Source organism: Uloborus diversus, chromosome 1 (genome assembly GCF_026930045.1).
Source record: "Uloborus diversus isolate 005 chromosome 1, Udiv.v.3.1, whole genome shotgun sequence".
In the NCBI taxonomy this organism is placed as follows: Eukaryota; Metazoa; Arthropoda; class Arachnida; order Araneae; family Uloboridae; genus Uloborus; species Uloborus diversus.
In genome coordinates, this window is record NC_072731.1 from 194,922,337 (window position 1) to 195,066,515 (window position 144,179).

Genomic DNA, 144,179 nt, shown 5'->3' on the forward strand with positions numbered 1-144,179 from the left:
CGTATAAAATAAAAATGAAAAACCTAAAGACTAATCAAAATAATTAAAAAAGATAGAACAATAACACCTGTGACGCGCCTGAACAATAACGCCAGAAACATACGGAATGGATTTAAGATTATTTACTGAATTGAAGCCGTTCTTCAGAATGTGGGAAGACTCCCAGAAATCTAGAACTGAAGAATTTGCGCATTTATAAATTGTACTCTCGTCTCTTAAGGATTCTATTAAAACTCTTAGCTGTTGTGGGATTCATAAAATTAATTGCAGTTGCGGTCTTGCCTATGTAGGACAGACCCGTCGTTCGTTGAAATTTCTCATAAATGAGCATGCAAATTAAATGAAAAAAACAATAGTAGAACAGGTCTAGTATTGCTCAACATTGCTGGGAATAAAATCGCGCCTTTGGTTTTAATTTTTTTGAAATTATCCAGAAATGCCCAAATTTTTCAGATTTTGATTTTTGGGAGTCTTTTCACATTTTGAAAAATTGTTCTAATCTAGTAAAAGATCTTCAAGTCATTCTGTATTTTTCTGCAGTTAGGCTTCCTTTCTTATAATTAGTTTCCTTTCTCCCTTCTCTTGTTTGAACTCTTTATGTTTTAATCATACACTTTGATCCGATACGTATCATGCTCTTTTTCTTTGCATTATATAAAAGATAAAAAGGTAATTCCACACATTTACAAGAAATTGGTTTGCATAAGAAATTGTTCTTCGAAAAATGCGTAAAACATTAACTTGTTCCTTCTTTTCGGAAATTAGGTTTTCAAATGTGTGTTGTTTATATATGCAGTAATTACTACTCTCGTTTGAAATATTTGATTTTGTAACTTTTTGCTGCGTCCGAGCAATGAAGAATAATTAATTAACCAATGGTGAAATCATATTCTTAATTAAAAATACTTACTACATATTATTATTTCAGAGTTAAAAAAAAGTTTCAGAGGAGGGTTTTTTCTAAAGCGGATGTTGACAAATTGTTCTTTATTAAATATACAAAAAAGAAACATTATATGTAAGTAAAAATTCTGAATACTTCATAAAAGTAGTTTAATTAATTAGTTGCCCGTACGCCTTAAAGTTTAGTTTCAAGAATTTCTTTTTATACATTTAAAAAAGAAAAAAGAAACATAATTTACCTCATGTTTACGTAATTGATAATGAACATAAATTAATTAAAAAGGAGCAATAATATTTTATTTACAAAGTGATACAGTTTCTCCTAACTTTTATTTAAAAAATACATTTCTTTTGTAAGCTCATTTTTTATATTATTTATTAAGGAAGACTAGAGACGAATGGGAAAATAGGAGTGTTATTGCAGCCTAAATTATAATAAAATAAATCGTTTTATTTTATTTCAAGTATTACCGCTAGAGGACGAATGTAAATCTTCTTGTTGTTTTCTATTTTTTCATTATCCATCTTACACCTTTCGGTTTTACTTGAAGCTTAATTTCAAGCCCCCAGAGAAAGTTTTAAATTTTAGTTTTAGTTTTAATACTTTACTCAAGTTATTTGTAAGATATGCATTGCATTCTATCGTAGTAATATTCAAGATGTAATGCATGTTTATCTGCAATTTAGTAAACCCTAAAACTAACAAGTTTTACTGACAAATTACTTTTTATAAGCAATATTCATAGGGGGGAACTTGATGATCTAAAAGAGGGAGGAGTAAGACATAGAAAAAAAAGTATTTTTGCATAACATCTTCCTTCTAAATAGTTTTCTGAAAATATAACTATAACATGTCTGTTTATGCACGCAATTTATTATTATTATTATTATTATTACAAACTGATGGTCGAAGTAATGTTTTTTTTTTTTTAAATTACATTTTTGTAATTCGTTTGAGGCAAGCATTTTGGAAAAAACGATAAGGCTTGGAAGAATAAAATTTTGTACATAGATATGATTTTTGCAGATTTTACAACTCGTCACCCGATTAGTTCTAAATTAAACAGGAAAGTTCATTTATTGTTTTTTTGGAGGAGGGAAAGATGTAGGAATTAACCTTTATTATCAGAATTGCACAACTGAAGTCCAAATGTACTCGGTTTTGCCACCGCAAATAGGTACAATCCCATTGTAGGGCGAAAAATAAACAAAAGTTTAGCAAGAACAATGGACATCGTGGAACGCTTTTTCCCCCTAAATTCATGTATATTGAAAGAAATGTTTCAAATGCCAAGTAATGGAAAAAATGAACCCAGTACATTTAGGCCAAAAATAGGGTCAATGCACCTTAAATTTATAATTAGCTAATTCATAATTAACTGACAGGATAAGTTCCTCAGCATGTGTAGAATGAATCCTGAAAAGTCCCCTAAGTTCTCATGTGAGCTTCTATCCAAAATGGCAGATCAAAGATAGCTGCCTGGTACATTTTGCCTGCCTTACATCTAAGTCAAAAATGAAAATTTTTCAGTTCTGAAAAAACCTGTAGGTTCTAAAAAAAATATTTTTAAGATTCATAACCTAAAATAAACAATCAAAAATTTCAAACATTTGTTTTGATACCAAAAACTGAAATTTCTATGTTCTACGTAACATACACATAAGCTTCTAAAATAAATAATTTTTTGCTGTATTTATATACAATATTTTCACTCGTATCTAAGTCATTAGTTTTTATTTTTCGATTTTGAAAAATACTGTTTGAATTGATGCTGGTGTTTCACCGATATTTCCTCGTAAATAAGTTATAAACATATATGATCTGCAAATTGTTTTTTTTTTTTTTTTTTTTTTTGTCTGAAATGCACAATTTTCATTTTGAAAAATTCATTGATGATCTGCTTAGCTCCTTAAAACTACCATAAATAGTAAAACGACTCCAAACTCCTTTTTGACATTAAGTGAGAACTATAATAATAAAAAAAACACTTACGGTAACGATAAAAATTCGTCAAAAATAGTTCGACTTTTTTTTTTTTTTAAAAAGAAGGTCAATGTAATTTCAAAATTGCATATTTTGCGCAATTTAGGTAGCAAATAGTTACTTAAGAATGATTTTTAAAAATATATTTGGATATTATTATGTGATAATGGAAAAAATGTTAGTGAAAAATTGCGGCCTTCAATTTTAGGAGGTTCTTTTGTGGAGTTGGAAGTTAAACTTCGGAAAAAATAGGTTATTATTTAGAAAAGAGTGTTTTGCTCAGCCTTCCACAGCATTTCACTAGGATTGCAGCTGTTGTCAAATGAAGCAATAATTTACGAGATCATCTCAAATATGAATTTGCCCCTTAACTTCCCTCGCTTTTTGATCATGTTTCTTTGAGAAAGGATAAAAAATCAAGTGTAGCAGCTATCATTAAATCAGTAGAGCCTTCTGTTAAGTCGCCACCAATCTATTTGTGCATTATGGAAGAAAGGTTTATTAAGCACACATTGGCATAGGAATGGGACGAGACAGACATAAAAAGACATCTGCCTCAATAACGTCAGATTTCTATAGAAAAAACTAATCTTTATTTGAGGTTTTTGTTTTTAATAGATACACTGGTGCATTATCAACTAACATTGTGAAGAAAAAATAGGGTAATGCCGAAAATGTCTGAGACAATTGTTTTTTGGAAAAAAAATGTAGTGGCAACGACTAATTAGACCGACTTTTTGCGAAACTCTGAGTACAAATCAAGATTAATTCAAATTATGATGAAATACTTCCGATTAGAAGGAATTACTATTGTACACCTGGATAGAGACACCTTTATATAACTTAATCAATTGCAATCAAAACATGCCTTAACAGCTGAAAACCAGTCGCAGTAACAGGTACTTATACGGATCTGCTCTCGATTCTAATTCAAAGAGGAATGTCTGGAACATCACTGTACTTTTTACCCTCACACCAATTTAGTACATAGAAAAATGTTTCAATGTATTGAAAGAAGCCTTGAGTTCCTTGAAAAATCCTCTTTTTTTTTCACGCAGCCACAGGATATGCCTCCACGTCAGCTATATTCAGAAAACGTAAATCTCGAGCTTTCAAGTTGCTACAGGAAAATCTCAAATTGCTTTCTCTGATCTCACAGCTAGTTAGTTTTCACCTTGATCTATCCAGAAAAGGTCACCAAATTGCAGAAGTGTTGCTGTGGTCAAAAATGACTCATGTTGTAATTTCCAGTATTATCAACTTATAATCACATTTTATCTGTGTTTGTCACGTAATAATGTATTTTTCTTTCATTTTCCATAAATTTCCATGCATTTTTATTGTTGAAAAGTGCTTTACTGGAAAATTTCTGAAACGGAGTCCGAATTTAATGCGCCCTTCTGTATTTATGCAATAAAAATGCTGTTGTTCAAAACATTAAGTCCTGAAAATTACTGTAATATTTCATTCAATGCAATGTGAAATATATTTTTTTGCATACATTAATTTTTGTAGTTGATTTGACAGCTAAAACGAGCCAATAAATGCTTCCAGGTCAGTGCGCTTCAAACCCTTCTAACTGTCACCAAGCATTTTTTTTCCTTCTATCTTACTATTTTCTAGTGTAACATTTACAATAGTTGGAGGAAACCACTACATAAACGCAGAATTCTTGTCGTCAATTTTTGATGTGGCGAATCTTGAAGGTCTGGACTTATGCTCACAATAGTTTATGCTTCACGCCTACCACGTGACACTGGTGGTTGTGCATTCCACTCAATGTACCGTCTTAGCTAACAAGACTTGTCGTACGACTCGTAGATCGGTCACAATCTTCATCCGTGTCGTCATCGCATAATAGTTCGCTTTCAGATACATGATCATCGATTTCTGCCATTAATTCTTCTTCCGAAACTGTAATAAGCAACAATTCTTCGATTTCATCTTTAGTACGTCCGCGACTACGATATATCGTATCGTAAACTTTGAGGAATTTCCATCTGAATACGTAAAAATACCAACCACGTAAAAAACAACGTATGTACTCCATGAAAGCGAAATAGAACCTGCAAGAAATCTATTCAATTCAGTTACAGAAACGAAGGAGACTAAGAACCCCTAGTGCCATTTAGTGCGGCGCTAGGGGAGCTAAAAATGCACAAAAGACTAAAACACACACATGAATGTGTTGCCAAATCAATAATAATTGAAAAATATATTGAAAATTGTGGTACTTTATCTTTCTATTCATTAAAATTTGACATGGATCAAAAATGACTCGAACAACTTATGTGCTACAGTTTTTACTGGAAAAATACTACTATATTTAAAAAAAAACTGCACATCTTTACTAATAATAAAGCTGAAAGTCTCTCTGTCTGTATATCTGGATCTATGTCTGAATGGCTGGATATCAGTGACGCGCATAGCGCTTAGACCGTTCGGCCTATTTTCATGAAACTTGGCACAAAATTAGTTTGTAGCAGGGGGGGGGGGGGTGCACATCTAAGCGATTTTTCGAAAATTCGATTTTGTTCTTTTTCTATTCCGATTTTAAGAACATTTTACAGAGCAAATTATCAAAACGTTGACGACTAAATTACCTAATTATCATAACGTGGAACCGTAACATGAGCGAGCAACTTGGCGAGAAATTCAGCATCCATTATTTGAAAATATACAGGCGAACCAAATGACCTTTTAATTTTCTATTACGAGCAAAGCCGTGCGGGTACCACCAGTAACATAATTTAAACAATGATCATGCAAACAAATTTACAAAATATTTCGAAAAAATTACGAAAAATAGATTAAGTATACATATAAGAAACAAATTTGAAATGGGTCAAAAAAGACCCGAACACAGCAGGAAGGTTAAGAAAAAATTTCACTTACCCCATGTTTTTGACCATGCTCTTTGAGAAAAAAATATTTTTTTTTAAAAATAGGAAACAACCTAATTGGTCAACTAACTATATATCCAATTATTATTATTATTATTATTTAAATTTAGACAGTATACTTTTATTCTTCAGTATTTAAGAGTTTATACTTTGCTCTGCTGATATAAAATGTAGATAAACATTTCAAACTATGACTTAAAAATCTTCATTTATCTGCCGTCTCGTTAATAAATTCATTCATCTCGAGGGAATTCGAAACTAGAAGTTGAATGAGGGAGGGAGGCGACGTTTCATTAATCGAATTCCCGATTTCAAATAGAGCCTTTGTGCCATTTTCTGTAATTGCATTCCACGTGAAAGAGATGGAAGAATCTGCCCCCTTCCTTGGTCTTCACATTCCTGAAGTTTGATTTTCATTGTCCGCATTGTCACCGCTTTTAATCAATAAGCGATGCCAAAAAGCTTTTTAGTGCTTCTAGTTCGGCAAATAAGTTTTCATTTTTCTAATTTGAAAAATTTAAAAAATAATACTAATGTTACGTATTTTCTCACTCAATAAATAAAAAGAAGCGTCATTAAATAAAAATTCAGTTGATGTCCATAACCACAAATAGCGATTGATAGTTAAAATGAGCATACACATTCTTTAACTTTAGATTATTGATTTTTTGTTAGAACCAATCATGTCAGAGCAGAAAGCATTTTTTTTCCCTCAATTATGCATTTTTAAACTTTTTACCTAGCCTATCATTTCTTTTCAGTTTTCCTGCAAAATCAACACCAGGGTTTTCTTTTTTAAAAATTTTTATATTTTCTTGTCAAATAATTTTCTTTTCATTGATCACAAAAGCATTGTGTGGGATCCTTTTCTCATTATCAAAATTATTTTAGAGAATTGTAGCTACAAAGTAAGACAAATATGAAGCAATTGCATTAAGGTAAATAAAAAATATAGTTCTCACCCACGCTTATAGCACCTGAAACTGCTGGCTAATAAAATTATTATTGAAAGAAGATTTTTCCTGAACAAACTTATGTGAAATTCGAAAGTTGACCGAGGACTCTTTAGCAGTAGATTTGTTATGTTCTTCAAATCAATCGTTCCATCAAGTCCTGAAACGTATTTTCGCTTTTATGAGAACATATGCATGTCGTATGTAAGTAAATACATATGTTATTAATCATTTCTTCACTTGTAGAAGCAGTGGTGTATAAACTGCTGTCCATATGCAACCAGGGAAGCTGACCTGTTAAAAAGCTTGAATTTCATAAATGTTTCAAGAAAGTACGCCGAAAGATTAATTTTTGATAATATGCACCCTTTCAAGCAATTTCTCTGTAAGCATACGGGAAATTCTGCAGTAACCTTACTCAGAAATGAGTGAGACGTTACGCTATAGTTACATTACCATGGTGTAACCTTCCACAAGTGACGTGTAACTTTACATCAGTTAAGTTACTCCAGAGAACTGGAGGCAGCTAAGCTACTTCCGATTTTATGGAGTAACATTACACACTTTTTTTTAGTGAGGAATGTAAGTGAATATTTTCAAGTTTAGGTAAAACGCGTTTAAAGTTCCGATTTTAGTATATTTTGATTGAAAAGTGATCGTTGAAGTTTTGATCGAAATCATGCTTTATAGCAGCACCTACCAGTCTTCCTAGTACAACCATGGAACAAATTATAAGAATACGTTGAAAAATGAGTGTTATGTACGAAAGTAATCCTCATCTGAAAACAACATCAAGCATAATTTACTACTTGTGAATAGGAAACATTAGAAATCTGTTAGTATGAAATTAAATTACAATATATATAATTGTTCAATCACAAATTGACACTACTGTATTGGGTGAAACATGGAAAAAGTTATAATGACAGTAGCAAATATGTCCCGAAAAAAATTAGTATTCTACAAAATCACGTACTTTTTCAATTGCCCTCATCAATCGTCCAGTCGTTGACTAGGAAAGTTCAGTTTTATTTAAAAATATTTCTACACGCCAATTCAATGGATGACGTCCGTTCGCCCTTATTTACATATTGTGTCCCATCCTTAGACCCTTTTCTCGTTAAAATGCCCCGCCGATTCTCTATGGGGTTTAAATAAAGACTTCTAGTGGCCTCAAACTATGAATGTGATTAAAAAGACACATATCAACTTGCATTGTCTTGTTCAAACAAATAATCACCACCTGTAATAAGGGGTGCTTCAGATAATAAATTTTCAGTTAGTATATCAACATAATGTTCTGAATTCAAGGGATCTCGAATAGTCACAATATGTGGTGTTTCATTAGCTGCAAATCCTGCCCGCACCCATCACAAAGCCGCCTCCAAATTGTCGTTTAAGGGGAAAAAAGTTTCATTTTGGAAATCATGCCGGTAATGGTGAAAATCTGGTTCGTGCAATTAAAGCTTTTGTCGTCAGAAAATACTTATTTCCATCGAGACCCAAAAGAAATGAGTTTTTTTTGTTAATTCCAATCAAAACTTCTTTTAAACCTTTGTAAATGGTGAATGTTACCGTAGTTTAGCATATGTAACATTGGATTTTTTTTTGAAAAACATTACGCTCTGTTCGGTTAGTGCAAGGTACAATCCCTTTATCTTTTAATTCGAGTAGAGCTATGTTTTTTTAATCAAGCTCCGTGAATAATTTTTCGTTTCTAGCACTTAGTAAGAGTGGGAAGCATAACTGTACGCTTTTTCTTGCCATACTCTTTTGGAGTCTTCAAAATATTATAAATTACAGTTTTAGATCAATTTACCTTCCTCGTAATTTCACGTGAACTCATTCTATATTTTTTGTAAGCAACAATTTGTCACTGTTCACATTCAGAGAGTTGCGTGCTGTAGCATGATGAAAAACGATATAAAGTGAACAATCTTACTGCGTAACAGTTTTGGGCTATTGAATATAATCATATATGACTAAATATGCAAATTTTTCTTTCCGGTCTCAAAATAATTGTGTGTCCTTATAAATTTTCCCATATGGCAAACTAGGAAAACCTTAAAAATTCATGCATTTTAAGAATGAAAAAAAAAATATTTAAGGAAAGAATGCTCGAAAATGTTTGTTTCATGCATCTTTACCATAAATATATTAGCATACTTTTCCCACTAAGAGGCGCATAGAATTGGCGACTTTTCGCTTGTCCTTATAATTTTTTCCATTGTTCTACTATCTCTTGTAGCAAAACATAGGAGGGGTTCACTTGCAATTTGTACTGGTAATGTTCTAAGTTTTAATTTTGGCACTTAAATCTCTTTGTTTCTCCTGTGGTGCCCACCCTTGGGGGGGGGGGAGCGCAGACTGCGGCATTGAAAATTTCAGGGAGGTTGTTTTGAGAGGTATTTTTCTCATTTGTGAGGACTCTTGCTTTTGGGGGGGGGGGGGGAGCTCCACGATATTGAGACGGTTGCGCTCTTGGCCTTGGGGGGAGGTATAAAAGTAAGATGTTTTACTTCACGCAATTGTTTAATAAGTATATATGCTAAAACTATTCTTTGCACTAATTAAATTTTTATTCTGGTATTAGTGTAACATACTCAAAATTTAGTTCTCTTAACTAGGGTAGGGCGGGGCTAGTTGAGCATAGGGGTAAGTTGGGCAATCGAAATATCTCCGAAACTATACACCGGACGCTAACACGTCAAATGAAGGAAAGGCGAGGGCGCGGGAGGGGAATACATTACGCGACCGCTAGTGGCGAATTTACGATCGAGTAAGGCACGCGTGCGCTTTGTTTATTTTGCGAACGAAAAGTAAAAAAATCTTGTCTGTCTATATTTCTTCTGTACAGGTTAAATGTTATTCATTTTCAATCAAGTAAGTGTTAAAGTTTCATTAATTTTATGTATTTTCTATATCTATTATGGATTTTGTTTAAACTAATACAGTTTTTTCATAACCTCATTTTAAATTCAAATACTCGGGTCGGAGTATGTTGAGCAACTGTTGCTCAACTTACACCGTGATTTAAAATGATAGTGACTTTTATTTTTCTCTCGAGAAAAGCTGCAATTCTCACAGATACACCCGAGAAGAACGCGTTGCAAGAAGAACAGAGTAAATCTAGTAAAAAAGTTAAGAAGCAAAAGAAGAAAATTGAAAAAAAAAAAAAAAAAAAGAGTGTTAATAAAAAAAATACTTCAGTCTAGTGATGAAAGTGACAAAGATGAATGTATCTGCCTGGTTTGTAGCGAATTATGGGCTGACAGCAAACCAGGAGAGAAGTGGATCCAATGCAAAGATTGTAAAGAGTGGGCACATAAAAAATGTGTCCAAGTTACTGGCCTTCATTTCATTTGCATCAATTGCAATTCCGATGACGATGATGATTCGTTTTAGTCATTATCGATATTTTTTCTTAATTTAATCTTTATTGAAATTGAAAAAATCTGATTTTAAGTGGAAAGGCTGAATTTATTCCAAAAAAATAATCTTTAAATATGTTGCGTTTTTGTCGATTCTATTTTTATGTTTAATATCTAGAACAATATTATGTTTTGTTTTATTTTTTAACTTAGAATTAATAAAGTAACTGTTGATTATCAAATACTATTTTTATTTCATGTCTAGAAACCTTAGTTAGACTAGAATCTCTAACTGCTCAATTTGCCCCATACCCTTGCTCAACTTACCTCACCTATGGGGTAAGTTGAGCCTACTTGACTTTCTTCGTTTATACAGCTGTAACTTTTGAACTTGATCAGTCAGAAATAAATTACTATGGGCTTTTTTGTAGAAGAATAAAAAAGGAATCCATCGGTATGCCACACAAGCTGTTGAGACTTATTGTGGAGGAGCTATAATCACTTGAAGAAAAAATTGCTCAACTAGCCCCGCCCTACCCTACATAGTTATCTTGTGTCAATTACATACTGCTTTTCACATCCTTACTTACAGTTTGTTTCACACTATTTTCTAGAGGCATACTGTTTTCAGGAAAGAAAATATTTGTGCGTTAGCAAGTATTTTGTATAGGCTCTAGCAACGTATGCCTATCTTACGTACTTTTCATCGTAATTACAATATTTAGAAAATATGTTATAACCAAAATGATAGATTTGAGAAAAAAAAGTACGCATAAAAACAAATATTGTGAATGAAAATACATTTCATGTCTAAAATAAAAACAAAGAAGATTAACTTCAGAGCACACGTCAATCTCCAATTTATAAACCACGAAGTTTGCTGAAAACTTTAGAAACATTCACAGTACTTTTGAGGTTTCTGTTTTAAAAACAAAAGTTTTTGGAAAAAACTTTTCTGTTCATAAAACATTGCGTTTTATATGTTAAAGGGCATAGAAAGAAGAAAACAATCTTTTCTTCTAGGAAATGTGTTTTGTTTAAAATATTAAACATACAAAAGTAGTTGAAAGCATTATAAAAAAGAATTTAGCATTTTCCGTCGTTATTTATGTTTTGAAGTGGATTTCTATAAATAGTTTTAAAATAGTTTAGCTGAGTTTTTAAACGATTTAGTTTATTCAGATATATTATTTCATAAAGGTGAAAAAATGTCATTTTCTCTTTTACGAACTTTTTTTTTTACTGGTTGTATTTAATTTTAACTTCACATTGCTTAAAATGATACGAAGATTTTTTGGCTGATTAAGAAATTAATTTTTAGTAAATCCAGGCTGCGCATATAGCATTTTTATTTCCGTTTATTACATAACTTATGAATTAAAACACTCTTATATTTTTGTTTTATATTTTTTCTAACATTTTTGGTTCTTTATTTATCTGCCGACTGTAAGTTGTTACTTGCACTTTTAAGCTCTTTGCACTTTTCACACGGACATAAAAAAAAGTCCAATTTTAACCTTACATTAAGTACCGTTGAATTCATATCCTTACAGCACATGTGATAGTAAACGGTATCAAATTTTATAGCATCAGTATTTACAGATTAATTACTTGCTGCAAAAGACGATTAATAAAAAAGTTTTAATTTTATGTCTAATGTTTTTATTTATTTATTTATTTTTATGCCAGCAGTGGACAAGTCTAAAACTACTGTAGCAGTCTCACTGTACAAAAGAAAAAAGTAAGGTTACCAGTATTAATGGTTGTAACGTTACTAGAATTCTAAAGTGCATCATTGTTTAGAAACTCAAATTTTTGGAGGAACCTTGCACGATGGTTTCAGTAGAATTCCGGAGAATCGGCGCAGAGCAGGTAAACTCTTACTAGTGAAACGAAAACCGGTTTTTGTGGTCGAGCGGAAAAAAGCTCTTGCTTTGCGACCTGTCTGTGAGATTCACATTGTGGGTTCGGACTCCACACTGGTTACTTCCCCTCCAATCACAACAAAAATGTCATGTTTGTATATTGAACCAAGTAAATACTTGGTGTATATTGGTTGTGAAAAAGCATGAACATGATAAATATTAAATAAGCCAATGAATAAAAGGAAGAATTGTAAGAAAGGTGTTTCTAGGAAGATTTAGTTTTAAATATTTTTGTAATGAAAATAATATTTATTATAATAACATAAATTATTTTTGCACTATCTATTTAAAACGTATAGAAAAAAATACTTGATCATTTAATATGTCTGGATAATTTAAATCATTGAACAGTTTACTTGACGAACCTACTTTCCCGTATACCAATATCAACTTTCTAGTATCTGGTCAATACTCTCAAAATTAGCTCAACTCGCAAATTATTTCAAACATAATTTTTGAATATTTTAAGCTGATTTCAATATGCCTCGCTCATCTAAAGAATTGATGCGTAAAAAATAAATGAACGAACAAATAAAGTAGCAGCACCTTTTAAACAAAGCACCTAATACACTTTTTTCCATTAAAAAAAATTTTTTTAGCCACTTTCAATTAAGAAAAAAAAATTAAAATTAATAAGCTCATCAAAATATTACATCATATAAAAAAGCGTTTTTCTCCTGTTTCCAAAAAAAAATTTTGAAAACGAATTAATGTACTTTCAAAAACAAATGAAAAAGATAAAATGTCAACTTAAAGAAATAATTGCTCTTGTAGAAAAAAAAAATCGTGTGCGCATAACCTTATGTAGAAGCATAAAGGACTCTGAATTTCTCCGCCAAGAATTGAATACATAAATTAAATCTTTAGAGTGAAAATAGAAATAAATGAGATTAAAAATAATTATTTCACAGTAAAAACCATGGCTGCGGAATTAGAGTCGGAGTCGATCTGATTTTCGGACATAAGTCAGATTCGGGAGCCGAAAGTTTTTAATTCTAAGACTCGGAGTTGGAACCGGTCATTTTCCCTTAAAGGCCGCAACTCTGCCAATATTTGGAGCTGGAGTCGGACTTTCTTTCAGATAAAGGAGTCGAACTCAAATTTCCGAGACTCGGAGTCAGTCAGTTTTCGTTAGTGTATACGTTTTTGCCAAAGCTACGAAGTCAGTGCCGTCGGGGAGTAGGAATCCGACTAGTTTTCGGATTCAGAAGTCGAAGTCAGAGTCAAATGCCCGGAAATTCTCGGGTTCAGAGCGGGAGTAGATCATCAACAGCTATTTCCAACAAAATTTGTTTGAAGTAAATCCACCTTTAAGTTCGGAATCAATGTTGACTTTGTTTCCCCGTAGGCGCTAATGTTAAGGGATTGGAACTGTTCAAGATTAAATGGAAAACTGTACCTACAAATGAAAAAATAAAAAAATAAAACATTTTCTATACATGTTCTTCATCAAAAGCTTTTCCCTACAAAATTTGAAGCCAATTCGCCTCAGTGTTCATGATTTATATTTGCTTTGAATTTTCCAGTGGTTGCTAATGTTAAGTTTTTGAACTGTTCAAAATGGAACAAAAAATTGTTCAAATGAAAAAACGAAATATGGAAATGGGGTGTTCTTGCCGAGATCTTTCGAACAAAAAAAAATGGTTCGAATCGGACTTTTCACTCAAAAGTTGTTCTTGGTGACAGACAGACACACATTTTTCCCAATATCAGTACCCTACTTTTCAGTTTTTAATATTTTAGTATTTATTTAATTATTTTATTTATTTTTGACCTTTTTTTTAAGATGCATGTAGCCTTCTTTCATGTTTTTTTTTCTCATTTCTCTGACTTTTACTGGGAAAGTAGGATAAAAATGTTTACTCGTTAGAGAAAATCAGATGAAATCTTACTTTTTTGCTCATGTGTAACCTTTCAAGCAATTTATCTGTAAGCATACAGAAAATTCTGGTGCAACCTTACGCAAGAATTAGCAGGACGTAAATCTATAATTTCATTACCATGGTGTAACCTCGAGCGATGTGTAATTTTACACCATTAACACCAGTTACATCAGTAAGTTACTCCAGAGCGGTGGATGCAGCAAAGCTGCCACCGATTTTATGGAGCAAGGTTACACAAAATTTCTTATATTGCTTATTTGTTACGTGCCCATTTCATTGTCAACATTTCGCAGGTTCAATATCACCCAGTAAGAGATGCTGATGGTGACCTGCAGTCGTTAAATCTATTGTCATCTCATATTCCTTTATGTCTCCTTCGCATGTCAACCGACAAACCCTTTTTGAGACAGGCACGGGGAACCAGAGATATCTGAAAATACTGATTTGATGGAATATGCCAATTATTAGTGAAGCCATACGTTTCAATTTTGCTCATTGCAAATTAAAATATTCCGTTCCATTTTATATTGTTGCATATTCTGAAACAATCCGAAACTCCGACACACTGTAAAAAAAATTGTGTAACGTTATTCCATAAAACTTAGCTGCTTCCACTACTCTGGAGTAACTTAACTGATATAACTGGAGTAAAGTTGCCATCGCTCGTTGAAGGTTACAACATGGTAATGTAACTATAGCGTAACGTCTCACGCATTTCTATATAAGGCTATACCAGAATTTTCTATATGCTTGCAGAGAAATTTCTTGAAAGGTTACGCATCAAAAATTGAGCTTTCATCTGACTTTCTTGAACGATTTCTCAAGTTCATGCTTTTTAACAATCAATTTACACCAATAATTTTAATATATAATATTTATTTGGTGTAATTTTCAAACAAAACATTTTTATCGCACTAAGAGAGGAAATGACCTGAGTCAGGTCCGAACCCAGAACACGAATCTCACAGACTCGCACAGCAAGAGCTTCTACCGCTCGGCTAAAAGGGTCGGCTTTTGTTCCGTTAATAAAAGTTCACCTGGTCTGCGCTGATTCTGATCTTTATCCATGCGCTTTAAAATCTAATGAAACCATAGTGCAAGATTCCTCCAACAATTTGAGTTAAAAAAAAATGATGCTACTCACTTCAGAATCCGTGTAACGTTACACCTATTGACACTGGTAACCTTTCACATTTTTTACAGTGCACTTCTACAGACTTAACCATTTAGTTTTTTGTTCTTCTGAACAAGCTTGTGTTAGTAAGCAAAAAGTTACCGTCCCTAAGCCAGGACTACATGCGTTTTTTCTGGCAGCCCGGTTATCCGCTTATTACCAACTTGTAGATAAAGTTTTTACCTTATCAGCTTCAATCAGATTGCATTAGCCTCCTGCTAGGTAATTTTCAGACTGATAAGTCCATAACAAGAAAGAAACGGCAGTTTCTGTATGAGATAACCGAGCTGTCGTTAAAATGCATGTAATATTATTAGTGCTAATTGACCTGTTGTTACCATTAAGAGAGAGTTTTTCTCACTAAGGTTATTTCAGAGGTTATACCAGAGTATATCAGTTCACCTTATGGACTTATTATTATCTTATAAATATGTGCAGTTCATCCTTACTATTCACCGATAAATGTTTGCTACATCCTCTGTAACAATACAATTTAGATGATTTTGTTGTCTTTAGAAATCTCAAATTCTCATCTCAATTTTTCTAAAACATGATTTTTTTATATTTTTTTAGTCGAACTCTAAACTCAATTTTAACAATCCTTGTCCAATAGGGAACAAAATATTTTGTGAACTTTTTAAATCACTATGACATTCAAGAACATGAGTTTCTCTGTATCAGATAATTGTTGTTTAATTTGTAGAACGGAACTTTAGAACAAGTGTTGTTTCTTGAAATCCCGAATACGAGGTATACCGTAATTTGTTGATTTAGTGACAAAAGATTCTAACTGAATAATAAACCGATAACCAGAAGGAGAGATTCACCGAATTAATTCTCCCAGCTAAAATGCATATTGATTTTTTTTAATTATTTCATCGTTATATTTTCCTCTTTTTTTCTTTTTTTTTTTTTTTGAAGAAGTACAATATTTTATGGGATTTCTCTTCACTAATATATTTTTATTATTATTATTACTTTATATTGACTTATTTTTAAGCAATCACGCTTGATTATTGTTCTCACTTCACCGTCCTTGGCGTTTGGTTCCTTTTTCAGCATGAACCAGGGACCTCTGCAGCACCACCGCCCACCGGCCTCTGGTCCTAAACACTGTCCCCCGGAATCCGCTGCTCCTAGTCGGTGGTGTCCATGCCCTACAAACACGTACGCTCATACACATGCACACTCTCACACATACAAACTCACACACACGCCTACGTGCATACAGACAGGTCTACGCACACACACAAGCATACACATGCACGAACACACGCCTTCACACATCAGTATACACACGTAACCGTTCAGGGGGAGGGGCAGGTTTGGGGGGACAGGAGCCGTTTCTAGAAACAATAACTCCAATGAGTAGGGTCGTGTCGTAACTCGTGATTGCGAAAAACATAATTTGAATTCAAAATTTCAGAATTCAAATTATTATTTTTTTCCCTTTTTTCTCTGTTATTTAACCGGGTATGTGACACATTCCTCTTTAAGTCAGTTACATATTTTTCAGCTTTCAAACTTTCCAGTACTGCTGCTAATTTCCTTGAACTACAAAACTTCGTCTTCTTTGTAATTATTTCAATCAATTATGTCTAAGGTACATTTGAAATCAAAAATTCAGTAATCATGTTTAAAGGCAAAAACATTGGTTTAATCCTGTTGAACATTCTTTCACAGTTAGAGGTATAGCAGTCACGTTTATCGAGGACAATTCTCGATAGTGACATACTGCTGTGAATGATTAATGCCTAAAACTAATCATCAGAATTTCCGATTACGTGTCAGTTTTCATATCAGACTTCGTTTATTTTCTTTAATTACGTTTTTTGAAAGCGTTTCAGTAAAAATAACTTTACTCTCACACGGACATTCTCCAAAAAAATTGTCAAAATGTGTTCAGTACATGTAAAAGATCCAGCACCAACAAAATGCTTAAATTTCATTATTGCTTTTATAGCTACACAAAGTCTCATAAATATTTCAATTTTGTACTTTTTCTATTTATTTGGTTTTTTTCATTGTTTCATTGCAATATGCTGAATGTAATAATGTTTATCCATATTTCAAAATTTCAACATGCCTGGAATTAATTTGATTGGTAGATTTTTTGAAACAGACATGATATCAGCTGCTGTACTACTGCTAGATAAAGGCTACAGTGAAAGCATTCCATCCTCATCAAATGTTACATCACAAGACTACATTTGAAACCAATCATGACTACTAAGTACACTACATTATTAATCCTGAATCGTCTAACTCATTCTATCTCAGTCCCAAACAAATGCATTGATATCACTGGTGTGTGTTAAGGCGACATAAAATGCACCTTGCCTCACACAAATACCAAACAGAAACATATTTTTTCTCTTATATTTTTTCAGGTAAATTTAGATTTTTTCCAAGTTTGCTAACTTAAAAAAAAAAAAAAATAGCTGTCCCACAGTTCAGTTACTGGGGGAACAACGAGACAAAATTGTATTTAGTATTTACTGTTTTTTTTTTTTCATTTGTGTAAATTTGTAGATTTGTATTGATCTGTTTTTTTTAATACCTATTACAGTGACAAATATTGGAATATTAAAAAAAATGATTTCTGTGTATTTTAATAACGAAATATGCAATTGAATTTTTGTGTTCAAGTGTACCTATTCTTCCCCTACACTTAGGAAAGAAACTGATGCTCAAATCCTGATAAAATAGGAAAATCATCCGAATACAACGCCAAAAATGTCAGTCATCAAAACCTCTACCCAAAATGTGACACTTGATAAAATATAATGAATATTAGGGAAATGAATAATAAAAACTATCATAATTCTGAAAATATAATTCAGTATTGTACTTTTTCAATCAATATACCGATTTTATTTGATTTTATTTATCGCACATCGTGGAACACGGAGAAAATAAAAAAAAAATCCTCCTGACCAAGATGATCTCGTACAGAGTGAGGAAATCAATTATTATTCCACCCGTTCCGAAGCGAGAGTGCTTCTCTAGGTTGGAGAGCATTAATCCTAACCCCAAGCGCAGGGGGAGCTCAGGACTTTAATTATGTAAATTGAAACTCCCCTCTGCGGGATTTTTGCGGATGTCTGAGTTTGTGTCTGGGAAAAATATTTTCTTTAGAATCTCCCCGAAGCGAAGTGATTTAGTTTATAAAAGAAAATCCCCCATGATTGGGGTTTATTTTGGTAGCTGAAATCAATTTGCATTTAAAAACCATGACAGCTTGATGAGTATTATATCTTTCGTTTTGAAATGTAAATTAAATTTTTCTTCACTTTGGACCACTTTATGAATTACATTTATTTGTTTTCTTATTTTCAGCGCATTATAATTGGTTGAGAAACTAATGTGTGTTTTCCAATTAAAACAACTTAGGAGTGTAGTAGATTTCAGATATTTAATACTGTTATGAATTCTTGTGTGTTAAACCCCTTTCCTTTATTAAAAGTAGATGATTAAAATCCGAAACACTACAAGAAATATTTGCACATGTGGTGATACATGTCGTTTTTGTTTTTCGGTAAAAGTACATGTAAGTGGAAGAAAACATTTGCTTCGTTTTGATATGCATAAAAGAATATCGTCTTCACGCCGTTCACCTGCTTTTTCAAACATATCAATAACCACTCCCTTCTCTTAAAAGTAATAGCTGGATTGCGGAAAGCTCAGCTCTACCCTTGTGTTACCCTTTTCACCTGTCTCAGAAATCATTTTAACATCCTTTTTTTATTTTTACTTGCCTATGCGTCATTTATTTTCCAATAAGTAATCTGCTAAGTTGATGCAAACGCAGGAAAATGCTAAATTCAAATAAAGAAGTTTTGCGCGCGAAGAGAAAATTCAATGAAACATTTTGAATAAAAAATCATATTGCAGGATAACTAAGCGAGCATAATTAGTCACTCAGCTCCAATCGCCTAAACTGTCGTATGTTTTCTCCCTCATATTGGGTTAAATTCATAGTTTAAAAGTGGAGAATAAGTGCGAGAATTTTTTTTTTTATTATGTTTTATCTTTTTTTATACTATTTATAAAATGTGATGATTTTCCTTCGTTTCAACTCTTACCACAATCGTTAGATATAGTTATCTTGTTAAATTTTACTGCAAACTGCATAGCTCTCTAGTTTGACTACATCAGAATTATAATTTTTTAATTATATTGAACAAAAATGATAAAAAAAAACACAATTGTCTTATTTCTTTGTTCCTGATAAACAGTTAGGAGACAATCATTATATTTTATTTTAGACTACAGTTTTAAGATGCATGGCGTGTTTTCCTGCTCGTGATATATCCAGACATTTTCTGATATGTTCGACATGAATCTAAAGATTTCTGATTAATTTTAGTTCATTATAATACGTAATCATATTGATCATATATCTGCACTTTCCCTCTTCATTTTCTCTTTTTTCTTGTGATCGAAACCACATTGTTTTTATAAATTTATCTTCAAGTTATTTTAATTTGTGTTATCTTGCCTTTGTATATAAATGCTCACTTTCGAGCTTATTCTATGCATTTCAAGTTTTGTTGTTACTTACCTCAACAAAATAGTTGAATTCCTGTAAAGTATATTAAGTTTGCAATTAGCAATACATGTTCAAAATACTACGGTCTATAAGTAAACAATGTAATTTACACTCGCGCCTGAAGTCTAACGTAAATAATGCAAATAACATCAGATATCCTGCACTCTGAGACGCTTTTATCTGCAATAGAAACACTGGTTAATTAAGTGGTGGAAGGACAAGGCAAGCAACGTGGATAGCGATACATTGTCGATAACATTTGAACTATCTATTTCATTCATTTGGCCTGTTTAATGTTGCTGTAGATAGGTCGGAACCAAACTCAATCACGATTAAATACAGAATCTAGTACCGATAAAAGTACAATTGTCCCATTATTCGTGAAACTTTGACATCTCTAAAACTGCTTAAGAGGGCACTTATGCCAAGCAGAGGCATATTTCTCCTACTGCTGGAACTGTGAAGATATTCGATTTCATGACTATGTAATCAATTTTGCATTCTTAATACTTCTGCATAACTTTACGTGTGTAGATACAAAGTGAAATTTGTAGCAAACTCAATTCTGTAAACGTTAAAATTCCAATATTATAAGGACCATTAAATATAAAATCTCCAAAAAAGCTACAAAGGTAAGCACACCATGACACAACTATTTTCGTTTTTTTCCCCTAAGTCAATACTGTAGCGTTAAAGTTGAAAGTTGAACTTTCTTTTGCTCTTTACATTTAACTACTGTAGTAATTGTGAATTTACGAAACCTAAAAATGTGTAAATAAATAAAAATCTTTTAAAACGTCTTTCATTATATTAATGGCTTTAAAGAATGCTTTCGCTGCATTATTTAGTATATAGGACTTTCCTATTTTTGAACCCATTATGTTTTTAATTACATTGCTACACTCCGTCTGCTAGCTAAAAATTGCATTATGTGAGTAAGTTTTCGGAGTCAAAAGCATAAAAAATAATAATAATGATAATAATAATTAAAAAAATACATAAACTAAAACTATAAAATTAATTAGTTAAAAGCTTTATAATAATGTTTTGTAACGCTCAAAACACATTTCGTGTTAGTTAGGAAGCAAACGAGATCTCATATAAACAATCAATTAAGCTGTAAGTAAAGATAAAAATGGTAAAAAAAGTTTTTCGATTGTCTATTTAAGGATAAAATAGATGCATCTCATCCATACTTAGATTTATTCTCTCCACATGCTAGGCCATGTTCGACTAATAAGCATTCTTAGAAAATGCCGACAAATAGTAACCATATTTTATCAAATTTGTTGCCAAACAAGATGTCAGATCGACAGCTGGAATATCTTTTCTCATTCAGCGCCACAAAAAAGTCCCAAATGTCTGGACAAACAGACTTATGTATATTTCAAATGTAGATTTTAATTAATCACAAACCACACAGGAACGAACGAGCAAAATAACCAAATGGAATCCAACTCTAGTAGTGACTATCTCACCCCCGGACAAAAAAATAGTCCGAAAGTGGCCAGTCAGAGATACAAGTTGCATTTAACTGATTTGTGACAGGTAACTAAGTTTTATTTTATTCTTTACTAGCGGTACCCTCACGGCTTTTCCCGTAGTAGAATATTAAAAGGTCATTTTTATCGTTTGTTTCGCCTGTATACTTATAGCTAACGTCTACTATGCGTTTGTTTTACCTTCAAGATCGCTTCATATTTTTGGCAGGCTTGAAAATTTAGCATGTAGCTTAACAAATACCAGCAGAATCTTTAGACATATTTTGAAAGGGGAAAGATGTTTCCCTTCCTTGATTAAATCGCAAAATAACACATTTTTCCAAAATTCAACACTATAGTTATAAAAACAGTATTTTAATAATTTACTGAACATCAATCCATAAAAACTAAGAAAATAAAATCAGGCGACTTTTTCTCAACAGTTAAAATATTTGAGTTTCAACCATTTTCAATAAAAGAAAATAATTTTGTTAGCAAAAATGAGTACGTTTTTAAAAGTATAAAAGTATTTGAGACCAAAAAAAAAAAAAAAAAGAAAGAAAATAAAAAGAAGCAATCAAAGCGAGTAAAAGATGTAACCATGGTAACACACAAAAGTTAATATTGATTTTGATAATCACTTTCTTTCCTTTTTTTTTTTTTTCATTTTTGATTTTATTCGAGAGCATAATCATTTAGAATCGTTTGGCTTACTGAAGGTTAGGCTTGGATTTAAGTTTTCTTTACACAATTCCTACAGCTCTACCTAAAGAGCTCTAAACGACATTGCTCGTAGAAGCTTCGAATTAACTTCTTCTTATGCAAAAAATTGCAAGCTTTCGAATGACCTAAAACTTTAAAATGAGAATGAAATGTTTCTCCCCCGTATCATCAAACTTATGTAAAAATGGACTTAAAATTGGATAGAAAAATAACAAAATCGAATTTTCGAAAAATCGCATCGAGGTACACACCCTTATGCCACGAACTAATTTTGTGCAAAATTTCATGAAAATCGGCCAAACGTGCTAGGCGCTATGCGCGTAACAGACATCCTGACAGAGATCCAGAGATAGCGACAGATTTCCAGACTTTCAGCTTTATTATTAGTAAAGAATATGATTTATACTGGTAATTATAATGGTTGTCATTACGAGCATATTGTCTGACTGAAATGAATCACCAGTTTATGAACTTATGTAAAACACTTTCGGTTTTTATTTGTGATAGTTAGGAAAAACATTACAGAGCCGGCACAAAGTGCGTAAAATCTAAAAAACTTTGTTTAAGAAGCAAAACAAACAACAAAAAAAAAAAAAAACACTAGAATCAATTCAAAGCTTTGCAGTATTAGTACTATGTACTACTAAAATTGCTTCTGACGCTCAAAAAATAGCTCCATAACTGCCGAATGATGGCGCTGGCACAAGCGACTTCAATGAAAATATGCAGAAGAATGCATGCGCTCCCGGTAAACTAGCGCTATATTCCTCCTAATATTACGCATAAGATCGCCATCTATTGGCTGTTTTTTTAGTTTTAATTTTTTCCCCTTCTTTTGCGCGCAAAGCAAGTGGTGCGCATGTGTTTTTAAATTGTTTACGAACTTTTTTGAATCGTGTATTTTGAATATTCAATTACGTTAATACATCCTTTAATTAAAACAAAAGGGAATGTTTTTCATTCATACAGGAAAAAAAAATAATGTTAATGTTTCGATATTTCAAATGCTACTTGTTTGACAATGGGGTTGTTTCCGAAATTTTAAAAGTATTTTTTTCTGAAAGAGTATGCTTAAAAACATAGAATCTGACCATTTTTTTAAAAATAATTTGACTAAGTTTTATATTTAAAAGAAAATACTTTAATCGGTGCGCTTTCATTGTTTAACGCTTCTGCCGATGACATCACAAATGATGAAATGCCATTCACTGTTGCCAATCAGAAGAATACAATATTTAATTCGCATCTTTACTCACGTGTACTGGCAACGATATGGTTGATAGCAAGCGTAGAAGCATTAATTCGCTGCTTGATTATCATAACGTGGAAACGCAGAGAAAAATGCTCCATAGGACATCATTTGTAACGTCATAAAGGCCACGCCTTGTTTGAAAGATTGGACATGTTAAAAAAATTAATTAAAAAATCTGTTAGGAAAATAAAAGTATTTTCTGGGGTTTTTTTTTTTTGTTGTTTTTTTTTTTGCTTATTCTATCAATTTCTGTGACTAAAAGTAGTACTTTTGACTGAAGGAAACAACCCCATTATTGTCGAACATTAAGCTCATGATCCCATTTTCAGAGTTTACAGTTTCTTTTTAAGACAACACTTGAACTACGGCATAAAAATAAATGCCAAGTTTGATATAATTTTTTGGCAACGGAAATATTAGTAGAGGTGTGTAAAACGATATTTATTTCATGGTCTTGGATCTTGAGCAAAAAAAAAAAAACACTCTCCTTGTAACATAAAATGAAAAAAACAGAGGCAGCAAAGTTCACTTATTTAACACTTGAGAGCTGTTTAATCAGTATGAGAAGAACTAAATGCATTTTTCGGATATTTTTCAATATATTTAAATCAATATTATTATTTAAAAATAACCTTGAAAGGATAATGATGAACTTCCACTCTGTTCATTGTCGGTATTTTTTACCCAATCCTCTCCTCTTAACTTCAACAGAATTTTACATTTTTTGGTTCTTTTACTTTGTTGGGACTTTGACTCTTCCACACGAAATATAGAAATTAAAGCAAAATGTGCTTAAAATAGCATTTTTTTAAACTTTTAACTTTATAAATTAAACTTATGACTTGTGTTTCACTAAAATTTGCTTTTTTACCTGATTTTTTTAAACTGAAATTAGAAAACCTAACGCACATATAACAGTTAAAATAATTCAACATTGCGTCACATTTTTTAATTTATTTTTTATGGAGCAATTAGAAACTTAAAAGAAACAAAAAAAGAAAAAAAACAGGTTATTTACTGTAATTATACAAAAAAAGTCTTTCAATAGCATATTTGCTTTCTCGGAATTTTTAGTAATTAACGATGCAGGAAAAAATTAAAAATAAAACAGTTTTTGTTTCCTTAACGCCTTAAAGTGATTAATTAGTCCTTGAGAAAAAAATCGTTGTTTTTTGCTGGAGATTTTTTATGACTTGGTCTCAAAACTTTTAAACAAAAACCTGTACTAAAATCCATAATAAATTTTAATTAAAACACGATTTTTCATAGTTTTTATTCCTGCCAAATGGAATGATTTCTTTAATTTTACTTACGATTTATTGCATAAGTAAAGAATCACCAGCATTTAAAGTCTGAGTTTGCTTGTTATTAGTAATAAAATGTACTGAAACAGCAAGAACGCAGAGTTATTTCTTAACAACCTATAGATTTATTTTCGTAACTATTTTTATGTTAGACAAAAAATGATAAAAAACAAAATAATTTTTGAATTTGAATGATTCTGCCCTTTCTTTGAGAAGCATTCAAGTGGAAAAACATAAACTTATAAAAGCTAAACCAATGTTTAACTCTTTCAAAGTATTTTCAAAGATTGTGTATAAAATTGCAGATTGAATTTAACTATTTAGTTTAAAAATTTTGGCAAAATGTATAAAATATGCGTCTTTACTTAAATCCAGTCTCTTTTTCAAAAGCTTAAAAGAAGCCTGCAGTCCACGTAGTAGAACACGAAACTATAGCGTACCACACAGTTGACCGCTGGCAGTGATTAAATAATAAACACAGTGAACGCTGGTTAATTGTATCAGTGGTTTATTGAATCAAACGCTTTTATGAATCAAATCGTCAAAAACCGAAAAAAATCCATTTTTATTATATTAGACGCTTTATTGAATCATCCGCTTTATGGAATCAAAACTGTTAAGAACAAACGTGATTCATATAAGCAGCAGCCACTGTATAGTGAAAATCGTACGTTTCTATACTTTATGTGCGTTTGTTAGTTTTAAAACTTTTTTTTTTATTTCTTGAAATAGGCTGCAACTTAAACGATTCAACAAAGATTTCTGCCCCTGGCAGGTAAACGGCAGTATCTAAAGAAATTAGTTTTCGATGTATTTAAAAAATTGTGATTCAGATTCAATACTAAAATATGGAACTGTTGGAATGGGATGGTTTCCTTCAATCAAAAGTACTACTTTTAGTCATTGAAATGTACAGAATGAGCAAAAAAAAAAAAAAAAAAAAAAGCATTTACCTAGAAAATATTTTCATTTTCCCAACAGTTTTTTTTTAATTAATTTTTTTAAATGTCCGATTTTTTAAACGAGGCATGGTCTTTATGACGTCACAAATGATGCGCTTTGTCGCATCTTTCTACTACAATTCCACGTTATGATAATCAAGCAACGAATTAAAATTGCGCTCTACGCTTGCTACCAACCATATCGGTACCAATACATGTGAGTAAAGATGCGAGTTAAATATTTTAAACCGTGAATGGCAACACTGAATGGCATTTCATCATTTGTGATGTCATAGGCAGAAGCGTTAAACGATGAAAGAGCACCGATTTAAGTAGTTTTTTTTTTTAAATATTAAACTTAAGGAAATTATTTTAAAAATGGTCAGATTCTATGTTTTTGAGCATTTTCTTTCGGAAAAAAAACTTTTAAAATTTTGGAAACGACCCCATTATATGATTTTTCCGCGTTTCATTTTGTAACGGAAACCAAATAAATAGCAAACCTGTACATTAAAGCTAATACACAATAAATGACAAAAATACGAAAAAACGAAAAATTTGCAGTTACTGTCCTTTACTCGCTCACGGCAGATGTGTGATCAATACTTTAAATGTTTAAAATGCACGCTATTTACACATACACTGATGTAAATTTCAAATCGTAATTTCTACGTGGTAAAAATTTTTTAGATTTTGAATGAAGGACTCGATCTCAAAATATTCTATTCTGTAATGTATATTCTTATTCCATTCTCGAAACTTTCCTGGCGCCAGTTTTCTGTCCATCTTCTCCGTCATAAAACCATCCCCACTGGCAAGGCGGAGTCAACGTCCCATTCATAAAACCAGTAGCTCTTCAATGATTATCTTCATTCATAAATATCCTTTCTTGCGACTACATTTATATTTTATTTTTTTGCATCTACTGGAATTTATACCCGTCTTTTCCTTTCCTTCACCAATTTGAGGACTTTACAGGACATGAGAAAAAAGAACGTTGATGTGGAACTTTATGCAGAAAGAAAAATTGACCGAAATTTTATGCCCTCATTATTCTGTCAGTCGGCATAAGATATTTGCAATAATTTTCCTAAGTGTCGTGGCCTTACTATGGGAAGTTCTTCAATCATGATAATACGAATTCCTAAAAGTTATCTTTCATTTTGTTTCTTTTTCATTTTTGCAACGATTGATAGAAGTTCTATATTGTGTTATTTCTAATACATAAAACGAAGCTCATTCGTTAAGAGACTCCTGACTTTGTACCCACGTTTTATACCAACAGCGGATGCCGGGTATATTAATTACATTTGATTTTTTTAAATTTTGGTTACTAATGAAACATACATGATATTTGCTATAACTATTTACCTATCAAATAATGAGTTCATTGCCTTTGTTGGCATAATTTATTGCATATTTTTTTTTCGAAACGTATATCAACTTGACTCAAAGAGCAGTTTAACAGTTAATATAAGAATGCGCAGACATCCTATTTTCTCCGAAATACGGCCTTTCAATTGTTTCAAGAGGAATTGCCTTCCTTTGAGTTTCTTTTTTTTTTCAGTGAATTCTAAATTCTGCTCGAAAATAAAAAAACACTCTAAAATTTGGGAGTTTTATTATTTTACGTGTCAACTTGATCCGAAAACGCCTTTATATTAACTCAAAAACGATTAAAAAAACATGTTCGAATATAAGCAACTTCTATTAGGTAAAATAATGCTTCCTAGTCAATGAACACAGTAATTTATTGCTTAATACGGTACTAGAGGGCTCAGCTTCCTGCTCACTTCGTTCTACAATCCCTGTTCGCCACCTGCGGAGGCTCATTGCTGCTGAACTGAGTACTTTTTTCCCTGGATATCCTGTAGATTATATTTATCAACTCACATCTCCGTCTACTTAAGGTTTAGATGAAGGAAACAGGACGCAATAGCTTTCCCTAGATGTCATACAGCCAACGGTACCAGTATTGACCTGGTGGACAAACAGTTAATAGCAAACCATAAAACTTTAGTTTGATGTATAAAAAACGATCTCTTTAATAATAACTCACAAAAAGAAAAAATATATATAGTTTCCCCCGCTTATGTATAGGTCAAATCAGCCTAAGCCCGTTACTTCCTTATATGAAAGAAGGCTGGAACTAAAGGAATACTTTCAGTTCTGGGGCACATTTGCATTCAAGAATTAAATCCCTTGCTTCAACTTAACCTTACATAAACTGGGTCTGGTCTCCCCTATTCAGCAAATAGTATTTCGATACTTTGATACTTATTATGTACATTTTGACTTATAACAATAAAAGCATTTCATTGATGACGCGCGTTAAAATTTTTAAGCCTTCTTAGTTTACTAAAATAAAGTAGGCATTCATTGAAAAATCATTTATCGTCAGTTATTCTGGTATCAGAATGTTTGACTGATTTGCTGAATTAATTGATAAGCTGAAAAATTAAATATATAAACTAGAAAATTGGAAAAATTTCTTTAAAAAATGGATCTTCCACGAATAATGCCACGCTGTGAACGTGAAGTTGTGACAGTTTTTGACAGTATGGTATCACCCATTTTGGCTAAAAGCGAGAGATTTTAAGTAGTGGATTAACCATTTTATTTTCATTATCATGTTTATTTCTTTTTTTTTAAAGATAAAATTTGCATTTTCTCCTGGTGATTTTATTTTTAAATTTGTTAACTTAAACGAGAATTGAAGTTGAAATGAAGTTCTAGTTTATAATATCATTTAGAGTAAACTTAATGTGGTTATATTTCATTTTCTGTCGATTCGATGCCGTGATGGTTATGCGCTGGGATTTGCTCAGGTCCTGAGTTCTGACCCTCGATAATCAGTCGTTAGATTTTTGAAGATGCAGAGAATTATCAGCGCCTGCCTCGTGTAGTTATGCGACATGTAAAAGATCCCTTGGTCATCTGATTTGACCTTGGCATACTCTCGACAAAATTAAATCCTTGGTGTAGTTTTGTAACCATGAGAGCCCAAGTGCATCCATCTAGTGGGGAAACTGGGCGTCAACTTCTAGTGATAATGGAATTCTACCGTTAGGAGTGCCTAGTGAAAAAAGGAATGCCATAATGGGGCATCGCTCTAGGTTTGCAAAGGTTGAATCAATTAATACGCAGTCCATTGGGAAACACAATATTTCATTTTCTAACTAACAGTTTTCAGTTGATCTTTTATATTAATAATCAATAAATATTGTGTAGATTCGTTATTTCGTATAACGTAACTAAACACAGAATCATTATTATTTTATGTCATATGTGTGCTCTCTCTGTATTAATAAAACACTTTAAGTTAATAATTATCAAGAACTACCACTTGAAAGAATGTCTTATTTAAAGATGAAAATAAGAAAAAATATCGAGTAAAAATAATTATTCTTTGTGGTTTTATTAATCTTTAAAGTGTAAAATATCAGTAAAAAGCTTGTAATTTTTAAAAAATTATTATTTAGTTTTTAGTTTAATTAGTGGTTTCTTGTTTGAAAGTAATTGATCACCTCCTCAAAAGACTGACATATTTGTCAACTATGTTAAGTAAAAAATTAAACAGCTTAAAAAAGTCGTTTAAAAAAAAATCATTGCCAAAATATATGAATAAATTGAAAATCTATCGATGTTATTGGTGTTTTTACAATAAATTGCTTAAAAATGTCTTTTGAGTTCAGGCGTTTAAAAAATATGTAACGAAACATTATATTTTCAGAATTTAAAAATGTACTGTTAGTAGCATAGATCTTGGCTATGCTAATAGATTTTGAGAAAAGAAAAGGCCACATCATTTAAAACTAAGAATGAAGAATGAAACATTCCACCACTAAAAAAAGGAAAAAAAATATTTGAAAAAAATAAAAATAAAAATAAATATATATATATATATATATATATATATATATATATATATATATATATATATATATATATATATATATATATATATATATATATATATATATATATATATATATATATATGTGGGACGCCGAGCTACTGGTAATAACTATGAAAATGCTGGTATTCACTTATAAAACTACTCATTGATGACATCATTTTAGCTACTAAACATTTAATGATAACTAAACTACACATAACTAATATTTACAAAAATGATTACAATGCAGAAGTGCAGCCGTCTTGCTGCTCGTCTTAAACCACGTCTTACGTCTTTCGTCTCCTCAAAGTTATTCACTAAACAAAAAGTTTTACCGCCCTTGGCGCTGTTCGTTTTGTCGCCGGACTCTACGTCGTCATCTCTTGGCGAGTTTTACATACAAGAAAGCTAAAATGTATGAAGGGCTATGCAAGCGTACCAGGGTGTACCAGAGTCGGCACCACAAGTTCGGCCGTCCTGCACTCGACTGGACCTCCAGGCGAACCTGAAAATATAGTAAGCAAAAAAAACAAAAACAAAACAACAATTAAATTAAAATTAAATTGGTTGCAAAAGTTTTTCGTCTTCAAAAGTTCAGTCTTTGATTTGCTCGTCTTAAAATTTTTCGTCTTCACAGAAATGTTCGTCTGCAAATGAAAACTGTCCGTCTTTAAAAATTGTTCGTCTTTAAAAATATTTCGTCTTTAAAATTTTTTCTTCGTCCTCGTCTTTAAAAAAAATTCGTCTTCGTCTTTAAAAAATATCGTCTTCGTCTTTAAAAAATTTCACTTTCGTCTTTTAAAAAAAAAGAACTTCGTCGTCGTGCGTTTCGTCTTTTATCATTTGCTTCGTCTTTCTTTCGTCATTTGTGTTTTCTTTCATTTTTTTCGTCTTCTTTTGGTATTCGTTTTTCGTCTTTAAATTGAAACTATGGACAGTTGGTTACAAAAAGTCGGTGTTCTTTTCTTCTATTTTTCACACTTCTTTGCTTCTTTTAATCTGTTTTTTTTTTATTTAATTAACATTCCGAAAAGTTGTTCCATGGTTTAAGGAATTCTGCGCATGTTGATGTGCAGTTTGGTCCTTCGTGAGTTCCTTCTTTGATGACATCAAACGTATTTCCTCCTTTCACCTTCGTTATTCTGTACGGGCCTAGGTACTTCGGTTTAAGTTTTAGGTGAGGTCCAAATTGCGTTCTTTTGATGGCGACCAAATCGTTAACTTCGTAAGGCTTCGGTTTTTTCCTTCGTAAATTGTATGTCTTCTTGTTTTCTTCCTGAATTTTAAAAATTTGTTCCTTCGCATGTTTTCTCATATCTTCTCTTTGGGCTTCAAAACTGGCTTGAAATTCAACTTCAATCATTTCTTTCAGCTTTTCAAGTCCTGCAACCTTCATCTTCGTTCCAAAAAGTAATTCAAATGGAGTTTTATCAATGCTTCTTTGATATGTTGAGTTAATGGCTTGTTGCAGTTTATTCGTGTGCTTGTACCATTGAGCAGGGTTTTCCAAGGACAATTTAGAAAGAATTGCAATAATTGTTTGATTAATACGTTCGACTTGGCCATTTGCTCTTGGTAATCCTGTCGTTATAAAATGATGATTAATGCTTTCTTTTGCGCAGTAATCAGCAAATTCACTGGAAGTAAATGCTGGTCCTTTATCGGATATTATTTGTGAAGGGTTTCCAAATACAGTCTTTTGAAGCTCTAATTTGGCTATGGTTTCAACAGACGTCGTTGTTTTTTGTTGGGTAGATCCATACAAACTTAGTAAAGGCGTCAACTACAACAAAAATGTGTTTGTAATTTTTGTTAGTACTCTCTAAGGGGTCCAATGTGGGTCAACATGATACGTTTTCAGTGGGACGTCTTCTTTATGCAATGGATGCAAAAGACCTTCTTTTTTTTCCCTTTTTATGGTTCAGAAGTATACAATGGACACAATTTCCTATTATTTTTTCTATTTTCTGTCTTAGTTTTGGGATAAAATAATATTCTTCTATTTCCTTTTCAGTATACTTGATACCTAAGTGACTTTTCTCGTGCGCATTTCTTATTATCTCTGTTTGCATATTCTCTGGCACAACCACTAATTCTTTACCTTCAACAAATTTATATAATATTCCATTTCTATCACAATAATCTTCATAATCTGAAATTTTAAGTAAATCCTTAATAGTTTTAATTTCAGTATCTTTATCTTGAGCTGATTTCAGCTGTGGCAACAAATTATCGACTGAAAATGCAAAACACGTCAATAGAGGAGCGGCTTGAGAGCGTCAACATGTGGCATCTTGCTTCCAGGACGATGTTCAATGTCATAATTAAATTCCTGTAGTAACAAAGCCCAACGAGCTACACGGGTACATAAGTCTCGTTTTGACAACGTTTTCTCAAACGCGGGCGCAATCGGTTACAATTTTGAAATGAATACCCAAAAGGTAAACACGGAACTTCTTTATCCCTTCGATGACGGCTAGGGCCTCAAGTTCATAACTAGAATATTTCTTTTCGGCATCAGTCGTTTTTCTACTCATGAAATAGGTTGGATGAAAATTCTTTTCATTCGGTGGTTTTTGCATTAAAATTGCAGAATACCCTTCTAGGCTAGCGTCCGTATGAAGTTCAGTCTCAAATTTAGGGTTGTAGATTCCCAAAACAGGTGTGTCAGCTAACAACATTTTTAATTGGTTGAACGCATGTTTTTCTTCGACTCCAAAATGAAATTTTCGATCCTTTTTTCAAGAGATCACTTAACGGCTTAGCTATTATGGAATATTTCGGGATAAACTTCCTAAAATATCCTGTTAAACCTAAAAAGCTTTGAACCTTTTTCAAATTAGTCGGCTCTGGAAAATTAAGAACTGCTTTAGTTTTTAAAGTAGATGGGAAAATATTTCCACCCTCGATTACATGTCCTAAAAAAATCAATACGTTTTTTCAAAAAATGGGACTTCTTAAAATTGACTTCAAGTCCGTATTCGCTTGCAGTTTTTAAGACCAGTTCAAGGCATTCAATACCTTCTTCGGGAGAGGAAGACAAAATGATTATATCATCCATATAAGGCAAAACAATACCCTTATTAATTAATTCTCGAAATATAGTGTTGATATATCTTGTAAAGACCGCCGGAGAGTTACATAATCCGAAAGGGACTTGGCGAAATTGGTATTGTCCTTCATGCGTTACAAATGACGTATATCTTCTGCTCTCTTCACTTACATTTACATGAAAAAAAGCGTTTTTGAGGTCAATAGTACTAAAAATATTGGAGCCCTGCAGTCTATCCAAAATATCTTCAATTAGTGGAAGGGGAAATCGATCTTTTACTATAACCTTATTTAGTTTTCTATAATCAATGCATACGCGCGGTGTCCCATCTTTCTTTTTTACAATAACCACTGGACTGCAATACTCAGAGGAACTGGGTTCCACTACACCTTCTTTTAACCATTCGGCAACCTGAGCTTCGACGATCATTTTTTCTGAGAATGCCAACCTACGGGGATGATGAGATATAGGTACGTCATTTTTTACCAAAATTTTTAACTCAACATTAGTGGTTTTAATTTTTTGAGGCACATAGTTGGAAATCAATGTCTTTACTTTAGATCTTAAATCAAGAGGAATATCAGGGGAAATATTCATTTCAACTTCTTCAGCACATACATTAATTGGCAAGACAGATAAAACATCATAATGTTCTGCATCTTTGGGTTTAGCTTGAATCGTAACACCATTATCATCAATTATTGTTATTCCTTGCATCAAAACATTTAGTCCGATAATTACATCGCAAGCCATTATTTCGTTATTCACCACAACTACATCTGCTTTACATTTAAAATTGTCAATTTGAATATCACTCTCAAAAACTCCAACTGGTTTTACTTGACATTTACCGAATCCTGACAAAACAGTATTTAAAGGAAGTAATTGAAATCGCTCACCAAGAGAATTCAATTTCTTAAAAACTGATTCCCGGATTAATGTGGCTTGTGACCCTGAATCGACAATAGCATTTTTTACCACTGAGTTACCAATTTTTACTTCTTTATTTAAATTTTTCTTCTTTGGAACATTTAAATGAGCAACGTCTGGTTTCTTATTAGGGCAATTAGAAGCTTTGTGCCCAAAATTTTCGCACTGAAAACATTTAAGCCCCTTATCCTTGTGTACACAATTTTTTGAAATGTGGTTTTTCAAACCGCAATTGTAACAAATTTTTTCTCTGTAGTTTTCGTTGTTGGTGTTATATCGCGTTTTCTCATTATTTTGTTCATAGTGTATCTTATTTTTATTGTTTAAATCTCTTTTGAAATTGGAAGTATACCCACTCTTTTTTAAGCGATCATCATTTGACATTTTTTGCTTGGTTCTGTCGAAAGGTTTCTCATTTCTAGCCAAATCATTTTTCATTACTTCGTATACTTTGAGTTTTTCTTTAAAATCATTTATATCGCGCGCTCCATAAAGAATTGTTTTATTTTCCGGTTTATCTTGAATTCCTTTTATTACATAACTGATAAGAGATATGTCATCAATACGTCCAGAAAGAGCCAATTGTTTCATCTTTAAAAAATATTCTTGCGTAGTCTCAGAATGTCGCATTTTACGCTCGCTCATTAAACTATGAAGCGAAGCCGAATTAACTTGTGTGGAATATTCGCTGATTAGCGCTTTCTTTAATTTTTCATAAGAATTAATATTTTGTTCGGTGTTGATAAATAATGCGGCATTTCCTCCAAAACAGCGTTTAGCAAAAATAAATTTTTGAACTTCAGTAAGGTTAAATAACTTAGAAACACTTTCAAAAGTTTCTACCCAAGAAGAAATGTTCTCATGCGGTTCTGCATTAAATTTCGGCAGGGAGTGTTCAATATCAGAATAATGTAAAAGATAGCTCGTAGCCAAAACATTGCCTGAATCAGAATAATTAATTACAGGCGGCGGTGCTACTTTGTTTTCAATTCCAACAGATAAATCGTTACTAATAACTTCCTCGTTCTGACCGAACTGCTGATGATCCGAGAATGAGTCATCTTCTGAGTGGGAATGTTGTTCGTCAAGCTTTGACAGTTCCCCAATATCTGTCAGAAAGGAGAGAATGCTTTTTGCCAACTCAGATTTATTTCCTTCCAAGGGAATGTTCAAAAGATTTGCAATAGTTATTATTTCGCTAAGAGAAAAATTTTTCTCAATGTCTTTTAATTTATTTTTGAATTCATCTGATTCTGGGTTGTATTCAAATCCCGTAAAATTTCTTAAGCGCTTTCTATTGGAACTATCCCCGTTATCAGAAAATATAAAACGGTGGAGAAGCACTATTTTTTCTCGCTTAAAGTTTCTGAGCGCAAAGTCAATGTTTTTAATCTCTTTCAACTGCATATTTGAAGAAAATAAATTCACTCACCCCTTTTCCGGATGCTTGAAATCAGATAATCCAACAGAGAATTTAAGATAGTTCACAAGGCACAGTCACATTTGACTCAGTTCTCCTTTTTTTTCGGAAACAGTATCAATTAGTTTTCCGGTTAATCACACTTGCAAACATTATACTCCAAAAGAATTTTGGTGTAGGCGTTCCTCATATCGATCCTTAATCCCACTTCTGAATTTTTTGTGGGACGCCGAGCTACTGGTAATAACTATGAAAATGCTGGTATTCACTTATAAAACTACTCATTGATGACATCATTTTAGCTACTAAACATTTAATGATAACTAAACTACACATAACTAATATTTACAAAAATGATTACAATGCAGAAGTGCAGCCGTCTTGCTGCTCGTCTTAAACAACGTCTTACGTCTTTCGTCTCCTCAAAGTTATTCACTAAACAAAAAGTTTTACCGCCCTTGGCGCTGTTCGTTTTGTCGCCGGACTCTACGTCGTCATCTCTTGGCGAGTTTTACATACAAGAAAGCTAAAATGTATGAAGGGCTATGCAAGCGTACCAGGGTGTACCAGAGTCGGCACCACATATATATATATATATATATATATATATATATATATATATATATATATATATATATATATATATATATATATATATATATAGGGTGGTCCTTATTTATATGGGAAAATATTTTTTTCGGAATTCAACAAGTGACGCCCCCTAGTTTTGTGACACTATAATAAAAAGTATTCTGTGCAAAATTTGAACTCGATCGGTCAATAATAACACATGCCCCTAGGACGCTGAACTTTAACACTTTTGATAATTTTCTCACAAATCTTCAAGTTTTAACTTCAGACCCCGTACATCGTTTCTCCTAGGTTTGCAAAATATTTTTACAGTGATTTAGCACTTAAAGCTAATCTTTTTAAATACTTCATATCATCTAAAGATTTTACATTGAAGCAGAATTAAATAGTGCTTTAAAAACTTTACCTTAATCGTACACTTTTCTCAATGTATCTCAACCGTGTGCATTTTTTTCCTGATAGTCTTGGACTGTCTGTAAAATAAATTGCTTTTGTGACTCATATTTGGTGAATTGATTGTGAAATTCTTCGATTAATTGTAGTCTTCTTTCTGTATCATTCACAACTTTCAACATCTCAACGATATCTTTTCCCTTTAAATAGCTTCCTTCATTTTGCCATGAATCGGGATAAAATAGAAAAACATCTTTTGGTGTTTGTAACTTATCAAACAGTTTTATTCACTTGTAATTGATTCTATAAAGGGGAAGATCTTTACTAAAAAAAAGTGTTTCAAATCATCTACTGTTATCTGAAATGTTTTATTAAGTCATCAGACACGTCTTCCTTATCAACAAGCATTTTTTACAGTAGTCTTTTCCTTTCTTCAAAGTTAATCCCTTCATTTAATATAAACAAAGCTAATAGTACATCCCCTAAACACCATAAGCAATTTATGAATTTTCCAGTCACTGTCTTTGCTGCATGTTTGTCATCATTTTGTTCGCTGCTAATTTTTTAGACACACTGTATTATTTAAAGGATCCTCGATTGGGCTGCTGCGATAAACCATAGCTTCATAATACAGCATTTAACTGTAAAACAGCATTTAAGGGCTTTCTCTTCATGTAGTGTCAATTTAAATTGCTTCCTAAATGTAAAAATTTTCAAACAAGAAATACGTTTTGCCACCCATCTGGGTCAGGGATAAGCTCCAAGTTGCCGAAAACATATCCCTGTAGGAGGAAATTCACCAGGAAATATTATTACAAATTATAAGAATTATCTGTAATCTTTCTCAATTCTCCTTTTTACGAACAATAATGTGTCATCAACTTCGTCTTTCAGAATTTAAATAGTATGTGTACTTGATTCAAATGTTATAAGTTCTGAATGATGGAGATTTTTCCACAAAATTTTGAATGGAATATCGGGTCTAGAACTAAGAAAAGCGAGAACTTTTTTAAAGACACACTCTGCAGTAAGATATTAAGTGCATGATGATGGCAATCCAAATGTAATACATCATCGTTCAGCTTTTCCTGTAAAAAATTACATGCACAGTTTATCCGGCCGGTATTGCAAGCCGTTGGTATCAAACACTACAGCTTGAACAGTTAGCAATAATGAACAATCATCTAAGATATCATATACAACTGAAGAAATATCTCAAGAATTCCGAGTAGCTGTTCAACATTGGGACCTAGAGCTATCACGGTAAGCCTATCGGCGTTTTTTTTTCCTGTTACATCTGGATGTAGCTTTGTATCCCAGTGAATAACTAAAAAACCTAAAACTAAATTCATGAAACTTGATTTTACCTCTCGAAGATTTTCTCTTGCTCTCTTAAGGGATGTACGATTGGCCACAAGGTCATTTGGATTAAAATTTATTGCATCTACATAGGCTGTTAATAAATGAACAGCATCTTTTTCCCTAATATGGCATTTGTTTAACGGGGGAGCAGATATGAATAGTTTTCAAGCTTTTATGCGTTGTTGTAGACAGGTATGGAAAAAAGCTTCAACAGGTTAGGATAGATGCCTATTTCGGTTTCTAAATCTTGGGAATTGCAAGAAAAAATTGAAAATAATAAAGGATTATGTACTGAATTAGAAGAAAATCAATTTAAAATATAGATTATTACATTATTCCGATACGGAATTTTTTAAATTTATATTTTAGATATGGAAAATCCGGTATATTTTTATGTTAAAGTAATCGAGGATTTTTCAAAATTTATATTTTAATAATTAAAAATTGCATAAACATTTAAGTATAGAACAGCAAATTAAAATATGATTGGCATTATTTATATTTATTGCATTGAAACCTAGCGACCCGTATTGCCACACCTATTATACAGGAAATTTTGTAAATTAACACCCCCAAAGCCTGAAGGAGGCCATTTGTTGTTCTGAAAGGTCATTGATTAATGGCCTAGGGCATTCATTAATTACCTTTAGAATCCCTTGTGTCCATCTTGGTGGAAAAAAATGTTCCCCTGCCCTGGGTTTGAAAGGAGCGCAGAATAGCGTTATGCCTGACCCAAGGCCATTGGTGTACATGTACCCTTTGTAACAAGTAAAATTTTACAGAATGAAAGTGAGAGAATGGTCAGGCTGGAAGTAGCAACATCTATTGAGGTTCAAAATTACTTTACATATGAAACGTAAGAATATTTTTACATAAAAATGAGAAAATCCGAATTTTTTTCTTTGAAAATCAAAAAAGGGGCCCTAGAGGAACGGGTTAATATTAATGGATTGACGTAAAATTTTACAAGGATCATTTATTTGTATAATGGAACAAATTGAAGGGATGTCGCATAAAATATCTACAACTTAAAAAATAAGGACCACACTAATATATATATATATATATATATATATATATATATAGGGGAAAAGGAGGCAAGGAGGCTCATATGAACACTGGGCAAATGTGAACATGGTATGTTTTATTAAGATCGCTTCAAGCAAAAAATCTGTAAAAATTCTACCAGTTGTTCCAGTTGTACCTTTTGGACAAACATTTAGAGCAATGAGACATTTTATGTATCTGTGGTGGCACCTTCTTTTTTTTTTTTTTGCAATCGTGGAAAAAAATTTATCACTATCTTCTTCACGTGATAACATTTTAAAAACTAACTACTAATAACTACTAATCCAAATCTAACTATTACTATTACAAACTATTGTCTGAACATTTGAGTAAATTTATGACAATGTTTAAATTTTTTTTATTTAGCGCTAAAGTAGACGATATGGCCCTTGTGAACACACCATCCAGGAGCACAAGTGAGCATTTCGGCAGCGGAAGATTCGGTAACGATATATATATATATATATATATATATATATATATATATATATATATATATATATATATATATATATATATATATAAAGAGAGAGAGAGAGAGTGGACTCTCTCTATCTGAATACTCCCTAATGTGAAAACCCCGACATTCTGAACACATTCTGATTGTCCCATTCGTTGAACTTTTATGAATCAATTGTAAAACTTGAAATACTTTCTCAATTTTATCACAATAATTAGGATGAAGAAAGCAAAAAGAAAGATTTTTTTCTGGATATTGTTACGATTCATAAAATCATTCAGCTGAGCAAGTTTAGCCTGAACTTTCAACCACTTGCGTATTTCAAGATTCCAACCATTCATAACGTTTAAAGAACGATTACCTACAAGCAATATGTGGTTGAGAATCACCCGTAAAAATGTTCAAACAATTGGATGATAACACGTTCCTTGCACGAGAATACAATGCAAAAACATTTTAAAATTATTATTTTCTAAAGATACTGTACTGATAACTGTATTGCCGTATTTTACTGTTGTTTGTTTCGTAAAACTTTTGAAATTAAAAAAGAAAGGAATGCAGGTGTTTACATCCTACTAAGTTTAATCAGACATTCCACTAGCTATAAATCCAAAATTCCACACCTCTCTCTCAGTAACTGGTAAAGCTCACTTGGCAAAGTGCTGAGCATAGTACATTAACGCAATAGAATAAATATACATGCGTTTCCAGTCTCCCTATATAATTAACACCCCCATAATATGAACAGTTTTCTTCGGTCCCATGAGTGTTCAGAATAGAGAGAGTCCACTGTATATAACTTGAATTCTGACATTTGAAATTCAAATTATGTTTTTCGCAATCACGAGTTGCGGAAGACTCTACTCATTGGGAACTAGTGTTTCTTGAAACGGCTCCTGTCCTCCCGAGTCTGCCCCTGCTAATTGCAGTTACGTGTGTGTATGTGTGTAAGGACGTGTGTGTGTGTATACGTATGTGTATGTAGGAATGTGTGAGAGGAGCATGTGTATGTGTGTGTAAGTAGGACATGGACGCCACCGCCCAGGAGGATAGGATTCTGATAGACAGAGCTGCTAGTTGAGGTGCAAAACCAGAGGGGCAGCAATTGTATGGGCGGTGAACGGCAGTGCTGCAGTGGCCCCTGGTCCATTCTGAAAAAGGAACAGGACATCAAGGACTGCCAAATGAAATGAAAAATAATTAACCGTGATTGCTCAAAAAAAAAAGCCGCCATCTCAGATGAATGCTTTTAAAACGTTTCATGTCGCCTCTCTTTTCTTAGATTTAGTCAATGAAACGGATAAATGATGGTTTATGCTCAAGTTTATTTTTTTCCGCTATAAAATGTTGAAAAATGAAGGCATGGAGATATGAAATTATGTAAAATGAAAAATTAAGGAAAATCGTTTAATTTACATCTCCTTTTTTTTTTTTTTTTTTTTTTTTGCAGGGAGTTCATTTTATTTTTATTTTACCCACACAGTTAACCTAACTTAATAATTATTTAAAAAAAAAATCAAAGCAACATTTTGTGAAATGTATTGATAAATAAAAATAAAATTTTGCTGAAAAAGAAATACGCCTTGGAAAAAATATGCTTCCCTTCAAGCAGTTATTTGTTTAATAAAATTGAGAAATGATTGGAAAATAAATTCTTAAGAATGTGGAATTATTTTTTTTACTGTAATTATAAGTTTTTAAGCAGTTTTATCAAAAAAAAAAAAAAGAAAAAAAAACCTTTCTAAATAAAATGGAGTTAGCTCTTAAAGCCAGCATGAAATGTTCTAACGCTTTTAATACATTTCGCAGTTGTGCGGATACAGACATTGTAGGAGGTTCATGTTCAAGAGTTTATATTAAGGTATGAAAGTTTTCTAGAATTTTTTAAGTGATTTCACAGCCTCGAATCCACCAAGCAAGGAGGCATAAACTTAATCAACTTATTATCAAATTAATTAATTTTGAAGTATAGCTAATACTTGAATTATAAAATTACTAACCATTTAATCGATTCTTTTCGATTAAAAATAAACTATTTAAAAGTATTTTTCTTAAGCTTGACGGTTCTGTTGGCTTTAGAAAAACTATTTTATTTTCTTCAACTCAAGTCGCGGCTGATTTTCTCACACTTGACAAAATACTATCCACGGTATAGGAGTGATCACGACACCCATGACCCTCCACCTGTATCTGCTTCTGCATGCAGTATTCAATTTATTATTTCATTATGTAATATGTGTCAACGGATGTCCTCATAATTCTAAACTGCAATTGCAGTATGATGCGGTAAAAAAGAAAAATCATTGAAAACAATACAGAAACTTGTTATATAAGCATTCAATGTACTTGTGCAACACATTTCGAATCTAATACATTATCAGTGAAATTTGTAAAATTGTATTTGATAGATCACTGATTTCAGAATATATTCAGATCTGATCATTACAGATGCTCGTCTGTTTTTCACGAAGTCCACCCTATGTGATACACATTCCAATCTGCGCTTTAATGAATCTGTGTCATGTTGATGAACTCGGATTGAACTGTGCTAAATTGCATTTAGATACCAATCACACATATTTATGTGCCATAAGCTAAGCAGAAATTACGTGTGAACTATTGGGGAACACATTATTTTGTATAATAAGTGAATGACATTATTTATGGTTTTAAGAAAAAAGGGTATTCGCCTTATTTTTCATTATAAATAAACGATATCATTTTTGATTGTAGGTTAATATCACTATCGTTTCATATAAATAATTGATTGGTCATTATTACTTAATACATAGTCATAATACTTAATTTTAAACAAAATTAGAATCAAGGCAAAATAATAAACTATAATCTACAAAAGTTACTTTTAGTACCGATTCCTGTTTCGATTTCGAATCGGATTTGGAGCTGCAGTTGACTCTCTGTTTAACGACGCTCTATTCAACGACTTTCTCTATTTAACGTCGGCTTTTCCCGGTCCCAGATGGTCCACTGTAGTGTTTAAAGTATTCTATTTAAGGACGCTTTCTACCTAAAGATGATTTTTTGTGGTCCCTTGAAAGTCGTTAAACAGAGAGCCAACTGTTAATTTAATTAATTCCCCCTCCCCCAATCTCAAGCTCTAATTGGTACAACCCCCCTCCTCCAAAAAATAGCACTGATGATAATAAATTAAGTAATTTTCAATAAACTCAATTTTATTGCTGCACACTCAGTTAAAATCGGATAGAATTACAAGTTTTCATTAGTTGTTTTGAGGAAACTCATTAAAAGTATTTTTTTTAATGAAAAAGATGAAATGTAAAGCAATTTAAAGATTCTTTAAGGCAAAGTTTAAACTACTTTTAGAATTACACTAATTATTTTTGACATTAATGCTTGCTGAAACATATTTTTTTTTCTCTGAGGAGCATCAGGCTGATAATTCCCTTGTTTCCTTTTTTTTTTTCATTTTATTGTCAGACAAGAGTTGAAAATTGGCTATTTTTTCTCCTCACGACAATCTGAAAAAGTACTTGCTCAAGGAGTGACCATATATTCGAGAAATTCTTCAGTTTAAGAATTTGAAGGCACTTATTTGTTTACTTCCCTACATGATGACACTAGACACCAACATAAGAGCAGAAAAATTTCACTTAAACGTTCTTTTTAATGTGATCCAGACATATCAACCTATTTTCCATCTCTGTCAAATACAGCCTGTGAGCAATTGCCACTGATGTATCATCTAATGCCGCATGATAGTTTAAAACAGTTTTAACTCAGCAACTGCAACAAACTTCATTTTTTAAAATTTTTTGTTTTCAAAATTTACGTAATTACTCAGTTAAATGCAAAGGAAACTAAGCGTAAAACAAATTTAGTTTATTTCCAAAGTCCCTTATTGGCATATTATAGTTAAGAAGTATACATAATTCGGAAGCTTTATAATATTAGTATTTATAAATTTGTTTTTCGTTCGAACTTTGGATTTTTTTTTCCTTTCTGAAAGCTTCAACATGTACTTAAATATTAAACTAGCGGGTGAAATAATAATTCCATTTTCAGTTAAAGGACTTTCTACGTGATAACTGCAGTTCACACAGAGAATGTTAAGCTTAAAACTTTTAGCCCCTTAGCTGAATAGAATTTCACATTAAATTTTTGAAAATAAAAAGGCGCAGCTGTTAAACTTCAAAAAATGTCGAAAAAAAGTCTTTAACACAATAATTTCCTTGAAACTGTAGTTATTAATTGTTGATTTTTTAAAGTAAACATAAAAATGAGGATAGTATATTTTTATCCCCAAAATCAGCAATAAATATCAGCTATGCCCAAATAAGCTTTCTATCAAACTTGCGAAGAAAGTAACGTACATTGATTTTGAACCAATGGTATTCAAAACCAATTTGATCTCCTTTAAAAAATCAATGGCAAAGAAAATAGAGTTTAAAAGAAATGCTTCTGATCTTTAGTGACTTATTTTCTTGCTAAAGCATATTTTTCTATGCTCCACGTGCATTCATGGATGGTAAACAAAACAAAATTAGCGAGAAAAAAATTGCACGGAGATCAAGTCAAAAGGTCAAAAAAAAAAAAAGAAAGAAAAACCCTTTGAGCTTATATCGAGATCTTTTTTGGCAATTATAGTAAGAGAAGAAGAAGGAAAACCGAGATATTCTCTCTTGTAATCCCTCGAAAAAGTCTGAAATATTATTTGTATAGTCGAGTGGTAGGATACGTTACACATTAATCTTACTTTTGAGACTAATATTATTCCAAATGATTTTCTTTTTAAGCTTTTGCTTTTGATATTAAACTCAGTAGGATATAGAATTTTACTAAAGTTTTTAAATCACTTGGTTTATTTGTACATTAAAAAATATTTTCCCTATCCATCATGAAAAAATGTATTGCCTGATAAATAATCATTTCCTTTTTTAGTAATTCCAAAACGTGATATTAAAATTAAAAAAAAATGATAAGTAATTAGTTGATTATTTTGGCATTGCATTAAAACTACCGGGAGGTAATTTTTGTATTAAAATCATAAAAATAAACCCCGGGATTATGGATCGGAGTCAAAATATTCCTATATGTAGAACATCAAATTTTCACGATTCATGTTATAAACAACATTCAAAACGATTCAAAATAAAGCATAAAACTGCCCGGGAAAGAAAACTCTTCACATTTTTATTATCTTTTCTGAATGAGTTAGTATGTAGTTTTCATAGCTGTTAACTACTTTTGAGCGTTCAGTCAAAAATGTCACTAAAATATGTTGTTCTAAAACAATACAAGATTTAGCTATCATAATTTGAAAATTAAAAAGCAACTTTTAAAGTCAAACAAAATGTATATAAATTATTTCCAACGGCCATCATATGCCTGGCATTAAGTGAGGTCCGAAGTAAAAAATTAGCAGTGTGGAAAATATTTGCATCGTGAAATATGACGGTACTTTTAAACGTATCTTAAAAATTTAGCACAATCAAAAATTTATATTAGCCAAAATTACGGTACATTCATTTCTTTCAATTTCATATTCAGTAAGGAGATTTCATTGTTCCTCGTGAAAACAAGTAACACATATTGTATGAAACAAGTATTAGCGTACTAGGAAATTTATTTAAAAATCGAGATTGCTGGGAGATACCACAAAATCTTTCACTATGTCATGAATTTCTCAGGTCACATCAAAACTGAATAAGATGGAACTTAATGCACCAATAATAAAGTAAAGAGTTTTTCTTGTGTTAGAACATAGAAAACTTAGGTACCAGAAACAGGGTGTCCGCGAAAGTCGTTGCCACCCCAATAATTTCCAAAGTAATTCGTATCTCAGAAATGGCATGACATACAGGAAACAATTCAAATACAAAACTGTTAAGCATCATGAAATTGAGAAGAAAATCTACCTCATAAATGAGGTCATTTAGCTTACCCATGAACCTTGTTAACAGTTTCTTAACATTTTTCTTTTTGAACAAGAATTCTCTGTCTTAAACAAAGAAAATTCCATTACTATTAGTTTAAAATACAACTACGACGTTCACTAAGATGCTTGTGAGAGGCCAGGATGCAACAGGAATGCAAATAATACTCAACTAGCAATTCAGACGTTGTTTGCGATAAGTAAATGCATTTGATGCATGAACAGAATCATATCACTGATTTCAACTGTCCGTTCTCATCTCATAGATCACTTCATAACAATCATAGGAATTTATACATTTAACACATTGCTTTCACAAGCACCAGAAACATTATTTACCCTCAAAGTTGTTGTATGAGACCTCATGTGAATGAAATACTTTCTTTTAGTTACGTCTACTTACGTTTAGAATAGTATTAAGATACTGAGATGACGTGTATTTAGTGACTGTGGCACGTTTATGCTCATATATTTTTTGTGTCTCAAAATTTAAAAATAATTTTGATTTTCCTAAATTTCACTTTATAAATTTAAAATTTTTAATCATCAAAGCACCGTCGATCATTAGTGTGAATGCTTTAAGTTGCTGTAACTTAATTTGATACGACAAATGAGGCAGTGAGAAGCAAAGGGATGTAAGTGGACGTTTTCAAATTTTAAGTAAAACGCGTTTAAAGTTCTAGTTCTATGTAGGCTTTTATTGAAAAGTGTTTCTACTGTAAATCATGCTAAATAGCAGCACGTAACAGGGCTACTAGTACTATGACTTACCCCAAAACAGATGACAGGTTCACCTAATATTTGTGCTAGTTATTTTCAAATTTTACTTTGGTATTTACGATCCTTTGTTTCGCACTACCTTAAACTGTCTTTTGAATAATTCGCCTTCTAATAGAAACAGCGCATTAGCATCATTTATCTCCCTTATACAAGGTAATAAAATCAATTTTAAGAAAATGTACGTTTCTGCAGCTCACATTATAAGCTACTTTTAATGTAGGACGGCTTTAGTCATAAAGGGATAAAACGGTTTCGACCGAACACGAGTCTCAGGTAGACATATATAATCAGGTTGGTAAATATATTTTAGTACACTAATTTATTGACACTTTGATATTACTTAATATTATAACTAATTTATTTGAGCGTTAATATTCTTTTATGTCATGTCCATGAACCTTGGTATTTTTTCCAGTGACTTAACCAGCCCCGGACTGCCACCTATTAAATACCTCGACATAAATCTCCTCTAAGCGTTTATCAAGTCACCACTTGAATAACCATAGTCCTTTAAAGACAAAGTCCTTTGTCTTCATGAATTGCAATATTGATTCTCTTGATTAGAAAGAAGTCGTTTAAAGAGTGTAAGGTAACTACGACAACGTCACCACTTCATACCTTGCTATTTGCTTACACATAGACTTCATGCGATTATAGATTCAGATAGAAAATAGCTGAAGAGTCAAGCAGTACATGCGGTCGACACTTTTTCTTATCGTTAAACTTCAGTCAAAAATACTGCCATCGGGCTCCGCAATATGATCACAGTCACAGTTACACTAGATTTCGACGTTAGCAAATATATACAGTCAACTCTCAATAGCTCATAGTCCCAAAGGATCGGCCAAAATATTCGTGTAATCGGTAGTTCGAGTCACCGGAAGTTCCTTTCCCAGCCTTCTCAAGAATAATTTGTATTTTATTTTCCAGGAATGGTGCATAATGGATAGAATATAACACTAATAGTTTGAAAAAAAAATTAATCATTCGTAATTCGTAAAAATATCTTTACAGAAAAGACTTTTGATTAAGATACTTCAAAAAAGGAACTTCTTTTTGACTGTTTACAGTTTTTTATTGCATCTCAAAACGTTAAGTTTTCACGTCAGATGCCCAATTTATTTTCAGTTTGTATTGCTTTTATACGTGTTTTTGTTGTAATAGCAGATTATTTGAATCTTTCAGAAAATAAAGGCTACTTCTTAAATTTTTGCCAACATTTTTATTTTTCAAAGATTAATCAGCAATAAAATTTAAAGTCGTCATCTCAGGCACGGCAAAAAGGAACCCAATCGGATACCTCTCACGTAATATTGCAACACTGTGTGCGTTAAGTAGCGCTATTGTAAATGAGTTATCTCCCTCACACGTGCTGATAATCAAATCAATGTGTTAAAGTAAAAAAACTTTTTTTTTTCTTATTTTGACTGCATTTCTATGCATAAAATGGAAACGGAACTCTAGAAAAAACTTCGACTTGAAAAAAGTATATTGTAGATATTGAGACAACTTTAACACTAAATTATTCTGGGAATGAACTGAGTTAACTGTATATATATACACACAGTCGACTGTATATATATGTATGGGAATGTAGGGCAAAGTGAAATAGTTAAGATAACATTATTTTTTCAAAAGGAACAAGTTGGAAATCTGTTATTACGGTACATGAAGAAATAACAATATATTTTAAATTAAAACTAATGTTAAAAAAATATTGTTAATTTTTGACAATACATTTTCACTTCCTGAAAAAGTTGGAAATTTTTCACTTCATGGGGAAAAGTAAAAAACAAAATATTTTCCAAATGAAATATTTTCTAATCGATTTTTTAAAGGTATTTTTGAGCAAATCAATGAGAAAATAAAATAATGAATGAACAGATGAAAAGGAAATGTAACAATAAACGAGTAAATAAATAAATGAATTAGTTAATAGATGAGAAAAAAAATGTGTGAATAAATTAGTGAATGTGTGAATAAATCAGTGAATTATTAAATGAAGGAATTCAAATGAAATAAATTCATAATTAAATTCGTAAGTGGTTTGGTAAAAAGATTGAATTAGTAAATGCAATGAACTATTTCACTTTGCCCTATCCACGTTGCCACTTTGCCCAAATGCATTTGACTAACTGTACAAAACATTTAAAATACAGACAGACTAAGCATTAAACAAATAAATGCTGCATTGAATATTAGTAAGTCTCAGAGAATATTTAAAATGTCAATAACAAATATTTATCATTTAAGAATAACAAAAATAATTTTCTCTTACAATTAAAATATCATTTTTTGACATTTCGTATATCACATTATCTTTGATTTTCAGAGGTACTTTTTTCTTCACTGGAATAGATTACATGTGTTACTACACAGTTGAAATATCGTAAGGTAGGTGGCGCAAAGGCAGAAAAAATATTTCACTATTTCACTTTGTCCCGTTATTTCACTTTGACCCACTTTCCCATACATGTATAGATAGATAAATAGATAGATATAAATATAGGGATACAATATATAAAGCAAATTTGCTACAAAAAAATCTCATTTAGTATTTTCCACCGTTATTGGGATGTGGAATCTCAAAATTTGCCGAATATCTTTCTCTCTCTCAATACCGCTATTTTTCTTCAAAAAAAGATTTTAGTGAAACAAAAAAAGAAAGAAAAAGTGCGGTTGCGTTGATGCACATTAACGGGTGCCAAAAACCAAAGTGCGGATAAACTTGTTTTGTCGAGAGATTAGGTAGAAAAAATCTTTATTGGCAGCGATTCGACTGAGAATCACTTCTCTGTAATTTCATTTGGGATTTTTGCAATTACGTAGGAAGTAATTAGAGCTTTGTGTAACTTATCATGGCACTTTTTTTATGTTATTATTTCTTTGGCTTTCTGTCGGTTAATCGAGACAAGTCTTTTGCATTTTTATTAACAAGTTACTCAACGTTAAAATGTGCTAAAAAGTAATCGTTATTTGCTTTAAGCATACTTGTGTCCTTTTATTTTTTGTATCACTTTAGGAATCATTTGATTCTTGAAGATGATTTTTCTAATTTGGTATCTACTAGTTTCTTTTCTAAAAACATACTGCAATTGCAGATACGCTTTCGAAAAATGAAGGTTTTGATTCAGGGCATTGGTCTTTTTTATTAGTTGTAAATGTCTTTCCATATTTTCTAATGTGTAAAGTAACAAAGAGAACGTTTTGTTTAAGCAAACTTAATTTTAAGAATATGCTTTGATAATGAACACAATTTACAGAAGCTATCGTACTTTTATCAACATTGGTGCGTAGTACATCAGAATTAAATTTAACACTTTAGAGACCAAATTTTATATAATGTTTGGACATTAAGAAAATTAAACGTATGTACAGGGGGGTCGAATAATGCATCTCTAAATTTTAAAGGAAATTAGTGGGATGAATGTAGAATTATTCAAAGTATAATGCGTGTCCCAGAAAATGAAAAATTGATTTTCTTATAATAGGATGCCTGATCCGAAAGCGTTTACTTATATTTACCTTTCAAAAGTGTCAATGAACATTTAAGAAACATAATATACAGGATAAAAACCAGTTAATACGATTAAAAATATAGGAATTTGCTGAAAATATAGGAAAAGGAAAGTTTCTTTTGCAGAAAACCAATTTTCTATTTCAGGAAATTGGGACATAACACGTTATTATTTTACTTTGTTTTAAAATAAAAATGAGCATTGTTTCTTTGAAATTTTTTCCTTGAATCACAATAACAACATAATGTGAAAATAAGGATACATAAATAATGAATTTCGTAAAGCATTTTTACGGAAATTTAATTACTTAGTAATAACCTATGAAATTCATCAATAGTTTTAAATATATAAATTCAATGAAAGGAAATGTTTATTAACTTCTGAAAGAGCATAATTGGATTACTTTTGTTTTAAATGGAGGGATGCTATTTAACTCATTAGATACGAAGCACAGTAAAAGTAGAACAAACGATTTGGATTGAAAAACTCAAAGAAAAGTACTTTGAAATTTCAAAATCAGAAAATTAAATTTAAACTAAAAATAAATAATAATAATAATAAATGCATTGAAAAACATTTCAATGAAAATAGCTTCTTAAACCAAAATTAAACTATGAAAGCTTCAAAGTAGAGCATCCGACATTTCAGACGATAGCATTTCACTGATATTACTGTGATAGATTAAAACAATAAGCAAAACCAGTCCCCACCATTTTAGCATTGAAGGTTTCAAAACCGAAAATCACGAGTTCCATGCTTGTTTGGCCTAAAAAGTGATTTGTTAACTTTTTTGAAAATTAATTTCGCAGTATAATATTATTTAGCCTTTTTTCAGGCAACGATTAAAAAACAGATATGAGTTGAACCTTCTGAGTTGCTGCTTATTGAATCTAATTGCTAAGTCTCATATGTGTGCGGTTGTGTGTGCGCGCTCATTAGGTTCATCTCATTTATATAAATTGTTGCTCAAATACCTAATTTGAAGCTTTTTTGGGGCAGATATAATACAAAAATTAATTTTATTCGATTTCCCTTCCTCAACAACTTTTTCTAATTAAAAATAAAATTAACATCGACTGAAAGTTCTCCTTTTAACTCTAGCAGAAAGCATGAACTTAAAAAAAAGGAAATCTAATTTTAGATTCTTTTCCTTAAATATGAATGCAGAATTAACATTTGTGATGTAATAACAGTAATCAATATCAAAATCTCATTAAACTGCACGAAAGTCTTTCTAAAGAAAAATGAAAAGGAGGCCTTAATCTTAGTTTTGATTTTATTCACCTTGTTTACTTAATAAATAATTTAGAAACAAAATTGCATTTCTGGTGGTTTTTTTTTTTTTTTTTTTTTGCATGCATAATCTAGACTGAAATGAAATGAAAACGTTATTAGTATTTTTTTTTCGTGCAGTAGGTTAAAACGTAAAGTTAACTCAAATCTTGTACTGAATTTAAAAATAACAAAAATACTAACTAAATATCTGATTTGTGTTGTGAAATGTTTGACAATATATTTATAAGATAAATGAATTAATGATCCTATAATCCTAAAGTGTTTCAAATGATAAATTTAAAACCTTTTCAAACTATGTTGAAACAATCTAAACGAGTTTCCAGAACATATTAGGTTATTACTTAAATAATTTACCATCATTAAGACGTTACATTTTCGGACTTTTCAAATATTTTTACTTCATAGCTGTTACTTAAGTTGTTAAAACGTATTGAGTATCAAATCTTCTGCAATACTTGAATAGTGTTTTGTGCTATTTTTTGGTGTACGTGGTAAAGTGGTCTGAAGGGTTCTTGACCGAATAGTGGAAGTAACAAATTATACTGGCCAAAAGTTATTTCTTTTTATTTTTCAAACGTAAATGCAAATAATTAAGCCGTAATAATCATTGTAATATATTTTTTTCTCGAGGTCTACACTTTTTTGTTTACAATTTATTGTGTTTTGGGGGGCATTCATTAATTACGCATGTATGATTTTGGCAATTTTTGTCCCCCCCCCCCGTTTACTAGTTGTAAGGGTACTAAGATTTTTCAAAATAATAAAATAACGAATCTTACATATCTGGGATTGTTATTAAATTTACTGTCATTAAATTAAACCTTTTTGTGAAAAGAAATATTTAATAAAAAGTTGGAATTTATACAGAATGTTTTTTCGACTCTTTTTTGTGTATGATGCGATACCAATTAAAAATAAAACATGCCATACACAGTGCGATTCTTTTGTTATGTATTGCACTATTTATTCTTTGGGAAACAAGTAAAAAACAGCTCATCCTAATACGTTTTTTATCTTCCAGACGCAAATGAAATATAATCCCTGCCAAACCACTTGAACGCGCAATTTTTGATACAAAATATCGACTGGGAAAAAACATAAAAGTGGGTTTGACCTCCGCTCTCCTCCCCCCAAAGTAAGGGTATGTAAATATTTTTCCAACCCCTCCCCTCCCCCTCAGGACCCTTACATAGTTAATGAATGGGCCCTTATACTTGCTTTTGCAGTTCTGAATACAAGTTCATTTTCTTGAAGTGCATTCAATTTTCCATGCTGATCTGTAAATGAAATTAAAAACTAGAATAGTAAGTGTGTGAAGATTTTAACTGAAAGTCTCAGTAATTTAAGTTGCTTTATAACGTTTCAAGTGTAGATGAGTTTTTGAGAGTTTTCAAAAAAGATATTGCATTATTGGAGTGAAGAGAAGTCAAATTTCAAGGCTTCAAGTTTAGCACCTTCTCGCTTTTAACGGGTGAATTGAGACAGATCATTTTGTGCTTTGTGTCAAACACTACTCTCTCTGAGTAACTGGGTACAAAAAATTGACTTAATAACTGTTCTTGAATGCAGTTCATGTTTTCTCTAATCTTAGAGACTAAGAAGTCGACGGGCTTCCATATATTTTCACATGAGGTTGATATAGGCTCATAACCGCAATATACACAATCAGCTGATAAGCTCAAGAAGTTTTACATCAACAATCCTTAATATGCGGCTCGTAGGTTGTATGCTATCCGACAAATTATCTAAATGTAATCTGAAACTATTTAAGTTAAAAAAATATACAAAAATAAGAATTATGCCTTGTATGCCTTGACTTTATGTAAAAAAAAAAAAAAAACACTAAAGTGAAATTTGCAAATTTTTTTTTTTTCAAAAAAAGTAGGTTAGGGTAGACCGGGCACGTTTACGCGGATTTTTTTTTCAATGAATTTTCAAATTTTTATGTTTTAACTTAGGAAATTTTAGACATTGCGGTTTTATGAAGCAGTTAATGGAGTCAAAATTAGTATATTTAGTTGCTGCTTAGTTTTTTTTATTTATTTTTTTTAACCGTTAAAAAAATTACTTTGGAGCCCAAGTCGGTTGAGTAAACTTGCCCAGGGCACGTGGTATGCTTACGCATATTTATTTTGACACCTAACGTGGTTCTGTTAGTGTTTCAAACAAAACGTCCTACCGTCGTTAAAAGAAGGCAGTTTATTACATACTGATTAGTGTATAAAGTTATAGCGGAAGGGGCATGAAAACAACACTATATGATTGTAAGCGATAAGATACGAATTTGTAAGTTAATTAAAATTAAATGTTGATTTTCAAAACCAAAATACCCGTAAAAAACTAAAAAGATTTGAGACGGTTCGGAGTGAAAAAAAGTTTCAGGTGCACGTTTAAGTAAGATACAATAAGAAAATGCGTATAAAAGTGCTCCGACGTCAACCCGTAAACTTGCCCCGTCGCCAAGTTTGAATTTATTTTTGACGTGCAAAAAATATTTAATAACATTTTAGTTCCTACAAATAAAATTCTCAAAAATGAATAAAATTCTGCTGATTTTTATATATTTGTTATTTTTTAACGAAGTATATTTTATTCACAATAAACTTCAAAACATTCAACTCAAAATTTACTCAACTTGGTAAAAAACAGATAATCCGCATGCTAGACCGAAGTTTGACTGGAACTCAAAAACTTGTGAGAATATTTGCTAAGGAGCAGTATCAATCTGTTATGACCGTTGGCTCTCCAGTTATAATTCGTTTTGAAAAAAGGGCACTGCGTAAACGTGCCCGGTCTACTCTAATTGTTTTTAGCTACCCCAACGTACAGTATGGAAAAACTTAACTGGCACATCGAAGATAGCTTTGAAGGTAAAACTCATATATGAATGCATTTAGTAAACTTTCACATTCCAAGTAAAACTGGTTGGAATCAGTTATTTTGCACTTGTAGACCTGTTTGAGGGGAAAATGTAAAAACTTTTATACTAAAAGAAAAAAAAACTTTTTTTTGTGCTATCTTGCTACATTACCTTGCCTTCCGTCAGCGACAGTTTAGTGTCAAAAACTGCCAAAAGTGTGCTAATAGAGATTCTTTTTTTCATTTATCCCATGTTTTCTTTTACCCCAACTGATCCTCCTGTACTGTTTCAATTACAGTAATCCTTGGAAAATCATAATGTGTATTGAGAGGATAATCCATTCTCCTACTGTTGTGCAATATTATCAGCAAGTAACAGAGGGAGCTCCCGTTTATTCTTTATACCAAGGATTATCGACCGGCTGAGTGAGAAAAAATTAAAACATGTATAATAGCGTAATCCTCATATATATAAGAGCGAATTCACTGATCGAGTGACGCCCCTGTTGTCACCAACAATGAAACTCGTGCCATGGCATGATAATTTGATAATGTTTTTTTGAAATGCAGCGAAAAGCTTTATTTTGACAAAGCTGAACTGGATCTGGTAACATTACAGGTAAGACTAATTTTAGGAAAATGAAGATGTTAATCCACTGGAGTTAGGGTTAAAATTTCAACTATCAAACTATCACCAAACAGACAATTTCTTCGTTCGTAGATGAAATTTTTACGTGTCACACCTTGACGGGCGATTTCTTGTGTTTTAACAAATGATAATAAAAAGTAAACAATGACATCAATGACTTCTTTTTAACTTTTCAATGTGGTTTTCAACAGTAAATTTTTCTAATTTTTTTCAACAGTTGCATGAATAAAATCGAAATATTAATCAATGTTTATTGACCAGAGCCGCGCTTTGTCAAAATTACAGCATAATATTCAAAAACTTGTCAAAGACCAAGCCCTTCATTGATGTTGTGAAAGTGATTGGCAATTTTCAATCTCACCGAGATCACCTGAAATATTTTTGCATTTAGTGCTATGAATCATTAACTTATTGCTCTGATAATAGTACGTTTAAAATGAAGTAATAGGTAGTAGTTTTAAATGTTGTGCATGAACTTATTTATATTTTCATTTAACATCCAGCTTCAACTACTCAAATCAGCTAGATTCAAATTCCAGTTTTCTGATTATACTACCTGCATTGACCGTATATGGTGGTAGGGAGGAAGGGGGGAAGTGTGACGTTATATCAGTGTTCAAAGAGGGTCACGGAGCCCGAAAGATTGAGGCTTTTTATGAAGGAAGTCCCCGTAGAGAGACAGCTACGGTTTGAGCCCCGCGTAACTTTATACGAGATTTAGAAGTATTGGTCTTATATATAGGATAATGTCAAAACAACAGTTATCTCATTAAACATTGATCTATTTACAAAACAATAAAAATAAAATAAAAAACAATTAATTTGAATTTTGACATCTTGAGTTCAAATTATGTTTTTCGCAATCACGTGTGCATATGTAGGCATGAGTGTGTGTGTGTGTGTAGGTGTGCATGTATGCGTGTGTGTGTGTAAGCTATGGACACAAAACCTGGATATTTTGCTCGCTGAAGAAGCAGCATCGGGAGGTCGCCGGTCGACGGTGGCGCTGAGAGGGAGGCGGGGGGGAAATAAAATCATAGGACGCCAAAAACAGTCAAATGAGAAAAATAAGCAATGTGATTGCTCAAAAAAGTTACTTCACATCAAAATAAGGATAAAATACGCCATTTTATTCGATGAAGGAAGGAATTTTCGTTCGGAAAACCAATTCTAATGTTTTGAGAATGTTCCGAATTCAAACCTTTGACGTGTTATGCATGAATTGATACTAATGGTATGATTGAAGCATAAATTGATTACTCTTGGTATAATTGATCAACTGATGCGGATATTGATCCTATTGGTTCAGTTGATGCAGAATCTGATTCTATTGGTATAGGTAACTGATACAAAGAGTCGCAGTCATATGTATTGCATATGGTAAATAGTTTTACGAAGTAAAAACGGTAAAAATTATAAATACCCATACTAAAAAAAAATCACAATGAAATTGACTAAGAAGTTGGTTAAACATAAAAATAATTTAGCTGTAACCATCATATTAGAAATAGTGAAAATAGTTGTAATACTTAAAGTAAAGTAGTTTATCTTTATAAAAATAACTTCACAAAATTAAGCACGCCTAGGAGCAAACACCAGTCCCAAAATAAACAATCTTCAGTTTTTTCAGAGTTCTTACACGCACAAGATATTTGTTGTCATTTGTGATTATCAAGCTACAGTTTTAATAAGCACAGAGGAAGAAAAGAACTTCCTACACACTCGTAAGGATAAATATACGCAGAGCTGCCAACTGCTACAGATAAATCGTAGTTTCTACGAATTACAGCTTTAAAGTACGACGCTACGAAAGCGCGTCCAAAAATTACGATTTTTTTAAAATTTATAATCCCACAAGAACGCAAAAAAAGGAGAAAATGAAAATTAATTTTAATTCTGAAATTTTGAATTTAAATTATGTTTTTCGTAATCACGAGTTGCGACAGGACCCTACTCATTGGTTACTACCCCACTCGCTTGTTTCTAGAAACGGTTTCTGTCCCTCCTCTTGGACGGTTACGTGTGCATAGTTGTGTATGTGTAGGCTTGTGTGTGTGCGTAGACCTGTGTGTATGCACGTTGGCGTGTGTGTATGTGTGTAAAGGCGCGTGTGTGGATGTGCGTGTGTGTGTGGACACCACCTCGCCACCGACCAGGAACAGCGGCTACCGAGAGGAGTCGCGCCTGCACAGGACGGTGGAGTTGAAAAAGGAACCAAACATCAATGACGGTTAAATTAAACAATTAGCAATCGTGATTGTTCAAAAAAATTAAACTAAGTGAGTACAGAAAAACAAACTTCTAGTGCTGCATGTTACTTCAAAAATTCATGCTGACCGGGTACAGCTAACAATCAAGAAGTGATTTTTTTTAAATCAGTATTCTATCATCTCAAAATATTCTGTATTAAGATTTTTTATTCTGTAGTATCATATTTGAAATTTTATAAGTATCATTGTTTTTGTTCTTTATGCCTTTGACGATTCATTCACAGTCTATCACATTAGTTAAATCTGCCGCAGCGCCCCCCCTCCCCCGCAAAATGCTGCTACGATTTTAGATTTTCAAAAGTTGACAGCTCTGAATATACGTAAATATGTCCAAGGTTTTTCCTCGTTCTATTATCACTATTTCCAAAAATGTTACCTAATGAAAGACTCACTCAAGTACCGGAGATAAACGTTATTGAATTATTTACGCAGCATGATGTCTACTGCTGTTGAGTCTTCAGTTAATCAAGAGCATAATTAATATGATGGCAATTTTGACGCACAGGAAATGCCTAATTAAGTCCTCCTGGCTCATACTCTGAGTTATGAGTTCATTGAGTTAGAAAGTATACAGATGGAAGAACTTTTATTAAATTATTCGGAGAGCAGAAAATTACAATTCGTTTGCATCACCAAGCTTTCTAAATTGATATGAAATCTATTTTAAAAGGTTAATTTGTACTGCTTCATTCTTTTTATTTTTAAATAACATTTCACAGTATTTTAGATATTTTTTCTGAACGAGATAATTGATTCCTTAAACTGGTATGCGACGCAAATTTTTATGAAGTTTTCAATGAAAAACATAAAAGTTCTATTTTTAAATATTTTTTTAAAAATTTTATTTGTATCTTGATATTTGTGAGAAAAGTTAAGATGTGTTTGGGTGATTCAGTTTTAACAGTATAAATGTCTACCTTCTACATTAGAAAAAGAAAGACAGTTTGATCAAAAGGATCTGGAGATAATATTGTAATGCTCAGCAAAAATACAAAAAAAAAAAAAAAAAAAAAAAATAGTATTCGCAATTATGGTTAAAAACTTCGCAAGAGTTAAAGTGTTTCTCCAAAGACCGTAGATAAATTTGAACGCAAAAAGTGGTGTCGTTTAATCCATGTTATAACTTTTAACAACTGCATATTTCTAAGTAAGAAATGCAACTAAAATCAGCCAATATTGTTGAACAATTTTTCCTAAAAAAATTACCTTTAATTAAAATACCTCTAACAAAAAACAAATTTTGCTGATGGTGAACACACACACAAAAAAAAAAAAAAAAAAAAAAAAAAAAACATTTTTCGTCTAATTCGAAACTGGGCATTTTTTTCTAAAATTAGTTAGGTAGTTCATTAATAGTTAGAGAATACATGAAAAAAAAATTCATTTTAATTAAAAACAAACCTCCACATATTGAAATACATTTTTATTCCTGTATACAATGTACCCCTCAAATCGAATAATAAATTACAGTACTGCCATTCGTGTACCGACAAATTTGGAATTGAGGGTAAAACTGGATAAATAATTTTGGCGATCTCTTTTATCTTTTGATTCAATAAACCTCGCGCTGTCCGATATCAAGATAATTTTGAAATAAATTTTTACCAACATTACAATAAACTGGTAGCAATAGTTATTAGCTATTTGTTTACTTTTTACTTTCTATAAAAAAAAAAAAAAAAAAAAAAAAAAAAATCTCTAAATGGGCTAAAAATGTAGGAAAATGGGCAAAAAGAACTGCTAAAAGCCAAAAACTATGCTATTCCTCTTGCATTTTCTCAGAGATTTTACATTAATAATTTTATTTGCATAGTTTGATTTGCAAGGTAGTTATTTAAAGTCAAAATACATAAAAGTACATACAAATACATGCAGACTTGAGACAACATTGTGGGTTTATATATATATATGTGTGTGTGTGTGTGTGTGTGTGAACTTTCGTTTTGCAGTGTTGTTTTTTTTTTTTTTTTTTTTTTTTGTGTAAAGAACTGTTGCACAAAGCGCCCTCTTGTGAGAAAACCCTTTCCAGAGTGAAAAAACGCGTAAGAGAGACGGCAGTCGGATGCTTGAGTGGAAACAAGCAAGTGTTCCAGACGAGAACTCTGTAGAACATTATGTTATGGTTCCAGATGGGAACATTCAGTGTCAACTATTTGTGTTTAAGTGTGTTCGTACTTGTACTTGAATTTAGTGTGAAATTAAATGTGAGTGTCGTCCAAGAGAAGGACTTGTCTTATTTGTGTAAGCAACGAGAGTTGGAAGATCTATATTTACACATAATATATATATATATATATATACAAAAAGCGTCTGTTTATTTGAAAGCGCAAAACTCGAGAACAACCCGACCCATTTCGCTGAAATTTTCAGTATCTTTCTTTCAGTCCCGAAAAGGTTTGCAGACTGGTTCGAAACAAATTCGACGGATAGTTCCTTTTTTATTTAAATTTAGGCCCAATTGTCATATAAATTCCCGAATATGGGGGGGGGTGAAAAATTACTTGCACCCATTAATATTACATAGCTTTGGAAGGAATAGAATTTTCCTCGTTCTACGCAATTTGTTTCAATGTTCTGACTTTTTTTTTTTTTGACCCCATTGAAAAAAGCGACATTTTTTACTCCAGATCTATCTCGACATATGGTCGAAAAACTAAGCTTCTATCTCGAAAGGTAAAAAGTTACAAGCCTTTTTAAACTAAGTTCAAAAAATCTCATTTCCATTCAAATTGTTAAAAATTTTCTTTCGCTATTTAATTCCTTAAACTTATTTTATTTTGTGTTTCCATGGTTACACTTTTTAAATCCATCTTTCTGGATTTAATTTCTTAGAATTATTTTAATATCTGTCGCCATTGTTTGGGAGGGAAATTTTGCATGATGTTTCTTTTTAATTTATACATTAATTTATACATTTAAACATTTATGCTGAATATACGTCACTTGACACTATTTTTATTTTCGAGGTGAACCGGGCAAAGCCGGGCAACCAGGCAACATACACACACACACACACACACACACACACACACACACACACACACACACATATATATATATATATATATATATATATATATATTCTCTTGAAAAGATTTCACTTTTGATATTCCTTGTTATTTTTCTTCTTTTATCACTGAATCCGTAAACATGCCACTTCTTGTTAAGCGCAGGTTGATGGAAGACCATAAAACCTCCCATTTTTTTTCTTGCGTTTGCTCCTAATTGGATTTGTTAGTAAACCGTGTGAACAACACGCGGAAGTGGCAGGTTGTTTGCTATGGAATAAGTTCTGCAGATATGTATGAGAAATATTGCGGCGTGTGATAGAAGAATGAATTATTTTTTGGTTTTCATCCTCTTTTATACGATATTATGTCGACATTTTCGTCAAGATCATGTTGAAACGTTCGATAAGTAATGTAATATACATAGCTGTCAATACGTTTTGTCTACAATGTTTATCCTCGCTAATATTATAAATGCGAAAGTGAGTTTGTTTGTTTGTTTGTTACTACTGATTGCAATACCGGTATACCGCAATCGGTATTTCGAGCAATTTTGCAATTTCGTAATACCAGTATTTGCTGAGTTAAAATACCGGTATTTCGTATTAGCCAAAAATAATAAATCGTTTCCATTAAATAACTTTTAATTTAACTTATTAGATATTTACTTATGATTTAAATGTACATTTCTTTTTCTATGATACAGAACCAAGATTAATCAATTGATGTAAAAATCTGGCTTTAAAAGCAAGAACTAATGGAATATCATTAAACAAAAGTTAGCGGAAAGATTGCAAAATGATATTGTCGAAACTCGTTGGTGAGATCAATCGCATTTTCTTGCGCTTTTGTGCACTATATTTTTGTTTTTTCCCATTTCCCTGATCACTTCCTCTTGATCGCACCCCTTTTGTGAAATTTGCATTGTGCATTTGACCCATGAACAATTTATTCCAACCATCAGATGGCTAAAAACTTGGATTTCGTTTTAAATTATTTGTCTCAACTGTGCTAAATTTTGACAAAAACTTTTTTTTTCTTTTTGTAGCATAACCAATGGTATTTTTTGCACCGAGAAAAATTGATGTTAATATTGGAAAAGTATCGTCTTGGAAAGAAATTTCAACTAGCAATGAATTAAAATATATATATATATATATATATATATATATATATATATATATATATATGCATACAATACAAAAGAAACACACCAACAGCCTCTTAAAAGGATTTATCCAAAAATAACACACAAGAGACTGAGTTATTTGAAGATGAAGGGGGATCATCTGGACAATTAAAAGCGGTGTATCCTGCATTGTTAACAGTACTACCGACCTGCGTAAAATGAGAAATAGTATTTTCAACTGTAGGAAAGTTAAGCACTAAAATAAGTTCCTGACTTTGAGACAGTTCAACCTATGCAATATGTTTTTGAGTATTAATGATTTTTTATTATGAAATTTGTTCCTTAATTTTATTATTGCTCCTAATATGTTTTCATAAATTATACAATTTTCGACAAAATTATGAAACGTGGCTACAAAACAATGTTTTTAAACATTTTTTGAGAAATTTCAAATATTGGTTTTAATACCTTTATTCCGGTATCACGCTTCAAAAATACCGAATGACGGTATTGAATTTTTTGTCCGGTATTGCAATCCCTATTTGTGACATTTTCAAGCCTAAACTACTCATCATGAAGTTATGTATACACGTTGTCGGAGGTTCAAAAAACAACAAAGGGATTCATTTAGGAAACAATTATTCCTACTATACCTTTCATTTAGGAAACAATTATTCCTACATTTTTAATTCTAATTTTAAAGAAAATATTAATTTAACAGTATCCTGCGGAAAAAAAGGACATATTTGTTAAAACCCTTTAAAAGCTACGCAAGATGAACTTACTAGTTCTTTAACTATTGGAATGATTTTTTAGAATAGAATTAAACTATTAAACAATGCTATATAAACCACATTGAATCATTGACCACATTCTGTTTTCATTTGTTTCGAGGTCCAATACACGTCTATGATCATTTGTTGGTGGTTTTTTTTAAATATTTGTTAGGTTAAAAGTAATCGTATGGCCATAAAATGAGAGACTTGACGCATAATGGGAGTAACATAAATATACCTGACATAACGTTGATACTTGAATACCCTCTGGCTAAATCTAGTTACAAAACAGTTAACTCATTTTATGTAATCTATACGTTTATTATTGGTACCATACGTACATATTTACTTTATAAATGTCAGAACTTGCAAGGTTGCATTCTTCTTTAACTCATTTTTTCATTTACGTTTCTGTATGAATCGGAACCTTTCTCGCAGAGTTTAAAACTTTTTAGGAAAAAGACTTAAGATTGCTATACACACATGAGAAGTGGTAGGATCCTATCGTTAAGCAAGTCGGAGATCGAGCAAATGTATTCAGAGTAGAAACAAGGGTAAATGACAACGACCCTAACTACTGTACTCCTATAAAATGGAAATAAGCAATTTTTGTGCAGCATAATGGAGTATTTCTTTCACCATAGAAGAGTGATTTTAGATAGGTTGCTTCAAAACATGATTGATGAAATTACTCGCAGCATCGAAATGTTTTTGAGGTAAATAGTGGGCATGTTTGCGTTGAAGAATTAACAAGGATTCTAGAAGAGACATTTATATCATTACCTTTCATCTAATAAATTTCCATTAAAGCTTTTCTTTTTATCTCACTGGAATCTGGGGTTGACAAACAAGTCATACAGGACTCATCTGCTGATAATGCGTTAAAATATATTGTTTCCATTTAGTCTAAAAAAGTAAAGACATTTCTGTATTGAAATTAAATTTCCATTGCTGAAGGCCTCTGAGCAAAAATCTATCATATTCATCTCAAGGGTGACGACAAGAAGGGAAGAAGGGTGGAGATAAGACTGTACTATTTACATTTTTTGAAGGGAGGGGGGTAAAAAGACTATGTTCGCAATTTCGGTGAACATAGTTTGTAGAAATTGAGATAAATGCGTCATCACCTGTGGAGAGGAAGAACAGTCCTTTTTTTAACTAGAAAATCCTTCAAAACGAATGGATTGTCACTTGTTTTCATAAGAGCACCGGCTCTTGAGCAGCAAAAGAGAGTCTACTATGTTCAAATATAAAGGGGGCCAGGGTCTTCAACAGTGAAGAATAAAGTCGAAAGAATACATTAATGTAAAATGGCTAAGGACTTGATTCTATTAAACTTAGATTGTTCCGCTAACCAGAACAGTCCAAATCTCCCAATTTGGGACTTTTGGAAATAAACATATATGGAATTCTTCTGGAACTTATTTTTCTTGGACCTGATTGTTATGACTTGAAAAAAGATCTATTGTGCTTCAGATTCATCGTTTATAAAATCTTGCATTTAAATTAGCTATTTTTAGGATTTTTGTTGTCGTTTCAGCAAATATTTTGGACTTTCTGATACGATAGAATTTGTAATTTAAGCGATTTCATTAAAGACACAATATCCATTTATTTTAAATCAAATATAAACTCTAAGGTTCTATTCTAATCGTGCCAGTTAAAGTGCAATCATATCTTGATATATCTCAAACATAATGCAGGCAGACACAAAATTGTAAAGATTTGTTATGATTAGCAAGCAGATTTCTTTCTTTTTATAAATAAAAATAAATAAACAACCAAATAAATATAATAATGAAACCGCAACGCCTCATGACTCAAATTTTGGGACTGGCGAATTCGAGTAACTCGCTTGCCGGTCTGCATTTGAACAGCAGCATTTTCCCTTCGAGGCATAATGAGATTTTTTGGGAGAAGAGTTGGGAAGGGGTGTACTTTAATCCTTTCATCCTTTGCAATGCAGTTGCTACAGAAGTAAAGAATCATCCACTTGCTTCAGATGGAGTGAAACTAGCGTTACGCCTGAGATTAAACAGATTAAAAGATTTAAAATTAGGGAACTTCTAAACAGTTTTGCATTATTATCAATAGAGATGATAGATTTTTGACTTGTTAAGGTTTGAGAGATTTTATTTGGCACATTTTCCATGAACAAGCCGCTCTTTTGACTTATAAATTGTTGTGGAATAGAACCTATATTAAATTTTAATACCTGAATCTTGAAATGCTTTTTATTATCAAGCAATGTATCGATCGATACAATAAAAAATCGGATTTTCACTCAAAATAATTTTGTACTTAGTTCAATAGGCTTTGTATTGCATACTTATGACAAGGGAAAACGAATTATCGTGGAATCATAGCCGGGATCGAAGCTCTGAGTAAAGCCAATTTCAACCGAAAGATTACTTTCTTCAATTTTGACAGAACGTGGGAAATTACATTTCAAAGAGATCCAGGAAACTAGGAAGCATTTATTGTTTATTGAACGTGAACTTTATGATTTACATCTTTCGGTTTCTATTTCCATTCCCGACTTTAACATTATTGACAGAAATTCTTGGTCTAGAACCCTTCGTTCCTCTGATAAACATCAAATTGTTTTTAAATGAAATTAGCTATGCTTTGTAAATCTTCTCATGTCGTTCCTCTTGATAATTTACATGTTGTTAATAAGAATGTTGTTGTTAATCTTTCTAGCGTTCCATTAAGCAATTCTCAAATTGAGGCTCTAAAATGTAATGATAATTTTGCTGTGAGTGTTAAACCTTCTTTTTCAAAGCTTATTGCTCCTGTTGAGAAAGCTTTTAAATTTAGTGCCTTAACTTCCTCTCAAAAAGATTCGATTCGGCATCTTATAGCTTCTAATATTGACTTTAACTCGAAAATTTCTAAACCTGTATTTGCTAATACTGTTAGCCGTTCTGTTAAAGACTTAGTTTCGAATTCTGATCTGGTTGTTACTAAAGCTGACAAGGGTAGCCAAATTGTTGTTCCTGACAAATCATCTTATGTTGATAAAACAAATGATTTGATTTCTTCTGGGCCATATGCTGAAATTTCTAAAGATCCTAGTGATAAAGAGTTAAAAACTATTTCATCTGCTGTTAAGTCTCTCCCTTCAAATGTTAAACGCTCTGTTGTTCCATCTATTGCTAATTGTGCTAGATTTTATGCTTTACCTAAGGTGCATAAAGCTGGTATTCCTTTCAGGCCGATTGTTTCCAATATTGGTACGGCTTCGTACAAATTTGCAAAATATTTAGTCTCTGTGTTTTCTCCTCTTAGGAGTCACAATTTATTTACTATTAAAAATTCTGTTGAGTTTGTTAAAAAAATTCATAGTTTCGTTCCAAATAATTCTTTTATGGCTTTTTTTGATTTTAACTCTTTATTTACGAACGTTCCCGTCGAGGGTTCATTGTTATGCCTTCGTAGAAGATTTTCTGAATTTCATTTCACCAATACGGAAATTGAGGATTTAATTTTCCTTACCCGTAATTGTCTTAAGCAATGTTCTTTTGTTTCTAATGGGAAATTTTATATTATGTTAGATGGTCTGGCTATGGGAAACCCACTTAGCCCCATTCTTAGTGATATTTACATGCATTATTTTGAGGTTAAGCTGTTCCAAAAACGGCAGTTTCAATTTTATGTTCGGTATGTTGATGATTGTTTTGTTCTAATGAACCAGAATCAGTTTGAGAGTGATGAGGTTTTGTCTATTTTAAACTCCATTGATCCTCATATTCAGTTTTCTTGTGAGAAAAAACGGAATAATTGTATTTCATTTCTTGATGTACTTGTTTCTCGTACTGAAATTGGTTTTGAAACTACTGTTTATCGCAAACCTTTTGCTGTTTCTTTACCTCCTCATAGACTGTCGTCTCATCCTCCAAATCAAAAATATTCTGCTTTCAATTCTTTTGTTTATCGCGCAATTAATATTTGTTCTTCGTCGGAACTTCTTAAAGTGGAACTTAATTATCTTAAAGCTGTGGCAATTGATAGAGGCTATCCACCAACTTTGATTGATTCCATTTATAAAAAACTTTCAAATAAATCCCAAACTAATGTTCTTAACTGAGCCTTCATCAGAAAGAATTTGGTTGTTTTGCCATTATTTCCATCTGTAAGCTATCAGGTTGCTAAGATTCTAAAACGTTTCCAATTCCAGGTGGTGTTCTCTCCTATTAATAAACTTTCATTCTCTTCTATTAAAGATCTTATTCACCCTCATAATTGTTGTGGAATTTATAGAATTAACTGTAGTTGTAAACTTGCCTATATTGGACAGACTCGGCGTGCTTTAAAAATTCGCTTAAAAGAGCATCAAAATTATGTGAAAAAACAACAATTAAATAAGTCTAGTATTGCTCAACATTGTTGGGATTCTAATCACTCTTTTGATTTTAACTCTTATCAGATTATCCAAAAATGCCCCAATTCATCAGATCTTGACTTTTGGGAATCCTTCATATTTTGAGGAACAGTTCTAACTTAGTTAACGATCTTAGTTCCATATTTTTCCAACATTTGGCTCCCATATCTTTAATACTGTCCTTTCCCCATTCCCCCCCCCTTTTTCCCATTCATTTTTATCTATCTTCCTTTGTTTATTTTTACCATTTTGTCTTGATTGACCCCCCCCCCCCCATTTTCTTCTATTTATCTTTATTTTTCCTTTTTTCGAATATTTTTTGTTTCTGTTTATTTTATTTCATGGTTTTCCATTCAGCTTTTCCTTTCTTGCGGTTCATGGTTATTGACAATTTCTTTTCTTTTTGTTTAAGCTTCGGCTTAATCATTATCCAATTGAATTCTTTCTTTCTGGGTTTCGTATCTAAGAGAAAACTCTTGGCCTCTGCTTGCATTCCTATTGGTTCCTGATCGGTTTATAACTTTGTCATTGGAGTTTGGCTAATCCGCTGTTTTTATCTTTTAAGCTGCTTGCTTATCTGCTCTTAGCTTTTGTCGGATGTCTTTTCATCCATAAGCTCATTATTTTTTGCATTAAAAAAGGCGTTCCCTGTAACGCCAAAACACGTGTCTGCTGCAATTTGCAAATTTGTGCTTCTTCTAACGTTGTTTTGTCTTACTTTACTGTTCAGCACAGAGGTATTTATTTATCTTAAATACTATGTTTGTTTTCAGAAACTAAATTCTTCGTCATATATCGTGTTTTTATTTTATAATAAAACGCGAGAAAAATGTTCAACTGCTCTTCCAGCCTCTCTGGTAATTGTGGTTTGCTGCTCTTGTAAGTATTTTCCCCATCTTTAGCAGTTAAGTATTTGGATTGTTTTATTTTCTTTCTGATCTAAAATAGCGGCATTTTTTAAATTACCAGAGAAAAGAATAGCACATTGTTTTGATAATGCTACAATCAAAGAAACAATAGCCAAAACTACAACACAAACACCAACAGATATGTCCAGTAAGTTTACATATTCAGCTTAATCATAGCCATACTAGTATAAAACATCGTATGAGGCAATTCTTTTCTTTTCTTACGTAGTTTTCTCATTCAATGTTTTAAAATTTCATTGTCGACAAATATATAATGCACAGATTAGTAAGAATTACCTATAAAAACTGATACGGTGATGAAAATTTTGGAAAGAAAAATTGCTGTTTAAAATCGTTAAGTGGAAGCTAAAATAAGACCTTGTTTCAACTCATTGAATGGCAACGCATGCGAACTGACCAATGATTGCATCAGCTAAAAATGTCGTCCGCTAGGTCTCGTTGATGTGGTTTTACGTAGTTTAAAAGTGGGAGAAACACCGCACTTTTTGTAAAAATTAGATAAAAAATTAAAAATGCAATGTACATCAAATCTTTATGTTTTATTTAAGTACGAGTACGTATTAAAACTACCATTAACGAGCTTTAGGCTTAATTTTTAAAAATAAAATAAAAAATAAAAATTGTAAGTTGACAGCAGGCCACCTCTCCCATAACTTGTGGAAGAAACCCACATAGTGTAGAAGAGATACCATCTATGTTTTTATTTCTTGTTTTTGATCATTTTGCAGATTATTTCCCTACCACAGTTATTACTGTATATTGTACATGACTCATGCAACCATTTGTAGCATAAGGAACATTTAATCCAGTCATTTCTTATCGTGAATAAAAAAATTTCCAACATTCTACGCACACAAGCAACTTGTTTTCGTTTCACAGTTATGCTAGGTAGTTTTGGGATTGGATAAGATTTCTCAAGAACCTTTTTCGGGGTTTCTTTACTGATGTATGTCTGGAAGTTGGCTTTTGTAGAGTGGCAGCACTTTCAAAAGGAATGTCAGGAGTAATTACTTCAGTTAAATGAGATATAGCGAAAAAAAATGACCTGGAATAACATTATGATTGAGCGGGAATATTCCCAAAGATTTAAGACCTGATGTAACGTTTAACGCGATATTCCATAGAGTGTTTCAGCTTCATTTTTTGATATTTCTTCTTTTTTTTTAATTTTTCAATAGCCAGAATTAAGTTCCATCACTCTACTGACCACTGATCACAATATTCTTCCTCCCGCATTTTCTCCGCATTTAAAAAACAAAATATATATATATATATATATATATATATATATAAGCAAAACATCCCTTCATTTACACTTTTGGAAAGTTTGGCATCTCTGCTCATTATATGGGAGAGATGCCACATAGGTATAAAGTAAGTAAGTATTAACATTTATTGCAAAATGAAGTTGACATAAGTTAATAACAAGCTAAATCAAACATTAAAACCAGTTTTTACTTCACGGTGCCTTTGTTTTACATTTGAAACTTACCGAAACCAAAGCGACTCAAAATTTTTGGTCGAAAAATGCTCGTACTAAAATGATCTTTTTCGTCATACAAAGGTAACACTTGAGCGCAGTCGAACAAGAACTTACACGTAAAGAGGGAAGCGCCTGTGAGTAAACAAAAACAGTGAGAAATATAGTCATCTCTTTCTTAATTGCTGAATTTTCAAAGGTATGGCGTCTCACCTCATATGACGTCTCTCCCACCTTTACCCTATAGCGCTCTCAAAGATAAAAAAAATGAAGTAACTAAAAAAACTGACTCTTGTTTAAATGGCTAATGAAGCCCTAAACTTTATTTTAAATGGCTAACGTATTTTAGTTTAAAAAGTCCATGTATCTTTCACAATAAATGTATTTATCTTAATTTCACAGCATTGTTTGAAAATAAATTCCTGTTTTAAAAAGCTGAGAAGGATAATTGGGGCTAGAGAAAAACTTTAGTGGCCAGTGAACGAGAGCAGCATTATAATAAGCAGTTGCGGGGGTTGACTGTCAAGAACTAATTAGCAGGGGGCGGATCCCACTACTAGTGAGTAGTAGTTCCCATTTTTAAAAGACACGAGAAGTTTTTAAAAACCTACGTATACTTCAGTGTAAAAAGAGGCACACATTGTTAGTATTGTTTTAAAGCATTTATTTTTATTCATATATACATCTAGATACAAGGTGTTCCGTTTTAACCTGCAAGACCTCTATTTTTGTAACCGTTAGTCTTAGATGTATACTTCCAAATGCAAAAATGTTCAAAATCAGATGCCGAGTTAAGATATTAAAAGTTTGAAGAAAAAATAAAAATGAGGAAAAAATTAACAAAAAAATTACAAAATTTAACTCTTTATACGGATCCCAGGTTCCCTTACTTATATTTAGGAAAATTTTCTGGCACCGTTTTGTGACTTACACCACTTTGCACTCGCCATCAATATCACATTTTGGGGAAAAATATAGCCGGTCAACAACGATTAAAAATTATATGTGTGCATATAGTGTGATTTTTATAATTGTTCGAGGTTTTGTAGTGTGCGTTTGCGTATCATGGCATAACATTTGCATTTTTTTTAGAATACCAATTGCAAAAATGTTTAAAATCAGGTGTAGAATCCTCTCCTTAACTTATATTTAAGAAAACAATATCCATTGAAAACTATTACTGACACAAAAAAATTGACATTTGTGCGACCAAAACTCAAGGACATATTCCGATTCAAAGTTTTAAGGGATCATACAGCAGATGAGACTGGAACTTATCGCCCTTTCAGAAGAATGACAGGATGTCAAAGTTAAAAAAAAGCCAGATATTTATATTTTTTATTGCTGTTCAAAAATAAATACAAATGTTACGCCGTGATACGCAAAAACACACTACAAAACCTCGAACGATTCGATAAACCACTTTATGCACACATATAATTTTAAACACTTGTTAACCGCTATATTTCCCCCCAAAAGGTATTATTAACGGCGAGTGTAAAGTTGTGTAAGTCACAAAAGGTTGCTTTTCATATCTCGGTGAATATTAGTAGTACTAATTTCAAGCTTTTTGTGTTGGAATTGTTTTTCACTGAAGATTATTTCCCTAAACATAATTCAGGGGACCTGGGGCCCGTATTTAAAATAAAATTTTGTACTCTTTCTATTCATTTTTATTATATATATATATATTAGAGTGGTCCTTATTTATATATGAGATTTTTTTTTTCGGAATTCAACAAGTGACGCCCCCTAGTTTTGTGACACAAGAAGTTATAGTTTATAGTAAAGTTTTTGTGACACAATAAAAAGCTATTTGTGCAAAATTTGAATTCGATCGGTCAATAATATCATGTGGCCTTAGGACGTTGCACTTTAACACTTTCAATAATTTTCCCACAAATCTTCGAGTTTTTACTTCAGACCCAGTACATCGTTTCTCCTATGTTTGCAAAATATTTTTTACAGTGAGGAAGCACTCAAATTAATCTTTTAATTATTTCATGCCATCTAAAGATTTTACATTGACTAAGAATGAAATAAAGCTTTCGAAACTTTACCTTAATCGTACGCTTTTCTCAATTATCTCAATCGTGTGCATTTTTTTTCTGATAGTCTTGGACTGTCTGTAAATTATATTGCTTTTGCACTATTCCGATCCGTAATTTTTTAAAATTCATATTTTAGGCATGAAAAATTTAGTATATTTTTATGTTAGAGTAATCGAGAATTTTTCAACATTTATATTTTAATAATTAAAAAGTGCATTGACATTTAAGTATAAAAAATTGTAGTTTTTGGATTTTAATCGCAACAATTTCGATATTATTTCCAAACAGAGCTCTTGAACTTCAATATAAAAATTAATTTTTGTATTATTTCAAAACCAATACTTATTTAATATCAAACATTACAAACATTTGAAAAACATGCCTTGCCCTACCAGGGAGCCCAAAGCGGGTAAGCTTAACTTATTGTGATTTGGTACATTTGCCATCAAATATAAAGTTATAAATGATTAATATAGTTGACTAGCTACCATTATATAAAAATATGTAAAACAATTGTACTTATCCAATTTAAAGTCAGAGCATTTGTCTATAAAACACAAAAAAATAACTGATTAAACTAATAGATTAATTAATTAATATCCTAAAAAATAACTTTTTAAAGTTATACTTATCGTATTGAAATAGAAAATCTAAGTCAGCACACGGTTCAAGAAATTATAAATAATTATATGATTAAATCCTATTTCCGCTTTGCCCGATCCGCTTTTCCCGAAGGCTCGTTTTTTATTTCTATAATTATAATATTAAATTAAAAAAAGAAACAAACAAAATGACTATCGTAGTTTGTAGGTGGATGCTGTCAGAAGAACGTAATATTATTGACAATAAAAAAATAAGCTGGTCTTCGACTAATCACAAGTTACAAAACTTCATTTTTTTAAAGAAATGTATAATTTTCTTTATCATTTTAAGCCTGGTTGCACCATGCCGCTTCACTGGGACTTATTAAAACTCAGAGGTGTTTATGTATACCTGACATATGTATGCATCACCTTTTACACACCATGGGGGGGGGGGAGGAGCATGCGATGGCCTACCCACTTTGGGCCACCCTACCCTATATACATATATATAATATTACAGAACTTCGCTCAGAAGTAAAAGGTAAAAAAGCTAAATATTAAATTTAACTTTATTCCTGTGAAGCGGAAAGTACTCAGGTTGATGCTCATGGGAAACCTAATCTGCTTTGAATAAACAGATCGTTCATTTTATCCCTGAATATCTATCTACCTCAGACCATTAGATTAGATCCATTATTCATGACTTTAAACCACCGGAGGTTCTTTTCTCGTGCATCTTTGTCTAGAATGTTTATCCTGGCGAAGATTTGAAAAGTTTTTTATCCTGCAAGACGCATCTATGACTAAATAGCTTGTCTAGATACTGCCACCACATAGCAAAATCATTCTTAAGACCCTAAATAGCTAAAAAAATTTTCTTAAAAATTAGTTTTCTAACTGTCCTCTTAAAATCGTCATATCTCGACTTTATATCGCATTTAATTTTATTTTTTATTATAAAAAAGAAAAACATGCTTTATGCGTAGTGGAACTCTTTTAGTAGTATTGCTTTCTTATTATTATGCATTGTTTAAATAACGCAAGTATTATTAAAAGGGTCCCCGAATTCACAATAAACGCTTTAGCGGACTAATTCATAGTGATGTATACCTCACGGTTATCATTTTTAGATGTTCTTTATAAAACTAAATACATGATTCAATAGTACATAATAAAAATTAAAACACTTTAAAACTGTATAACTGTATAAACTGGTTAAAGTAACAAAAATTGCAGAATATGATTTTTAACTACGAAGATCATCTTGCTATAGTAAATATAAGTATAAACTTATAAGTATAATTTAATTTGATAGCAATTTAAAAATAATATCACTATTAATAGTGAAATATTGATCAAGACCTCTGAAAAGTTCAATATATGTTTCTGAAGAACAGTTTATTTTACTTGAATGTTTCAAGATGCTGTATTGATGTACCATAAATGGGACTGTCTCATACATATATAATATTGCAAGATTTGAATTAAAACTTAGTAGCAGAAAAAAAAGATACATTCTGTTGTTTTTGAATCGTGATGATCATATTATATGATGAACAAATGACAATACTAATAGATAAAGTAAAAAAATCTTAAGCAGGCAATACTTCAATATGATAAAAAAATTATCATAAATTTCGAAAACATTACATACATATGAATTCAAACTGCTTTAGTTTAGTACAGTGAAACCTGTGTATAACGATAACCTGTCTATAATATTTTTTTTTTTTTTGGTCCCAGAAAAATGTCAGCATGAATAATCAAATTGTCTATAAGGATAACCTGTCTATTACGATATTATTTTAGGTCCCAACAGTCCCAACAGTATCGTTGTAGACAGGTTTTACTGTAAATAATACACGCAAAATTAAAGTAACGTAATGAAATAGAATTAAAATCCACATGATGAATACTTTTTAACTGCTCCATCAATATTTGGCGAAAAAATTAAGAACGGTATGCTAATTAAATAGTAGAAATAGCAGTTTTTTTGCTTTTAAGAAAACATATTGATATTATCTTCAAGAAACAAGTAGTGAACAATGTTTTCTATTGCTATTTTAAACCATTTTACTATTCACAAGCTTTGAAAATAACTCAATACCAGCTTTATCAAAAGTTAAACTTTAATTTTCAAAATTTATGTTATATTTAATCATATATAGCGTTTGAAAATGAAAAAGAGCTTTATTAATGTTTCCAAAAGCGTATCAGGTATCAAATTGATTCATTTCGACCGCAATTTTACAGGAACTTCAGAAAAAAATCCAAGCGGGAGAAATTTTAATTCTAGCTTTATTAATGTTTTCGCTTGGATCGTTTAGAATGGAGAATTTTGATATTTAATCCTGGCTCTGAAATTTATTTTCCTTACTAATTTTAAGTAATACATTGCTTTACTTTGTTTCCCAATTTAATCGTGTCTGAAACTTTCTAACGTAACGATACAAAAGATAGTTAAACTAGTTTCTTAGCTGCATCACTCAAGTTTTAAATTTTCAAAAAGAAATTAATAACTTTCTTGAAGCTTTAATTAACTATTCGTGATGTGGCTTGCATATATATAGATGGAACTGATTACACATGGGAGCAATTTTTAAACAAATTTCTGGTGTATTAGATTTTCAAGCTGTTTTGAAGTAAAACAGGCATGCTGATTTTGGAAATATAGTTAGTTTTCTTCTAGCGCGTCAAATTATTTCTCCACACCTTACGTGAATATCACCCATATGAACAAACACATTCTGTGCGAGAACGAATACCAACACCCTACTGCTCTCCTATTGACCGATATAATCTTTTTTAAATTAAAACAACGTGCTTCCTTTACAAAAATGTTATTATTGTTTGTGATAATTTTAAATTCAATTTATCGTTGCAGAAAAAAAAGAGCGGTAAATCAGTAAAATATTTCTGTGTTCATATAAATATACATATATACTGTTGAGATGAAACTTTTTACATTTAAATAATTTAAGTATTTTCCAAAAATACTCCTGGTGAATTCCATTATAAACGGAAGGACGTTTTTTACAAAAAAATCGATGGGTTTCTGCCGGTGAGCATATCAAAATACAAATTTTTTCAAAAACTGTTGCATAGACTTTATACAAATCATAGTAAGTTGCTTAAAAAGCCAAAGTCAAGTATTTTTCGTTAGTAACTTTTTTTTAAATCAAATTTTAAAAATGGTAACGGAAGGACATTTTTGCGACATCATTTTCATGCTATCATGTTCTACACAAAAGTTCAGCTAAAATGTAAAACGGAAAATTGTATAAAAATTAGATTACACACGGGAGTGTTCAATCATTACAATTTCACTTCTAGTTTTAAAAAATAACTATTTTAATCATATAAATTATGCCTTTGTTAAGGTAACGGAAGAACAGTAACGGAAGGACAAGAAGTCCAAAGTAAGTAAATTTCAACTAAAAAAACCTTTATTCAGCCAATACAGCAGTCTGAAACAATGATATATAAAACCTGAGTAATCTGTTACAATTCTGAATTCTTCAAACTATTAAAAATATTAGCAGATTTCATACAACATTTACCTTCTTTCTCAGGAATTACAAAGATCATTCCTACATTATTATGCATTCTCAAACAAACTATTTCTATTCCTTTATCTTCTATATGAAGTACCTGCTCAATATTGCCCTTTGTTGATTTATTTTCCTTCTATCCAACTAACAAAACTTGTCCAAGCGTCAATGAATCATCTGGCATATTCTTTATGATTTGGTGTTTTTGATTCAGATGTATCTTTGTTTTTAACATTATTTATATCTGTCCTCAGTCTGTATACTTAGAAGTGAAATCTCCTTCGATTTGCTGAAAAAGATTTGTTTAATTACTTACTATGTTCAATAATATAACTTGTTACAGGGTTCAAATGGTGCAAATATTGTGTGTCAGAATGAAAATGGATATTATTCCATCTTGTAAAAGTTGATCTTTAAATTTACTGATCTCTTCGTAGTACGTTTAACAGTTAAACCACTGCTCTGAACATTCCTTTTCTGTCAGTTGTGGCAACAAATCTGAAATCAGTTTCAATATTGTGTTGCTCCAATATAAATATTTATAATCAATTTATATATTGATATATAAAATCTACAAGTTTTTTGACATTTCCATCAATGTAAAGACTACGATTGCCTACAAAGATCATGATGAGGGACACTCTCACAGTGATCCATTGAAAAAGAATTAGTAAGACCACGAAACACATTGCACATCATTAAAATTTCATGATACACGAAATGCCACTCGGCAACATAGCTTTTTCTCGTCTGCCCTACAATTCCTGTTTTTTTTTTTTTTTTTTTTTTTTTTATGCGACCGTTCAAACGTTTGTTCCAATTTCATGTCTGGATCCACAGCATTGAATTTACCATTCTTTTTTTAACAAGAAAATGACCTTGAATGAATTTTTTCTTTAGGTAGCGACACTTATTTTCTAGCTCCCTTATCCTCTCTATGTACCGTGCTGCATATAATAGATAATTGAAGCAGAAAAAAATCATGAAATACAGGAAATAGTAACTCAACAGTTTAAACGTATAAGTTCCATTTTCCTTCTCGATCAGCAATAATAAAGTGTTTTACAAGTGATACCAGTATCGAAAAACTTCCCAATACTTGCACGGTTCCGATTTCTCCCTACATCCCTTAACAAAAACTTCAAACTCTGTTTGCTTTCAATATTTGCGCGTAGCGATTGAATAATTACTTGACTTTTTTACTCATTCTTTGAGCCAAGAGCATCCTGACCATCTTTACTCTCATCGCAGAACTTGTCTTGTAGTCTAAAATCAACATCTTATAATGCATGCCATAAAATGAGTTCTGCAGTCTTCACAACTTCTTGTGAGCAAATAGCAGCAACAGGTACTTTTGGAGACTAGAAAAAACTAGTAAAGGTTAATTATTTCGTTTGGAAGCACAAAAAAGAATCTATTCATTATATGTTCTTACGAGAAATAGTTTTATTTCATTAATATAAACCAATGCATTTTTATCTAGAACATCGAGCATCAATTGTTTTATTTCTGAAAGAACAAATCCATGCCAAGCATTTAGCAGAGGCTTTATTACCTTATTTGCCTTTCTGAACAGTTAAAATTTTCAGGATAGATGTTGCGCAAACTGTGTTTCCCGCTCATACTTTCAATTGTAAGAACTTATACGTATATAGTTTGGATGTGCTTATAAATTCACAGGAGAAACATTCGTTTTGCTGTTAAGATCTACTACTCTCAAAAACTTCGTCTTGAAAAATCTTGGAGCAACTAAAAACATTTGTTGCTCTTTTTAGAAATACTGATCCTTTATTTCATTCTGTCATTGCCGTAGGGTTGACGAGAGGCAGTGTCAGCACAGTCGGAAACTAGGGCCCTGGCTTTGGGGGCCCTGGCTAGGAACCGGAGAAGTATTAAATTTACAAGTTTTATAGGTGGAGGCCCGCCGACCAAACGGATCAAGAGACAGTTGTGACGCTCGGCGGCCTTGCATTGCCACATTTTATTCTCGATGTATTGCAGCCACTTATTGCACAGTTGGTATTTTCTGCAACATCTTGACGTTTTACGAAGGACGAGGACTTTTCGATTGTTCTAAAACTTTATTTTCACTTTCAAAATAACTTGTCTGTGCATTTTTTTTTTTTTTCGTTTTTCCTCGTGTGTATTTCTTGTAGCACTGGTTGCTGCAATGTTAGACTATATTTTCTAATAGCGTTTTTCAACACTGCGTCTTTGCGCATTTCAGCAGCTTCACGAACCATTGTCCAGTTACTGTTGTGTTGAACATCATTTTCCTCTAGGTTTCTTTTGACATATAATACATTTTCGTTTGTCAAAATTGTCTCCAGATGTCTTTAATTGCAGTTTAGAAATATCAGTCATTATTATTAAATTGAGCCAGAATTGCTTAAACAGTTATTGTCACAGAAAAACATGAAACAAAAAGGTTTTTGGAACTGGAATATCTTTACTCGAAAACAATTACTTTGATAGCACGCGATAAAAAACTTTGAAAAATACTGATCTACACAAAAGATTTTACACTTTAAAATTGCTTAATTTTATTAAGATTTATTCATTTTTGTACACTTTTAGTAACTAGAATATTAAACAAGAACCTTCAGAGATATCTTCACGTAAGAATTGTGGAAGTAGCCAGAGCGGCTTTTATGACATTATTAATACATTAATTAACTTTCTACGCCTCAAAAATCTCAGTTCAAAACTAAAAGTAAATTTATTGATACGCACGTTGCGAAAAATCTAATAAACAAATGAACCAAAACGGCCGCTATATTTGATGGCCTGTAAAACTATTTTTCGCATGATTCAACATGTCTACCCAAGATTTTCTCGCATTAGAACACCTACATATCAAAATTCTAAAATAATTTATGGGATTACATTGTGGGGACTGGAATATTACGCATAATGATATAGCTGCCGATGAGTGTCGGCAACACAAAAACTATGCGTCTTACAGTTTCCTTATCCAAGAATTGACAATTGCCAACATGATGGAATATTAAGACAACTGTGCATATGCATTTTTTCCAAGCATGAAATATATCTCTACTGCATTAAATTATCACCTGCAATAAAAAAAGATTTTTTATGATAATCTTAATCGTCGAGCATGAAGCAATCTCCTATACGCCACGTATATAGCTCCTTAAAGGGCTTAATATTTGGAAGATGAAAGCATTTTTTGTGGGGAGGGCAAACAGCTAAAAAAAACATACTTTTATGTAAGTATTAATAGAGAATTGTCAAGTTGCTATCATTTTAACCCAACTGTATTTTTAATGTATATAATTTCAATATATGCAGGGTGTCCGAAAAGTCCCTGACACATTTTAAAAATTCATAAAAAGTTGCAAATTGTAGTATAAATATGCGGTTTGCGCCAAAATGCAAAAAGAATAGAATTTATATTGACGGCTGTATCTCCATAGCAAGAAAAAGAAAAGTAATGCGAGAGAAATGTAATTAACCATTTCATTCGTAAAGCAATACCTTTTCATTACCAGAACTCACTGTGTGCACCGTTTGTGACATAAGATGAACTTGAGAATCGTTTAGATGTGGTTCGATCAAGATACGGGGCACACATTGAACTCTGGAAATAAAGCGTGTTGCATTATGTTTAATACCATGATTAAAATCTCACATGACGTTTCTTTTTCCTTCTGTGACGAAACTGTGAAGTATTATGGCGCAAACCTCACATTCATACAACAATATGTAGCTTTTCTATAATTTTTTTAAATGTGTCAAGGACTTTTCGAACACCCTGTATATGTATGTTATATTCATTTTCAAATGTATGGACTAATTAAAGAAATGTATGGTTGATGTAAAAACTTGATACATATTTATTAAACTAAACAACTAAATGTATATCCATCATTTAATAAGAATCCCAACAAAACGAACTACCTTTGAGCAAACGGTTTACGAAGTGGTGTACGTATTTGTGTGACTTTCAGTGTGTGTTAAGAGGTTAATCCTCTTCCTCTTGGCTTTGCATTGTTATCAGGAACTAGCAGCAGGGACTTCTGCTTTTCCACAATGGGGTATTTTACACCCTATATGAGCTATAGAAACGGGAAGGTAGTTTCCTTTTGTGCCACATTATTATCACTCTTAAACTCTGCTGTTCAGTACTTGAGATGAAAAGTTACTTTGTACATCACTTGATACTGAAAAACTGTAGATTTTCACTCATAAAGTGACTTAATTTTTATCTTTTTTGATAGTGAATTTCGTTTATCACATTTTTATGGTATTCAGATTAAGTAAAGATAATGTTTTTTTTTTGGCAAGTTACAAAAAAAAAAATCTTTATAATATTTTATTTGTGTTATACATTTTTATCTAAAAATAGGCAACCTAACACTCCTTTTTTAAGTTCAGCCAGCAATGATTTTAACAATCCTTACTACTAGCACAACGACGGGTTAATTTATCAATTTATGCATATTGATATTTTCCCTATTCAAAAAAATGTTTTTTTTTTTTTTTCATTTACTTAGTGTACCAATATTTAAAAAAAAGAGAAGAAAAATTAATACAAAATATTAAGAATTGTTCGTTTAAATAATGGACATGGACCCTGACAAGAAAATATTAAAGGGAAACAATCACTTCTTAGCGGCTTTCAGCGGAAGATAATGATTATTTCTTAGCTGAGAGTGAAAAAAAAACCCTTCTATTTTTAAGAAAAAAGTATCTTAAATTTTAGCGACTAAAATTTCTACCGCATTCTTCTAGTTATAGTCCACATGCACTTGCATTTCTAAAGTTTAGAATTTTATCTCCAAGTATTTCTCATTAGATTAATATAATCTCGTTTTATCTTACAGGCTATTTTTTACCCCCGACACACAAAGGAATTAGGTTATAAGTTTGACGTATCTGTGTGTCTGTGTGTCTTTGGCACTCTAGTGCCTAAACGGATGGATCGATTTTGAAAAAAAAAAAATGTTCGAGAAGAGAGTTGATCGAGAGTGTTCTTAGCTAGTTTGCGTCTTCGGATGACATTAATTAACGAATAAATTAATTAAAAACCTCTAAAAGTTTTTTTTGCAATTTTTGCGGTGAAACTACAGTTAACTCTCTATAACTCGAAGTCCCAAAGAACCGGTTAAAACGTTTGAGTTATTGATAGTTCGAGGTATGGGAAGTTTCCAAAACAGTCTCAAGAATTTCGAACCTAATGAAAACTTTAAGTTAAAATAATATTCGAGTTCCAAACTTCGAGTTATCGAGATTAGACTGCCTCTTAAAAAAATTTTTAATTTAGTACCAAAATAAAGATACTTTTTTCTTTTTCTGCGTCTGATAGAATGTGTTTGGAACTACCATGTTACATAGAGTTCGAATTATAACGCTTTTTAAATCAGATTTTAAATACGGCTAAACCTTTAATCAGCGATTATTAACCGAATTCATTGTTGGCCGACAAGGAAATTAAAAGCAATGATTTAAAATTTTCATCTACTGTCAGTTTCTATTGTTAACAAATAAAATATCTTTAACTGATTTTCAATTTTCCCTCTTGATTCCACAGTTGCGATCAATCGGGGTTTTTTGAAATTTTTAAGTTTAGTTACTTGTGGTTTCCAGTTTTCATCGCAGACTGCTGAAAGAAATCCTGCTGACCGGTGCCAATAAGATTTTTTCAATGTTTCATTTTACCTTTACTTATTAGGTACGTAATTAACCACTTTGTAAATTTTTATTTCAGTTCAGAGATACAGAGCAGTTTTGCATCCCTGGAAGGTATACTAACAATTAAAATCAGAAACTAACAAAAACAGGAATAAGATTTAAATCAAGCCACAATACTTCATCTATATTTCTCGCATCTGATGCTATTGAATATCAGAACGATAATAGAAAACAAAGTAATCGAACCAATATCTACTTTTTTTAAACCTTTGAAATGACTCGAAGTCGAATAAGTCGAATGACTTGCCACGAGAGCAAATAAAATCACAAATGTTCTGATTTTTATTGTTAAATCATTCAACTGTAGAAAAAATATTATTGTCGTTTTACAGAGTTTTTAGTCAAATGAAACTTGATGCATATTTTTTTGTTTTGAATGTTAAATACAATAAATGAGGAAAATATATAGTAATGAAAAGTTTAAAACCTTTTGTGTTTTAATGTTCTAATGGTTTGGAAATGAACACATGCTTGGGACATTATACTTGTCTACGCTTCGTAAATAGTTCCGTAAACAGAAATTCATTATTGCATTCCCAAAGGATTATATGGTTCAAAGCATTTTCAAATTTTCGCTTGATTTGACGAATATTCTGATAGTTGGAGTTTTAATTAAACGAATGCGTATGCACGTCATGCATAAATAATTCATATAACATGATTAGAAATCATAAACGTAGAAAACTGTAATACTTGACTGATTGCTTTTAAACTGCAGACACTATAGTGCAACTCAGACACACTAAATCATAATAAAACTAAAGTTATTGAAGTACGGTATATTTCCATATATATTCATACAAAAATTACAACCTGCTTTGGCCCAGTATAAAAACTTGAAAAAATCCGTCAGATAGATATGGAAAAGGAAAGAAAAGCCTAAAGTAAAACTCTAAACCGGAAAAACACGGGAAAAAACCTGGAATTACCAGCAGCGGGTAAAGAGAGTGATTATAGACTCAATTTGTCAGGGCTCAGTTACATGGCTTCTACTATGGAAGAGGAAGAGGAACTAAAAGTTGTAGCAAGTTTAGAAAAAAATGACCCAGTTGCATCTGTTTCTTACAAATTGTGTTACATTTATGGAAAGGTTGAGGGAATTTTGCTGTTGTAGAATAAGACGACCTTTTTTTTTTAAGAGTATGGAGCGCACCAGCAAATTTTGATAGCGGCCGACAGTTTAGAATCCTTTGTTTTACGGATGGTGTTCCGTTACATAATTATTCAACCTCCAAAACTAATGAAAGACGACTGTTCTCCATTGGAAATTTCCGTGACAATAACTAGATATGCGTACACTTTTTTAAAATTTTTCTTTAATCAATTATATGTGACTTAAATTTCTTGTAAAATGTATTTTTCTTTTAGCTAAATAGTTTTTCATATGAACTGGAGTTATTCCATGACTCTAGTTAGTTCAACAATGAATTTAAATAGTGATGATTTTAAATTTGCGTTTGGCAACTTTGGGCAAAAGTAACCCAAACGCAAGGGTAAATTGACCCAACCACCCCCCCCCCTCAAAAAAAAATGGAAATAATACTTAGAAACAAAACGATCACAATTCAAAAATTAAATTGAGAAAACTTTTGATGCGCAAATTAGATTTCCACAGCTTGGAAATATGAATAGTTACAAAGTTATTGTGTGTTGTGTGAGAAAAGATTAAGAAAAAATGCAAAATGTAGGCGAAAGTAGCCCGCGTTTACGGTAATAAAACAAATTTAATTTTTTGACCAATTGCAAACCAATGTATGATTCCTTAAGCAAAAAGCTTTCGTCATTACTGTTTTTAAATAATAACTTTTTAATGACATTTATGAACCGTCCCGTGCAAAAAAAAAAAGAAAAAAAGAAAAAGAAAGAATTACACAAAAAAGTAATTTTACTAGGTTAACAAATATTTAACTTCCAGACCCTATCAGTTTGTTTATAAAAGGTCTTTAAGAGCGGTTAGGTGTTGAAATGGAAAAAAACAAGTTGTGTGGGAGGTACTAACATTTTTTATTTATTCGAAAGGTCCATGCAAGCCATTTTGTATAGCACATAACATCGTTAAAATGTCTACCGTGGCTTCTCATGGGGGAACAGATCGGAGAGGTTCAATTTTTAATAAATCTGCTGCATAGATCCGAATGTATTTGAGCAATGATCTCTGCTATTTTTGCTTTAAAGGCATCTGTCGTTTGCGGTTCATTTGTATATGCCAATGATTTCAGGAAATCCCACAAGGTAAAGTATAGGTAGATCGAATTACACGATATTTGGGCCGAATTAAGTCACCTAAGCGAGAGATAACTATTCTCTGAAGCTGTTTTTCCACAATGTGCATCCTGTAATCCGCTTGTGGTTCGTAGAACCTTCCTGCTGGAACAGCATTTCGTCTATGTCCGTATCGTTCAGTTTGGGACAAAAGAAATTTGTTGTCATTGTTTCACTGCGCTCACTGTTGACGTAATGACCTCAATAACTTCTTTTTCAAAAAGCACAGACCAATAACGCCGTACACCCAAAATTCACCAAACAGTAACTCTTTGTGGATTCATGGTCACCTGGTGAACCTCATGTCAATTGGCGTCGTCTAATATGCGGCTGTGAAGGGTTTTTTTTTTTTTTTTACTTATCATCAAACTTCGATCAATGAGTCTATTAAACTCCGTGGCATTTGAAATATTTTGTAAATCGTGACAATCCTTGAACTTAATTTGAAGTACAGCATATCAACTTGATTTCAAATGTAGCACAAACTGTTCGTAGCATTTTACAAGCACAATCTCGATTCTAAAAGGTAGACGAAAATGATAACAGCCAAGTTGAACATGATTTGTTGTAAGGTATTTTTTAACTGTCGTCAATGTATAGTAAATGGGTAACTCATAAAAAAGTGTTCCCTGGCTCTGAAACTTATATTTATTTATTTTTACATTATTTTTCACTTAAATTAATTTCTGTCTCTTCTATATGGTAGGGGAAACTGATGTACAGAAGGACAGTTGTACCTACGGACGTTGGTCGGAAAATTCCGGGTATTGTCGAGAAAAATCGGATGGGGTCTTCAACGTGTTTGTCTCAACCTTCTGCAGTATCTCAGGAAGATTCACTCCCATCAAACGAACTGGTAAAATTATATTGCAATTTATCTATTTTATAAGGACATAATTCAAGAAAAAAAAACACAATTTTTTTTTCGTACGTCGTGGATTGTACTATTCATTCTAGTTGTAGGTATCTTTTTTTTTCTATGTTTTGAAGGTCTTGTTTCTGATTTTTAATGTCGTGAAACTGTGGTGTTGCCGTTGTGACTAGCTTACAAAACCAAAATGGTACCTTTGTACCCAAGGGCACATAACCATGTGTACCCACGGACGGCAATTTTTAGTATCCTTGGGTCACACCTGAACCATGGAAACACAAAATACGTTTAAAATGAGATAAGATTGAAAAGAACAATGGATGCAAAAAGCGTAAACATGGAAACGCGAAAATAAAATTGTTAACAACATGAATGGAGATGTGGTTTTTTTGAACTTGATTTGAAAAGGCTTGTAACCTTTTTTCCTTCGGAGATAGAAGCTTAGTTTTTGACCAAAGGTCGAGATAGATCTGGAGTAAAAAATTTCGGTTTTTCCAATGGTGTCGAAAAGAAAACTGTGAGACAACTCCTTCACTTTTTATTGATATATTTAATGAAGAAAGTAGTGCCTAAATTTCAGCTAAGCCTAAAACAATTCCAGCTAGAAACGCAAATAGCTCCCGCCGTAAAAAAGTTAGAGCATTGAAACAAATTGCGTTGACCGCGGAAAATTCTACCCTTTTCATCCATACACATTGTTAATAAGTGCAAATAATGTTTCAACTCCATATTTTAGAGTTTATGCGAAAATTGAACTTAAATTAGAATACAAAAAAGAACTACTCATCGAAGTTTTTTCGAATTGGTCTGCAAACCTTTCTGGTGTTGAAAGATACTGTGAAAATTTCAGCGAAATCGGCCGGGTAGTTCTCGGGTCTGCGCGTTCAAACAAACAGACGCTTTTTGGAGACTTTATTTTATACTATGTAGAGATATATAATTGGATTAAATTACAATACTTGATCTTGATTAAAGTAAAACTTATAGTTTCATTCTCACTTCATCGAAATGTAATGTTGCACACTAAGCTATTACTAATATATTTTTCACTGGTTGGTATTTAGAATTTCACTGGTTCGGTTAATGAACACAAATCATTTGATTAATCGAATCAAATTAAAATAAACCTATTCAAAGTTGTATTTGCGTTATTTATAAAGTGTTGCTTTTTAATTTGACTTATGAGAGCAGTCACAAAAACTGAAGTTTTAAATCGTGTACGCATCTTGCAAGCTTATTACTACTTACAGCGTTAATTACTTTTCCATTTTATTCATTAATTTTTTATACAACTTGCTTTAATGGCTGTGTATCTGTATTTATTTTTCACAAATACGTTCTGATTTGCTGCATCTCATTCAATGCTCGTACATTCTCCAGATCTCATTTGTTCTTGTATTTCATTTCGTAGATATATGTGATACTAATAACTTTTATTGTTAAATATTTATCGCAACAAAATCCTCCAATCTTAAATATTACCGCAGAAGAACAACAAACTACATCAATTAATTTGAACAATAGAATATACAAACACAGTAACATACGCATATATGCATTTCTATTCAACAATATGAATACAACACTTAAAGCTTTAAACTTGTCACAACACGTTTTGTAATTAATGTCCCCATTAATCAGATTGCACAGTAAATTATGGAACACCAACCTTTCCGAACAATAAATCCCTCAAGTTTTTATCTTGTGTGTCAGCATATCCTAAACAAACTGCCAGGATAAAAATAAAGCGCGTTGCTTCCGAGTTTAAAAATACACATAAACAAAGAGTATATCCGTGACCCCAAAGTAATCAATAGAAATATTTTTACTTGAAATTTGTTATTCTTGAAAGGCTACTATACTACTACTTAGTTAGAGAGCATTATTTGCACTGCACGGCAATTTTGGCATATCTAGAGCCGGTTGAACAAATGGTAATGCGAGGCAAAATATCTGAATTTTCTACCAAGATTTATTCTTTATTTCTGTTCATTATAAATTCACAGTGATTCTTCTTATGATGGATTTTAAAAAATCTTTTTTTCTACGAAAAAAATCTAACAATTTGTTTTTACTGCTTTTGCAATTGCAAAACATTTCTGATTTTTAAGAAAACAAACACTTATTTAAAAATTAGAAAAACAATGGGCATCTACTTCTCCATCAACAACCCTTCCTTTCCCCACCCCATGCTTCACCTCGGAAAGCAAAATAAGGTTACAAGGAAAAGCTAGACAGAGCTACACCATGCGTTTATAACGTATATTACAAAATATACTTTCTGTCTTTTTAGTAAAAATATATAGTTCTCGTCGTAAGTTCGCAAGAGTTAAAAACAATAGTACTGGTATTCAAATGAAAACGTATGGGCGCTATCCTGTTGCGTTTTGACTACAGAAAACAATCAAAAATGTTCTTGAATATTTATTCAAACCAGAAAATCATAAAGCATTTCGTCTTCGTTATAAACTTTGAAAACATTGTTGAGAGGATATGCAAAGATAAAGTAAAAGTAAAATAATCGGTTTTCTCACTTAGATTAAATATAAATTTAAAATTAAGTTCAATAATTTGTGTGTGAAACCGCAGCGCTTCGTGAATCAAATTTAGTCAACAGCAGACGAGGATATTCCCCCTTCCGCACCGCATTTGCATAACAATATTTTGCCTTCCAGCGTTTGTATAATGAGATCCACCTTTTTTGGAGGGTTGGAAGGGAGTAGTTTAATCCTCTCCTCATTATAAAGTGGTTGTTCTGGAAGCAAAGAATCGCCTGCACGTTGCGGTAAAATGAAGCTACCGTTAATAAGAGCTAAGATTAAAAGTCTCTAACACTCTACAATTTCGAAGATGGTCCATGTTTCTCATAATAAAAAGGCTAAATGTGTGACATTAAGGAATCAACAGTGTGATAAACATTAGTAAAGTTGTGGTTTAACAATGTTTTAGCTATTGCTACGTAGTTGTAAACAAATGTTTTCTTTCTCTAAATAAAAGGTTTTTATATACTAGTGAAACCTTACTGATTCCAATATGTTGTGATCCTCACAAAAGCTACAAAAACTATGTACAGATTCTGTATTCAATTATGATGGTAAATACAAGGTTACAAGCGTTGAGAATATCAGAGAAGTAACAAATTTGCGTGTGATGGCAAACCTGAATGGATTAATTATTAAACAGAAATAAAAGTTTCATAGTGAAGTAGCTTGCGAATTTAACATATACTAACTCTGAAGCTGTCACAGTGTCACCTCTCGACGATTGAATCGTTTTCGATTTTATGACCAGGTTGTTTTGATTATTATTTTTTAAATATAGTTATCTTTTTGTTTAATTAGTTTTTCCTGGAGTCGTTTCATTTATGGTAGGCGAACACCCTAATTTTCGAGGGAAAAAAATTGAGATTTTCAGAAATTAAAAGAGTTTTAGTGTTTTTCTTTCTAAATCTGCAATCGTTTTTTTTAAATCGGCGAATTATTGAGAAAACTAGAAAATATTACTAAACTCAAGTGCACTGCTTATTACCGAAATTTACTTTTTTTTTCTTGAATTTCTAAGAACATCGTTTTCAAGTGTTTATTTACGCCAGCAGCTCTATAGAAAAAAGTATTCACTCTAAAAATTTGAAACTTTGAAAACATGGTAATTCAACTTATTACTGTGTTTTAAGCATCGAAAATATAATGTGCATGCAATATGTGGCTTTGAAATAATTATGAACTAAACTTAGGTGGCAAAAAGCACGTTTTCGGGGTAAATTTTCAAACATTTTCCCATAAAACCTGTTAATAGTTAATTATTTCCAAATTGGAAGGTCATATTACTCTCTGATATCTAACAAAGAGATTGATACAAAAAGTTTTAAAAATTATGAAAAACTGAAAGCACGGGAAGTGTTAAGAAAATGGTAGTTTTTTGCTAAAAATATGGCTTTTTTATTAAAGAAAAAAAAAACGCCGATTTTTTTTATTTTCAACAAATAGCCAAAATGTGTTATATATGTCATATTTAATGTTCGTATAAAGTTTTAGAAAGGTGCTTCGACTATTGCGAAAAACATATTTAGTGTGTTCGGATGCCTTTTTTTCCCTTATGAATAAACACAATTTAAATGCTATGGAAACTTCCTACGGATCATAGCATTTTTATTTCCTTTTAAAAAAGGAGATATTGTATTCGCAAAAAAAAAAAAAAAAAAATCACTCGAAAATCGGCCTTAGTTTCCATTTTGCTCAACCCCGAATGAATGTTGAGTTTTCTTTACGACCCGACCACACGTGGATTCATGCCTAGGAACGTACAGACATCCGAAATATCCATTTTCACGGTCCAAGAGTTAATTACGAGTTTTCTCGTGACGTCCGTATGTATGTGCGTATGTGTGTATGTGTGTATGTGTTTATATACGTATGTGCGTATGTATCTCGCAGAACTCAAAAACGGTACGTCCTAGAGAGTTGGAATTTGATAAGTAGATTTCTAGTGGGGTCTAGTTGTGCACCTCCCCTTTTGGCTGCATTCGGACGTTCTTAAGGGGTCTTTTACACCTTTTTGGGGGAAATCATTGGTAATTTCAATGCTAACTCAAGTGGTGTAATAATTTGTAAACACTTGGCGATATATCTTCACGCTTTTGGCCGCGAAGTTATGTCGCCAACTTGGCGATATTTTTTTTTTAAATCTGGTTGTAATTTAGCCCATGTAGGTGATATTTAAAGAGTTAACCAAACCTGAATCACATTAATATTCCAATAATGTAGAAATAAATCTGTGTAAAACGTTTTTATTTTCGGTTCGCAGAAAACTAGAGGTGAAAATATTTAGTGTTTCTTTGCTTACCCCAAGGCGCTATTATCATTAAATTGGCGTAAAAGGAATTCATGTGACGCATCAGCTCGTTTAAAACAAAATATTGCCCACAATAAAAACTGCATGATATGCATTTACTCACTTGATAACAACGATTTCTTAATTTGTTAGAATGAGGATCTTTTTTTTTTATCGCGGCATTTAAATTGTTATTTTCCTCATACATGCTATCACATATCGATCTTGGAACGCAGAATTTGCGTAGCCACGTTGGCTCGACCTGAAAGTGCGGGTTTTGTGATCCAGTGGGTTTACGTTTGAGTCAACCATGAGACAAATCTCGAGGTACTTTTCAGAGAAAATCCTAAGCGATGCTAAAAATAATTTATAACATATATATATATATATATATATATATATATATATATATATATATATATATATATATATATATATATATATATATATATATATATATATATATATATATATATATATATACACACACACACAGTTGGCTCTCTCTTTAACGACTTCCAAGGGACCACAAAAAATCGTCCTTAAGTAGAAAGCGTTCTTAAATCTACTGGTTCGAATTGAAAAACTTCTTTTTGTGTGGAGTAGTCCATTTATTGAGGAAGGCTATAGGCTATTTTTTAAAATCAGATTGACCGAAATATTTGTAATTGAAATTAAATGTTAAATTAATTGTTTAGTTCTATGAATTCCTAATAAATGGCTGTTGTGGTCAGCAAACATATATTTTTATGCTTTTTTCTTCGATGTTCAGGTACATAATTTGACTTAGTAGGATTTTTCGATTTGGTTTTATTTTCCTTTCCTTTTTGTTCCTTTTTGTGTTCCAACGTCTGTTTTTGAATTTATAGTTGAATATTGATACTTATCTAAGTAAATAATTTGTCGTATTATTCAATGATGATTGTTCTTTATAATGTTTTTATTTTCGCATTGTTTTTTTGACAAAACACTTAAAATTGCAGGGTAAAAAAACCGCTTCACTAGCTAAAGGGCAGGGTTACGGTAGCGTTGTGGCTTGACTCGTAAAGCGATGAACAATGTAGTTAAAGGATTATTTTGAGTTTTGAAGCTACTGTTAATGTTTTTATGTGTTTTGGCGAATTTTTTAAATTCCAAAGATACTTTAATAGGCCTTTTGAAAAGGGTATACGCATTTTAGTTGATGAAAAATGATCATTTCGCATCAGAATGGGGGCGGGGAACGTGGACTTTTTTTGCTCAACGGACTCCCTTTAACATTTTAGCACGGGCTTTGCCGTGCGAGTACTGCTAGTACAAGATTTTTTTTTTCATACCCCATTTTTAATTTTCTTAGTTTTAAAGAAAACTAATGCATTTTGCTAACATAAAATGAAAGTGAAGGGAAGCAAAAACACGCCTAGTGCACCAATATTTCACTCTTTCTTTTGAACCAAATTAGCGAATAGTTCAGTCGCAGTACATATAGGTGTTCTCTACATAAGTCGAGGCCTTTTATTGGCAGATGTGATTGTATCATGACGGTGAAGTGAAGAGTTAGAGACAATGGGAGTCAAATCGGGTTTGCCCTTGTTGACTTTTCCTTTGAGTTTCTCTTTTCCTGAAACAATAGCGTGTATGAAAGCTGGTGCTCATGTAAGATTTGCTGAACACTTAAGCTCAGGCAAAGTGTAATCAATGCAATCATTTCGTTAAATTTGCAATATATATATATATATATATATATATATATATATATAATTTCTGTTCTTCAGAGCCAGAAGGACGCAAGTCCCAAAAGTGTTTTTTTCCGTTTATTAGTGCATTGTATGTATATGCATATCCCACAGCGAGCCATTTGAACACAATTATTAAAAAGAAATCCTTTTCAGTTCTTTTACGTTCTTCTCTAAGGTACAGATTTATGCTTTAACTGCTTAACATTTCGATGAAAAAAATTCGGCAAGCATGCAATAAATTAAATGAGGAAGAACTATTCACTGTCACCGATGCTTCCGGACATTGTTATTGCTTATCTATTCCTATTGATTCACGACGCAGAAGAGGTTTTAATCTAATATTGCGCGTGAAATAAAAGTAATTCAAAAACAAAATTATACCTATCGAATGATAAGCACTTTTACAGGGAATGTTGTATTAATTAACCCATATGTGTAGCTCTATTAATCCAAAATTAATTCATAGTGTGAAAAAGAAAAAGTAGTTCGGTCACATTCGACACAAAGAATCATAGAAAATGAAAAATTACAGTAAAATGCCTGGACTAAAATTTTATTCTTATTATTTATGATATTGTGAAGTGTTCTATCATTTGAATCATTGTTTTTTACTATTTTTAATGGAAATAAAAAATATTAAATATCCAAAAGAAAATATCATTATAACATTAGAAAATTGTGATTATTCTTACAGATATCACTTAATAGCGATATTAAGAAATCGATTCAAAATCTTTAGCAGGAAAAATTTTCGAGTTGATCAAGATTATTTGATACTTTTTCTTTTTTTATAATTCTACATTTTGTCAAAACTGTTTTCGTCAAAAAGCAATAAGACCTTATGTGCAGTTATTTTCAGAGAAAGAAAACATTTATGAGAAAAAAGACAGGAATTCGACTATCATCTAAAACTGTAACCATTATTTCTATACATGTGTTCTTGCGCTATAGAATAAACTATTCCGTGAACTATAATCCAACCTTCTTCAACAGTTCGATAAGTTGATTATATTACATATTACTAAGATTTGGATCACTGACGCAACAGGAGGTCGAATATGTTACTGAACTGAAAGTGCATTATTAAATTCCAGTATTACAACATTACAACAGTTGTTTTCATGACAAAGCTGTTTTAATAATCAATAAATATTAATAAATAAATGAATACATATTAAATGCTATTGTATTGTACATCAGCAATACTCAAGGTATTTTTTTAGTTTTAGAAAAATAACTCTTTGATTTATTTCTTTAATCAAAAGTAATATTAACTTATCAACCTACTAAAACTAGTATGACTCAGTCAGTAAGACGTCCTCGCAAATATACTACTAATCGAAGCAAGTTAGTTATTTATTATTTTACTTTTCAAGCAAAGGTATGTTTTCAAATATTAAGGTCATTATTCATAACAATTTCTCCATTATTCATGCATTTCTTATTTGAAATATAACTACTAATCATTAAAATGTGCTAAATGTTTCCTTCGTAGTTAGTCCTACAATTTTATTTGATTTTATGCCAGTAAAACACAATTTCTAAATTTTCATTTTTTTTTTTTTTTAACTTGCATAGGTAAAATCAGATAACTTAATTAATAATTGTCTTTTAGAGTTTCAGCATCACGTACTTGCGAGAACTATACTAATCAAAATTCAGAAAACTTTCATGGTAAATATTACGGTGAACTGGAGTGTTTACAGTACCGAAAAAGTTTACAGTATATTGTACAGAAAACATAAGCGCCAACTGGTGCACCACGTGACTTACAGCGCGAATCAGATAAGACAGTATTTCCCTCCCTCGATGTGCCCAACTGGTATGGTGATCAGCAAAAGCCGCCTGTCAGTACGAAAGTTCCGAGATCGAATTTTAAGGTAAAACTTACTGGCACCCATGTAGCCAATAACTTTTACCATATAATCCTATTTTTCTGTAAAATTTTACAATAGAATTAACGAGAGTTAAAAATACTTCATGCAAGCAGCAGGTTCGATCTCAGGGCCTGCGTATTGGCAGGCGGCTTTGCTACCCAGTGTTGTGCTTGCAGTGGGTGCATCAATTGACGCAGCAATCGTTTATATTTTTCAGTATAATTTACTGTATTTTTTTCTGTACTATAAATGCTCCCTTTTGCAGTAATATTTACCACAAAAGTTTCCTGAATTTTTAACAGTGTGCAACAATGGGTTTAACGATGGGTTCCTTGTATTGTGTGTTACTTCTTCAAATAAACATAATAATTTTATGAATAGAACGATTTATAAGCTGTTTTTTCAAAATGGCTTTTATAAGAACAAAGTGTAATATCCGATTTTCTCCCTTAAATGCATACTTTTTAATCTGTCTAGCAGCTTCTAGTAGATGAAAAATGCAAAATTAATAAAAACTTAAACAATATGATATTTTTTACAGTTGCACATCACATAAGAAAGTTTCTATAACCCTCAAAATAGGTATCGTTTCACTAGATCAATTTCAATAATAGATCTAGTTCTATCCTCAAACCTCCTTTCAAAGGAGTGGAAATAAATACTTTTAAAAAAAGTGACTGTTGATTAACTCCTGAAAAGATAAATTAAAAAAAGAAGTATCAGAATATTTTTCAACCCAATTTTATTGTTCTAATTACTTAGATGACAAGATTCCGAGCCTGAAGAAAAATTTCGAATTTCTTTCATGTGTTTAAAGTTATCCTAATGAATATTAATGCTTTAGTTAACAGTTTACTTGTATTGGGTCTTGATGTTAGTCTAAAAAAAAAGCTTTCCAAAAAAATTGTTAAAAGATCTTCTATGAACAATATTTTTAAAGAAATATGTACCGTTGATTCAACACTATTTTTTAAGCACCTCCAGAGCTATTACACATTAAAATAAACGCTGAATAAATCAAAAGCTGGGAAAAAAAACATTTTCTATGAAAACAATCGTGTTACGTACTTAGACATTTTTAAATCGGATTTTTGACACTTGACACCCTCAGAGACCTCCGCCCCTACCAATTGCTTGTATTACATGTTTTAAATGCTTCGATAAATCTCAGCAAGCGTATATCCGAGGAACTTTATTTAAAAACAATGCATTGAATACTAGTTACAATTTTGAAATTTTTCATTCAAAATGGAGTTGTCACAGCTATTTTACATTGATCATACATAATGTTCATTCATTTAAAATTCAATATTTTTTCCAGAAAAAAAGTTGACGAGTAAAAATAAAAAAGGGGAAAAAAGAGACTAAACACCTTGAACTCCATACATCTTATGAAATATATGTGGTTCAAGGTGTTTTAAACTAGACAGCAGAATACGTGCAAACTGTTATTGTAAATTTCAAAACTACTTTTTTAAAAGCTATGAATCATTTTAAGGTAGAAATGTATTCACTTCAACAAATTCTTCATTCACTGTTGAGCAAAAATGGTTTCTATAAAGTTAACAATTGTAAAAGAGTAACAAAAAATCAAATAAGCTTAATTATCTGATATTCTATAAAGAAAAAAGTTACACAGATTAATAAGCTCATTCGTTCATATACGGAATAAATTTGCATAACACAAAAATAAGTCTCTACAAAAGCCTTTTTAAATACGTTTAGTGTATGCATAAAATGCAGAATCAACGTTTGTAAATGATAATAAAGAATTTGGGTGAAAACCAACATTTTAAAAGTTTTGTCCTAGGCACTTTTACCTTAGGCGTATAGAGGATAGAATTTACGCTTGAGAACTATCGGAGAATTTAGAAGACTGGTTCTTCTTTTTCTTTATTTCCGTCCGTAAAGCGAAAAACTATAGGAAAACAAAACGGGAAAACGAGAAGATTTGTTGAAGATACGGACGAAAAGTTTTTTGGAAGGCAAATCATTTAAGAATACAGTTAAAAGTCAAAAAAAAAAAAAAAATCCTGCAGTTAGTTTATTCCAGTCCATATAGATAATGCAGTATTTTGAAATTTCCTTTTGTTTAATATTCTGTGGAAAGAATTTATTTTAATATAAATGTTTAAAATGCAACAACGATAAGTTTCTTATAAAATAATTTTGCGGTTCAATGTTAAAGAAATTAATAACGTTTGGATATTTTTTGATACTGTATTTTTCTCTTTCTTGAAGATTTCTAGATGAATTTAAATTGTATATTCAAGAAATTTTAACACGTCAGTGACGGTATTTCTTCCGTCCGAAATTTATAAGTAACCTTTAGATCTTCTAGCTCAGTGATTCTCAACCTGGGGGCGATCGCCCCCAAAGGGGCGATCGAACTCTACAAGGGGGCGATAAATTTCTTTGGGGCGATAGGGGAGCGAGTATTCGGATGAATGGTTATGGAAAATTCTTGACCTTTCAAAAACTAAATTTATTAAAACAAATCGGTACACAATTCAGAAATATCTTTCAGAATACCTATGTTGTGTAATACCGAACCAAGCATATGGCACGTCAAATCAAAGAAAGTCGTTCCCAGAAAATAAGACATGTATGATTTACAGCTCAATCAAGTCTGTTCGGATAAAAAAAAATCCCAAAAGCGAAAAATAATATCTTTTATTTTATTGCCGTTTTCACGAGGAAGAAAGAAAAAAATCATGTAAGCACTGTCTGTTGTCATTCAGAGTTTTGCAATCAGCGCATAAACCTCCTAACGTAGTTTCTATTGTTTGATTTAATTTAGTGAATTTCTGTTTAATTGTGCATGTTTCGTAGTGTGGAAGTTCGATATGAATTCGAAAAAGAAGTGTCGGCAGTATTCAGCAGAGTATTTAAAATTTGGTTCTGTCAAGGCACCGCGAAATGTGCAGTTTCCGCATTGTCTTTTGTGCGATAAAACATTTTCTAGCAATGAAGCGATGAAGCCCTCGCGAATGAAGGAGCATTTGTCAAGAGTACATGGTGACAAAGTAAATAAACCTCTTAGATATTTTCAAGACCTCAAAACAAAAGCGGATAAACGGCCAAAGGTGGGTGAATTACTTAGAAAACAAGCAACAGATCTTGACAAAGGACTTCTTGCTTCTTACGAAGTGTCTCTTTTGATAGCAAAATGTGGTAAGCCTCATACGATTGGCGAATCTCTTATTCTACCGGCCGCCAAAAAAATAGTTGAAATTTAACTTGGTGAGGGCTCCAGTAAAAACATAAGTCAATCTCTCCCCCTGAGTTTTTAGGGGGATCACAGTAACAACACAGTTTCCAGGAGAATAGATGAAATGGCTGCTGACGTTGAGTGCAAATTCATAAATGTTTTGAAACAAAGTAAATTTGCACTACAGATTGAAGAATCAACTGTGACAGATAACAGAGCTATTTTATTAGCTTACGTGAGCTTTATTAATGAGTTGAAAGAGATAACTGAGGAAATGTTGATCGCCAGAACTTTGATTACTGATACAAAGGGATCGTCGATTTTTAAAGTGGTGAAGGGTTATTTTGAAGAGAAAGAAATTCCTTTGACAAATGTAAGTGCTTGCGCAGTAGAAGGTGCCCCTGCCATGGCGGGTCGTCATATTGGGTTTCTTGCACACCTTAAAAAGGAAGTGCCAGAAGTGATTACCATCCATTGTGTCATTTATCGTCAACACTTGGCTGCAAAAAAATTGAATGGTGTTTTACATAAACAGATTACATAAACAAACGTAAAATTGAGTGGTAATTACAAGATCAAAGCTAATTCTCTCAATGATCGCCTGTTTCAAGAGCTTTGCCATGAAAATGATGAAAAATTCGAACGCTTGCTTTTACATACGTCTGTGAGATGACTTTCCAATGAAAACTGTTTGTGCCCTTTCTTTGAATTATTCGACTCTGTAGCTGAGATTCTCGACTTGCATGATCCTGCTTCAAGTGAGAATTTGAAACAGCGCAAATTGGAACTTGCGTATCTCACAGATATTTTTGAAAAAATGAACGAAGTCAACATTTAGCTTCAAGGAAACAAGATGAACCTCATCGAGGCCAAAAGCATAATTTCAGCATTCATTGCCAAATTCGAAATCCACAAGGCAAATATTGGCCGTAAAGAAACATCAAGCACAAGGCAGGCATTAAAAGGTAAAAAAGAACAAATCTTAAGAGTTAAAATTTTCAATTTTTTCCGGATTTCAATTTAAAAAAAAAGCATGTTCCTGAAAAATGTAGTATTCTTATTTTTGCTAAGTATGTAAATGACGTTGGTTAATTAAAGCACTTCAAATTACGTTTTTTCTTTTTTTTTGGGGGGGGGGAGGGGAAGGAGTTAAGAATAAAAACTCAGTTTTAAAGCTATTTATTGCTTTATCATGCACTTTTTTAAGCTTTAAACTAAAATTAAGCTTTCAGTAACATTAATCTTCACTAAAATAAGCGCCATCTAATTTGTGTTTTTAAGGGAAGAACGTGGGGGGCGATAGGTATAATTTAACTTCCGAAAGGGGCGATGGGCCAAAAAAGGTTGGGAACCACTGTTCTAGCTGTTATTAAGAGAATGGGATCGTTTCCAATATTTTAAAAGTATTTTTTATGGAAGAACATGTTTAAAAACATAGGATCCAACCATTTTTAAATAATTTCTTTAAGTTTAATATTTTTAAAAAATTACTTAAATCGGTGATCTTTTATTGTTTACATTTTTTTGCCGATGACATCACAAATGATGAAATGCCATTCTGTGTTGCCATTCTTAGAGCAAAATATTTAATTTGCATCTTTACTCACGTGTATTGACAACGACATGGTTGATAACAAGCGTAGAGTGCAATTTTAATTTGCTTCCTGATTATCATTACGTGGAAACGCAGTACAAAAATGCACCAAAAAGCATCATTTGTGGCGTCATCTAGACCACGCCTTGTTTGAAAAATCGGACATTTAAAAAAATTAATCAAAAATAACTGTTGGGAAAATGAAAGAATTTTCTTGATTTATTTATTTATTTATTTATTTATATATATATATATATTTTTTTTTTTGGCTTATTCTATCTATTTCAGTGACTAAAAGTACTACTTTTAACTGAAGGAAAGAACCCCAATGGAAACAACTCTATCCGTTTCCCGTATAATCCTACATTTTCGCTTCACACCGAATGCACTTTGCATAAATAGCTCTGCCATTTTCATGAAAAATATAATAAGTAAATAAAATTAAATAAATGACAGAGCTTTCCCCAGAGCACCTTAGGAGAAAGATGATTTGCGGTGTTCACTGTATCTCAGCTAATATTTATCTGAAATCAAATTCTATTTGAATTTATTCAAAGTATTAATTAAGTCCCCCCCCCCCCGTCCCCGTAAGTTTAAGAACTTTTTTTGTTTGACTTTAAAATTTTTGGTGGCCGACGTAGAAGGTAAGTTTTTTATATGAAGAATGTGTGTACAAAATTTGAAATGGATCGGTCAGTTGGATTTAAAATGTGAGTGAAAACCGACTTTGAAAAAGTGGCTTTGAGAAAATCGCGTTTAAGTTTTTAAACCCTAAAAGGCATCAATTCCAGCTCCATAGAAGACAGCCCCTGTAGCAGTTTCGATTTCCTCAGCGTTTTCTTTTTTTCATTAGTTATTTATATTATATTTATATAACCCCAAACAAGCAGCACTGACATTCTGAGCAGCAGCAGCTGTCAGAACAACTGCATTCTTCGACAGCTGTCGGACCTAGTTTAAAGGAGCGAAGACTGAATACTTGTGTCGTGCAGTTGCGAACCGGCCACCTCCAAAAAACTAAATTTTTGGGGAAAGCTATTTTACTATTACATCAAGCATAATCGATGTCAAAACTAAATCTCTTCGTCTTTTAGTGATATTAGCACAGGGTGTTGGAAAACGTTTATTTAAATGATGGTGGTATGTAGAGGAGGGTATTTACCCATATTTTCATTTTGGATTTGGCCGCTTTTGCGACTCATTTTGGAGTTGGCCGGTTTTGCTACAAATTTGAACTTAAAAATTGCTGTACCAAATTTAGATATTGGGATTTTGGGTGTATGATAAACATAACTCTCAAGAATAAGGCAATATAATTTGAAAAATCAAACAGACCAGGCCAGCTGACCAGAATTATTTTTAAGTATAATAAAATAATATAAAAAATAAAATAATATTAACATTTAAGAACTACAGTCTCATACTCTTGCAGCAGTATCGTCTTCAACAGGCTCACACATTTCTTAATGATGTTCTTCATAACAACTGTTTTCTTCCTCTTCGTCTGTGCTTCCATCACCTTGAGCAGATGATGCCATCAAGATGTGTTTTGTAAAAAATCAAGCGGCTCGTCAGTCTCCCAGTTTGACCCAAAATGTTTGGTCAGGAAGTTTTGGACATCGCGCACTTTGTGAGGCTTCACCACTAAACCTGGAAATACACTTGTAACCTTACTGGTTATAATGCTTCTCTTAGTCTTCACAACAGACTTTTTTTGCTCCAACCTCAAATCTATTGGAAATCGCTCCTTAAACCAGTACCTTATTATTCTGCTTGGTTATGAAAAATCTCTCCGTTGGTGCGAATTTGAAATGCCCATGTGTTGGGAGTTTGAGGATGGTACTGCTGGTTGTCTTCCAATCAAGATCAGTATAGTCTCTTCCTGGCTTGCACACTGTTCCACTTTCCGAGAGAATGTCGTCAAATTCTGAAGGCTGAACGAGGGTCTCAATTTTTTTTCAACTTCTTCTCAATTTGGGCGAAAATACGATCTAGAGGAATGAAAGAATGACCAGGAATGGGGAAAATGACTTCCACTTTTTTAGATGGGTTGGGGCGTAACAAGTCATCGAGTATTGAAGCATGAACATCATTGTTGTGTTTTTGTTTTGGCCACCACTGCCGGCAAGCAACGCGCACCATTGACCAATATAAAACACGACGACTATGAAGCACAGGGAAAGGTAAACAGACTGATGCAAGCTGAAAAGGAACATTCCAGATCTGGATCGGCAGAGCCATCTAGCGAATATGGATATGATAGGTTTTGAAACTCACAGACGAGAGGATTTGGCCGGGTTTGCAGCACATCATGATTTTCAAATGCATGTTAAACGAGGATTTTGCCCGTTTTACCGTGACTTTAGGTATCCAATAGGTGGAACATGTATCTTAGCACCCAAAACACTGAAAAAACATGTTTTCCAAAATTGAGGAGTTGGCCGGTTTTGCAACTACACGACACACTTGATAATTTTGAGAATTTTGCTCGAAACGACTTAAAAGTTTGGGAATATATTTTTTAAATGTTTGATTACAAGACGAAACAAAAAAGAAAAAAATCAATTTTTTGAAACTGCACACCCCTTTAATGTATTTTATTCATTTCGAGTGAATTTCAGCTATGTCAGAAGATCTTGCTTTTTAGTTTATTCTGGCATATAACTTTGCTATTTCAGCATTAAGTATAAGTATTCTACTAGAAGCAATTTATTTCTCATGCGCAAATGGCAACAAGGAAAGTGCTTGTCAGGAAGTTAGATGTAAAATGAACTCTCTTGAGCAATGGACAAAGGCAGTTTCAATTAAGAAACATTACCTAATTGAATAAATGTGGCGGGAAGTTTTAGCCGCCTTGTTTAGTACGTGAGATAAATCGTCTTTATAATTTGAGTTCAAATATTTTGGATCAAGTGCTCTTTACATCCGAGAACCAAACACATTATTTTTATAAAATTTAGTAAAGAAACAAAATAAAAAATCAAAACATCAAATTTTAAAAAGAAAATAATTTAAATTTCCTATGTTTTTGTTTGAAAAATAAGTAAAATAAATCAGTAAAAAATGCAAAAATCGATGATTTTTTTTTTAAATTATCCTTAATGCTTGTACTCAAAGCGAAATTTATTCGGTGGATCTGTTTTACATTTTTAATAACGGTTTTTTTTAAGTCATAAACAAAAATTTTAAAAAAATAATAATTTGAATTTTGTCATCTTAAATTCAAATTATGTTTTTCGCAATCACGAGTGTGTATGTATATGTAAGCGTGTGTGTTTGTGTGTGGGGAGTATGTGTGTGTGTAGGCATGTGTGTTTGTGTCTGTGTGCAGGCATGAGTGTGTGGGTAGTTGTGTGTATGTGAGTGTGTGTGTGTGTATGTGTGTAGGCATGTGTGTTTGTGTCTGTGTGCAGGCATGACTGTGTGGGTAGTTGTGTGTATGTGAGTGTGTGTGTGTGTATGTGTGTAGGTGTATGTATGTGAGTGTAGGTGTATATATGTATGTGTGTGTAGGTGCGTGTATGTATGCGTGTAAGTGTAGGATATTGACGAAACCTGGAGACGGTTTTCGCTAGAGGTGCAGCATCGTGAGGATCCGGTCGACGGTGATGCTGCGGAGGGTGGCGGTGGGAAAAATGATAGAAACGTCAAAAACAGTCAGATGAAAGCAATAAGCAATCGTGATTGCTCAAAAACGCAAAGACGATTTTTGTAGCAGTGAAAATAGTTCAATTTAAAACTAAGTATCAATTTGATTAATCAAAAATGAAGTGATATATATCTGGTGTACAAATAAGTTTTAAAGGATTTTCAAGAGACGTCATTGGTATTAAATCGAAACGGACAATGTTGCAACTAACTTCATTTCATAACATCGTCGTTAGACTTTCATTTTCAGTATGTGACATTTTGTTGAAGTAGAAACAACATAGTTTCTGTATGTTCTCAATATGTCAACTTTGGTGCCAACAAAATACAATTTACGGGAAAGTTTACTTTTCTGCTTCCATTTGAAGAAAAGTGCAACTGAAAACCTTCGAATGCTGCAAGATGCTTACGGGGAACATGCTTCATCGATTTCCACATGTAAGTTTTGGTCTAGACGTTTTAGAAGTGGTGATTTTGTTACCGATGACAAAGAACACGATGGACGACCACAAAAGTTTGAAGAGGTTGAATTGGAGGCTATATTGGACGAAGACTGGTGCCAAACAACTTTACACGAACTCAATTGATGCGTTTGAGCCGTGCACTGCTGGGAAAACGGCCACAGTATAAGGAAAGACACAACAAGGTAATTTCGCAACATGATAACGCTCGGCCTCATGTTGCGCCGCAGGTCAAAACATACCTCAATACCCTGAAATGGACAATCCTACCCCACCCACTATATAGCCCAGACATTACCCTTTCCGACTATTATTTGTTTTCGTCTAAATTGTAAGCTCTTGAGGATCAGTACTTCTGCTCTTTTGCAGAAGTCCAAAATTAGATTGATTCCTGGATTGCATCAAAAGACGCATCGTTTTTTCGAGGAGGCATCCGAAAATTGCCGGAAAGATGGGAAAAGGTAATGGCCAACGATGGACAACACTTCAAAAACTGAACATGAAACCATTTTTTCACAATCAAATGTCAAACTTGAAAAAAAAAATCCTTTAAAACTTATTTTTACACCAGATATTTAAAAAAAAACAAAAAATACGTTTTTTTTTAAATTAAAAATATTGTAACCTTTTGAAGTTTCTATTGTGTTGCATGCAATAAATAACGTTTGAATTTTTACAACCAAATTATTCTACATATTCGTAAGTAAATGAGCAGAAAAAAAGGATTCATAGAAAATTATTGTTGTAATGCTTTGATATTTATGCACAACCATGCTCTTAAAAATTGGACGTACTTATATGTCGTACTGGAAATTTTCTGTTGCGATTTTTTCAGTCATCCAACTACTGGCCTTTTTTCACCCGCGGACCGGCAACAGCTTTTGACCAATCTTCGCAAACTGATGACTGTTTTTAATACAGGGTTCGTACGGGTCATGGAAATCCTGGAAAGTCATGGAAAAAAAATAAGCGAATTTCAGACCTGGAAAAGTCATGGAAAATTGAAATTTTCATTGAAAGTCATGGAAATTTCTTTCAAGTCATGGAAAAATGTCCTGGACAAAGAGAAAGTAACAGTAACTAAAAGAGCATTAGAAATCTTGAGTGATTTAACACTATAGCGCATAAAAGCTATTAAAAGTGGAAAATTGAACGATCCCAAAACTATATCTTGAATTTTGAAATCTCATTGCATCCACTTCTGTCGCAGCTGCTTGCCTTTTTTTGCGATGTGATTTTTCTGCTTGGACATAACTGAGATTTTGAATAAACTGTTATTTTCAACACTTCTTATGTTTCATATTCTGTAGTAGCGAACTTTCACATTCTTTGTTTTGCCACGCCCACTCAAAAAAGGCAGTTCAATTGCATCCGAGTTCGATTCCATCACTCGTAAGAACTTTATTATTAAATTTGATAGAGTTTATCTTAATTTATTGAAAATTTTAGAAAATAAAGATCTTTAGTCAGGCGATAGAATACAGAAAAATAGGAATTCTAATAATCTAAAAGAGTAGTGCCCGGCATACGGCCCGCAAAACTAATCCATGCGACCCACTGCTACGCTCAATGTCAGGAATCTAACATGTTCTGGAATTTCTGAACCTATTAATTTATATACACTTGAAAATGTGCAAATAAGTAAACAAAACAAGTATACTTTTAAATCAGAAGATTGAAAAAACCATTCAGTAATGAATCAAAAAAGATCTGGTTTGGAAACTTAAAGAACTAAACTATGCGGCTTCATTTTAAAAATTCAAAAAACTCAAGTTACGTGGATGACTAAATGCTCTGTTGACACTAAAAGGCCACTTTTGAAGCACATTTATTGAAACTTAGTGATGACTCACTCATTCAACCTTTGTTCCATTCAATATCATTCTCCCTGTTTATAAAAAAAATGTTACATATTTAAGCATCATCATATTCGTTTCACTGCATTTTTACGTTACTTAAATTTATATGATGAAGACAAATAAGAATAGTTTAGTTTTTTAAGTGTACCCTTATATTTTTTCCATTATGAGTAAGTGCTTCAATGAGGCTGTGGTATTCATTGAGACGTTTTGTTAATGCTCATTTCCAAAAATTATTAAGTTTGAGATTAAATAGTGCTATTCTTTTCGTGTAACAAGGTCATGAAAATTTTCATTGAAGTCATGAAAAAGTCTTGGAAAAGTCATGGAATTTTTTCATCCAAATAGAGTATGAACCCTGTTAATAGTATACTAGCTGCGTCGCCCGGCTTTGCACGGTCTACCTCGAAAATAAGAGTTAGCGGAGGGTGGCCCAAAGCGGGTGTGCTGCCGAAGGCGGATAGGTATTTGTATGCCGCCGCATGGTGTGCAAGTGGCGATGCATACTTACGTTGTGTTTACCCGAACACCCCTAAGTTTCAATCAGTCACAGCGAAGCAGCGGTGAAGCGGCATGACGTGACCACACTTAAAATTAAAAAAAATATTCATTTCTAGAAAAAACTAAAGGTACATAATTTGTGATTAGTCGAAGACCAGCTTATTTTTTTTTATTGTTATAATTTTACGTTCTTCTGATACCATCCACCTCTAAACTACGATGGTTATTCTGATTTTTTTTTTTAACTTAGAATTATAATTACTTTTTTTTTTTGAGCGATCACGATTGCTTATTGTTCTCCCTTGACCGTCTTTGATGTCCGTGCCTTTTTCAGCTTGGAACAGGGACACCAGCACCACCACCCACCGGCCTCTGCAGGCGCGGCTCCGAGCACTGCCTCCTAGAATCCGTTTCTCCTGGTCAATGGCGTCCATGTCCTACGCACACACGCGCTCATACACACACGCACACACACATACACACAAGCCTTCACACACATACACACACGCCTACGTGCATACCCACAGGTCTACGCACACACACAAGCCTACCCATGCACGCACGCGCGTCTACACATACACACACGCCTGCACACACACACACAACTATACACACGTAACCGCCCAGGAGGAGGGGTAGGCTTGGGGAGACAGGAGCTGTTTCTAGAAACAATAGCCCCAATGAGTAGGGCCCTGTCGCAACTCGTGATTGCGAAAAACATAATTTGAGTTCAAAATTTCAGAATTCAAGTTAATTTTTATTATTTTTTTTATTTATTTATTTTTTTAAGGGTCTAAATAATGAAACAAAAAACGTGCTTTCGGGCAAAGTGGGTAGGGCAAAGATGGCAAATCCGCTTTCTATGTGTTTTATTGGCAAATGTATTGACTTAGATTTTCTATTTGAATAGAGTACAACCTAAAAAAGTTGTTTTTATGGTGGTAATTAACTGTTCCATTAATTAATTATTTCTTTGTGTTTTATAAAAAAATGTGCTGACTTTTAACTTAAACTCGATAACTATAACTTTATTTATTTATGTTTTTAAATAATGGCATTTATCTAGTCAATTCGTTTAATCATTTATAACTTCATATTTAACTGACAAATAAACCAAATCACAATTAGTTAAGCTTATCCGCTTTATTCCTCCTGGTAGGGCAAAGCGGGTTTTTCGAGTGTTTGTTATTTTTGATAATTAATAAATATTGGGCAAGAAGTAATGCAAGAATCAATTTTTATTTTGAAGTTCAAGAACCTCCTAGGGAAAAAAAATCCTGTTACGATAAAAAGCCAAAAAACTACAATGTTCGATCGTTCTTCGTTAACCTACCCGCTTTGGGACACTCTCGCTTGTGTCAAGTGAAGCAAGTTAAACAATCAGCCTTGAAAAAAAATAATAATCTGTAAAATTTCCTGACATATTGCGGAAAAAAAAAAAGGAAAATTTTTCAACCCTCGATCACAGGAACAGCCTCAAAACAAAAGTCAGAATTGTATTTGACTAAATTCTAGAAAAAAATGGCAACAGATCTTTCTTCTCAATGATTTTCTTTACACTACAAATTTTAACAAAAGCATTGTTCAACAAGGAGTTTCTAATTGAAGGCTTACCTACATTTAAACGTGAAATTAGTGAAAAAGTTATAATTCACGTTTTAAATACTTTGAAATATTGGAACAAATTTATCTGATGTAGAAAAAACAGGGGTTTGTATGGATATTTTGTTCTAATTTTTTTGAGCATTTTTTTCCCTCATATTATAGTTAGGCGCCTATTTCAGGTCCTAAAACTACAATTCGAACGATTCAGTATACTTTCGAAAACCCTCTTACGTTCCTGTTGGTTGCCGAAGTTCCTCCCTCCCAATGTTGTTCCCGATCGAACGTAAACTGTGGAATTGTATAGGGAAAATACACAAATACATATATGTTCTTTTTTTTTCGTAATTATATAAATAATCTTTCGACTCGTGGACCGTCAAAAATGTATGGAAAAAAAACGCATTTGGGCGATTTTTAAAAATTTCATTTTCTTTATTATTTTGAAAATAACTTTTTTTTTGTTTTTCAAAACAAACACTTTTCGATTTGCGAACCCAAGAAAATTTTTTAAATGTCTGCAGACGGGAGGATTTTTTTTCTTTATTTTTATTATTAAAAGATAAATAAATAAATAAAAGTGTGCTGGATATTAAATAACTGTCTCAAAAGTATTGACATGTAAAGATGTGTAATTACTGTAATAATTGTATATAAATAAATAAACTTAAATTTTACATAAGTAAATACAAATATTACGAAAATTATAGAAATTATTTTATTTAGGAAATATACGAGAAAAAAGTTCTGGGGACGGGTAAAATGTTTCTGCCGGTCCGTCAGACCATCGGTTGAGAATCACTGGTTTCTTGGACTACGTATACGAACTGGAATAAATGTAAGTGTATACTTATGTGTATTCATTACTGTTGAGCCATTGTCATAGCTTCGATGAGACTTCGTTGGGGTGGGAAGAGATAAGCGAATTTGGAATACCCGCCAAAAGAGTTATGTGCTTCTAAGTACAAATCGTTTTCAAATATTATCAAGTGTGAACAATTCTCGGGGCCTCTACCAAAGCTTGACTTCCGATAAAAATATGAAAAAATGACCAATTTTCAAAATTTTTTATGAAAATACAAATCATTTAAATTTTTTGTTTGAATACCATTCAAAATCACACGCTTTACAAATACATTTAAAATTATTTAGTCTTTACAGTTTTTAGTTCGTACATAACTATGTGGTAACATTTCGTGAAATTATCCAAAATCGTTTTTTTTACAGCTTTTTTACACATGGCAATATCTCTTCCTTTCTAGTCCAATTGCTTTTTTTTTACAATGGATGAGCATGATGCAGCTTTTATTTGGAAATACAGTCTAATATCGATATATAAAACCTCGTAACTCGAATATTCTTTTATATTGAAGTTTTAATCGGGTTCTAAACTCTTGAGACTGTTGTAGAAACTTCCCATAACTCTAAATACCAATAATTCGAACGTTTCAGCCAGTCTCTTTGGGCTTCGAGTTGTCCTGAGTTGACTGTACAATTACCAGAGCCCACCACAAGCTTTCCGTTATTGATTCTGCCATTCCTTTCTTTCTAGCTACGTTATTTACATATCAAAAATCACCATATGATTTTAAACAGGTTTTATTTTTCAATCAAGTTTTAAAAATGTACCTAGGACTCGGTTTTGGCATTGATGATAGCAAACATCAAGTTTTCACATAAATCCATACATTCCATTTTCCCTAAACATGAATTTACCTATTCACTAACCCGTTTTAAAACCCTTTCAACGTCTGGAGTGTAAATCAGGAACATTTAATGACTTATTGGTAAAGTTTTAACTGTTTCTGAATAATCAAATTTTCGAAGTTTAATGTTTTTTTTTTTTTTTAAAGTGAGCAAAAGTTTTTGACTGGTATTTTCAATGTAATACAGGAAGGAAAATGTGACCATGATATCGATCTTCAAAACACAAGACCGTTCAGTCACTAGCGTTCGTTAAAGTGTGCTTAAGGATTTATGTATTTGTCAATCTGATGTGATGAACAAACTTGTAAGATATGTTTAAAAAACTATGCTTCAGTATGGGGAGAAAATAAAATCGAAGAAAAACGAAATTAAGGTTATTTTGTCGTTTTGAGAAAGTTGTATACTTTCTAGAAATGACAAAATATCTTCTTTTTTTTCGCACCATTGAGTGGGAGGAAAATTAAAACATTGACCAGTCAATTAACTTTTGAAATTTAAAAAGTTAACCCGGGAGAACTCGCGGTACTTTTCGTCACACGAACGCTCGCGGGGGGCTGCGTATGCCCGAAGTGGTTATTTCAGTAAATTAAGTTTGCAAAGTAGAAAAAACAATTGTGTTTTCAATACTGAATTATAAATTCAATAAACAGCCTCTATAATATGTTTTAAAAAGTAAGGTTTAAGAAAGTTTTATGTTACATAAATCCAAATCTTCTTCTGAGCATTACTGATGATCGCTTTACTGTTTTGTGTCAACTTCTTCTTCATCATCTTCATTAAGGAGTTCTCATCAGTTGAAACCTCAACCAAAAAGGTCTGCAACCTCTTCATTTCATCTTTGTAGCTTAAATAGCGATGCATTTCACAACCTCTTCCTTTACATTCACAATCTGAAATGAAAAGCGTGAGCGCTCGCTCCGAGACTCTGAGGCCCGAACCCGAATTTTCTGGGGAAAAGTGGGAATGTACATTCCTGAAAAGAATGTGGTCAGTATGTAAGTCACCTCGAACGCAGCTACTGTGGACCTCATTCATTTCCGTTGAAGGGGTGATTTTTGGCAGCGTAGTTTTGTAATAACCGGGCCTGAGAGGCCCGATGCGAGTTCTCCCGGGTTAACATTGGGTGAGAAATTTATCTTATAGTTATAGAAGTTCTGCTCATGGATATTCTTTTGCCTTGTCTGCCTTTCTGTAATGCAGCTCCTTTACATTTTGACTGTCGTCTGCTGCCGAGACCAATAACAAGTTCTCAAAATTAGCAAAGTAGGCATTTATTTGAATCACCGGATCCACGAAGTTTAGGAGATTATCAGAGAAACCAAATGCAGATTGTGTAACTCTCAACATGAGCACAGGTGCATGTTTCACTGAAATTCTCCACTTTTTTTTTCCTTTTTTAAATTTTGATTATCTCGAACCATCGTAAAGCATATTTTTTCAATATATAACTAACGAGTATATATCACATCATTAGGGGTTTTGTTTTTGAAGAATTTTTCAAGTTTTGGCTAAGTTTTTAGATTTGTTTTGCTTAAAATTAAATCTTACCTGAAAATTTAAGAATGCATCAACATAACTTCAAGCTATATGCTCGTATATACATTCCTCCGCAATTCAAAGCGTACGAAAACCTTTATTTTCTAGGAAAAAACAAACTTCAGTGGAAATAAGGTCAAAAACTTTTGCAAATCTTCGCCCTACATATTTCCAACGTAAGCTTAAAGGATGGAGTTTAGCAAGAAAATCCTTGAAAAGACTTCGGAACATTTTTGAGATTTTCTTGTTTCTTTATCCTTTTTCATGAGAAACTGGAAAAACAAATAGCTAACAAAATAAACAAAACAAACAAATGTATAAAGTAGCGCAGAGAGATTTTTAGACGCTACGTCTAAAAAGGTTTAAAGTCTTTTAACGTCAAAGCAGGTTATTTTTGTAAAGCCTAATAATTGGCGTGAACTGGATGTAAATCCTTTTCTAGTTTCATAAAAATATTGTTTTTGGTTTAAACATAAGATGCTTTTTTTTTTCAATAATGTGCATTAAAAATGTGCTTTTGTTCTATTATTTGTCAATATTCATCCAAACTTTTTTGATTGCCTATGTGTCTTAATGGAGTTTGAACCGCGTTTAGCTTTAAAACAAATGAAAGTACTAGTTCAGTTCCTTCTTTTCAAGAATTTATGATCCCATTTTGAAGAATCTGAAAATATATCCATTTCAATCAATTAAAGGCCTTTTTTTATTTAGTATGTATGTATTTAACTTTTTTTTATATTGTTTTGTATTTCCAGTAATGTTCTACATTTTGAAAAAAAAAAAAAAAGAAAGAAAGAAAAGTGATTTGTCAGAAAATAAAACATTGGAGGGGGGGGGGGATAATCTGTTTTTCAAGTATTCGTGAAATTAATAATTAAATACCTCCGCACTTCCTACTACTACAATTAAAATAACAATATATTTTACAGGTAGTTTTATGCTCTTCAGTTTATCAATGAATGATTTTACTCGAAATAATTAATAAGACATGAAACAAAACTGAAAAAACGCAATTGAAATCCGTTTTCCTTTACTTCCTGCCATATTTTGGTAGGCAATCCGAGTAAACATCTTCATCTAACCATTATTTGGTATAAAAACCGTATTTTGTTTAAAAAGCAGATGGAGGAAAATTCGGAGAGTGGGATGTACTATAAATCTCTTGTCGTATTAAACTGACAAGGAAAATAACACCAAAGCTTTGCATTTAAACAGTATGCAATGGGATATTTTTTCAAGAATGGGAGGTTAGTCCTTCAACCCACAGTCTGAAAGACCAATTGTGTGATAGTATCCATGAGAACCCTGGGCTACAGAACTGAAACTTGACTGCTAATGTCAATTGCGATTACTAAATGTAAAGTTTGCGTTATAACTAATCTTCCACTGCCATTACATTTAGTAGAAACATTGGCACATATTAGAAACTGTCTGTTCCGTTTAAGACGAGTTCATGCCTACAGTTCGAATCTTAGCTATACATAATAACTGAGGAAGAAAAAAGTTTAAAAAAAAAAGTGAGAAAAGTTTTACACCTATTTGCTTCGTATTGTCCCTTTTTGAGAAATATATGTCGTGTTTATTATTTATTACCTTCACACGCAAATATCTTATGGTATGTTTGCATTGAGATTAAAAGTATAGTATTCCATTAGTGTAAGTAAATTAAAGAAGTATAACTAAAATAAAATAAAAATGTAAGTCTACGCAATTAAAAAAGTGACTATTTTGTACTGAAATAGAATACCTTTAATCTCAAACCTAAAAATGTATCTTAGGAAGTGTTTTATTCGATCTTTTGCAATTTTTGTGAATATGTACTGGTGTTAATGTCTTTGCGTACTTTCTCAAGCGATGAAGACTGACGTTTGGGGTCTTGACTTTGCCAAGTAAATCTACAGTCCTCTTTTTTTTTTTTTTTTGAGAATTGCGAGGGCAAGAATATCGCCCATCTGATACTACCCAAACTTCACAGCGGAAAGAGTCATAGGGCTCGCTCCCGAAAGATACAATAGTGTGTTATCATATCAAATTCATAAACTTTTAATGCAAATAAGCAATATCATGCACCAACGACTGATGTCTGCAGTCAAATCCATCAAAACATACAGTCAACTGTCGGAAGTATTGTTTTCCGCCTAAACTAGGCTGCTTCAAATGGTAACATACTTTTTATGACTTTAAACGGAAGAACAATTCACCATGAAAGCTGAAATTATGTTTTTTCCAGTGATGATTTATCATTAGCCTGTGATGTATTTTTGTTGCTTTAAATCTTGAGACTTTCCAATAAAACAATATTTTTTATGAAAAAAGGAAGAAAAAAAATATCTGGGATTAATATTGTATCACTCTGTTGATTTTATTCTAAGTAATAATCATATAGAATTACTCGTACTTTACATTCCTTCCTTTACCGGAAAAATTAGCTACTTCCAGTTTATAATTGACTATAAGTTTTTCCTAGTTAAATACAATATGTATTTTTAATGTAGAATATCCACTCTGTAGATGGGGGTGGGGGTGGGGGAGAGAACGCGTTTACAACGTTATACAAAAAAGTAATGAAATATGTGTAATTGGCCAAGAAACACCATAAGTACAAACTGATAGATAGAATCTTCACTTTGCATAGTAAAAAAAACAAAATAATAAAAGCACTCATTGGTATAAAACATTTAAAACCTATCTTTATAAAAAAAGTATCAAATACTAAAGAACAAAGAATAAGATAAATAAATTGCAAAAACCGTTGACAAACCAAAGGGTTTAACCATTAGATCGTGAAGAGCAGAAATATTCTTCTTTTCCGTATACTAACGTCAATTTCCAAGCATCAGTGATCTTTCTCAAAATTTATCTAGCACCCCCCTCCCCCTTGTGATTTAAAAAAAAAATAGCACACATTTTTTTAAAAATAAATACAACTGTAACATTTATTTTTAGCTATAAAAGTAGTACTTAAAATAAAAATTAACAAATGTAATTCTTTTACTCTGTTGGACGGTAGTATTTCGTTAAATTTCAACTTTGAAGTTTATTTTCGAGAGGCATTTTTATTAGGCAAAAGCGAAAAAAATTGGTGTTCAAATAATAATAATAATAATAATAAATACATATGCTAAATTTCAAATTTAGAAAACAAAAGTCGTCACAACAAGCACCTACACATTTCATTACGGCCACTTTAGCTAAGCGCTTTAACTTCTAAGCAAATAAATTTCAAAGTGTTTGAAGAAGTCATTTTAAGTATCATTAACTACGAAAAACAATCATGCTTCTTAATTGCGGGGCTACTCTGATTTTCTTGTACACCAAACAATCTTTATTCAGTTAATTGAATCGATAGCATAGAATGATTATCTAAATATTTGCCCATTTAGCCGAGGCGCTGAAGAGTAAAGATTATTTTCAATAAAAGCAATGTGGTTTTAATGATGCGAAGCGTTAAAAGGAAGCTAAAACTAATTAACTTAAAAAGTATTGAAATTTTGAACTTGCTTCCGTACGTTCGTTTTCCGTACTTTTTAATGAGCTCATTTTCAATAATTTATTATGATAGGTAAAGTTCATCAAAAAAAAAATCCCTTTCTCGTAAATATACTTTTATATTAAATTATTAACAGACATTGAACTCCAGTTGTTTTTTGGTTCCGAAATTTTTGCTTTATTATGAAACTTGAACTTTATTTGAACACAATGATTTGTACAGTAATTAGAAAACATACAAAATGTAAAAATTAAGCTGATATAGAGGTAAGAACTTTTGCATAACCTTCTTCAACAATTAATAAAAAAAAATACATCTGTCCAGTTACGAAACTTATTAATACCAATGTGCAAAAAAGTATAAGCGAAAACAACGCAGACAATGCACAAATTGGCAATTAGTTGAGATACGTGTTTCGTGTTTTCATGAAGCCCCCTTTGTCAATGAAAAGAAGAATTAGCGCATTGATGTAAAGACATCCCAGAAAATCAACGGGACTTTAATTGAAAAAATCGCAGAAAAAAAAATAAGATGGAACATAAAAACGAAATTTATTGTGTAATTCACATCAGGAAAAGCAGTTAAGTTAAAAAAATCCTACCCGCGCTAAAATATGTTTTATAATTTCAATCACTTTCTTGTTAACATGTAATAAATTTCGTGCTGTGAAAAATGTGTTAGGAAGCAATTGAAACATTTATATTTCGTTATTTAACGCAGCATATTCATGAAATATGCACAATTTGCTGCAACAAACAAAGTCAAACATTTCGTTGTCACTTCTAACTCGAAAATTTAGACTTGTTTCGCTCTAAGAATAATACCTCTAAAATGTCTTGAGGCTCCTGGATTAACCGTCAAATCCATCTGCTACCTGTATGGAGAAAACGTCATTCAATGTGTGTAAAAAACCTTAAGTTTTAATTTAGCCTGAAGAAGACATCATTTTCATGCAGACAGTTTATTTTTCCAAGGCTTCGGGGATTCCACAGGAATTGCTGTCGAGAACTAGGGGATGGTTCTTAAGCTTGACAAGACATATGCTTCCTTCCGGCATTCATGTTTTTTTAAAGCTTTTTTACAAACGTATTTCGCTTTTCTGTTCCGCAGAATGTTGATTTAAAGATTCTTGGAGACAGCTTATTATGAAATGGAGACATTTCATTAAAATTTTAATTTTTCAAAGCAAGTTTTTCTACACAATATCTTAGTTGAAATTTTACAATTTTCGTGATAACATGTGATTAAAAAAAACAGTTAAAATGATTTTGTAAGAGAAAAGATATTAATAAGACTATGAAAAAATTAATAGTCTTAGCATACTTATTGAACAATAAATGATTCAGGTAGTTTTGATGAAATTTTTAGCAATGTGGTTTTAAAATATTCAGCATAATACGTATTTAACAGCATTCATAAAAACTATTATTAGTCCTTTTTTGTTTTGAAATGTACTGAAAAGATAATGAATACAATAATGGATACAAAGCATACAATATCATAATTTTTTTTTGCAATGATTGAAAAGCCTTCATCAATTTTTATAACTTTGAATATGTCTTACATATTCTTTAGTACAGCCCAATACAGGCTAAACGTCTAAAACAAGCCTCTTGAGGAGCGACCAGAGACGGTCTTTCAAATAAGATAAATATTTTTGAGGGTTATTAACATTATTAAATGACTAAATGTCTGCGTTGCAAGGTCATATAATTACTACTTAAAATGATAATAATAGCACAAATAATAAAAAAACAAAAGTACATTTACTACAGGCAATTACAGCTCATACAGATATTTTTGTGCCATTAGATTTAATTGGCATGCTCTACATTAATTATTTGCATTATTATTTTCTTTTTTAATATTTCTATCCAATGGTTTCTGATAAGTATGTCTAGTGTGTGTAGTATGTTCTTAAATTCTATTCTATTCTTTCCAAGTGAAAATAACGCTGATTCTCTGTAATGTTATACGGCATCTTAGTAAAAGTATTCAAAATGATATGAACGGCATGCAATTTAGAAACTGCATATGGTCTGAATTCAGTCAAAAATACGTATGATTTATTTATTTATTTATTTATTTTGTCGCTGCTTAATAAGATTGTCTTCTATGAGGCTAAGTAACTCATAATTATTACCATAAATATTTTCAAAAGATCTAAAGCAGGTGAAAATAAAAAGCTCTTTTTTTTTGGGGGGGGGGCAAGGGTTAAAGTAAATATTTTGAAAACTTAGTATTTCTGGGCATTATACAACTTTTTATTTAAAACAGGCATTAAATTATTCATTTTTATGCTCATAATGTTGACAAATTATAAATATCAATCATTATGTTAAATTACTTACGAAAAATAAAACTTCTTCATTACACTACATTTACTACTATAGGATGTCTTTATGGACATAAGCCAAATGTTAGGATGAATTGCTACTATAGGTGCAAAAAAAAAAAAAAAAAAAAAAAAAAAAAAGAATCCTTCATAGTTCCATTTCATGATGGGCAAATCTCCCAATTCTTGCCAAGACTCATTCTGTGCAGCTACGGCCTCTTGAGCGATAGAACCTGACACTCGTAATTAAGAAGCATAGCTTAATTGGATAATTGCGGCAGGGAGATTTTAGCTGTCTCATCGCATTTAGGCTCTGTTGTCTCCATAATTTGTGGTTCCTCTTTGGAAGGCAGTCCAGACGTCTATTGCCAGATTTCTTGATGAGGGTTCGGTTGAAAGAGGCCTGATAAAATATACATCGAAGTCGCAGTCTATAGATTTTCTTGAGCATAAATATATGATGGCGCGACTTAAAATGAAGTTAAACTGTCCAGTTAATTAGTGATATGAATTGGTGAAATTAATCAGACAATGAATTTTACTAAGCATTTGAATGACCTAGTTTTAAAAAATAATAAAAAGTTTTTGTTGTATACTTTGTACGCATTAATCGGGTCTTTAAATCTAGTTTACAAAGTAACAAAAGAAATTATCTCTTGTTTTAAATTTTAACTATGTCTTACTTTGTTAACAATGCATAATCATACATTAATTTTGTATTTGATAAACCGTGTTGTATGATAGCATGTGCGTAACTTGGATTTCATTCGAAATTATAAGGCGAGCAAAATTATCTTCGTATTTTTTTTTAACTTTAAAATTTTGTTTTCGAATATCTGACAATATGAAACTTTAATTAAATGAAAACCTAAAAGCAGCTTTAATTTTGTAATACGCGTTTTCCAGGAAAACGCAGACGAACTTTCCAGGCTTTCATCAGCAATCTACTTAATATTTTACCAAAATAATAAGAATATCTTTTACAAAATACAGATTTAAAGGCAATTAATATGTTTTTTTCTTTTGTTTGTTTCTGTTATCGTAATAAAATCACACTTGAGTAACTTGCATTTGCTGTGTTTTTTACGAGTTAGAATTTGCACAAAAAGTAATCTCTTCTACAAACTATAAAGAGTATAAGAAATGGTTGTAACATTGACGCGGCTATTTGATATGCTCAAATAAAAATGGTTCTTTAGTTTCCAGAGGGAGTCCTAGAAAGTTTAAAAATAGGTTTAAAAGTGAAAAAATAATCACAAACATTCTATCTTTTTGTTTCGAAACAAAGTAAAATTTTAGAAAATTTATGCATATTTTATGTTTTTAATTTTGCTCAATTTAAAATATCGTGCAAACAGTACCATTAAAAATGTATAACACGTCTGCACATAAAATAGAATAATTGTTCCATTTTCACAAAAAGATATATGACAGTCAGAGATCAAATTTATCACCGACTTCTATAATTATAATCAGTTTGTAAAACTAAAAACTATTTCCACATTTTTTTTTTTTTTTGTCTTGGTAACATGAAATTATCTTTTTTTTTTCTACAGAAAACAACAATTTAGAATAGCTGTTACTAACTATCTACATTGGTTTTATAGTTGTAGCAATAGAATAGTAATATTTTTTGGAACTATTTAAAGTCAAGTACTTTTCATAACTTTTAATCACAAACTCAGCTGAGACAAACAGCTGTGAAGAAATCTAAGCTCAAACTGACTCAAAAACCTGAGGGATATACCTGAAACTGTCGGCAGGTTCCCCATTCGATTTTCTGAGCTCACGAAGCGACTGTGCATGAATAGTAAGTAATATCCAATTGCTATAAAACTATTATAGACTTCCAGTTGTTTATTTATCGCCAAATTCGGTGCCTACTTAATCCAGTATCAAACTGAACAGAGGTTGTACACAAAATTTCGATAGCACAGTTTCTTTAAATGTTTTAAAAACATTTTATGGTAATATATATTTTTCATAAATGTTTGTATCATCTTCGCAGTCTTCAATGTAATGCAGATAAAGAAATATTCAATATTTATTTAACTATATGAGGTGGAATGTGTGAAGTGCTGTATGGTAATTAGAGTCATGAAAGTCTAGTGTAGTTGGTCGAGTCTCTGTGAGTGATCTCTGTCATATAGTCGATAAAGGCAGTGTTGAGTGTTAAGAGATTATCGAACATTATATTAATATTGCAAGAATAATTTAGCAAATATTTCAGTTAACTATTCCAGAGCTCCTATAAAGGGTTGATTAATTAAAATGTAAATCACAAATTAAGTGTTTTTAATCGTTCATGTTTTTGCTCCTCTATTTCATTTTTCATTTGCTAAAATTTGCTCTTATCCAACGCAAATGTAAGAAACATTATTTAGAAAGTAAGAACAATTAATTGTGATACATCTTGATCATGTACGAATCCTTGCAAAGTATCATGAAACTTAAAGCATGAACACAAATTTATTCGTTGAGTCCAGCTTTCACAAAGTTTGAAACTTTTTTTTTTTTCTATTATACTCGGAGACCTCATTAAAATACCAAATCTACAATATGTGAGAAAACTCTGTAGAGTTAGTATTAAAATCAGATTCGTAATAGTTTTTGCAGCAATTTTTCTTCCCTGATTTTCCACAAGAAAAAAACTTTTCAGCATCTCTTTAATGCGTTTTTAATTGCTTGCACAACGACGCTTAGCCCAGATCTACGTCACTATCGCTTTATTATTCCTCTTCCAAAATTTATTTCAGCCATTATGATTCTCGTTACACGTTTTCGTTCTCTTTTTATGCTGCATGTGTTGCTTTCAAATAAATCCACTTCATTTTTTATTCATTTTCTCTGTCTTGCTTTAATGCTACTGCAGTTTACTTCCATGAAAAATTCATACTTTTATGACTGTACCTTTAAAAGTTTTCTCCGCCAGAATCTTTCATTTAAAAATAATAGGATGCAAAAATCTGCATTTCGAAAAATTCTTGAATTATTTTAACCTTCTTTATTGAACTTTAAATTTTTTTCAGAAATTTTACGATTGAGTAAACTACAAAGATGAGATTTAATCACTTTTGCTTCCTATTATTTGCGACAAATTGTAATGATTTGTTTGAGAGTATCACTGTGTGGTTGAGTAGCAAAAATAATTGTTTCATGAAATGTTTTATGCATTTTATTCGTAATGTATATTTGATCATTTTATCAACATATTTTTTTAAATAATATTTTATATATTTTCTCTCCATTAATATTTTTTCAATTAAAAGTTAAGTAGCTTAAGAATGTAAAAAATAAACTTTTATTTTTAGGAATTTCTTGAAACTACATATTGCCAAGAACAAATTTCATAGGTAGGATAAAGTAATCATATGATGATACTTCTTTATATGAGGTACCCACAGAGGTGGACAAAAACTGCATCACTTGCAAAAATTAACACTTTAAAGAGTTTTTCGAGAAATCAGCGAACTGTAAGGTTTTAGAGTTGCGTGACTTTTATTACATAAAAGTTATTCTCTAGCTGACAAGTTTCAATTCAAATTAAATCTCTCATGTATTTAGGGGACTAGCAACAAATTGAAGAGACCAAAAATTGTTTTTGATCGTTAAAAAGCTGTACATTTCACAAATTAGTTTAATACCTGTGTATAGTATTTAATATATTTTTGTGAAAGTATTACATATATGCATTTCTTTCAAAAATATAAATTTTGTTTGCATTGTTTTTCTTATAACACGTAGTGTTCCGTTCTGGCTGACCCAAACTTTCAGAAAACTTGATAGCATGTAAGATAATAATTATACTAAGATAATAATTATATAAGTTTGGAAAAGTTGACGCAATATGAACATTTTGAAGCAAATCATATCACACTGCGCCTGCGCAAAAGATAGAAATTTTATAACTTTTAAAACTTCTTAGTTGAGTATGAACGGCAACCGATAAAAAAATCCACTTTAATATCATAAATTCATTTTAAAAAACCGGCAGCGGCCTAAAGGGCTGAATTTCAATTATTCCTAAGTAAGTGACAAATCCTAAGGGATCGTTCACAAATAATCTGTTTTTATCAAGAATCACACCAAACAGTCGCTGGCAAGTGTTGGAAATTTGAATGATATTAAATATGTTAATTGTAATGATCTCAGATAATTTGATGATCAAAAATAAGTAATGATCTCCAATAAACATAAAATAAAACTATCACTTATAGCAAAAATAAGCGAATTAGCTAGTTATTATTCGAGCTAGTACTAAGGTACTATAGAGAGGAGGCTAGTACTATAAAGAGGTTTGCTAATACAGCAACACCTCTTTTAACGGAAACCTCTATTAAAGGGATTTTTTTCTTATTCTAATCCTTTTGAGATAGGACATCCATTTGTTTACCTCTGATTAAGGAATACTCCGTTTAAGGGACAGTTACAGAGAAAATTTTCAAAAAAAAAAAAATAAGCCCTGAATGAATAAGAAATGTGGAACTTAATGGAGCTTCGAGTTCGTTTTTCATTAAAAAAAAAAAAAAAAGAAATACTGGTGCCAGTTAGACATTAGGACATACAGTGAAGCAAGCTTTTATTGTATACTTTTAGCTGAAACTTACATGCACGCTTTCCCTCTCAGCACTTTTTAAAGTTGTCTCATCCCCGATAGCCTATGGCTTACTTTGTATAGAAAACAACAATGAAATGCGGTTATAAGATGTAATTTACATTTCATTCAATTGAAAATTACACACTATCAAACAACTCCGTGCGACGAGTTACTTCAAAATAATTTTTGTATGTTACCAAACTTTGCCATTGCCAAATGTTTCATTACATTTTACCTATTAAAAGAATTTCAAAAATTGAATAATTATGAATTTTGTTTAATGTTTCTAAAATGTGTTCAATATTTAATCGTTAGCATTTTCCGTTTATTACAAAACTATAACGAGCATGGCTTGTATCATTTCTTATTCCTCGGAAGATGGCCCACCTCTTTTTAAAAGACACAATTTCCAATCTCCTTAGTGTCCCTTATTGTGAGGTTCTACTGCATTAAACTTAAATATCTTTGTAGGGTCGTTCCGTACAATATGTAGACTGTTAAGACCGATCCCCTATTTTCCATGCAGGAGAGCAACCGTACTCTATGTCGTAATTTTTTCGTCAAAAGAAAGCGTAACTGTTGATAAAGCGTTATCATTAAGTGGTATTTCATCAATAAACAAAATTGTAGTAGCAGTTATTAAAAGAGTCTTGTCAAACTTGCCTGATTTTGTTTTACCGAAATTTTTGTTACTTTATTTTTCACTTTTTTACTAGTATAAAAAGTTAATTATTCTAGAAATCCTTAATTATAGAGTTGATAAATTCAAAAGGACAAATGTCGCTGTGTACCTTCATTTTTCTGTGATTTGATAACCCTGAAAAAGTAGATCATAGTTCAATAAGGCCAGGATTAGCTTTATTAGGGCTCCAGTGTCCTATTAAGATACGCAGGATTGATTAGAGTGCATGACAATGTGCTACATACGATGCAAATGCGAAACGCAGTGAAAAAAAAAAAACATAAAATAATGACTTATTAGTGCATCGAATGTAACAATTGCTCTTAATCGTTTCCATTCAAGTAAATATATAATTTTTGATTTTTTTTTGTTCATTAAATGCGGTTTAAAATAATTTTACATTACATTGAAAATAAGTATCAATTCTTTAAAGTTTAAAAGTACTTTTAAAAAAAAATAATTATAGATTTAGTCTGTTTGAAAACCCGTGTCAATTACAGGACTAAAACCTTTATTTATTTATTTGTTTTTATTTATTTTTTATTTATTTATTCATTTTTTTTTTGTTAAATGTTCACATAGAATTATTTTTTTCTTTGGGTAAGTCCCATAGTGAATGTACAAATTTTTGAGTCAATTAAATCTTAAATGAGCAAGATACTAGGTCATAAATCTTAGATTGGCCTATTTTGGAGCTCTTTCTTTACTAAAAATTGCAGTTTTTAATAAATCATGAAAACAAAATAGCAATAAATAAATAAAGAACCTGACACACAATTTTCAAATACAAACTGTTCATTTCGAATTTCACCAAAATATTGTAAACTCTTTAAATTCAGGAACTAATGCAAATGCTCAGAACAAATATGGATATTTTAAAGCTACACTATGCTTATTTACATAGTAGACCAAATATATATATTGTATCCTATACAATAATTCAAACGTATTCTTGTTTTAAATGCAGATAATCAGACATCAAATGTCTGACGTCTGAGACTCACTGACGTCCGATATACGTACACGTCTACCGACGAATATATCGCTCGGTATAAGGTGACCTCATAGCATTTAAATTTTTTCAAATACATTCACGAAGCGTTTTATGCATAATGTATTAGTGATAACATAAATCACAAATAAATCACTCACTAATACTGCTTTAAAATATAATCAATTTCATTCCTAAAAATGTTTTGCTAACTGTAAGAGCACATATTAACTTTTTTTAAGATAAATCAACTGTTAATACTTAATAGCTTATAACTCGTCCTTTTATTATCATTAAGAACAGACGAAGTACTTATTTTAATATTTATTATTGGCAAAATGTTTAAATTAGTTCATTCTTACCTATTTTTTGCTATGTTTTATTACTCGTCTGTGGAGCAGTTATTGATACCAGTACGCTTTGTCCCAATGAATTGAAGTGTTTTTACTAAGCTGTCAGCTTAAATTTATAAAAGAGTAAAGATTTTTTCGGGGGGTGGAATTAAAAAAAATACCCCCTCCTCTATTTTCATTAAACCGTTACGGTGTTGTGCTTTTATATATTTTTTTAAACTATTTTGTGTGAGTTTCTGAAGGGCATAACACTATATATACTTGCAGGTTTTGGTAATTAAGCTTAACGTTAATTAGTTTTATAACGATTAATGAATAAATACTTTTGCGGTGAAAAGTAAAAATACTCAAACCTGCAACGTTATAAAATATAAACAATATTTGAAACATATTTGTTAATTTATGTAATTATATGACAAATTTTTAAATTCACTGAACTAAATAAGAGTTTTCCAATTTTTCTAAAAAAATACGGAAAGGAACTTTTTTTTAGGAGAATAACAATATTGAATGGAATACAAATTCTGCAAAGCAACAGACAAATCTTGCGTCAAGCATGATAGCAGAAGAGAAGAAATTTTATTATATCAATGCAACTTTTGAAACATGAATAAATTCCTTATTTTGAAATAATATATCTGAAATATTTCCGAATGGGAAATCTTCCGCTAGGCGTCGCAGTAACTCGATCGAAATCGAGCCTCTCATCACCCATCCGAATCTGAGTCTCCCCAAAAGTCGTCTGCAGTCCGAGTTATGATCCCCATGGATCAACACATCTTTGCAAGAACAGCAGTTTCGAATTCCTTGCAACTTTATTTCCGGTTGTTTTCGGAAGTTTTGCGCAAGATAACGTTAGGGCAGTAGCAAGATATTGAATTTGTTTTATTATGAATTTGGTGGTGGAATTTTTCTGAAGCTATAATTGACTTGGAATAAAAATAAATAAATACTTTTTTTAGCGCGTTTTAGCTGATGTCTAGGTTTAGCTTCTATGAAATGTGTTTATGGTAGGCAATGCATTTATATAATAGGACGTAATCGTTTTTAGCTATTGCTATTATGTTGACTAAAGAAATGTAAAAAAATAGATTTATTGAAAGAGTATTTAAATCTGTAATATGAAAATTTCACGTTAGATAGCAAAAAATTAGATACACTTGCATTTACTGAATCAAGTAGTTGCCGTTTAAAAACTAAATGAGGACTCTTCAAAAACAGCACTGATACTGTGATATTGAAATTTAGAGTGAAAAGTAAAACTATATTTGTGCAATTACTTACTATTTTTAAAGCTTGAGAGGAGAAATGACCTTCCTTATTTTTAGAATAGTAAATACAACTGAACTCAAAACAAGTGTGCCAACGCATTTTTCATGGTTGAATTTGTTGTGTTTAATAAGTGATGAATCAAAACGACATTTATGGATGTACGTATTTCCTTCATTAAATATTTTCTTGTGACGTAAATAATTTGAAAAACCAAATATAACCTTCCCAAGCTAGAGAAAAAAAATCTATTAAATAGGATTGAAACTTTTAGTAAAAAAAAAGTTTTGAATTTGTAAGAAGTTTTAATTGAGAAAAAGTATTAACTACAACTTCAATTATTGAACGTACAAGGTTGTGAGTTTATTCCAAAGCAAGTAATCTAGTAAAAATGTCTTACATATAACTTCTTTTACAAAATATAACATAATAGTTTTATAGTAATAAAAATAAACTTTTTTATTTTTCAAGTTACAACAATTATTATATTTAATCAGCTAACAAGCTTTTAAAAAGAAAATATAAGTTTATCTGGCACATAGAAAATAAGAACAATGTCAGTCTGTGAGCGATGTGATACTTTCGCAAACTTTGAACGTTATTGTGGCTCTTGTGTGGAACGGAAACAAGCAGACAATATGTTACGTTTTGTTGTAATTTGCTTGCTCTTTTTTTGCTGTGCACTGCCTGGATTTCAGTGTTCTTCAGATGACTTGGCAATAGGTAAGATGTTTTTTTTTTTTTTTTTTTTTTTTACATTTAAGTAGAAACTTAGTAACGAAAAATTATTTTGGGTTTTTGTAATTAAAATAGCATTCGGAGATAAATCACAAATAGTAAAATGAATTTCATTGTTAATAAACTCTATATTATAAAACATATATGAGGAGTATTCAAATGTTACGTTTATAAGTATAAATTTTGACGGCAAACTTTTATTTTGCATACAAGCCTCACATTTGAATGTCAACTTTCTTGTACCAGTGCTTAAGTTTCTGAGTTTTAAAAAATGGTGTGACAACAAATATTTTCGATCTCACTAATTGGTAGTAAGGGTGATAAGTTGTGCATAAATAAAAATTACTGCTCATTATAACTAGACATCGTAGTATTAAACGCACAATTTCGCATATAGTTTGAAAAATTGTTGAAAAAATTAGAATTGATTATCTATTGATAAAAAATGATAGCGTTAAAAATGTGATTTGTTTTTTCATCATTTAGCGAGCCTATATTGCATAAACTAAACTTACTCACGCTGATACTACATGCACTTTATTATCAATCAATACATTTTAGTGCTGTTTCTATTGAAAAAGTAGAATGACAATGTTTTTAATACTCGAAACATTTCTTAAAAACCTATATTTTAATCATGCTCAAAAATTGTTTGGAATTGAAAATTACACATTAAATCATCGGTTTGAACTTAAATTATTTTACTTAATGTTTCTTTATTTGCAAACATTGTTGATGAAATTCAGTATTAATAGATTTATCAAAATATTTATTTTCTTTGTTTTCTACACTTTCGACTGTATTTTTTCCCTTGAATTTTGGCACTGAACCCGTATTTTTAAAATCAGTGTTAAAATATGCATCAGCACCCAAAGTGCACTTTTTCGCGTCTTGTTTTTTTTCTTCGGTTTCAGTGATTGTACCATCTTTCTGCTCTTGAACTTCGGACTAAAAAAAAAAGTTTTTTAATCAACGAATAAAATATACAGGTTATAAAAATGTTTATTTTGATAGTTTTTCACAATTTTCGCTGCCTCTTTTCAATTGAACTCTGGCACTGATTTACAAATTCCTTTTAGTCAAATTATTTAAAGAAGTATACCATTATTTAAAAGAATTGTTGTTGAAATTTGAGTGTAATAAATTTTTCATCTTGTCCATTCTGTAACTCATTGATTTTACCGTCTTTGTGATCTTGAACTTGAGCAATAAAACCTATTTTTTTAATGAGCAATTAAAATATACAGGTTATAAAAATGTTTATTTTTATAATTTCCAATAGTTTTTGCTGTCTTTTTTCCCTTGAACTCTGGCACTGAAATAAAATATGTTTTTAAATCAAGTTCTTTCAGGAATTATATCTTTATTTAAAAGCACTGCTGTGGAAATTTGGTTGTTTAATAGTGGTTTCATCTTATCTATTCTGTTACTTTTCAGTATTTTTTGCTGTATTTTCCCCCTTTACCTCAATAACGCGCTTCTAAAGCTTGTTAAATTTTATTGCAAACTTTATAAATTAAATCTTTAAATATCAAACTGTTAAATACTAATTCAACAATGATCCCGACTCACATTTCATAAAAACAAAACTGACTTCACATGTTTAAGGTAAAAAATACATCGTGAAAATAGCTTTTTTTTTTTTTGAAAATGTTACCTTTTGGTAAGCAATCTTAGTTATATAGCTGGACTTAGTCGTTCTTAGATTTTGCAAACTTAGTCTTCTACAGGGAGAAGTAGAGTTTTTAAGACTACGAAACACGTAAATGCGACTAATTCCCTAATGTACATTAGATTTAATCAGGAACATTATCGAGCCAATATCAATATTTATCATCTAGAACTGGAGTTCTTTAACAGGAGGGTGTGAATGTATTAACAAATAAAGTTTGAATATAGCTATAATTTTCCGGATTTGGAAGGTACATGTAAATATGTTCGACAATACCGCTGATTATGAAGTTTTAAGTGTCGTTTTCGGTGATCAAAGGTGCGGTTTTTCACAAGTTTACACCTAATATTTAAGAACTTGTCAGGAGGAAACAAAGGTTAGCCTTACTTCGATGTGAAAGTTACTGGTGTAGCATGCCGACCTCACCTAGATCCTAGATTAGTTAAAATTTATTTGTATTTAAATATTTGATCTAAGAGGAATATGTTCAAAAGATAGTTATGTGTAAAAATGATTAACTTTGGTTGCAAAGTTGCATATTTTTTTTAAATTTAATATCTAGATCATTTTTTTTAGCTAACTTCAGTTTCAAAATTTGATTGTACTCTTGTATTTACCACACATGGTGGCCTGATGGGGTAAGGGGGGGTGACTGGGAGCTCGCATCAGTGTTTAAAGGGTGACGCTGACCCTTAAAGGTTGTGAACCCCTGATCTAGCATAAACAATTCAATGCTCAATCTGTGATGAAATATAACATACTCAAAATAGATTTTGAGTATTCTATACCGTTAAGAAATGTTTTCAGGTCGCAGATTTTGTTAATAGCAAATAATAAAACGCGGTAGATATTTTTTTCGTTTCATATTCAATATTAAATTTGTGTTAATTATGTTCATTAAAAATATTTTCGTCGAATGTGAAACTAGATGATTTTCATGTCAATATTGTGCATTAACAATAAGTTGATTTCAGTAAAATCTTCCAAACCGTTTGATAGAGTAAGTTAAGAAGCGTTCAAATAAATAAAAACTATATTGATAAATATTGTAATATCTCAAAAAAAAAAAACATTTTACCGTTCATATATTATTTATCTATTTGAAAAAATGGTTTACAATAAATAAATAAATAAATAAATCTATTTTAATGGTCACTATATCCAAGTTATGGGCATTATTTAGCTTTACTCTATACTGTAATTTGTCTTTCAAAACCACAGGTTCAATAAAACTTTTTTGTTCTACCTACAACCAGGTGGTTTTCAAAAAAATATTGTGCAATAAGTACGTTAGTTTTGGCAAATTATCTTTGAAATGCTGTATACATTAAGTTTTCAAAAGCAGAAATGAGCACAAACTCCAATGATAAATGCAATGTCTCATTGATACAAAAAAATATATTTAAAAAATATAAAAAATGTTTTGTCGAATTCGAGTGATGTTTTAAGTAATGTTCGGAAATAAATAAATTCTCTGTAAGGAAAACCGTTTATATCATTTATATTTATTTATATTTTTGTTATTTTATAATATTTATAATCAACTCAGCTAAAATCTTCATTTCTTTATGCTATTCTGTTTGTCAATAAAAAGAAAGAACATAAATTTTAAATTAATTTAACCAAAAACATATGTGAAATTTATGCATAAAATCGAAATTATTGTTCCCGCATAAACTTAAAGAGTAATAAAACAAATCAGAAGTATTGTGGTTTAGACTAGTTCTATTTTGAAAAAAAATGACTAAAATTTTATCTTGAGGATTTATTTTATGCCTTATCTAAGACACGACATTTTTATAAAAGAAATTCTATCCTATTGCTGTGAATAAAAGCAACAATTAAGTGTTAATACATAATGTGCATACATACATACATATATTATATCTTTTTACTGTTGACAACTAAGTAGTTGGCTTTTGTCGGGTGTCTTTTCATCCACAGACTAACTTCTTTTGCATTGAAAAAGGGTTTCCTTCCAGCCCCAAAACTCGTGTGTGCAGTTTTTTTTTGCTAATTTGTACCTTAAAAGTTGTTTTATATTCTTTCACTAGGAACACTTGTTTTTATCAATATTATTATTGTTTTTTTTGAAAACCTAAGATGATTTTGTTTTAAAATCAAAACATTCGTGCCGAATTTATGGCTGCAGGTTCCTGGGACGAAAGAAAAGAGTGATGAACATGCATTCAAAACATAAATTAGAAATAAAACCGGACACTGCAGGATGGAAATTTTGCATTTGTATATTTTTAACGCATCTTCATTTTTAACTTAATTTCGTTATTATTTGAAAATATTCCCAACATGGAACGCTTTAACGCGTTTGTAAATTTGATAAACACCGAATTTGTGGATTTTTAGAGCTGAGCTATACTATAACACCAGTTGCAAATAGTAGTATTTACGTTAATACTTTGGGAGGTTTCATTACGTTTCACAAAATAAACAATTTAGTAGCTGAAAATTGATCCTATTTTAATATGTTTTCAAATTGGGAAACTGAAAACTTTTTTCGTCAGTTCTTGAAATATGGGAATACTTTCAATTCATCAAAAAAAACGTAAAGGTGGTATATGCATAATTCTTGGTGTATCTATAATTAAATGCAGGGGAGGGTGGCCCAAATCGGTTAGGCATTCGTATGCCGCCGCATGGTGTGCAAACTGTGATGCATATGTTTTTCGTGTTTATCCGAGTGAGCTTTTTACCAAGTACTCTATTATTGTCCTTAATACGGACAACAAAATTCCTACTTTCCTCTCTTACGACGAGACAAGAAAAGGTTTTCCCGATCTTACTTGCTGCTCCCCTAATCTACTCCAAGACATTTCCAACTGGGATATTTTACTTGATGACTCTCAAAGTGATCACAGATACATTCGTACAAGATTCGACTTTAATCTCCTCACCAGCCCTTACAACCGATTCAAAACTTCCCACGGCCATTATCATAAGTTTGATAACCTCATTCGTCAGTGGCTATTAGCACACCCTTTCCACGTTGTTCACGATAAAGCTTCCTTTAACAGATACATCTCTGAATTTATTCCCTTTATCCAATCTTCAATGAGTAAATGCTTTAGGAATATCACCATTAAAAACTACAACCTGAAACTTCACTGGTGGAACAGTGAGTTGAAGACTCAAAAATCAAAAATTAAAGCCCTTCGAAGACTGTACAACAGGGCACAGGATCTCGAAAAGAAGGACATCTTAATCAAAATCAAGAAAGAGAACGCAAACTACAGGAAGAATATTGTCAACGCAAAACTTGATGCATGGAAGAATTTCTGCGCTACCTGCACAGCTCCTTACGGTATGCCATTCATAATTGCCTTTAAAGGCCTTCGTACAAGATTTAACCGTCTCAGTACGCAAAACTTCCTGTCATGTTTTGACAATATCGACAATATCGTCAAGAGCAATTTCTGCGTCAATACGGGTGCCATTAACATTTTTGACTTCCCTTCATCATCTAGTGAGCAAGATTACTGTTCTCAAGTGCCATACATTCATCCTATTCAAATTTCTAATATTATCCACTCTTTTTCTACTAAAAAAGCAGCAGGACCAGACGGTATAGACTTCAACATCATTCGTTTCCTCTACAATAAATTCCCGGACCTCATCCAGTTTATCTTTAATTCATGTATAAAATTCAAGTTATTCCCTCCTATTTTCAACGATTCTATGATTGTCTTTATCCCTAAAGATGCCAAGGATCTTTCTGATGCAACAAACTACAGGCCAATTTCTCTTATCAATTGTTTTGGGAAAATCTTGGAAAAGATTATCGTGCAGAATATTTACAGTAATATATTAAACAATCCCATCTTCTCCACAAAACAATTTGGATTCGTGAAGGGGAAATCCACTATAGACGCACTTCAAAGCATTAAGGATAAAATTACTGAACTCAGAGCCGGCGGCAATTACGTCGCTTTCATAACTTTTGACATCACCGGTGCATTCAACTCCATAGAATACCACACTCTTTTTGAAGAATTTCTAAAGTATGACATAGATCCTACGTTTACTTCTCTCATTTTTTAATCCATTACAAATAGACATTTTAAAATATGGACACCAGGACACTCTGCTTCCTACACGCTTCTGAAAGGATGCCCACAAGGATCTTGTTTGAGCCCACTTCTCTGGAATATTCTTACCAATATCCTTCTCAACTACCAATTTCCTCAAAATGTTTATGTCCAAGCATATGCGGACGACATAGCTTTCCTTGTCTCCGGGACCACCAGAAAGTGCCTTGAAGACACTGCGAAGATTTCCTTCGAACTGTTTAATTCCTGGATCTCCAAATTAAATCTTTCTATTGCACACTCAAAGACCTCCGCCCTGCTATTCGGCAAACAAACCAACTCTTATCATATTCAGTATAACCATTCCATAAAACTTAAAAGGGCACCTACAATCAAGATTGGCGAACACTCTATTCGTTTCAACGACTCTCTTAAATATCTGGGCGTTATTTTTGATCAAAATCTTAATTTTATTCAGCACCTCTATCACCTACGGACAAAATCCCATTCCGCACTCCAAAAATTTTGTCGAGTTTCAAGTCTTAAAGGCTATCTCTCTTCTACTATTTTAAAATTTATTTACAACAACGTCATCTCTAAGATAATTGATTATGCAAGTGGCATCTGGTTTGACAATGTTCCTAGATCATCTTACAGGCTTCTCTCTTCAATGCAAAGGCCCTTTCTTCTCAAAATTGCTAAATGTTTCAGATCAGTATCAACTGATGCCCTCAATGTTCTCACCGGTATTCCTCCTCTCCACATCCATTTGAAATACACCGCTATCACTTTCAAAACTAAAAGACTCCTCATCAACTCAGTTTTGAACGACCATACCATTCAAGCTGATGATTACGAATTAACTTCAAGGAATCAACATAACTACAACAGCAATCTTCACCAATTTATTCTTCCACTCACTATCACTGAATCAAATGATGATTCTACTATTAATGTTTATACGGATGGTTCCAAGACAGATGCAGGTACAGCATGCGCTTTTATCGCTATGAAGGAAATGGACATTATATTTTCAAGTTCTAAGACCCTTCGTCCAAACAACTCTGTTTTTCAGGCCGAAATCCAAGCCATACATCTCGCCATCGATTGGATTCATGATCATTTCTCCTATGGATAACTTTGCTAACAATAAATTCCACATCAGGGCCGATAGCTTATCGGCCATCAAAGCCCTCCTCAACTATGAACCCAAGTCCATGCTCATTTTTCAACTCCAGTCTAAATTAATTAATCTCCGTCATATTGTCACTATCTCCAGGATAAAAGGCCACTCCAACAATAATGGAAACGACTTTGCCGACCAACTCGCTAAAGATGCCACTAACTCAGCCACTGACCTCATTACTCCCTTCCCAATGAGTCAACTCAAAAAAGACATCAATCAATTTCTCCTCAAAGACTGGCAATCATACTGGGACCATTCATCTAATGGTCGCTAGACGTATGATTTTTTCAACACTGTCTCTTTGTCTCGACTCCAAAGTTCTCCCTTAAACCAATTCACCACTAACCATGGGCTTACCCATTCTTACCTCCACGCAAGAAACCTCCTTGAATCTCCCTACTGCATTTGTGGGGAACTTGGAGACTTTGAGCACTTCTTCTTCCACTGCAGATTTACCTCGAATTTCCATGTTGTGATTTCAAGTAATTTAAGAGCGCAATGGAAGCGTTTCATCTTCATCGATAAAGAGGCCTACAGGAAAGCTCTTTCGCTTATTAACTTTCTTTTCCAAAATAAGCAACTTCTTTTTCCCGCCTTATCATAGAACTGATACTGTTTAGACATTGTATTCAGTTTATATGTAGTCACGAATTTTTTTGTAACCAGGATCATGTGTCTCTATATGTTTTTATCATGTAATTATGTTTTTGTTTCCTAATTAAATAAACACGTACGTCGTTCAGGGCAAACCAAACCGAGAAGATCTTGCAATCATTCGGGTCCTGAAGGATGGCGCTTACCCCCCCCCCCCCCCCTCCCCCTAATTTTCAATCAGTTACAGCGAAGCAGCATGGCGTAGTCAGATATAATTTTTTTTAAAAAATATATAAAAAAATTGAAGGTTTGTTACTTGTGATTAGTCGAAGACAAGCTTATTCGTTTAATTGTCAATATTATTACGCTGACATCAACCACATATAAACTACGATGGTCATTATGTGCTTTCTTTCAAAGCGGGTATACACGATTTTTTTTTTTTTGGCAAACTTGCTGACTTAGATTTTCTAATTAAATAGGATAAGTATAACTTAAAAAAGTTAATTTTTTTATGTCAGTTAGCTAGTCTCTTGATTTAATCAATTATTTTTTTATGTTTTATAAACAAATGCGCTGACTTATACTTTTATAGTTTAAATTGAAAATCCAACTTATTATTATAGTTTTTTATAATGGCAGTTAGCTAGTTAATTAAATCAATCGTCTATTTTTTTATATTTAACTGACAAATGTACCAAATCGCAATTAGTTAAGCTTACTCGCTTTGGACCCCTGTTAGCGCACATTGGGTTTTTCAAGTGTTTGTAATATTTGACACTAAATAAATATTGGGTGTGAAATAATCCAAGAATCACTTCTTATTTTTTAGTTCACAACCCCTGCTAGGAACTAAAACCCATTTTTTCCTATAAAAAGCCAAAAACTACAATTTTTTATCTTTCTTCATTAACCCACCCGCTTTGGATCACCCTCCCCTTTTTTTAAATTAAATGTTGGAATACATAAATTTGCGCATTTTCTTTATTCGTAAATGAATGACTTAAGAAAACTTGGTAGAGTTAGCGTTAAATTAAGATTTTACATCCATAAATACAGTAGGTTGTGCAATTAAGAGGGCACTCGGTAAACTCCAAGATTTCCCATTTTATGAAGATTACGTGATTACTAGTAAATCAAATGATGCAAAACTTATTTTAGTATGTAAACTGATTGAATTTTATGTAAATAATTATTTATTTTTAGTTTTGAATATACATTTTTTAAAACAATTACTTGGATTTCAGTACTAAAATTAGTAAAATTTAGAAATTGCTTATTAACGAGATTGCAAAATTTCCATTCTGTTGATTCCAAATCCTAGTCATACAAGAGTTTGCAACGCCTACAGTTAATCAATAAGAGACTTTTCTTGGAAAAATTTCTCGAATATTTTTATTTTAATGCTCAACAATTTACAGATTTTTCTTTCCAGAAAAAAAATCCAATAAAAAATTGAATCGTGCTTACATATTACTCCCAATGGGATATAGCAAATGCTTCTGACGTTTCCAAATTTGTTGTTATGAAAATATAACCTAATTTGTACATAAATTAAGCTATATTTTGTGCTTTATTAATGGAGTTGTTTCCTTTAGTCAAAAGTACTACTTTTAGTCACTGAAATTGATAGAATGAGGAAAAAAAAAACATGGACCAAGAGAATACTTTTATTTTCACAACAGTTATTTTTTAATTAATTTTTAAAATGTCCGATTTTGAAAACAAGGCGTGGTCTTGATGACGTCTCAAATGATGCAATTTGGCGCATCTTTCTACCACGTTTCCAAGTTATGATAATCAAGAAGCGAATTAAATATTGCGCTCTACTATACATTCTTGCTACTCTACTTGCTATAAACCATATCGTTGCCAATTTATGTGAGTAAAGATGCGAATTAAATATTTTTCTCCGTGAATGGCAGCACTGAATGGCATTTCATCATTTGTGATGTCACACGACAGAAATGTAAACAGTGAAAGCGCACCGATTTAAGTATTTTTCAAAAATATTAAACTTAAATAAATTATTTAAAAAATGGTCAGATCCCATGTTTTTAAGCATGCTCTTTCAGAAAAAAATACTTTTTAAATATTGGAAACGACCCCATTGTCCATTAAATTTGTTCACCCTTCTATTATTGCTTTTTTTTCGACGTATTTTCTAAACTTATTATATCTGCGACTCAATGTCAAGCATGCTGAACTAGCAGGATTTTTGAAACGAATTTCATTACGATGGCATCAAACTATGTAAATTTTAGTGTGTTAACTATCATTTGGCAACCTAATGTAACTTCAAACTAAAAAATAAAAGTTATTAAATCTTATTGATACATACACAGACGCACAATTCCGTTTGTAAGCGGAAAAGTATTGATAACAATTTAAAATCCTTAACTTTGAATTCCAACAACTTTCTCCAATTTTCATCGGCTTAGTTTGAATGTTGAATGCAAAAAAAAAAAAAAAAGGAATTTAAAGAATTTTGACTTATTTGTAAAGAATAAGAAATGAAAACCATCAGTTTTTCTTCCTCTGAACTGTTCTGATTGGTATTGACTTCAGCATTCGCATTCTTTTCTTAAGACGTCTATCACTTCAGAACTTCGTGTGCAGGTCGGTCCCGGATTCTCCTCACGTTCTATTTCTTCCGCTGCTCGTAATTGCTTTCAAAGATAGCAATTCGTGTCTTTTGGAATCCCTATGTGGAGTTTTGCACTTGTGTTTATTTTTACGTTGATACAACTGAAAGACCTATAAATCCCAACTTATGCTTGTCTTTTTTTTTGTTTGTTTGTTTGTTTGTCTTTGTTTATAAACATGTTAATTTGTGTAGCTGTTGTTACTTGTAGTGAAGTAAAGAAATGGCTTATTTGAGTAAAAAATAAATAAATAAATACCGCTTTTTTAAAATATGATACTATTTTGCATCTTTAACTGAACTTTGAAAAGATTCCGTAACAAATGCTTTGTATGCATTTTAACAAATTAGATTTAATAGCTGCGACTAAAAAGTTCATCACGATTTATTTAAAGTTAAAAGATCAATATAATATTCCAAATATGCTTGTGATATTATGTATAGTTTAAAAAGGTTTTTGCAAAGTAACGCGTTGGGTAGTTCAGGTTATTTGTGTATTATTTGTGAATAAATTATATCTATATATCATTTATGAAAAAAGAAGGGAAAGGGGGCATTTTGCTTTGAGCAAATGCATTAAATTGTCAGTTACTGGGAGAAGTGTTAGCTGAAGGTAAAATTTTATTGCTTTGTACTTCCTGCCTTGTTTTTAAACAGACATACAAAAAGGATCAAGTAAATATTCATTTTCGACAAACAGACATAACAACAGGAATTTACAATGAAAACAATTAGCCTTATTGAGCATATCTATTGTAAGTACAAAATAAATATGCTCAAGAAATGCTATATCATTGTCATCTCCGTGAAAGCGCATCACGTCGCGGAAAAATCGTAGTACTTTGCTTCTATTCACTGCGGGAACAGACATGAAGAGAGAAATTTGTGACACCTCACAGGGATCCCGTCTTCTTTAGTGAAATGTTTCATGTTACTTCAATGTGATGTCGCAGCAACAATAACTTTGGGAGCAGTCACTTTGACACATTATGCAGACGTACATACAATATCACCTTGTTACTCTACCGGGAAAGTCAAACATTGTCAATTGCGGCCTCTTTTTCATGACTTTACGATCCCATTCCGTGGCGGACACGCGACAGAGATCCTTATATGACTATCAAACACGTAAGAAGCTATCCATAAATGGTGTCACACTTTTCTCTTAAGGTTTTGTCACCCAACCCTTCTTTCATCACGCCTTACCTCACCCCCTCCTCTACTCTTACTACATGTCACGCTACTTTTCGTAAACATATTTGACAGATGATTTAGTATATGCTAGATCTGACAGTAGCAACAAGCAGTTGTCGCTTAAATGCACTCTCTTACTTTCTAATCTCTCACTACTATATACTATTCAACATCCAAATACTTTCATCCACCTCCAGCCTGTGCATATATGTTTTTCAAACGAATTATAAATTGCAGGTAAAATCTTTGAGAATAAGGCTCAATGTTCTTTATACCCGATGTATATCAATAAACTTTAGCGGTGGAAAAATCAATAAACGTGGTTTAATTTTGATTTATTGAATCAAAGTATTAGCTTAAAAACACGTGAATATATAAAAATTGAGAAATATATAAGAATTGAGAAGTTAACGTTGTGTTGGTTATAAGTAGAGCTATTTTGGCAGACGCCACATGAAGTTGTATGAGAGGAAATATTCTTTTAATGGGTATATTCCCTTGTATACTCATTATGAGATACATATACATATCTCGTAATGTCTTAATACCTCACACTATGTGATATATATATGAGTATTATCCCTGAAAATATATAGTATGCACCGCACTTAGCGTTCTGAATATTGATATTGAAAGACATCAAGTTTTGTCTATCAAAAATTAATAAAATAATGTAGCCTTAATATGATATACTAACTTAGTATGAAATTGTCTTGATATAAAGCGTTTTTGTTGATTTTTTAAACGAAACATAGATAAGTAGGGCAACTTGTTTTAGCTGCATTAAATGAAAAAGAGTGTTTTCTTTTCATTCTTAAAATTCTTAAAATCAAAGGGATTTTTTTTTTAATTTTTTTTATATATACCTTGGCGTCTATGTACAAGAATACCATTGAAAAATTAGCATTGGTGAATTTTCTAGAAGTAAAAACTTCACATATTCTGTTAAAAGAAAAACACAATACTGTTTACCAATCTCGTAAAAAGAAATAACAAGTCAAACAGAACACAAAATGTTTCTTTGGCATCCAATATTAAGAACCCTACTAATAAATTTTAAGCTCTGATTATTACCATAAAATTCCATTATACTGCTGTTGCTAAAGCAATGTCTTTTTTAAAAGCATTTAAAAACACGTTAACATATTTTATTATCCACAGCTTCTTTACATTATTTTTGTAGATTAATATATGGCTGACAAATAATACATCCACACACACATCATTTTTAAAAATGAATAAAAAACTGACAAACTTAAATTTTTCGGAAAGATGCAGAATATTTATAAAAGAATTGAAAAGAGGAATGATATTTGATGGATTGAGTTTCTGGGCAAGAATATGCTTAAAACATCAGTTTGTTTTGGCACAAAACCCTTCCCAACTTCAACGGGAAAAACCATTTATTTCAAGCCACTTTATTTGTTTAGTTTTTTTATTTACTTAATGCAACCCATTCTATCTGTTGAATTGATTTTATTTCTTCTTGGGTAGTACTTCATCATCTGATCATGTGAGTGAAATGGGGAAAGAGAAAGATGATTCATGATCTTCAGACGTTGGTGGAAGATTACAAGAAACGAGGCACAAAGATGCTTTGTGGCGCCGATGTTTTGAAATAGAAATCAAAACTGATGAAATGTTAGTACGACTGCTAGAAAGCGGGAAAAAAATTAAGGAGTAGCAAGAAGTGATGACCTAATAGATGTAATGGAAAAAATGCATCATTGTATTTGATGCTCAATGGAGCTAACTTATTGAGCTTATCCCAAAAATAATATGGAAGTAATTTTTGAAAATGGTTAATGTGCGAAATCTAAACGAATTGTTCAGATGTAAATAAGGTGCTAAGTAAAAGTAGGATTAGTAAAACTAAAATGGATTGAGGATTAAAATTTCAAATGGATTTTAAATTTTGAGATGCGTTACTAAACGTTTTGCGGTGTCTAATATACGACGTAATAATAACTCGTACATAACAGCATGACAGGTGTAATAGAAAAAAAATGCGCCATATATTTGATGCGCAATGGAGCCAACTTAATGAGCTCACACAAAATATGGAGTTAATTTTTCGAAATTATTATAATGTGTGATATGCTCAGCTATAATTAAGAAGTGAAGTAAAATTTCACTTCTCAAAATATGTCAATATTCAAAATATGTCAAATTTCAATATTCAGAACGCTAAGTGCGGTGCATATTATATACTTTCAGGGATAATACTCATATATATCACATAGTGTGAGGTATTAGTTAAAAGTTAGTACTAGTTAAACTAAAATAGATTGTTTTAAAATTTTCAAACGTGCTTTAAATTTTGAGATGTGCTAATTTAAAGTGCTAACTAGTTAACTTTTTAAAATTTAGAAAAACCGAACCATTTTTGTCTGAATCAAGTGCTTCTTTGGTAGCTAAATTAACTTTTTTTACAGAGCATACTCGGCGGCATTTGGATTAGCGGACGCTCGAATGAGAGGGGTTTGGATTAAAGAAGTTCCATTGAATTTTCAGTTTTAAATCACTACTGAGCTAAGATACACTGTAAAAACGATTCAGAAACGTTCCTGGAAAATAATAGGCAGCTGATGTGCCTAATTTCTGCCAGTAACATATCTCTCAGAAACCAGGAACGTTTTCCGATAAAATTCAGTTACCTTCCTAAAAAAAATTCAGAAATCCTCCCATTTAAAGCCAGTCGTATCTTCGGAACTTTAGAGTAATCAGCTTGGCACCTTCCTGATTAATCAAGATAGTTGCAAAAGCAGCATTGCAAAAATGGCCAAAGCTAAGCCAGAATTGCAATTATTAAGCATCTCGCTTGATTGCAATTCTTGCAAGGCTACGTTGTCCATACTTATTTGCTCCCTTTGGGAGTTTAATCAGTATGGACGAGCCGTAACCAAATAAAAGCCGATACACCTTATAAATACTCTTAGTTAATCTTTAAACTGGGAGCTAAAAATATTTTACAACAGAGAGAAGTCTGCATTTGGAACACTTGTAGCAATTCAGGAAACTTTTTGGCAATGATACTTGATATTTCCAGGAAGTGGATAAAAACCATTAAAATCCCGAAACGTTACACGGAAACACTCAGGAACGGTTCGGAATTTTTTTACAGAGTAGGTAGGGGAGACCGGGGCAAGATGACTATGCTAACAATTTTCGTGGTTTATTAATTTATTTTTAAGGATAGAAAAATTAATTTTACATGAGCTGTTAGAGTAGTCCTTTGTAGTATTAAATATATTGCCATTTAATTTTTCAAATAAAAATAACGAAGGATATTTTTATTTTTTCATAACCTTAACAAATCGTCATCTTGCCCCAGTACTGGGGCAAGATGACTTTGACCTAGGGGCAAGATGACAACGTTGAAAAAGGTTGAACATATTTTATGTTTTGAATATATTACCTAGTTTTACAAATGATAACTGTGTTTTAACATCCTACTAAGTATCAAATTAAGCGTAATGCGTTGTAGCGTAATGTTCAAGTATTAAGTTCTGCAGCTAAAAATAGACACAAATAAAAATACCATTTTCATGATTGGAACATTCCTCATGCCACCACTCTTGGCTTTACAGCTCTGGATCCATTCTTCTGTTGGAGGGTCTCAAAATTCCACTTTCCAAGCATACATCTTAGAACACTATTCTTTGAATTTGTTGCAACTGCATTGCTTGGCATGAATACGGGCCCGCACTAATAGACTTGGGCCTACAGGAATTTGGTCTGAGTATTTTTTTTTTTTTTAAACTCCCTTTTTAGCTTCACGAGCTTATTTTCCCTGTTTATTCTTAAATAATTCTTTTTTTCCACTTTGCTCCTTGTTCTGACATTTCTTTGACTGGTGTGCTTGTAAGAACGTTTGAGGTTCAGTTTTTGTTTTCTGGCATTGTGTTGCTTTAGGCAATGCATTGAAATCAAAAACACTAACATGCTTCTTTGGTCTATCGGAATCAGCATTTGTCATAACTTCTGCTTCGTCTGGAGGGTTTATATGTTGGTTTTCTACTCCCAAGGTCTGAGGATTAGCACTATTATTCAGTTTCAGAGCCAACAACGTCATAGTCCGCTAAAAAACAAGAAAATTATGAGACTCGATACCTCATTCTTTAAACCCTTTATCGGCATTTCCAACTATAGCTGCTTTGAAGTAAGCGGTGCTCAAAAGCTCACCAATATTCTTTTTTCTGTGATAGTTTGTTCTTGATGAATGACCATAAAGTTGTCACATGCTTGGCTATAGTAGGTTTTTAATGGGCAGAAAAATGACGTATCAGGAGCTAGAGACGATGGGATGTGTGAAATGGCAATCCAACCATGATAATGTTTTTTCACTGCAATATAAGATAGCCTGCAAAGCTTTGTGAGATTTACGATTGTCAATAATCAGCAGAGCAGGAGATTCTTTGCTTGGTTTAATTCATTCAATTAGTCATTTGGTCAACTAGTTTATAAATAGCCCTTGGTCACCCACTTTCGAACGATACCTACCTTGATTCAATGTGTCCTTTAGCCCCAGAGGAGAAGCTCAAGGTCGCGTGGACGAACAGACAGCGTTTACAGAAATTTAATAAAGTAGACAACATAGTTAGTTTAATAAATTCCGAAACACGGGCAATAGGCAAGCTCGTCATCTTGCCCTGCGTTGCTGCCCGTCATCTTGCCCCAGACTGCCTGTTTGAACGGATTCTTCTCCATTGCCATAACAAAAGGCGATTAATTGACATATATTAATGGTAATAGGTAGTATTTAAGCTAAGTTACTCATAAATACTCAAGAGACACGATATATCATATATGTATATGCAGCAGAGCTTATTTACACATGCATAAGAGTTATAACGTAGCAACGGTAAACAATCAGAGCTTCAGAAAAAACACAAATATGGCGATTTCAGCATCTCTATACTATTGCTGAACGAACAGCGGATACGAGAGCCAGTAGCATGCAGTTGATGCAGTTACCTACTTTAAAACGGAAAAATTATGGCGTTCGTTATCTTGCCCGGTTCGTCATCTTGCCCCGGTCTCCCCTACTTCAATCGAGATTAAGTTTAGTCAATTTCAATGAATTCTAAAACTTTTCATTCCTAACTTACTACTTAGTAAGAAGACAGCTTGCAACATAAAATCAAATCATGAACGTGTTTACAGCTGCACACCTAATCGCAACACGACTGAAGAAAAAAAGAACCTTTTTTTTTTAATTTTAAGTTAGCAATGTGTAATTCTATTCTTTTGAGGATTTTCTTCCTTTCTCAATTCCTACTTTGTCGTCCATAATGTCATGAAATCTTTTATATTTCTTACTCAGTTCATGCTTAAAAATAATGATTTTATGGACAAACATGTCCATGAATCAAATTACAAGAATAACTGTTGGCCCAAAACCATTTCATTAAATTTAAATCTATATGAAAACTTTTTTAGTATGTTTTGATAATAAAGTTACTTAAAGTATGGAATCATTACAGTTTGATAAATACCTAATTTATTGTGACAGCTAAAACTACATGGATGAAAATGTTTAAAAATTTAAAAACAAACAGAAATAGGATTTCCATTACTAGCAAACTATTAATGAAAGTTAAAAATTTCGTCCAAGTAATCAAGAAATATATCACATAAAATTCAACGGGATATAAAATGAAAATAAATACGTCTGACGCTTTATTTTAAAGAAATGAAATAAAATTACAAGCAAAACATTTAAGAACCACACATTTCAGTATCATTAGTATTAATAAATTAAAACACGAAATTTAGAAACAAAAAAATACAAATTTGAAATAATGCCCTATAAGAATGCATTTGGCAAAACAAATGTTCGGTTTAAAAAAAAAAAAGTACTTAGTTACTTTCTAAAACCCACTATTTCAAAAGAAACTAAAGTTTAAAGCACTGGTTTTTTTTTTTTTTTTTTTTTGAGATTTTTATCCTTAGTTTGGATAGAAAAGATATAATAAAATCAACGAAAAAAAGTCCCCGATGTTTTCAGGCAAAGTTTAATTTTGTTCTTTCCTACGGAAAGTTAAAGTAGATCTTTTTTTACAAACTTTTTGTCGTTTTCAAAGTAAACAGAATAGTTTTGCTGCAGATTTAATGTAAGATGACTAGACTAACGGTACCACTTAAATATGTTTACTGCAAAAAGTAGTTATGGTATATTTTCCAGTAGATCAAGTAAACGTCACTGATAAATAAAACACAGACAAATCTATTGTTTCAAAAATATAAATTTGACGTCGTCGGTGTAACATTTTTATAAATAAATCAGTAACCATTGTTTATTATGTTGCGTATTATATTTAGTAAAATGAAAACTTCTATAGTTTTATTTAAGTGATCATTAAAATATTGTTTCGATTACAACTTTCGATGTATAAATTAATTGTATTTAACATATGGTCACGCATTGTCTTATGTTCCAATCCACAGACTGTACAATGCATATACATAATATATTTTATGTGAGACGTGTTTTTTTAAGTAAGGTCGATTTTGTTTCAGACACCACTAGTTCGCACATATACCACAACGAACACATGCGTCGTGTACCGGCATGCCTCGGGATCAACTGTGCTCAGTTTCATCTCAGTAGCTAACATGTACGGTTCTGTTCTATGCTTTTATAATGTTTAAAAGTATCAACTCGCCGGCCACATCTAAGGTTCGCTCAGTGATACTCTTTTTGTCAGCAAGGAAATTCATCGGTAGATTTGCAAAGTGTTCGGTGACTCTGCAATGAGTGACTGCAAAGTGTGTAAATGGGTAGAAGAATTTAAAGATGGCTCTTACAACGTCCATGATGAGGAGTGCTTCGGTCACCTATCTTTGATTACAGACGATTTGACTGCGACAGTGGAAGCTAAATATTCGCGAATCTGTCGATGAATTTCTGCAGCAGACATGTTCCTTGCTGAAAAAAAAGCGTATCACTGAGTGAACCTCATATGCGGCGGGCGAGTTGATAGTCTTAAACATTATGAAATCATAGAACAGAACCGTACAGGTTTGTCAAAGAGCTGAAAATGAGCACAGTTGTTCCCGAGGGATGCCGGTACATGACGCACGTGTTCGTTGCAGTATGCGCGCGAACTACTGGTGTCTAAAACAAAACCGACCTTACTGAAAAAACTCGCCTCGTAAAAATGCATAATCGTTTTTTCTATCGAAGGCATTTTTAAGCGCTGATAATCGCAGATATTGAAATATGATTTTTAGTAAACGAAATTCAGTTCTATTTTTCTGCTTGCGATGATTGTACATGAATCAGAAATCATTTAAAGGAGTTATTGTTACTGAAAAATAACTCTCTTGGAGGGTTTCTAATTTTCTCTATTCATGTACTTTTCCATTCAAAAAATAACATGATGTAAAACAGGGTTACGGAGTAAGACTCAGAGTCGGACTGATTTTGGGGTAAAGGAATCGGAGTCGCAGTCGAGAGTCGAAGGTTTGAATTTTCTCCCAAAGTTCGCAACTATTTTAATGCTTCCGGAGTCAGAGTCGGAGTCGGTGTCAAAGGGTCTAAGATCGTAGTCGGGGTCGAAGCCGGAGTCGGTCATTCTGCAGCTCTGATATAAAATAGTAAACTAAGTTAACCAATTCAGTTAGATTAAGCAATACGCAGTTAAGCTTCAAGAAACAAACTCAAAAAAATAACGAGAAGCCAAAAAATCCAAAAAATATGAACGTTTTTATTTATTTATTTATTTTTTATTTTATTTTTATTAAAAGCAGTGCTTAAAATGTTGCAAAATATTATTCTTTGAAAACAATCAGATTTAAAAAGGACAGAAAAATAAGTTATAAAGTAAACGAAATTTGTGCAAAATAAATTATTACTTGATGAAAATTTCTTAAGTCACTATTTTCATTATTAGTTAGGTAAACAATGACGTAAGAAATGTTATTAAAAATTGTTTTAATAGAATAATTGAAGCGAATAAAACATTGAAAAATAGCTTGGTGCTTTAAAATAAATTTCCTTTCAAATATTAAAGCTTATTAGCATCGTACACATTTTCAAAAGGATAAAATATTAGGTCTCTGAAACATATTTGCATAAAACAAACACTAAGCATAGAATTAATAAATTTAAGATGCTTTTGCTCACAAAAAATCCCTTAAAACAAGATGATTTATATTTTCCAGCTTCTGTTATTGAACTTAGTTACTAAATCTTGACGAAAAAAATTGGCGAATTATCGAATGAAATTTTAACAGTATTTTTTCCCAAGGGATGATTTGCTCTTCCCTTAAGAAAGTCATCAAGAGAATTAATTCCTTTGGTATTTAATACAACACAGATACAATTGGGTATTATATCAGTCTATACACTAGTGGGCTGAACTCTGGACATTTTCAATTTTTTAAAGGTTTTATCATTTAACATTGCATAATGAATTATTAGATTTATTTATTTCTTCAAATCATTAAATTTTAACTTCTTTTACAAGGAGAGGTTACGGTCTCGGAAATTCAGATCGGGATGAGATTTGGCATATTAGTAGTATCCCTTAAGGGTACTCTCAGGGTAAAGTAATAAAGCGCACTAGCCATAAAATTCCGAGAAAACAGCCTTTAAAGATTTAAGCGCAACTTATTAACTAGTAGAGATTGTTCGTAAACAAGCGCCCGGTTGTCATGTGGGCAGCGCGCTGGGGTTCCATGCGGTCAATCCGGGTTCAAATCCACTGCGAGTTTTTTCATTTTTGTTCATTTATAAAGTGACTATTACCGCTTTTTGCAATTTGCAAAACTCTATTTACTATTCTCACAAACAAGTGATTACACATTTTTAGATATTATAAACTTTGACGAAGTAAATGATTTTTGCAATAAAAACATAATCAGTTTCTTTGTGGATGACTAAGAATGTTGTTTTATTGCATATAAGCAGGTAGTCAAATTTAAAAAAAACCTAACCGTACTTATCGAGCAATGGTTTTGCTCCTTGATTCTGTTATTTGTAAATTTATCGTCTGCTGTATTTTTCATTGAATATTCAACTCTTTATTTTCCATCTATTATTGTTTGCAATGTTCATATTTGTTTTCATCATTAAATTTATTTATCGTCTGTGCTGCATATTAGACTGGAACATTCTATACCGTGAAAAAGGATTTCAGTTTTTAAAATATTGTGAATCGAAATGGTCGGTTATTGAAGTAATCCTGAAAACAATAAAATCTGTTGGCAAAATGGATCAAAATTCATTGCACAAGGGATTATTGAAGCAGAGATTAAAAGATGCGGTCGTTTATTACGAGAGCTTGCTTACTGAAAACCATTTGATTGCAGCAGAATCATCAAGTTCAATTTCTCATGAAGCAGTGTTAATGGGCGAAGAAATTTTTGAACGTACTATGGATATGCTGGTTGAAAAAAATATTTGTAACTGATGACGAACTTGCTCATGAAAATGAAAACTGTGAGGAGGAACCTTTTGAGCAAGTCGAAATTCAAAGCTCATCAGCTGAATACGAACCAAAAGAGAAAAAAAGAAGAGAGGTAGAGCATCTTCCTTTGGATTACAAAATTAAAGTTGTGAACATAGCAACGGCTCACCCCTCATGGAATCTGCAAACCTTACAAAAAGAAGTTAAAAAAAATGAATATTTATCGCAATGGGAGAAAGAAATAAAAAATGGAGGAAATCTATTAGATCAATACGATGTAATCAATTCTTGGACATATGATCGTTTTCTAGAAGCTCGAGAGAATTATCAACAAGTTACTACTCGGAACTTGCAACAGTGGGCTTTAGCAGCAGCACGACAGTTTACAGATTTTCAATTTAAAACATCTGACAGTTGGGTAAAAAAATTTCAAAAGGAAGCGTGCCATTCGTCAGCGAAAAGTCACAAAATTTGTTTCAAAAAGAGAAACTGCGACGATCGAAGAAACTTTGGCTTCTGCAGACACTTTTGTAATCCAGACGTTAAAGTTGATACCGAATTTCAAAAACGATTATGTTATCAATGCTGACCAAACTGGTAAGTAATTAAAAACTTATTTTACGATCTTCAGACCAAGGGCGGATCCAGCTTCTGGTTTAGGAGGAGGTCATTTTCGGAAAGGGAGGGGTAAAAGGGTAATTTTTGTGCGAAATGGTTAATTTTTTTTCAAAATATGTCCCAAAAATGCAATTTTATTCTATATTTGGTCATTTAAAAGATGGATCATGACCCCCCCCCCCCACAACCCTCTCTCTGGATCCGCGCCTGTTGTTGACAAAATATTTTAATTACCATTTCCTTTTTCCATGATGTCAGTATCAGTCGGCGTACAACAGGACTTTGGCTCGAAAGGGAAGTAAAACTATTTTCGTCAAAAGGCACGACATGAATAGAGTAATGCATTCATATACCGCTCAATATTCTTTTACCCTGTCTGGAAAAGTTCTGCCCTTTGTATTTGTTTTTTTACAAAAAGCAACTGGTATTTTTGGCCCCCGAGTTCAAAAAACAATTGATAAATACTAACAAAAATATAAAAATGTCATAATAACATCTTCGAAATCAGGAAAGGTAACAACAAGACTATACATCGAATTTTTAAACCGTTTGCTTGAAGTTTTATGTGGGAAAGGAAGAATTTCTATTGATTATCGACTCTTCGGGAGGACAAACAAAACCTGAACTATAAGACCAAATTTTCCAGGATGATGAAAAATATCCAACTTTTCAGTTAAAGGGATTCCACCAAAATGTACTCCACTTGTTCAACCTTGCGACGTCTATTTTTATAGACAGGTAAAGAATTTAATAAAAAATATACATAATTGCGCGTTTCTCGTTGAAAATAATAGAGAAATAAATGCCCGTGAAGACTGCATAAAAATACAATCAATTGTCCATCAACTGTCATCGCCAATTTTTGATAAAATGATTCGATATACCTGGTATACTTCTAAACATTCTGACAAAAGAGAAATTTTCCTGAATGTAAATGAAGTATGTTTTCCAACGACTCTTTCACAAAAAAGTTGATCCTGTAAGCAATCTTCCTTTATAAATTGTGCGAGATATCAAAACAGTTTTTGTTTTCCATGTTTTTATGATAAATATCATTCTGGTGTATGTATATAAATAACAACTATATTGTTAAAAATCATCTATAAATTAAGCTCCACAGTAATTTTGTAACCGTTGTAATTCAAATTTTAACTTGTATCGATTTAATTTATCTCCATTTTCTCTATTAAAGTGCTTTACGTGTTTAAAAATTTCGCATTATCTTCAATTCAAATTGTACAAAGCTGTAACAGTTACTTTATAA